The sequence below is a fragment of the Tachyglossus aculeatus genome, chromosome 22 (genome assembly GCF_015852505.1).
Source record: "Tachyglossus aculeatus isolate mTacAcu1 chromosome 22, mTacAcu1.pri, whole genome shotgun sequence".
Classification (NCBI taxonomy): domain Eukaryota; kingdom Metazoa; phylum Chordata; class Mammalia; order Monotremata; family Tachyglossidae; genus Tachyglossus; species Tachyglossus aculeatus.
Window position 1 is genome coordinate 33,153,146 of NC_052087.1, and position 142,522 is coordinate 33,295,667.

General features: G+C 49.5%; 3 protein-coding genes across 7 annotated transcripts in view; 1 reads left to right on the forward strand and 2 right to left on the reverse strand.

Annotated features, from left to right (window-relative positions):
* Nucleotides 1-16,864, reverse strand: part of BTBD18 (BTB domain containing 18) — a 19,846-nt gene extending 2,982 nt beyond the window's left edge. Inside the window, exons 1-3 of the mRNA XM_038764743.1 lie at nucleotides 16,828-16,864; nucleotides 11,827-12,013; nucleotides 3,914-4,082 (exon numbers count right to left, since the gene is read on the reverse strand). Coding sequence (XP_038620671.1) covers nucleotides 3,914-4,037 — 124 coding nt within the window. The 5' untranslated portion in view covers nucleotides 4,038-4,082; nucleotides 11,827-12,013; nucleotides 16,828-16,864. The remainder of the gene's footprint in view (nucleotides 1-3,913; nucleotides 4,083-11,826; nucleotides 12,014-16,827) is intronic.
* Nucleotides 16,865-45,871: 29,007 nt separating this feature from the next.
* CTNND1 (catenin delta 1) lies at nucleotides 45,872-112,497 on the forward strand. 5 transcript variants are annotated; one of them, XM_038765146.1, is made up of 20 exons: nucleotides 45,872-45,921; nucleotides 46,153-46,224; nucleotides 82,423-82,494; nucleotides 83,428-83,580; nucleotides 83,849-84,384; nucleotides 89,333-89,796; nucleotides 91,197-91,380; nucleotides 91,506-91,623; nucleotides 96,968-97,121; nucleotides 98,214-98,231; nucleotides 98,770-98,838; nucleotides 102,015-102,142; nucleotides 102,876-103,026; nucleotides 103,731-103,923; nucleotides 104,145-104,259; nucleotides 104,761-104,848; nucleotides 106,304-106,366; nucleotides 108,856-108,956; nucleotides 109,840-109,920; nucleotides 110,190-112,497. In XM_038765146.1, the coding sequence occupies exons 4-20, from the start codon at nucleotides 83,464-83,466 to the stop codon at nucleotides 110,199-110,201; spliced, it is 2,592 nt and encodes an 863-aa protein (XP_038621074.1). In that variant the 5' UTR covers nucleotides 45,872-45,921; nucleotides 46,153-46,224; nucleotides 82,423-82,494; nucleotides 83,428-83,463; the 3' UTR covers nucleotides 110,202-112,497. The 5 variants fall into 5 exon arrangements, with proteins under 5 accessions (XP_038621074.1, XP_038621070.1, XP_038621072.1 ...); XM_038765142.1 differs by lacking the exons at nucleotides 45,872-45,921; nucleotides 46,153-46,224 and adding an exon at nucleotides 79,168-79,380; XM_038765144.1 differs by lacking the exons at nucleotides 45,872-45,921; nucleotides 46,153-46,224; nucleotides 109,840-109,920 and adding an exon at nucleotides 79,168-79,380.
* Nucleotides 112,498-134,497: 22,000 nt separating this feature from the next.
* On the reverse strand, nucleotides 134,498-135,457 carry LOC119944068 (olfactory receptor 1020-like). The gene has a single exon (XM_038765293.1). It carries the CDS (start codon nucleotides 135,455-135,457, stop codon nucleotides 134,498-134,500), a length of 960 nt encoding a protein of 319 aa, XP_038621221.1.
* Nucleotides 135,458-142,522: the final 7,065 nt, after the last annotated feature.

Here is a 142,522-nt window from a genome sequence, read left to right on the forward strand (position 1 = left end):
CCTGCTGAGAGCTCACCTCCTTCAGGAGGCCTTCCCAGACTGAGCCCCTTCCTTCCTCTCCCCCTCGTCCCCCTCTCCATCCCCCCCATCTTACCTCCTTCCCTTCCCCACAGCACCTGTATATATGTATATATGTTTGTACAGATTTATTACTCTATTTATTTATTTTACTTGTACATATCTATTCTATTTATTTTATTTTGTTAGTATGTTTGGTTTTGTTCTCTGTCTCCCCCTTCTAGACTGTGAGCCCACTGTTGGGTAGGGACTGTCTCTATATGTTGCCAATTTGTACTTCCCAAGCGCTTAGTGCAGTGCTCTGCACATAGTAAGCGCTCAATAAATACGATTGATGATGATGTTTGCACATATTTATTACTCTATTTTATTTATGCATATTTATTCTATTTTATTTTGTTAATTTGTTTTGTTCTCTGTCTCCCCCTTCTAGACTGTGAGCCCACTGTTGGGTAGGGACCGTCTCTATATGCTGCCAACTTGTTCTTCCCAAGCGCTTAGTCCAGTGCTCTGCACACAGTAAACGCTCAATAAATACCATTGAATGAATGAATGAACTGCTCAGTCAATGGGGCGAGGAAAATAGGTGCTCACTTCCAGGCCCCTAAAGCACTGGTCAAATCATCCATCGTATTTATTGAGCGCTTACTATGTGCAGAGCACTGTACTAAGCGCTTGGGAAGTACAAATTGGCAACATATAGAGACAGTCCCTACCCAACAGTGGACTCACAATCAAAAGTAACCTGAGCCGGGCATCTCCCCTCCTGCAAAGCAGCGGGTTCTTGACTGGAAGCCCACTGTTGGGTAGGGACCGTCTCTATATGTTGCCAACTTGTACTTCCCAAGCGCTTAGTACAGTGCTCTGCGCACAGTAAGCGCTCAATACGATTGAATGAATGGAAGTAATTCCCGAGCCACCTCGACAGCCCTGGGAGGTGGCCGAGATCGTTCGCAGGGAGAAGTGAAGGCAACTCGCCCAGCAAATAAGGAAGGAACTCGGGAATCTCCTCCTCGGGCTCACGGCATCACTGCCAGGGGCACTGCCTTTACAGTGGAGCGGATTGAGGGCCCCACGTGGGAGGAGTAAAAGAAAGGGAAATAAGGTCCGGGTTTTTAAAACCCAAAAAAGAGAACTCCAAAACAAAGTTAAAAAAAGCCTCCACCCTCTACCTTAAGCCCGACTCCTAGCCGGTGCATTGGAAAACAAATAAAGGCAATTTTAGCAGCGTGGCTCAGCGGAAAGAGCCCAGGCTTTGGAGTCAGAGGTCATGGGTTCTAATCCCGGCTCCGCCAATTGTCAGCTGTGTGACTTTGGGCAATTCACTTCTCTGGGCCTCAGTTACCTCATCTGGAAAATGGGGATGAAGACTGTGAGCCCCCCTCGGGACAACCTGATCACCTTGTAACCTCCCCAGCTCTTAGAACAGTGCTTTGCACATAATAAGCGCTTAATAAATGTGATTATTATTATTATTAATTTTCTGGGAATTTCCAGGTACCCCCAATGCAACCCCCTGAAGCCTGAGGCCTCTGCAGAAGAGACCCTGCACAATCCTTCAGTGTTGAAATCCACAGGATCTCAGAAGGAAGCAGCATGGCTCAATGGAAAGAGCCCGGGCTTTGGAGTCAGAGGTCATGGGTTCTAATGCCGCCTCCGCCACTTATCAGCTGTGGGACTTTGGGCAAGTCACTTCACTTCTCTGGGCCTCAGTTCCCTCATCTGTAAAATGAGGATGAAGACTGTGAGCCCCCCGTGGGACAACCTGATCACCTTGTAACCTTCCCAGCTCTTAGAACAGTGCTTTGCACATAATAAGCGCTTAATAAATGCCATTATTATATTATTAATTTTCTGGGAATCTCCAGGTACCCCCAATACAACCCCCTGAAGCCTGAGGCCCCTGCACGAGAGACCCTGCACAATCCTTCAGTGTTCCTTCTAGACTGTGAGCAGCCCACTGTTGGGTAGGGACTGTCTCTATATGTTGCCAACTTGTACTTCCCAAGCGCTTAGTACAGTGCTCTGCACACAGAAAGTGCTCAATAAATATGATTGATTGATTGACTGATTGAAACCGAGATGATCTCGGAAGGAATCTCTGAACCCCACAAGGACAACTGTTGAAGAGGCTGCCCCGGACCCCAACTGACTCTCCTCCAGGCAAAGTCCGGTTGCCTGTCCACCGGCTTCACTCTTTCCAGAGCCCCGGAGATGGGTCGGAAATCTAGGGCTCGAACTGGTCCGGGGTGGGTTCCTCGCCCCCACCCCGCAGCCGGTCTCTAGAGGTTGCCGACTTGTCCTTCCCAAGCGCTTAGTACAGTGCTCTGCACATAGTAAGCGCTCAATAAATACGATTGATGATGATGTTTGAATGAATGAATGAATGAATGACTTCCCCTGCCCCGTATACTGTGGGGGGCCTGTGGGCTGCAGAGATATGTGCTAGGCGCTTGGGAAGTACGGGTTGGCGGCATGTGGAGACGGTCCCTGCCCAGCGGCGGGCTCACAGTCTAGAAGGGGGAGACAGACAACAAAACATATTAACAAAATAAAATAAATAGAATAAATAGGTATTGTACGTATTCCTAAATATGTATCCCTGTGTGTCTTCTCTGTAAAAGTGAATTTGTCAATTTACAAATCCATTCGATCCCAGGCTTTCTGCTGGTTTAATGTGTTTGTGTGATGATGTATCAGGATCTTCACTGTTTTTACTTGTTACATATTTACTATTCTATTTACTTTGTTAATGAAGTGATGACGTATCCGGATCTTCACTGCCTTCCCTTGGACATATTTGCTATTCTATTTATTTTGTTGATGTGCATTTAGCTTTAATTCTATCTGTTCTGACGACTTGACGCCTTTCCATATTGTTTTGTTCTCTGATGTGATGACGTATCAGGATCTTCACTGCCTTCCCTTGGACATATTTGCTATTCTATTTATTTTGTTGATGTGCATTTAGCTTTAATTCTATTTGTTCTGACGACTTGATGCCTTTCCATATTGTTTTGTTCTCTGATGTGACGACATATCAGGATCTTCACTGCCTTCCCTTGGACATATTTGCTATTCTATTTATTTTGTTAATGATGTGCATTTAGCTTTAATTCTATATGTTCTGACGACTTGACACCTTTCCATATTGTTTTGTTCTCTGATGTGATGACGTATCAGGATCTTCACTGCCTTCCCTTGGACATATTTGCTATTCTATTTATTTTGTTAATGATGTGCATTTAGCTTTAATTCTATCTGTTCTGACAACTTGACGCCTTTCCATATTGTTTTGTTCTCTGATGTGATGACGTATCAGGATCTTCACTGCCTTCCCTTGGACATATTTGCTATTCTATTTATTTTGTTGATGTGCATTTAGCTTTAATTCTATTTGTTCTGACGACTTGACGCCTTTCCATATTGTTTTGTTCTCTGATGTGATGACGTATCAGGATCTTCACTGCCTTCCCTTGGACATATTTGCTATTCTATTTATTTTGTTAATGATGTGCATTTAGCTTTAATTCTATCTGTTCCGACGACTTGACGCCTTTCCATATTATTTTGTTTCGTTCTCTGTCTCCCCCTTCTAGACTGTGAGCCCGTTGTTGGGTAGGGACCGTCTCTAGATGTTGCCGACTTGGACTTCCCCAGCGCTTAGTACAGTGCTGTGCACACCGTAAGCGCTCAATAAATACGATTGAATGAATGAATGAATGGATATGTGTCCCCTTGCCGTGGGCCCAGGAGGGCTGGGGATCCTGAGGGTTGCCCTGCTTCCGGGAGGCCACCGGGAAGTGGCAGACCTTCGGCGTCGGCCCGCGGCCCAACGACCACCACCCCTCCTCGTCCCCCCCTCCGTCCCCGAGCCTGGCCCATCTTTCTCTACCTTCTGCTTGCAGAAGGACGTCGCACAACGTGCCGCTCCGCTGTTGGCGATGGAGCTGCAGGAAGGCCAGACGGAGCAGCCGGGAATTCCGGTAGAGGATTTTGGGGCCTGCCGGGGAGCACATGTTTGTGGCTCCTCTGATCCTCCTTGGTTTCCGCAAACCAAACTCCTGCAAGTAAGACAGCGCACTTCAGAGGTTACGATTTCTAACATATTGGCAAAGGATACCCGATAGAGTAGACGGGATCACGTCTGCTGATTCTATTGTTTCCTCTCCCCGTATTCAGCTCGTTGTGGGCAGAAATGTGTCTGTTTGTTGTTGTATTGTACTCTACAAGCACTTGGTACAGTGCTTTGCACACAGTAAGCGCTCAGTAAATACAACTGAATGAATTAATCAATGGCATCTATTGAACATTTACAGTATGCAAAGCACTCGGGGTTTGGGAGAGTACAATAAGCATAGGTAGACGTGACCCCTATCCATAAGGCGCTTACAGTGTAATGATAATAATAGTAATTAAGGTACATAGTAATAATAATGGCATTTGTTAAGCGCTTACTATGTGCAAAGCACTGTTCTCAGCACTGGGGAGGATACAAGGTGATCACGTTGTCCCACGTGGGGTTCACGGTCTTAATCTCCATTTTACAGATGAGGTAACTGAGGCGCAGATAATAATAATAATAATAATAATGATGGCATTTGTTAAGCGCTTACTATGTGCAAAGCACTGTTCTAAGCGCTGGGGGGGATACAAGGTGATCAGGTTGTCCCATGTGGGGTTCACGGTCTTAATCCCCATTTTACAGATGAGGTAACTGAGGCTCAGAGAATAATAATAATAATAATGATGATGACGGCATTTGTTAAGCGCTTACTATGTGCAAAGCACTGTTCTAAGCGCTGGGGGGGATACAAGGTGATCAGGTTGTCCCATGTGGGGTTCACGGTCTTAATCCCCATTTTACAGATGAGGTAACTGAGGCTCAGAGAATAATAATAATAATGATGATGGCATTTGTTAAGCGCTATGTGCAAAGCTCTGTTCTAAGCACTGGGGGGGATACAAGGTGATCAGGTTGTTCCGCGTGGGGCTTACAGTCATCATCCCATTTTACAGATGAGGTAACTGAGGCTCCGAGAAGTTAAGTGACTTGCCCAAGGTCACACAGCAGTCATGTGGGGGAGATGGGATTAGAACCCGTGACCTCTGACTCCCAAGCCCATGCTCTTTCCACTGAGCCACACTGCTTCTCTACATGTGTCAAGCACTGTTCTAAGCGCTGGGGTAGATAGAAGTTAATCAGGTCCCTGTTACAGAAGAGGTAACTGAGGCACAGAGAAGTTAAGTGACTTGCCCGAGTGACCTGGTCCACCACGGTAATAATAATAATAATAATAATAATAATAATAATAATAATAATGGCATTTGTTAAGCGCTTACTATGTGCAGAGCACTGTTCTAAGCGCTGGGGGGATACAAGGTGATCAAGTTGTCCCACGTGGGGCTCACAGTCCTAATCCCCATTTTACAGATGAGTTAACTGAGGCTTAGAGAAGTTAAGTGCCTTGCCCAAAGTCACACAGCAGACATGTGGCAGAGTCGGGATTCGAACCCATGACCTCTGACTCCAAAGCCCGGGCTCTTTCCACTGAGCCATGCTGCTTGGATCCCGGGATTAGAACTCAGATCCTCTGATCCCCAGGCCAGTGCTCTTTTCACTAGGCCACGCTGCTTCTCTAGATGGGGAGAGGGACATTAAAATAAATTACAGACTGGGACAACCTGATCACCTTGTATCTCCCCAGTGCTTAGAACAGTGCTTTGCACATAGTAAGCGCTTAACAAATGCCATCGTTATTATTATTATTATTATTATTATTATTATTATTATTATTATTATTATTATTATTATATGCACATAAGTGCTGTACTGGTGGGGTGAAAATCTAAGTGCTTAAGGGTTATATAGATCAAAATGTATAGGTAACCCAGAAGGGAGGGCAGATCGGGAAACTGACACCAAAGGGAGTGTCTTGGGCAATAGAAGTGCTTAATAAATAGTGATAATAATGATGGCATTTGTTCATTCATTCATTGTCGTATTTATTGAGCGCTTCCTGTGTGCAGAGCACTGTACTAAGCGCTTGGGAAGTACAAGTTGGCACCATATAGAGACGGTCCCTACCCAACAGCGGGCTCACAGTCTAGAAGGGGGAGACAGACAACAAATCAAAACATATAAACCAAATAAAATAAATAGAATAAATATGTACAAATAAAATAAATAAATAAATAGAGCAATAAATCCATACAAACATATATACATATATACAGGTGCTGTGGGGAGGGGAAGGAGGTAAGGCCGGGGGGTGGGGAGGGGGAGGCTGTTAAGCGCTTACTATGTGCAAAGTACTGTTCCTGATCACCTTGTATCCTCCCCAGTGCTTAGAACAGTACTTTCTAACAGCGCTGGGGAGGTTACAAGGAGATCAGGTTGTCCCACGGCAGGCTCACAGTCTTCATCCCATTTTCCAGATGCGGTTGCTGAGGCCCGGAGAAGTGAAGTGACTTGCGCAAAGTCACCCAGCTGGCAAGCGGCGGAGGCGGGATTTGAACCCATGACCTCTGACTCCCAAGCCGGCACTGTTTTGCCACTGAGCCTTGCTGCTTTTCTGTGGTACTAACTGGTTGCCAAAGGAATTGGTGTAGGTCACACTTGGCTCCTCGGGTCCCAACCTTCTCGCTGTGCCTCCATCTCGCCTAACTTTGGCCTGGTATGCCCTCCCTCCTCCAATCCGCCCATTACTCCCCCTTTCTTTGAAGCCTCATTCATTCATTCATTCAGTCGTATTTATTGAGCGCTTACCGTGTGCAGGGCACTGGACTAAGCGCTTGGGCTGTTGAAGGCCCACCTCCTCCATGAGGCCTTCCCAGACCGAGCCCCACATCCCCTCATCTCCCGCTCCCTTCTGCATCGCTCTGACTTGCTCCCTTTGCTCTCCAAGCCCCACATTGCTCATGATGTACGTATCTGAAATTTTATATTCATTTATTGAGCGCTTACCGTGTGCAGGGCACTGGACTAAGCGCTTGGGCTATTGAAGGCCCACCTCCTCCATGAGGCCTTCCCAGACCGAGCCCCACATCTCCTCATCTCCCACATCTCCTCATCTCCCACTCCCTTCTGCGTCGCTCTGACTTGCTCCCTTTGCTCTCCGAACCCCACAGCGCTCATGATGTACATATCTGAAATTTTATATTCATTTATTGAGCGCTTACCGTGTGCAGAGCACTGGACTAAGCGCTTGGGCTATTGAAGGCCCACCTCCTCCACGAGGCCTTCCCAGAGTGAGCCCCACATCTCCTCATCTCCCACTCCCTTCTGCGTCGCTCTGACTTGCTCCCTTTGCTCTCCAAGCCCCACATTGCTCATGATGTACGTATCTGAAATTTTATATTCATTTATTGAGCGCTTACCATGTGCAGAGCACTGGACTAAGCGCTTGGGCTATTGAAGGCCCACCTCCTCCATGAGGTCCACATCTCCTCATCTCCCACTCCCTTCTGCGTCGCTCTGACATGCTCCCTTTGCTCCCCGAACCCCACAGCGCTCATGATGTACATATCTGAAATTTTATATTCATTTATTGAGCGCTTACCGTGTGCGGAGCACTGTACTAAGCACTTGGGACGTACAAGTTGGCAATGTATAGAGACGGTCCCTACCCAGGAGTGGGCTCGCAGTCGAGAAGATATATCTGTTTCGATATCTGTCTCCCCCGCTCGAGACTGTAAGCCCGTTGTGGGCAGGGGAGGTCACTGTTTATTGTTGTATTGTACTTTCCCAAGTGCTTAGTGCAGTGCTCTGCACACAGTAAGGGTTCAACAGATAAGATTGAATAAACGAATGAAGAACACTGTGCCAGGGGCAGAGCTATTTATTTATTTATTTTACTTGTACATATCTATTCTATTTATTTTTTTTTTGTTAATATGTTTGGTTTTGTTCTCTGTCTCCCCCTTTTAGACTGTGAGCCCACTGTTGGGTAGGGACTGTCTCTATATGTTGCCAACTTGTACTTCCCAAGCGCTTAGTACAGTGCTCTGCACACGGTAAGCGCTCAATAAATACGATTGATGATGATGATGATGAGGCCGCTGATGGGTAGGGACCGTCTCTATATGTTGCCGACTTGTACTTCCCAAGCGCTTAGTACAGTGCTCGGCACACAGTAAGCGCTCAATAAATACGACTGAATGAATGAATGACTACGCCTCGGGCTGTCCAGTTGCATTTTTTAAAAAAAAGATAGTATTGGTTATAAGTGTTTACTATGTGGAGTCGTTACAGGATCAGCAGGTTGGGCACCGCCTCTCCTGGTGCTCACAGTCTAAGGGGAAGGGAGAGCAAGGTATTTTACCCCCCATTTTACAGATGAGGTAACTGAGGCAGCGAGAATCAATCAATCAATCAATCGTATTTATTGAGCGCTTACTGTGTGCAGAGCACTGTACTAAGCGCTTGGGAAGTACAAATTGGCAACATATAGAGACAGTCATCATCATCATCATCATCAGTCGTATTTATTGAGCGCTGACTGTGTGCAGAGCACTGTACTAAGCGCTTGGGAAGTACAAATTGGCAACATATAGAGACAGTCCCTACCCAACAGTGGGCTCACAGTCTAAAAGGGGGAGACAAAACCAAACATACTAACAAAATAAAATAGAATGGATATGTACAAGTAAAATAAATAAATAAATAAATAGAGTAATAAATATGTACAAATATATATATATATATACAGATGCTGTGGGGAAGGGAAGGAGGTAAGATGGGGAGGATGGAGAGGGGGACGAGGGGGGAGCGAGAAGTGATGTGACTTGCAAAAGGCCACACCGCAGAGCCAGGATTAGAATCCAGGCGCTCTGACGCCCAGGCCTACGCTTTCTCCATTAGGCGGGCTGCTTCCTGATAGGAATAACATGGCACAAACCAACAGGGCTCTAATTAGTCCTTCGTGAGGGTTCTCGATCCTGACGTCCTGTCCGTCATTCCTGCCTCAAACAAGGAGCCATCGAAGACCTTCACTCCTGACCTAACTGCACCCTCACCGGCCCAAATCAGTACGTGTAATCCCAAAACAGTGGTACATTGGGATATCGTGATTGCATTTGACACACAATAATAATACTAATTGTGGTAATAATGATGATGGCATTTATTAAGCGCTTACTATGTGCAAAGTACTGTTCTGAGCGCTGGGGAGGTTACAAGGTCATCAGGTTGTCCCACGGGGGGCTCACAGTCTTCATCCCCATTTTCCAGATGAGGGAACTGAGGCGCAGAGAAGTGAAGTGACTTGCCCAAAGTCACACAGATGACAGGTGGCCGAGCCGGGATTTGAACCCCTGACCTCTGGCTCCAAAGCCCGGGCTCTTTCCACTGAGCCACGCTGCTTCCCACAGCCATGCTGCTTCCCACTCTGCTGGTACTTGTTACGCGCCAGGCACTGTACTAAGCGCTGGGATGGAAACAAGGAAATCAGGTTGGACGCAGTCCCTGTCCCCCATGGGGCTCACAGACTTAATCCCCATTTTACAGACTTACAGTGCTCTGCACACAGTAAGCGCTCAATAAATACGATTGAATGAATGAGGTAACCAAGGCACAGAAAAGTGAAGTGACTTACCCAAGGTCTCAGAGCAGACAAGTGGGGGAGTCGGGATTAGAACCCAGGTCCTTCGGACTCCCAGGCCACGCATGTTCTGTCAATCAATCAATCATATTTATTGAGCGCTTACTGTGTGCGGAGCACTGTACTAAGCGCTTGGGAAGTACAAGTTGGCAACACATAGAGACAGTCCCTACCCAACAGTGGGCTCACAGTCAACTACGTCCTTAGCTTGTGAGTGGTCTGAAGAGCAGGGGCTGTGTCTAGTTTCATTCATTCATTCATTCAATCGTATTTATTGAGCGCTTACTGTGTGCAGAGCACTGTACTAAGCGCTTGGGAAGGAAAAGTCAGCAACATATAGAGACGGTCCCTACCCAACAACGGGCTCACAGTCGAGGAGGGGGAGACAGACAACAAAACAAAACTTGTAGACAGGTGTCAAAGTCATCAGAACAAACAGAATTAAAACTCGGTTTCCAATCATTCATTCAATCGTATTTATTGAGCGCTTACTGTGTGCAGAGCACTGTACTAAGCGCTTGGGAAGGACAAGTCGGCAACATATAGCGACGGTCCCTACCCAACAATGGGCTCACAGTCTAGGAGGGGGAGACAGACAACAAAAACAAAACTTGTAGACAGGTGTCAGTCGGCAGAACAAATAGAATTAAAACTCGGTTTCCATTCATTCATTCAAACGTATTTATTAAGCGCTTACTGTGTGCAGAGCACTGTACTAAGCGCTTGGGAAGGACAAGTCGGCAACATATAGAGACGGTCCCTACCCTACAATGGGCTCACAGTCTAGAAGGGAGAGACAGACAACAAAACAAAACACGTAGACAGGTGTCAAAGTTGTCAGAGCAAATAGAATTAAAACTCGGTTTCCATTCATTCATTCAATCGTATTTATTGAGTGCTTACTGTGTGCAGAGCACTGGACTAAGCGCTTGGGAAGTACAAGTTGGCACCCGAGCAGTCTCTCCCAGCGCTCAGTACAGTGCTCTGCACATAGTAAACACTTAATACATGCCATCTCTACTACGACTCTAGGCAGGTAAGCCCTGCACCCTTTCTGTCAATTTAATATTGCTTAGAGAAGCAGCGTGGCTCAGTGGAAAGAGCCCGGGCTTTGGAGTCTGAGGTCATGGGTTCGAATCCTGGCGCCGCCACTTGTCAGCTGTGTGACTTTGGGCAAGTCACTTCACTTCTCTGGGCCTCAGTTCCCGCTTCTGTAAAATGGGGATTAAGACTGTGAGCCCCCCGTGGGACAACCTGATCACCCTGTAACCTCCCCAGCGCTTAGAACAGTGCTTTGCACATAGTAAGTGCTTAATAAATGCCATCATTATTATCATTATATCTATTTTTCCCCCTTGGGCCAGTGTTTCAAGCACAAACCGTCAGAGGGCTCAGTCAGAGTATGAAAGAGCAGGAATAAGTTTGTACAGGACCGGACAGGAATGCTTCGTGGACGGGAAGGGGACTTTCTTAAATTTTTTTAAATTTTTTTTTGCCCGTAGGACACCGGTTCCTAGTCCAGGGGTCTGCGAAGAAACGCCTGTGCAGCTTCAGCGTGGCTCAGTGGAAAGAGCCCGGGCTTTGAAGTCGAAGGTCATGGGTTCAAATCCCGGCTCTGCCAATTGTCAGCTGGGTGACTTTGGGCAAGTCACTTCACTTTCCCCCTCGTCCCCCTCTCCATCCCCCCCATCTTACCTCCTTCCCTTCCCCACAGCACCTGTATATATGTTTGTACATATTTATTACTCTATTTATTTTACTTGTACATATCTATTCTATTTTATTTTGTTAGTATGTTTGGTTTTGTTCTCTGTCTCCCCCTTTTAGACTGTGAGCCCACTGTTGGGTAGGGACTGTCTGTATATGTTGCCAACTTGTACTTCCCAAGCGCTTAGTACGGTGCTGTGCACCCAGTAAGCGCTCAATAAATACGATTGAGGGATTGATTGATTCTCTGGGCCTCAGTTCCCGCGTCTGTAAATGGGGATGAAGACTGTGAGCCCCCAGGGGACAACTTGATCACCTTGTAACCTTAAGTGCTTAATAAATGCCATTATTATTATTATTATTAAAGGGTACAAAGTCGTGGGTTTCCTCGCTCAACATTGTCACCCTAGTGGACTGCCCAATGCGGAAACACAGGGCGGTTTTAGAACGTGTCCTCCCAGTTGATCATCATCATCAATCGTATTTATTGAGCGCTTACTATGTGCAGAGGTTGATGGATCTGGTGTCTTTCAGTTCGCCCTTCTGACGCTTAAAGATGCGCCTAGAAATCTTTTCCACACTCACTCCGAGGTGGGATCCGCTTCCTGGTCGTAGCGTTGTTGTTGGATTTCCTGGTCGTAGCGATGGTGGTGGTGTTGAGGGCTTGGATCTCTCTGCTCAAGCTACTGAGAAAGATGATGATGATAATGATGGCATTTGTTAAGCGCTTACTATGTGCAAAGCACTGTTGTAAGCGCTGGGGGGGGATACAGTGTGATCAAGTTGTCCCACGTGGGGCTCACAGTCTTAATCCCCATTTTTACAGATGAAGGAACTGAGGCTCAGAGAAGTTAAGTGACTTGCCCAAGGTCACACAGCAGACCTGCGGTGGAGCCGGGATTCGAACCCATGACCTCTGACTCCAAAGCCCGGGCTCTTTCCACGGAGCCACGCCGCTTCTCTGAGAGAGTTAAGTGGGCCAAACCTGGGACTGCCTGGAAAGAAGAGTGAATCCTGAAAAGAGTTCAAGGCCAAAGCGAAAGCCGCGTGGCTTAGTGGCAACAGCCCGGGCTTGGGAGTCAGAGGGCGTGAGTTCTAATCCCGCCTCCGCCACTCATCTGCTGTGTGACCTTGGGCAAGCCACTTCACTTCGCTGGGCCTCAGTTAACTCATCTGTAAAATAATAATAATGCGTTTATTAAGCGCTTACTATATGCAAAGCACTGTTCTAAGCGCCGGGGAGGTACAAGGTGATCAGGTGGTCCCATAATCCCCATTTTACAGATGAGGTAACTGAGGCCCAGAGATGTGAAGTGACTTGCCCAAAGTCACACAGCTGACAATCGGCGGAGCCGGGACTGGAACCCATGACCTCTGACTCCAAAGCCCGGGCTCTTCCCACTGAGCCACGCAAAATGGGGATGAAGACTGTGAGCCCCACGTGGGACAACCTGATGACCTTGTATCTACCCCAGCGCTTAGAACAGGGCTTGGCACATAGTAAGCACTTAACAAATACCATGGTGATTATTATTATCGATTTGTACTTCCCAAGCACTTAGTACAATGATGTCATTTTTATTAAGGGCTTACTATGTGCAAAGCACTGTTCTAAGCGCTGGGAGGTTACAAGGTAATTAGGTTGTCCCATGAGGGGCTCAAAGTCTTAATCCCCATTTTACAGATGAGGTATTGAGGCACAGAGAAGTGAAGTGACTTGCCCAAAGTCACACAGCTGACAATTGGCGGAGCCCATGACCTCTGACTCCAAAGCCTGGGCTCTTTCCACTGCTTTCCACTGCTTAGTACAGTGCTCTACACACAGCAAGCAATCACTAAATACGATAGAATGAATGAATGAATAATACTAATACTAATAATGGCATTTATTAAGCGCTTACTATGTGCCAAGCACCATTCTAAGCACTGGGGATACTAATAACAGCATTTATTAAGTGCTTACTGTGTGCCAAGCACCGTTCTAAGTGCTAGGGAGGTTACAAGGTAATCAGGTTGGCTCACAGTCTTCATCCCCATTTTACAGATGAGGTAACTGAGGCCCAGAGAAGTGAAATGATTTGCCCAAAGTCACACAGCTGACAATCGGCGGAGCCGGGATTGGAACCCATGACCTCTGACTCCAAAGCCCGGGCTCTTCCCACTGAGCCACGCAAAATGGGGATGAAGACTGTGAGCCCCACGTGGGACAACCTGATGACCTTGTATCTACCCCAGCGCTTAGAACAGGGCTTGGCACATAGTAAGCACTTAACAAATACCGTGATGATTATTATTATCGATTTGTACTTCCCAAGCACTTAGTACAATGATGTCATTTTTATTAAGGGCTTACTATGTGCAAAGCACTGTTCTCAGCGCTGGGGAGGTTACAAGGTGATTAGGTTGTCCCACGAGGGGCTCAAAGTCTTAATCCCCATTTTACAGATGAAGTACTGAGGCACAGAGAAGTGAAGTGACTTGCCCAAAGTCACAGCTGACAATTGGTGGAGCCAGGGTTTGAACCCATGACCTCTGACTCCAAAGCCCAGGCTCTTTCCACTGAGCCACGCTGCTTAGTACAGTGCTCTACACACAGCAAGCAATCACTAAATATGATAGAATGAATGAATGAATAATACTAATACTAATAACAGCATTTATTAAGCGCTTACTATGTGCCAAGCACCGTTCTAAGCACTGGGGATACTAATAATGGCATTTATTAAGTGCTTACTATGTGTCAAGCACCGTTCTAAGTGCTGGGGAGGTTACAAGGTAATCAGGTTGTCCCACGGAAGGGGGGGCTCACAGTCTTCATCCCCATTTTACAGATGAGGGAACTGAGGCCCAGAGAAGTGAAGTGAGTTGCCCAAAGTCACACAGCTGACGATTGGCAGGGCCGGGATTAGAACCTGTGACCTCTGACTCCAAAGCCCGGGCTCTTTCCACTGAGCCACACTGCTTCATTCATTGAATGAAACCCCGGGCTCTTTCCACTGAGCCACACTGCGTCATTCAGGCTTTGGAGTCAGAGGTCATGGGTTCAAATTCCCGACTCTGCCAATTGTCAGCTGTGTGACTTTGAGCAGGTCACTTAACTTCTCTGGGCCTCAGTTCCCTCATCTGTAAAATGGGGATTAAAACTGTGAGCCCCCCTGTGGGACAACCTGATCACCTTGTAACCTCCCCAGCACTTTGAACAGTGCTTTGCACATAGTAAGCACTTAATAAATGCCATTATTATTATTATTATTATTATTGTACATATTTATTTTATTTATTTTATTTTGTTAATATGTTTTGTTTTGTCATCTGTCTCCCCCTTCTAGACTGTGAGCCCGCTGTTGGGTAGGGACCGTCTCAATCTGTTGCCAACTTGTACTTCCCAAGCGCTTAGTACAGTGCTCTGCACACAGGAAGTGCTCAAAAAATACTATTGAATGAATGAAAACGTTGGGTAGGGACCGTCTCTATATGTTGCCAGCTTGTACTTCCCAAGCGCTTGGTACAGTGCTCTGCACACAGTAAGCACTCAATAAATATGATTGAATGAATTAAAATGTTGGGTAGGGACCGTCTCTAGATGTTGCCAACTTGTACTTCCCAAGCGCTTAGTACAGTGCTCTGCACACAGGAAGCGCTCAATAAATATGATTGAATGAATGAAAATGTTGGGTAGGGACCGTCTCTATATGTTGCCAACTTGTACTTCCCAAGCACTTGGTACAGTGTTCCGCACACAGGAAGCGCTCAATAAATAGGATTGAATGAATGAAAATGTTGGGTAGGGACCGTCTCTATATGTTGCCAGCTTGTACTTCCCAAGCGCTTGGTAAAGTGCTCCGCACACAGTAAGCGCTCAATAAATATGATTGAATGAATGAATGGATGAATGAATGAATGATTCCCTAGAGAAGCAGCTTGGCTCAGTGGAAAGAGCCCGGGCTTTGGAGTCAGAGGTCACGGGTTCAAATCCCAGCTCCACCACTGGTCAGCCGTGTGACTTTGGGCCAGTCACTTCACTTCTCTGTGCCTCAGTTCCCTCATCTGTAAAATGGGGATGAAGACTGTGAGCCCCCTGTGGGACAACCTGATCAACTTGTAACCTCCCCAGTGCTTAGAACAGTGCTTTGCACATAGTAAGCGCTTAATAAATGCCATCATTATTATTATTATTTAATTATTATTAATTATTATTCTACCCCTTCTAGACTGTGAGCCCACTGTTGGGTAGGGACTGTCTCTATATGTTGCCAGCCTGTACTTCCCAAGCGCTTAGTAGAGTGCTCTGCCCACAGTAAGCACTCAATAAATACGATCGAATGAATGACCCTACTGAGACCTCACCTCCTCCAGGAGGCCTTCCCAGGCTGAGCCCCTTCCTTCCTCTCCCCCTCGTCCCCCTCTCCATCCCCCCCACCTTACCTCCTTCCCTTCCCCACAGCACCTGTATATATGTATATATGTTTGTACATATTTATCACTCTATTTATTTAACTTGTACATATCTATTCTATTTATTTTATTTTGTTAGTATGTTTGGTTTTGTTGTCTGCCTCCCCCTTCTAGACCGTGAGCCCACTGCTGGGTAGGGACCATCTCCAGATGTTGCCAACTTGTGCTTCCCAAGCGCTTAGTACAGTGCTCTGCACACAGTAGGTGCTCAATAAATATGATTTTAGACTGCAAGCCCACTTTTTAGACTGTGAGCCCACTGTTGGGTAGGGACTGTCTCTATATGTTGCCAACTTGTGCTTCCCAAGCGCTTAGTTCAGTGCTCTGCACACAGTAGGCGCTCAATAAATATGATTTTAAGACTGTGAGCCCACTTTTTAGACTGTGAGCCCACTGTTGGGTAGGGACTGTCTATGTTGCCAATTTGTACTTCCCAAGCGCTTAGTACAGTGCTCTGCACATAGTTAGCGCTCAATAAATACGATTGATGATGATGATTGATTGATTGATTGATTGAATGAACGAGTGACCCCAATTGGGGTCAGGCCCATAGGGAGCCCCGCTAGGCCCCGGCGGTCATTCCATCGATCCGGCCCCTAGGGGGCGCTCCTCCGGGCCGCCCGCGGCTCCGTCGGAATCAGGACTCGGTGGTAACCGCACGCCTTCCCCTCCCCTGCCGCTCTAGCCCTCCCCGCCCGCCGCCTCTCTAGCCCTCCCCCGCCCCTCTACTCCTCCTCGGTCCTCCAGCCCTGCCCACGACGCCCCCTTACTTAGCCTGTGGGGACCGAGGGGTGGGTTTGGAGAAAGAGAAAGGGAGGAGGAGAAAGGGAAAAGGGAAAGGGAGGTAGAAGGGGAAAAAAGGGGAGAGAAGAGAGGGAGGAAAGAGACGTTGTGAAGACTCGGGCCTAGCTTGGCCTACGGGCCCCGCCCAACCGCCTCCATGAGGCCTCCCCCGGGGGTTGGTTGGGGTGGGGGGACTGGGAGGAGGCGGGATTCCCAACCGTCCGGCCTCCATGTTTTGAGGAGACATATGGCGGTAACTTACGTGCACCGGCGGGGCCCCGCCCCTCGCCCCCGGGCACACCCCGACAGGAGCGGCCCCACGCCGCCGCCCGGCCTGCCCTCGCCCAAGCCGCCGCCCGCCGAGTCTGCCCGGCAACGGCGCTCCCATTGGCCGGGCGTCCCCGCGGAGGGCCAATCGCCAAAAAGGGGCCGCTTTGCGCGGGAGAACGAAGCCGCCTCGGCGGTTGAGAAGAAGGGGGCGGGCCGGAAATGGCGGCTGAATGGGGGGCCAGGCCCTGAGGTGGCCCCAAAACTGCGCCCCAAACGCCCCGGGGAAGACAGAGACCTTACAAAAACGAGGGCAACTCCTAAAATGGAGGGGCAGTGACGAAAAAGCTAGATCTCTTCCTCTCTTCAAGGCCCTATTGAGAGCTCACCTCCTCCAGGAGGCCTTCCCAGACTGAGCCCTGTATATATGTATATATGTTTGTACATATTTATTACTCTATTTATGTATTTTACTTATACATATCTATTCTATTTATTTTAGACTGTGAGCCCACTGTTGGGTAGGGACTGTCTCTATGTGTTGCCAATTTGTACTTCCCAAGCGCTTAGTACAGTGCTCTGCACATAGTAAGCGCTCAATAAATACGATTGATTGATTGATTGATTTTATTTTGTTAGTATGTTTGGTTTTGTTCTCTGTCTCCCCCTTTTAGACTGTGAGCCCACTGTTGGGTAGGGACTGTCTCTATATGTTGCCAACTTGTGCTTCCCAAGCGCTTAGTACAGTGCTTTGCACACAGTAAGCGCTCAATAAATACGTTTGATTGATTGATTGATTGAAAAAGGGGCTGCTTTGCGCGGGTGAACGAAGGCGCCGCCGCCTCGGCGGGTGAGAAGAAGGGGGTGGGCCGGAAATGGCGGCTGAATGGTGGGCCGGGCCCTGAGGTGGCCCCCATACTTAGCCCCAAACGCCCCGGGGAAGACAGGGACCCTACAAAAACGAGGGCAACTCCTAAAATCGAGGGGTAATGATGAAAAAGGGGCTGTTTTGCGCAGGAGAACGAAGGCACCACCGCCTCGGCGGTTGAGAAGAAGGGGGCGGGCTGGAAATGGCGGCTGAATGGTGGGCCAGGCCCTGAGGTGGCCCCAAACGCCCTGGGCTGAGGGCGCGGGGAAGACAGAGACCCTACAAAAATGAGGGCAACTCCTAAAATCGAGGGGCAATGACGAAAAAGGGGCTGCTTTGCGCGGGTGAACGAAGGCGCCGCCACCTCGGTAGTTGAGAAGACGAGGGTGGGGTGGGCCGGAAATGGCGGCCAAATGGTGGACAAGGCTCTGAGGTGGCCCCCAAACATAGCCCCAAATGCCCTGGGCTGAGGGCGCGGGGAAGACAGAGACCCTACAAAAACGAGGGCAACGCCTAAAATCGAGGGGCAATGATGAAAAGCACTGTGAGCCCACTGTTGGGTAGGGACTGTCTCTATATGTTGCCAGCTTGTACTTCCCAAGTGCTTAGTACAGTGCTCTGCACACAGTAAGCGCTCAATAAATACGATTGATTGATTGGTTGATTGATTGAGGGCAACTCCTAAAATCGAGGGGCAATGACGAAAAAGGGGCCGCTTTGCGCGGGAGAATGAAGGCGCCGCCGCCTCGGCAGTTGAGAAGACGAGGGCAGGGCGGGCCAGAAATGGCGGCCAAATGGTGGACAAGGCCCTGAGGTGGCCCCCAAACGCCCCGAGCCGAGGGCGCGGGGAAGACAGACACTACAAAAACGAGGGCAACTCCTAAAATTGAGGGGCAATCACAAAAAAGGGGGAGAACTAGGCCTTCCCAGACTGAGCCCCCTCCTACCTCTCCCCCTCCTCCCCATCCCCACAGCACCTGTATATATGTATATATGTTTGTACGGATTTACTACTCCATTTATTTATTTGTATATATTCTATTTATTTTATTTTGTTAATATGTTTTGTTTTGTCCTCTGTCACCCCCTTCTAGACTGTGAGCCCGCTGTTCGGTAGGGACGGTCTCTATATGTTGCCGACTTGTACTTCCCAAGCGCTTAGTACAGTGCTCAGCACACAGTAAGCGCTCAATAAATACGATTGAATGAATGAATGAATGAAGGCGCCGCCGCCTCAGCCGTTGAGAAGACGGGGGGCGGGGCGGGCCAGAAATGGCGGCCGAATGGTGGACAAGGCCCTGAGGTGGCCCCCAAATGCCCGGGCTGAGGGCACGGGGAAGACAGAGACCCTACAAAAACGAGGGCAGCTCCTAAAATCATTCATTCCTTCATTCAGTCGTATTTATTGATGAAAAAGGGGCTGCTTGCGCGGGAAAAGAGGAGCAGCGTGGCTCAGTGGAAAGAGCCCGGGCTTTGGAGTCAGAGGTCATGGGTTCAAATCCTGGCTCCGCCACTTGTCAGCTGTGTGACTTTGGGCAAGTCACTTCACTTCTCTGTGCCTCAGTTACCTCATCTGTAAAATAGGGATTAAGACTGTGAGCCCCTCGTGGGACAACCTGATTACCTTGTAAGCTCCCCGGCGCTTAGAACAGTGCTTTGCACATAGTAAGTGCTTAATGAATGCCATCATTATTATTTATTGAGCGCTTACTGTATGCAGAGCACCGTGGCTCAATGGAAAGAGCCTGGGCTTGGGAGTCAGAGGTCATGGATTCTAATTCATTCATTGATTCATTCAATCATATTTATTGAGCGCTTTCTGTGTGCAGAGCACCGGACTAAGTAAGCGCTTGGGAAGTACAAGTTGGCAACATATAGAGACGTTCCCTACCCAACAGCGGGCTCACAGTCTAAAAGAACAGGGGCAGAAAAGGGGGAAGGGATGGGTGAGGGCAGGGGGGGAGAGGGCAGTGAAATAGGGGCAGGGAAGGGGAGGGGGGAAATTGGGGCAGAGAAATAGAGGCAGAAAGGGGAGGAAGGAGAGGATGAGGGAAAGAAGAGGAGGGGAAGTTGGGGGGCAGAGAAATAGGGGCAGGGAAGGGGAAGGGGGAAATTTGGGGCAGAGAAATAGAGGCAGAAAAGGGAAGAAGGAGAGGATGAGGGCAGGAGGAGGAGGAAAAGCACTGTACTAAGCACTTGGGAATTGTGAGCCTGTTGTTGGGTAGGGACCGACTCTACATGTTGCCAACTTGTACTTCCCAAGCGCTTACTTAGTCCAGTGCTCTGCACACAGTAAGCGCTCAATAAATACGATTGAATGAATGAATATCTCTGCCCCCAACTTCCCCTCCTCTTCCTGCCCTCATCCTCTCCTTCCTCCCTTTTCTGCCCCTAGTTCTCTGCCCCCAACTTCCCCCCTGACCTCACCCATCCCTTCCCCCTTTTTTGCCCCATTTCTCTTCCCCCAACTTTCCCTCCTCCTCCTGCCCTCATCCTCTCCTTCTTCCCTTTTCTGCCTCTATTTCTCTGCCCCAATTTCCCCCTCCCCTTCCCTGCCCCTATTTCATTGCCCTCTCCCATCCCTTCCCCCCTTTCTGCCCCCAACTCTCCCCTTCTCTCTGCCCTCATCCTCTCCTTCCCCCCTTTTCTGTTCCTATTTCTCTGTCCCAATTCCCCCCTCCCCGCCCCATTTCACTGCCCTCTCCCCCTCTGCCCTCACCCGTCCCTTCCCCCTTTTCTGCCCCTATTTCTCTGCCCCCCAACTCCCCCTCCTCCTTCTGCCCTCATTTTCTCCTTCCTCCTCTTTCTGCCTCTATTTCTCTGCCCTCTCCCCTCACCCATCCCTTCCCCCCTTTCTGCCCCTATTTCTCTGCCCCCAGCTTTCCCCTTCCCTCTGCCCTCATCCTCCCCTTCCCCCTTTCTGTTCCTATTTCTCTGCCCCAATTCCCCCTCCCCGCCCCTATTTCACTGCCCTCTCCCCCCCGCCCTCACCCATCCCTTCCCCCTTTTCTGCCCTTATTTCTCTGCCCCCCAACTTCCCCTCCTCTTCTTGCCCTCATCCTCTCCTTCCTCCCTTTTCTGCCTCTATTTCTCTGCCCCAATTCCCCCTTCCCCTTCCCTTTCCCTGTCCCTATTTCTCTGCCCCCAACTTCCCCTCTGCCCTCACCCATCCCTTCCCCCTTTTCTGCCCCTATTTCTCTGCCCCCAACTTCCCCTCTGCCCTCACCCATCCCTTCCCCCTTTTCTGCCCCTATTTCTCTGCCCCCAACTTCCCCTCTGCCCTCACCCATCCCTTCCCCCTTTTCTGCCCCTATTTCTCTGCCCCCAACTTCCCCTCTGCCCTCACCCATCCCTTCCCCCTTTTCTGCCCCTATTTCTCTGCCCTCCAACTTCCTCTCCTCTTCCTGCCCTCATCCTCTTCTTCCTCCCTTTTTTGCCTCTATTTCTCTGCCCCAATTTCCCCCTCCCCGCCCCTATTTCACTGCCCTCTCCCCCTCTGCCCTCACCCATCCCTTCCCCCTTTTCTGCCCCTATTTCTCTGCCCCCAACTTCCCCTCTGCCCTCACCCATCCCTTCCCCCTTTTCTGCCCCTATTTCTCTGCCCCCAACTTCCCCTCTGCTCTCACCCATCCCTTCCCCCTTTTCTGCCCCCAGTCTTCTAGACTGTGAGCCTGCTGTTGGGTAGGGACCGTCTCTATATGTTGCCAACTTGTACTTCCCAAGCGCTTAGTACAGTGCTCTGCACACAGTAAGCGCTCAATAAATACGATTGAATGAATGAATGAATGAATGAATGCTCTGCACACAGTAAGCGCTCAATAAATACGATTGAATGAATGAATGAATGAACATATGGAGACGGTCCCTACCCAACAGCGGGCTCACAGTCTAGAAGCGGGAGACAGACAACAAAACAAAACATATCCCAACTCCGCCACTTGTCAGCTGGGTGACTTTGGGCAAGTCACTTCACTTCTCTGGGCCTCAGTTACCTCATCTGGAAAATGAGTTTTAAGACTGTGAGGCCCCCCGTGGGACAACCTGATCACCTTGTACCTCCCCAGCGCTTAGAACCGTGCTTTGCACAGAGTAAGCGCTTAATAAATGCCATCGCTATTATTATTATTAAAGAGCCCGGGCTTGGGAGTCAGAGGTCACGGGTTCTAATCCCAACTCTGCCACTTGTCAGCTGGGTGACTTTGGGCAAGTCACTTCACTTCTCTGAGCCTCAGTTACCTCATCTTTAAAATGGGGATTAAGACTGTGAACCCCACGTGGGACAACCAGATCACCTTGTATCCCCCCAGTGCTTAGAACAGTGCTTCGCACATAGTAAACGCTTAACAAATACCATCATCATCATCATCATCATCATTATTATTATTACTAAGCACTTGGGAAGTACAAGTCGGCAACATTTAGAGATGGTCCTTACCCAACAACGGGCTCACAGTCTAGAAGGGGGAGATAGACAACAAAGCAAAACATGAAGACAGGTGTCAAAATCACCGAAGGCCTTTACTTTAGGGGACAAATGGCTTGACTTTAGCCATGTGGGGACAAATGGCTTCTTCATCATTCAATCGTATTTATTGAGCGCTTCCTGTGTGCAGAGCACTGTACTAAGCGCTTGGGAAGTACAAGTTGGCAACATGTAGAGACGGTCCCTACCCAACAACAGGCTCACAGTCTAGAAGGGGGAGACAGACAACAAAACAAAACAATCAAATGGCTCCTTCATTCATTCAATCGTATTTATTGAGCACTTACTGTGTGCAGAGCACTGTACTAAGCGCTTGGGAAGTACAAGTTGGCAACATGTAGAGACAGTCCCTACCCAACAACAGGCTCACAGTCTAGTAGGGGGAGACAGACAACAAAACAAAACAATCAAATGGCACCTTCATTCATTCAATCGTATTTATTGAGCACTTACTGTGTGCAGAGCACTGTACTAAGCGCTTAGAAAGTACAATTCGGCCACAGAGACAGCCCCTACCCAACAATGGGCTCACAGTCTAGAATAAGGGAGACAGACAACAAAACAAGCAGACAGGTATCGATAGATCCCAGGTCTATCGATAGATCCCAGGTATCGATCCCTTTTAGACTGTGAGCCCACTGTTGGGTAGGGACCGTCTCTATATGTTGCCAACTTGTACTTCCCAAGCGCTTAGTACAGTGCTCTGCACACAGTAAGCGCTCAATAAATACGATTGATTGATTGATAGCATCTGCCCACCGGCCCACTCCAGCTCAGTTTTCGTTTTTTATTTTACGGAGTCTGTTAAGCGCTTACAATGTGCCAGGCACTGTTCTAAGCGCTGGAGCGGATACAAGATAAGCAGGTCAGATATAGTCCACGTCCCACGTGGGAATCACAGCTTTAATCCTCCATTTTACAGATGAGGTAACTGAGGCACAGAGAAGTGAAGTAACTTGCCCAATGTCACACAGCATTCAAGGGGTCTGTGCTCTATCCAGTCTCCCTGAGTCAGTTACTGGAAACATAACTCTGATTCAGCCTGGCTTCCATGACCAATGTCAAGCAAAGGGACAGGGCCACCAACCCCCGCGGGAAATTTGGGACACGCACACCGCCGCCCTACCCCTCAGGACCTGCTCCCTGATTATCTGAGAAGCAGCGTGGCTCAGTGGAAAGAGCACGGGCTTTGGAGTCAGAGGTCATGGGTTCGAATCCCGACTCCACCACTTGTCAGCTGTGTGACTTTGGGCAAGTCACTTCACCTCTCTGGGCCTCAGTTCCCTCATCTGCAAAATGGGGATTAAGACTGTGAGCCCCACGTGGGACAACCTGATCACCTTGTAGCCTCCCCAGCGCTTAGAACAGTGCTTTGCACATAGTAAGTGCTTAATAAATGCCATTATTATTAAATCAAGGATAGGCAGCTCATTCAGTGTCCTGTACGTGGTAAGCATTCAAACACGAGAAGCAGCGTGGCTCAGTGGAAAGAGCCCGGGCTTTGGAGTCAGAGGTCATGGGTTCAAATCCCAGCTCTGCCAACTGTCAGCTGTGTGACTTTGGGCAAGTCAATTAAATTCTCTGTGCCTCAGTTGCCTCATCTGTAAAATGGGGATTAAGACTGTGAGCCCCTTGTGGGACAACCCGATCGCCTTGTAACCTCCCCAGTGCTTAGAACAGTGCTTTGCACCTAGTAAGCACTTAATAAATGTCATCATCATTATTATTATTATTATTAAATCAAGGATCGGCAGCTCATTCAGTGTCCTGTACGTGGTAAGCATTCAAACACGAGAAGCAGCGTGGCTCAGTGGAAAGAGCCCGGGCTTTGGAGTCAGAGGTCATGGGTTCAAATCCCAGCTCTGCCAACTGTCAGCTGTGTGACTTTGGGCAAGTCACTTAAATTCTCTGTGCCTCAGTTACCTCATCTGTAAAATGGGGATTAAGACTGTGATCCCCTTGTGGGACAACCTGATCGCCTTGTAACCTCCCCAGCGCTTAGAACTGTGCTCTGCACATAGTAAGTGCTTAGTAAATGCCACATCATCATGATTATTATTATTATTATTATTATTATTATTATTATTGTTAAATCAAGGATTGGCAGCTCATTCAGTGTCCTGTACATGGTAAGCAGTCAAACACGAGAAGCAGCGTGGCTCAGTGGAAGGAGCCCGGGCTTTGGAGTCAGAGGTCATGGGTTCAAATCCCAGCTCTGCCAACTGTCAGCTGCGTGACTTAGGGCAAGCCACTTAAATTCTCTGTGCCTCAGTTGCCTCATCTGTAAAATGGGGATTAAGACTGTGAGCCCCCTGTGGGACAACCTTGTAACCTCCCCAGGGCTTAGAACAGTGCTCTGCACATAGTAAACGCTTAATAAATGCCATCATCATTATTATTACTAATATTTAAACGAAGAGAAGTAACATTATCTAGAATGTAGAGTCAGGAGACCTGGGTTCTAATCCCCCAGCTCTGCTACTCGCCTGCTGTGTAACCTTTAATTTCTTGACCTCAGTTTTCTCATCTGTAAAACGGAGATCAAATACCGGGGTTCTAATCCCAACTCGGCTACTTGCCTGCTGTGTAACCTTTAATTTCTTCACCTCAGTTTTCTCATCTGTAAAAAGGAGATCAAATACCTGTTCTTCCTACCTCTTAGACTCTGAGTCCTGTGTGGGACAAGGAACTGTATCAGATCTGATCATCTTGCATAGTGAGCACTTAACAAATACCATAATGCCACAAATACTGATGACAGATTGTTCTGGGGTCTCCCACCTTTTACCCTTTAGTCAGTCAGTCGTATTTATTGAGCGCTTACTGGGTGAAGAGCACTGCACCAAGTGCTTGGGAGAGTACAATATAACAATAAACGGACACATTCCCTGCCCACAACCAGCCAAAACTGAGTTCCCCTTCTAGACTGTCAGCTTGGCGTGGGCAGGAAACGTGTCTACCACCTCTGTTGAAGAATACTCTCCCAAGTGCTTAGTACAGTGCTCTGCACACAGTAAGCATTCAATAAATACCATTGATCGATTGACCGGGTTTCAGAACGGTCAAGTCAGCCATCAGTTTCCCTCCAGCCTTGCCGTCTAAAGGATGAATGATTTGGGAGATCAGGAGTGGGATAGTTATCATTTTCTCCTAAATTGTGCATTTCCAATTCAGCCTCAGTTTTAGGTAGCTCAGGTAGAATGCCTTTAGATTCTGGAAATTTCTATGTTTCGAATCATCATCATCATCATCAATCGTATTTATTGAGCGCTTACTATGTGCAGAGCACTTGGGAAGTACAAATTGGCAACATATAGAGACAGTGCCTACCCAACAGTGGGCTCACAGTCTAAAAGGGGGAGACAGAGAACAAAACCAAACATACTAACAAAATAAAATAAATTTTATTTATGAATCATGATGCAGAAGATGATATGTTTTGACCCAATTTTGGTACATCGCAAGGAGGTTGCCAGCTGTTCTCCCTTCCTATTTACATTTCTTCAGGTCACTGACATTCAGTTGATTTCCAGTGGTGTTCATTCCTGGAAGCGAACCACCGAAACTGGAGGAACTTGTGACCAAGTGGAAAGATTAGGAGAACCGCTGAGAATGAAAAAGGAAGATTTCAGGAGAACAAGAGAAAAAGGGACGGGTGAATCTGGGGTTGAACGGCAACAGTGATCATCATCATCATCAATCGTATTTATTGAGCGCTTACTATGTGCAGAGCACTGTACTAAGCGCTTGGGAAGTAGAAATTGGCAACATATAGAGACAGTCCCTACCCAACAGTGGGCTCAGTGATCATATAAGCCTCTCATCACTTAGGTCTCTGTTTCAAGGTTAGGGAAAGAGAAGAACAAGACACAACGATTTAAAAAAAAAATAGAGGAAAGAGGCTGAAAATCAGGGAATAAAGAAATAACACTCAGCATAAGGAAGACAGATTTAGATAGAAACAGCGGGAGAGGAAATAGGCAAAGAACTTTGTGCGTGTTTATGGGTCTGTCATCACAGTTTCTCTAGATGCTTAGTCCTGGCTCTGCCTGGGAGAACCATTTCCACTCCACCTCCTCAGTCTGCCTAATCCAGCTATTCAGAAAGAAGATGTAGAGCTTGTGATGGGAATTTGCAGTGGGTAATAATAGGACCAGGTCACTGCTGTTTTTCGTGATCTGCTGCTTCATTATTATTATTGTTTTTACGAATAATAACAGTGATATCTTAAGGTACCAAGTATTGTGCTGAGCACCGGGGTTCGCTCAATATAAGCAGATGGGACAGTCCCTATCCCACCTGGGGCTCACAACCTAAGGGGAAGGGAGGACAGGTATTGAACCCCTATTTTACAGAGGAGGAAACTGAGGCACAGAGGCACTAGAGAAGCAGCGTGGCTCAGTGGAAAGAGCACAGGCTTTGGAGTCAGAGGTCACAGGTTCAAATCCCAGCTCCGCCAATTGTACGCTGTGTGACTTTGGGCAAGTCACTTCATTTCTCTGGGCCTCAATTACCTCATCTGGAAAATGGGGTTTAAGACTTTGAGCCCCCCATGGGACAACCTGATCACCTTGTAACCTCCCCAGTGCTTAGAACAGTGCTTTGCAGGTAGTAAGCACTTAATACACGCCATTATTATTATTATTATTATTATTATTATTATTATTATTATTACTGTGTGCAGGGCACTGTACTAAGCAGCAGCATGGCTCAGTGGAAACAGCACGGGCTTTGGAGTCAGAAATCATGGATTCGAATCCTGGGTCCGCCAATTGTCAGCTGTGTGACTTTGGGCAAGTCACTTCACTTCTCTGGGCCTCTGTTACCTCATCTGTAAAATGGGGATTAAGACTGTGAGCCCCCCGGTGGGACAACCTGATCACCTTGTAGCCTCCCCAGCGCTTAGAACAATGCTTTGAATATAGTAAGTGCTTAAGAAATGCCATTATTATTATTATTATTAAAATACAACAATAAACAGTGACATTCTCTGCCCACAATGACCTCACAGTCTAGAATGGGATGGGGAGAACGGGTATTGAATCTTCCTTCTACAGTTGAGGAAACTGAGGCACAGAGTAGTGAAGTAACTTGCCCAGAGTCACACAGCAGGAAGCTGGCAGAGCTGGGATCAGAACCCAGGTCTCAATCGTGATTGTGATATTCGTTAAGTGCTTATTACGTGCCAAGAACTGAGGCACATACAAGACAGTCAGGTCGGACACAATCCCCAACCCACTTGGGACGCCTGGTCTAAGTAGGAGGGAGAACAGTTATTGAGTTCCCATTTTATAGAAGAGGAAACCGAGGTCCGGGCAAGTGGAGTGACTTGCCCGAGGTCATATAGAAGGCAGGCAGAAGAGCTGGGTCTCTGACTACGAGGCTTTGGTTTGTTCCATTCATTCAATCGTATTTATTGAGCGCTTACTGTGTGCAGAGCACTGTACTAAGCGCTCGGTTCCACTAGAGCCACACTGCTCTGCATTGTCCAGGATTGGGGCAATTGGAGTTTAGACACATCTAAGTAAAACCTAACACAGGCTAACAGTGAGTTTAGTACTTAGAGCAAAGATAACCACTGCAAAGTGGTCCTCACTATATTTCATATCTGCCATACTGCCTATATGTCTCGTTATCATGTGTACCTAATAATAATAATATTAATTAAGTGCTTACTGCGTGTCAAGCCCTGCCCTAAGCGCTGGAGTAGCTACAAGATAATCGAGTCCTATATGGGGCTCACAGTCTAAGTAGGAGGGAGAATAAGTACTGAATCCCTATTTTACAGATGAGGGAACTGAGGCACAGAGAAATTAAGTGACTCGTCCAAGGTCACATAGCAGACTGGAGCAGGTACTAGAACCCAGGTCCACTGGTGTTTTACAGTACCAATCAGTAAATTTGTTATGACATTTATTGTACAAACAACACTTTAAGTTGTACACCCCTCATCTGTAAAATGGGGATTAAGACTGTGAGCTCCCCCATGGGACAACTTGATCACCTTGTAACCTCCCCAGCGCTAAGAACAGTGCTTTGCACATAGTAAGCGCTTAATAAATGCCATCATCGTCATTATTATTATTACACATACTATGCGTGAACACGTTTTTTATTCGCTTGTGCAATACTAAATGTTTGCTTTTGCTGGAAATAATTGTAATCAATCAACGGTATTTATTGAGCCCTTACTGTATGCTATACACCTTACTGAGTGCTCGGGAGAATACAACAGAATAAGTCGAGCAGATCCCTATCCTCAAAGGGTTTTCAATGTAAGGGGGTAGACAGAAGTTAAAATCAATTACAGGTTGGGAAGGCAACGGAGTATAAAGTTGTGTACATAATGGCCTTGGGGGTCAGGGGAAGGGTGAGTTCCCAAGTGCCGACCCCTAGCTCATGTCCTGTCTCTGGCCTGGAATGCCCTCCCTCCTCTAATCCATCCGACCACCACTTCTAAGCCTTATTGAAGGCCCATCTCCTCCAAGAAGCCTTCCCTAAACCCCACTTTTCTTCATCTCCCACTCCTTTCTGCATTGCCCCGACTTGCTCCCTTTCCTCTTCCCCCCGCCCAGCCCCAAAGCCCTTCTGTTATTTTATATCTTTATTTTGATGTCTGTCTTCCCCACTCTGGGTTGTGAGCTTGTTGTGAGCAGGAATGTCACCGTTCGTTGTATTGCATTTCCAAGAGTGTTAGTATAGTGCTCTGCACACAATAAGCCCTCAATAAATATGATTAAATGAATGAATGACTCAAGCGCATGGGTGACCAGTGGAGAGGGAGGGCAAATACATTGGGGAGAGGAGAGATTAGTCAGGGAGGTCTTCCTGGAGGAGATATCATTTTAATAGGGCCTTGGGGAGTGTGCCAGTCTGTCAGATGTGAAGAGGAAAGGAGCTCCAGGAAGGAGGGAAGTTGTGAGCAAGGTTGAAGGTGAGATAGATGAGAGCGGAGCACAGTGGGTAGATTGATAGGCCAAAATAGAGCCAGTTAGTGACTTGGACGTGGGTCCTAAGCTTTTTAGACAACTCTTGCCCCAAGCCATTGTTTTCCAGCTTGGGGTTCCCAATCCAGACCTGGAGGGGATCCTATTATGTCCCAGGCACAGGTTCTTGACCTCAGGGGGTTCCATAATAATAATGTAGAAGGAGAGAAGGGAGGTGAGGTAGGAGGGGGCGAGGTGATGGAGAGCCCTGAAACGGAGAGTGAGGAGTTTTTGTTTGATGCATGGGTTGACAGGCAGCCACTGGAGATTTTTGAGGAGGGGAGTAACATGCCCAGAGCGTTTTTGCACAAAGATGATCTGGGCAGCAGCGTGAAGTATAGGCTGAAGTGGGGAGAGACAGGAGGATGGGAGATCAGAGAGGAGGCTGATGCAGTAATCCAGTCGGGATAAGAAGAGAGAGTGAACCAGCAAGGTAGCAGTATGGATGGAGAGGAATATTATTATTATTATTATTATTATTATTATTATTATTATTATTATTATTATTATTATTATTATTATTATTATGGAACCCTTTCTCTCCTTCTACAGCCCACCCCACACCCTCCGCTCCTCTGCCACTGACCTCACTATACCTTGTTCTCGCCTGTCCCGCTGTTGACCCTCGGCCCACGTCCTCCCCCTGGCCTGGAATGCCCACCCTCCGCACATCCGCCAAATTAGCTCTCTTCCTCCCTTCAAAGCCCTACTGGGAGCTCACCTCCTCCAAGTGACCTTCCCAAACTGAGCCCCCTTTTTCCTCTCCTCCTCCCTACCCCTCTGCCCTACCTCCTTCCCCTCCCCACAGCACCTGTATATATGTTCGTACAGATTTATTGCTTTATTTATTTTACTTGTACATATTTACTATTCTATTTTATTCTATTTATTTTATTAATGATATATATATAGCTATAATTCTGTTTATTCTGATGGTATTGACACCTGTCTACTTGTTTTGTTTTGTTGTTTGTCTCCCCCTTCTAGACTGTGAGCCCGCTGTTGGGTAGGGACCGTCTCTATATGTTGCCAACTTGTACTTTCCAAGCGCTTAGTACAGTGCTCTGCACACAGTAAGCGTTCAATAGATACGATTGAATGGAGAATGAATAATAATCATGGTGGCATTTGTTAAGTGCTTACTATGTGCAAGGCACTCTTCTAAGTGCTGAATAATATGCCAGGCGCCGTACTAAGCACTGGGGTAGATACAAGCAAATAGTGTTGAAACAGTCCCCGTCCCATGTGGGGCTCACAATTTTAATCCCCATTTTACAGATGAAGGAACTGAGGCACCTCAATCACCCCTCCCTGCCCAGCCCGGGTTGGGTTGGGTCATAGGACAAAAAGCACAGGATGCTTAGAACAGTGCTTTGCACATAGTAAGCGCTTACCCACAGCACCTGTGTATATGTATATATGTTTGTACATATTTATTACTCTATTTATTAATTTATTTTACTTCTACCTACCTATTCTATTTATTTTATTTTGTTAGTATGTTTGGTTTTGTTCTCTGTCTCCCCCTTCTAGACTGTGAGCCCACTGTTGGGTAGGGACTGTCTATATGTTGCCAGCTTGTACATCCCAAGCGCTTAGTACAGTGCTCTGCACACAGTAAGCACTCAATAAATACGATTGATTGATTGATTGATTAATAAATGCCATCATTATTAACTGCCCTAGGCTCCCGCTAGGTCCTTCTCCTCTGTTATCCCCCCTGCCTGGGGTTCAAAGCTTGAAGGAAAGGTATCATGTGCCCAGCACTGAACTAAGCCCTGAAGGGAGGGAGGACTTTTGCATTTTCTCTTAAATAGGTTGCTCTCAGGACTGACCTTGGATTCAGTCTCCTTTGAATCTGACCCAATGCAGGGAACAGAGAGCTGCTGTGTCCCGACTGAGCAAAAATTCCCGAGGGAGATGATAAATGATTTCCCAGGTATCTGGGTAGGTCTCACTCTGGGCCTCAAAAATGAGTCAACATTGGTTGAGCCTGCATGGGGCAAACTTAACGTCAGGCTGAAAAAATTTTGCCAAATCCACATCATCATCATTGTTGTCAACAATGATTTATTAGGAACTCTTCTCTATGCAGCCCACTGTTCCGGGAGAAGCAGTGCGGCTTGGTGGAAAAAGCCCTGGCCTGCAGAGGACATGAGTTCTAATGCCGGCTCTGCCACTTGTCTGCTGTGGGACCTTGGGCAAGTCACTTCATTTCATTTCTCTGGGCTTCAGTTTCTTCAACTGTAAAATGGGGATTCAATCCCTCTTCTCCTGCTTACTTAGACTGGGAGCCCCATGGGGGACAGGGACTGTGTCTGACCTAATGAACTTGTCCCTCCCCCAGAACTTAGAACAGTGTTTGACTCATCCTAAGTGCTTAACAAATACCATAAAAACAAAACGAAACAAAACAAAACGAAAACCAGTGAGGCTATCAGCCTGTTGATTCATCATGATATTTACTGGGCAGGTTCTTCATTCAATCGTTCTTTCACTCCTACAATCCTATTTCTCCAGCGCTTACTGTGTGCAAAGCACTGTACTAAGTGCTTGGGAGAGTAAAATATAACGATAAAAAGACACATCCAGCCCACAACCAGCTTATACTGTGTGCAAGGCAGTCTAAGTTCTTAATGATGAAGGTATTTTGTAAGTGCTTATCACTGTACTAAGAGCTGGGTAGATTCAAGATAAGCATATTGGGTCCAGACCCTGTTTATCATGGGGCTCACAGTCCAAGACGGAAGGCAAACAGGTACTTGATCTCCATGTTATAGAAGAAGAAATCAAAGCCCAGAGAAATTAAGGGATTTGTCCAAGATCCCACAGCAGGTGAGTGTTAGATTGAGGGGGGATCAGAGATTGATCAGGAAAGGTCTCTTGGAGGAGATGGGATTTTCGAAGTGTTTTGGTCTGCCAGATTTGAAGGGGGAAGGGGTTCCTTCATTTATTCATTCATTCGATGGTATTTATTGAGCGCTTACTGTGTGCAGAGCACTGTACTAAGTGCTTGGGAAGTACAAGTTGGCAAAATATAGAGACGGTCCCTACCCAACAACTTGCTCACAGTCTAGAAGGGGGAGACAGACAACAAAACAAAACATGTGGACAGGTGTCAAGTCACCAGAGAGAAGCATCCAGCAGGGCAGAGGGTGTAAGCAATAGGTTGATAGTGGGAGAAGTGAAAAGGATGCACAGGGAGACGGTTGGCTGGAACACAGTCAAGTGCTCAAGCTGAAGCGTAGTGGGAGACGAGAGAGCATAATTAGTAGGGAGAGAGCCAATAGAGTGCCTTAAATCATTCATTCATTCATTCAATCATATTTATTGAGCGCTTACTGTGTGCAGAGCACTGTACTAAGCACTTGGGAAGTACAAGTCGGCAACATAATCAAATCCATCAACCAATTAATGAGATCTATTGAGCGCTTTCTGTGTGTAGTAACCACTTGGAAAAGTGCAAGGTAATAGAATTGTTAGACGTGATCCCTGCCCACGAGGACTTTACAGTCTGAAGTGGGAGACGGACATTAAAATACATTTCTAGGAGAGGAAATTGTAGAGCATAAGGATATTTTCATAAGTGGTGTGGTGTTGGGATGAGTATCAGAGTTTTTAAAGGGGTCAAACCAAATGCATTAGCCAATGGAAAGGAGTGTTTGCTTAATGCAGAGAAGAATAGACAATGCTTGATGGTTTTTGAGGAGCGGGGTGACTTGTACAAAGTGATGTTTTAGAAAAATGATCCAGTAAGTGAGTATGGACAGAGAGGAGAGACAAGGGACAGGGAGGTCATCGAAGAGGCTGATTCAGTAGTCAAGATGTGACAAAATCCTAGACCAGCAGGGTTTGCAGTTTGAAGAAGAAAGGGTGGATTTTGAAAATGTCGGGGAGGAAGAATTGATGAGATTTGGCACCAGACTGAATGTGGGGGCTGAAAGAAAGAGAGGAGTCTCAGAAAATGCCAAGGTTATGGGATTCAGAGCCAGGGAGGGTGGGAGTATTGGAAATTGTGAAATTGGGAAAGGTAGGTGGAAGAGAGGATTCGGTAGGGGAGATGAGAATTCAGTTTTGGACATACCGAGCTTGAGTGGCCAGCAGGACACCCATGTAGAGATGTCCTGGAGGCAGGAGGAAATGCAGGATTGCCAAGGAGGGGAGGTTGGAACTAGTATGGTAGATTTGGGTGTCATCCACCTAGAAATAGTAGCTTACAGTGCTCTGCACACAGTAAGCGCTCAATAAATACGATTAAGTGAATAGTAGACAAAGCCTGGTGACTGAATGAGCTCCCAAAGAGAGTGAGTGTAGGAAGAGAAGAAAAGGGCGTCCAGAGCTGAGCCTTGAGGGACACCCACAGTTAGGAAGTGGCAGATGGGAGAAGAGCCAGCGGAAAGGTCACAGCACAAAGCACAAAGGTCGTCCATAACATTTCTAGAAACTACCTCTATCTCTCCACCCAAAGTGAAGCAGCATGGCCTAGTGGAAAGAGCACAGGCCTGAGAGTCAGGGGACCTGGATTCTAATCCCGGTTCTGCGACTTGCTTGCCACATGACCCTGGGCTAGTCACTTAACTGCACTGTGCCTCACTTTCCTCAACTGTAAAATGGGGATTCAATACCTGCTCTCCCCACTACTGAAAGACCGTGAGTCCCATGTGGGGCAGGAACTCTGTCTGACCTAATTATCACGTATCCACCCCAGTGCTTAGAAAAGTGCTTGATACATAGTAAACACAATATATTTTATTTTTTACTGTCATTATCATCATCATCATCATTATCATTATCCATACTGCAACTGCACAGGTCCAGGCACCTGTCATACACTGGCTTGTTTACTGCATCGTCTTCCAGTCTCTCCCCCTCTCAACCAATCAATCCATCAGTGGTATTTATTGAGTGCTTACTGCGTTCAGAGCACTGTATTAAGTGCTTGGGTAAGTACAATTCAACAGATTTGGTTGACCTATTCCCTGTCCTCAAGGAGCTTACAGTCTAGAGGGGGATTCTGACATTAAAATAAATATGGCTATGTTACCTAAGTGCTGTAGACCGTCTCTATATGTTGCCAACTTGTACTTCCCAAGCGCTTAGTACAGTGCTCTGCACACAGTGTGTGCTCAATAAATACGATTGAATGAATGAATGGAGGCTGGGTGAATTCATTCATTCTGCCTTATTTAGTGACCTCTTACTGTGGCGAGTATCAAGTCCTTGCTGCCTCAGTCATTTCCTTAAAAAATTGCTCTCTTTGCTGCCCGTTGGTCTTTGTTTGCATCTTGATCAGCAGATTTAAGGCACTACTTCTCACTCTTCTCACACCCCACTCCAATTCACATGCTTCCTGCCTCTCAAGCCAACCTGCTCACTGTACCTTTCTGTCACCTCTCCTGTCACCAAACGCTCGCTAACACACTGCCTCATTCCTGGAATTCCCTTCCCCCTCGGCATCCAGCAAACCCCTGCTGTCTCCAGCCTCAAAACCCTTTAGAAATCACCTCCTCCAGGAAGTCTTCCCTGATTAATCTCCCTATCTACCACTTCAGCCCTTCTGCCCTACCTAATCATTTGGATACACCCACCCTCCCCACCCCGTAGCACTTATCTTCATACTGACTCGATTACTTCCTCCTATCTGTAATTAGTGTCTGTCTCCCCTGCTATGACATATTAAGCTCCTTGAGGGCAAGGTTCGAGGCTTCCAGTTCTATTGTACTCTTTTATTCATTCATTCAATCGTATTTACTGTGTGCAGAGCACTGTACTAAGCGCTTGGAAAGGACAATTCAGAAATAGAGACAATCCTCTTATGTACTCTCTTAAGCACAGTAAGCACTCCACAAACACCGGTAGTTGATTAGGAGGAGAATCAGGAGAGGATCGTGTCTGAAAAACCTGACAAGGAGAAGAGAGTAGTGTCAAAGACAGCCGAGAGGTCAAGGAGGATTAGGAGAGAGAAGAATGTTAGATTTGGCCAGAAGTAGGTCATCGGTGGCCTTAGAGAGAGAGGTCTCAATGGGTTGATGAGCAAAAACCGGATTGTGGAGAGTTAGGGAGGCAGCGGGTATCTACAACTAGTTTGAGCTGTTTGTGAAGGAATGGGAGGAGGGAGGTGGAGGTGACAGCTGGATGATGCAGAGAAAGTGTTCTTTAGGATCGGAGAGGAGAGGTGACTCTGGGCAAGTCACTTAACTGCTCTGTGCCTCAGTTCCCTCATCGTAAAATGGGGATTAAGACTGTGAGCCCCACGTGGGACAACCTGATCACCTTGTATCCTCCCTAGTGCTTAGATCAGTGCTTTGCACATAGTAACCGCTTAACAAATGCCATTATTATTATTATTATGTGGCCAAGTTTGGGGAAGTGAGCGGTTGAAGATAATAATAATAATAAGAAGAAGAAGAATGGTATTTGTTAAGCGCTTACGATGTGCCTTGTACTGTACTAAGTGCTGGGGTGGATACAAGCAAATCAGTTTGGGCAAAATCCCTGTCCCACGTGGGACTCACAGTCCCAATCCCCATTTTACAGATGAAGTGAAGTGATTTCCCAAGGGCACACAGGTGGAACCAGGATTAGAACCCATGTCCTTCTGATTTCCAGGCCCGAGCTCTATCCACTGGGCCAAGATGGCAGTCTTGGAGGGAGGAAGAGGGGGTGCAGGTGTTTGTAAAAGATGAGAAGGGATGAGGTTGGTAGGGGTCAATTTGGAAAACAGCCTTGAAAGGCAGTCGAGAAGGAGAAGAGAGTGGATGGAGGGGAGAAAGGAGCTGGGGAAGTGAGGGAGAATGGTTCTGGGGAAGGGCACACTTCATGGTTTCCCTTGGTCACTGGAATGATGGAGGCCTGTTGTGCCCTCATCTCCCCTCCCAGCCCCACAGAACTTAGGTATATTACAGTAATTTATTTATATTAATGTCTCTAGACTGTAAGCTCAATGCAGGCAGGGAATGTATCTGTTTATTGCCATATTGTACTTTCCCAAGTCCTTAGTAGAGTGCTCTGTGCACAGTAAGTGCTCAATAAATAGAACTGAATGAATGAAAGCTGCCAAACAACCCCAGTGAAACCGGCTTCACTAGTTACTAGTTTTTTTTGTTGTTGTTGTTCCAGTTCAGCACAGAAAGATATGCTGAAATCAAGAGCCTCGAAGTGGATTGGGAGCTGAGACTACTGATGTATGGCTCAGAAACATACAGTGCTATTTGCACAGGGCGGTTCCTGCTAACCTGGGAATATACAATCAGATTTGCCTCCCAGGGCTTTGGTTCTTTTTAGAAAACACACCTGCTCCCGGACGAATCGGGCCATTCTAGCTCCAAAATCGAATGATGCCGGTATCTAGGAAAGGATGCGGAAGCTTGCAACCGTGGTTTTTGGTGGCTGTGCATCATTCTTTCCACATTTACCAGGCTGCGATGATTGGGGTTTTCACACCTTTCAAGTGTTTCCTACTTACAAAAGCTTCATATTTTTAGTAGTTGAATATTTTCACAAGTGAATTTCCATTTCTGCTTATTTTTGCTTTTCTTTAAACTCAACTGCACTTATGTGCATATCCATAATTTTTTAAATGTCTGTCTTCCCCTCTAGACAATTAAAATAAACAGAGTTGGCAGACATGTTCCCTGCCCGCAACATGTTTACTGTCTAGACAGAATTTATAGTCCACTACACTCTCCCAGGCGCTTAGTACGGTACTCTGCAAATCGTAAGGGCTCAATCAGCTCGTTGTGGGCAGGAGATGTGTCGGTTTATTCTTATATTGTACTCTCCCAAGTGCTTTTTAGAGAAGCAGCGTGGCTCAGTGGAAAGAGCACAGGCTTGGGAGTCAGAGGTCACGGGTTCTAATTCCGCTTTGCCACTTGTCAGCTGTGTGACTTTGGGCAAGTCACTTAACTTCTCTGTGCCTCAGTGACCTCATCTGTAAAATGGGGATTAAGACTGTAAGCCCCACGTGGGACAACCTGATCACCTTGTAACCTCCCCAGCTCTTAGAACAGTGCTTTGCACATAGTAAGCGCTTAATAAATGCCATTATTATTATTATTATTATTCTCTGTGCCTCAGTCACCTCATCTGGAAAACAGGAATTTAGACTGTGAGCCCCATGTGGGACAACCTGATTACCTTGTATCCCCTCCAGCGCTTAGAACAGTGCTTGGCACATAGTAAGTGCTTAACAAATGCCATCATCATCATTATTATTAGTGCAGTGGTCTGCACATGGTAAGCACTCAACAAATATGATTGAATGAATGAATGAATGCCATTGATTGATTGATTAATCCCTCTCCAATTTATCCCCGCTGTTTGGCGGTGATTGTGGGGAAAGAGAGGAGAGGGAAGGGACAGAATTTGAATGAAGCTGAATTTGAATGAGGCATTCCAGGTGTAGTTTTATTAAAGAGATGTAGAGAGAGGCTTTGAGGCTTTCTTTGAAGCCAGTTCAATGGGCATCACTCCTTCTGGCTGTAAGTTCCAGCCTAACTCATTGTTAAGGTTTCTTCCTCTCTCTGATGATCTTTTTTTTTATTATTTTGTGGAGCACATTCCTCTTCCATCTCATTCTGTGATTTTCTGACCACTTTTGTCCTGTGTAGGGCAGTGACTGCATTTGCTGACACTGGATTCCCCACTCTGAGCACACAGCATAAAGTAATCACATTATTAGCTCCATTTTGTGAAAGGCTGCCCAAATCTGCTCCAAACTAGAGTGCTTCTCGGTATCCAAATCAAATGAATGGCCATGCTGCTTTCTCTCCTCATATCTATGTGGAATTTTTCTTTCTTCTTATTGTTGATTTACATTCTCTCCACTTAAGTGCTACAGTGCATTTCCAGATTTTATTAATATCCCCTTCACTTTTGGGTTATCACTACAGATTTTAAATAAAAACAAACCTTAAACAGCAATCCCTTTGTTTATGATTTTTCAGGAGCCAGTTGTCAATCCAGGTGATTATGCTACTAGCAGAATTTACTTGCGCTAACATGAATTTAGGGAAGCAGCATGGTCTGGTGGAAAGAGCACAGATCTGGGAGGACCTGTGTTCTAATCCTGGCTCCGCCACTTGGCTGCTGTGTGACCTCAGGCAAGTCACTTCACTTCTCTGTGCCTCAGTTTCCTCATCAGTAAAATGGAAATCCAATCCTTTCCTCCCTCCTACTTAGACTGTGTGTGCGATAAGGGACAAGGGAAGCAGCATGGCCTAGCAGATGAAGCACGAGCTTGGGAGGCAGAAGGCCATGGGTTCTAATCCCGGCTCTGTCATTTGTCTGCTGTGTGACTTTGGGCAAGTTGCTTAACTTCTCTATGCCTCAGTTCCCTCATCTTAAAAATGCGAATTAAAACTGTGAGCCCTGTGTAGGACAGGGACTGTGTCCAACCCGATTACTTTGTATCTACCCCAGCGCTTAGAACAGTGCCACAATTAAAAATCGTGTCCCACCTATTATCTTGCACCTACCCCGGTGCTTGGCATGGAGTAAGTGATTGCAAATACCACTATTATTATTATTTTGCCTTATGCAATTTCCTGTCGGGCACTCCTTTAGCCAAGCCGTTTCTAGGTTTCAACCGATAATAAGACTCGCCTGCTAGGATAAATTCTTTGTCAATTCCCTGTGCCATTAATTGGTCACAACTCTGCGGCCTTTTAAATGGCTACAGATCTTCCTTTACAGAGGATCAATTATTTAAAACATTCTCGTAGACTTTTCAAAAAGTCATCATTAGTGCTTAAATAGATTATTCTTTCTTTTATTGTTTCAGGCATAAGGTATTTCACCCTGGGGAGACATTAAGTGGCACCCAGAGTATTTTGTTCTGCTTCATTCATGCTATTGAAATACTGTTTTTAGGGAAGTTGTGGCCAGAGAAAGGCCTGCCTGATTTGTGTTTCACAAAGAGATATGTTGGAAGAGAAATAGGTTAGGACGCTGAGAGGTTGTTTTGGTGCTGGATGGAATAGTGACCGTACAGTGCTTCGCACACTGTAAGCACTCAATAAATGCGATTGAATGAGTGTAGACATCAATGGCAGAAAGGAATCTGCTGGGCAAGAGAATGCTCTTGAATGGAATAAAAGTTGAGATGGGGAATAGGCAAAAGATTTGTGATGCAGGCAGAAAGGCCTAAACCTTTGAAAATCATCTACCTTTGATAATCATCTCTAGAAGTTTGAACTTGTTTCAAAAACCACGGAGGAGATGGCTAGACCAGAGAGAGAGATGATGGGACAGGAATATGATCTCATCCTATCCCGTCTGGATTACTGCATCAGCCTCCTCTCTGATCTCCCATCCTCCTGTCTCTCCCCACTTCAATCTATACTTCACGCCGCTGCCCGGATAATCTCTGTGCAGAAACGCTCTGGGCATGTTACTCCCCTCCTCAAAAATCTCCAGTGGCTACCAATCAATCTACGCATCAAGCAAAAACTCCTCACTCTCGGCTTCAAGGCTATTACCTCGCCCCCTCCTACCTCATCTCCCTTCTCTCCTTCTCCAGCCCAGCCCGCACCCTCCACTCCTCTGCTGCTAACCTCCTCACTGTGCTTCGTTCTCGCCTGTCCCGCCATTGACCCCTGGCCCACGTCCTCCCCCTGGCCTGGAATGCCCTCCCTCTGCACATCCGCCAAGCTAGCTCTCTTCCTCCCTTCAAAGCGCTACTGAGAGCTCACCTCCTCCAGGAGGCCTTCTCAGACTGAGCCCCCTCCTTCCTCTCTCCCTCCTCCCCCTCCCCATCCCCCCGCCTTACTTCCTTCCCCTCCCCACAACACCTGTATATATGTATATATGTTTGTACATATTTATTACTCTATTTATTTTACTTGTACATATTTATTCTATTTATTTTATTTTGTTAATATAATAATAATAATGGCATTTATTGAGCGCTTACTATGTGCAAAGCACTGTTCTAAGCACTGAATATGTTTTGTTTTGTTGTCTGTCTCCCCCTTCTAGACTGTGAGCCCGCTGTTGGGTAGGGACCGTCTCTATATGTTGCCAACTTGTACTTCCCAAGTGCTTAGTGCAGTGCTCTGCACACAGTAAGTGCTCAATAAGTATGATTGAATGAATGAATGAATGAATTTTGCCTATTGAATTATTACAGTCAAGTCTATTAACTTCCTTGTGCATTAACCCTTCCTTCTAGCTAGTTTAGATAGCCCTCCTTACAAGATGGCAGTTTTGAAATCTGCCATCTGCTTGACTAGAGATTATCTGATGAGAAGCTTTCTCTCATCCCAAAAGCCAGTCTCTGAATTTAAAACATCATCATCATCATCATCAATCGTATTTATTGAGCGCTTACCATGTGCAGAGCACTGTACTAAGCGCTTGGGAAGTACAAATTGCCAACATATAGAGACAGTCCCTACCCAACAGTGGGCTCACAGTCTAAAAGGGGGAGACAGAGAACAAAATCAAACATACTAACAAAATAAAATAAATAGAATAGATATGTACAAATAAAATAAATAAATAAATAGAGTAATAAATATGTACAAACATATATACATATATACAGGTGCTGTGGGGAAGGGAAGGAGGTAAGATGGGGGGATGGAGAGGGGGACGAGGGGGAGAGGAAGGAAGGGGCTCAGTCTGGGAAGGCCTCCTGGAGGAGGTGAGCTCTCAGCAGGGCCTAAAACACACTTTCCTTCAGCATTGACAGGTCTCCAGTGCATTTTTTTTTCCTTTTTTTTAGCCAGGCTAGAGAGTGTGTCTTCTCCAGGGTGAAACCCGCCTGGGAGCGCCTGATTTTAATCTGGACCAGACTGGACAATCCAGTGCCCTCAGTTTGACTGCTCTGGCAGAGGGGGCTAAGCAGAAGCCACTGCAGGGGCAGGGCTCCACTGCCCAAGCACTGAGGCTGGCACCTCTTCCTCCTCCTCCTCTTCCTCCTCTTTCCCCTCCGGGTTCTGAGTCCTATCCAGCTCAACACTCTGCTCTTGTTTTCCCAGTGGATCGGGGCTGGGCCAATCTCTCCTTCTTCTTTTCCTCTTCAGCCTCCTGAGACCTGCAATCTCCAGGGAGCTGACCCCAGGCTCCATTCAAAAGGGGTGAAAAAGAGCCTCTCTGGAAGAGGGATTGAAATCACAATCCCTTGATTTCAAAACTGCCATCTTGTAAGGAGGGCTATCTAAACTAGCTAGAAGGAAGGGTTGATGCACAAGGAAGTTAATAGACGTGACTGTAATAATTCAATAGGCAAAATTATATTCCTCTCCCATCATCTCTCCCTCTGGTCTAGCCATCTCCTCCATAGTTTCTGAAGCAAGTTCAAACTTCTAGAAATGATTGTATCAAAGGTAGATGATTTTCAATGTCTCCCTTGCCCTGCTTCCTCCAGCCCTCTGCAGATCAGGAGACATTGGCTGTTCCACTTTTTTTTTTAATGATGGCATTTAAGCACTTACTATGAGCCAGGCACTCTTCTAAACGCTGGGGTAGATATAAAGTAATCAGGTTGGACACAGTCCATGTTCCATGTGGCGCTCACGGTCTTAATCCCCATTTTATAGAGGAAGGAACTGAGGCACAGAGAAGTGAAGCTGCTTGCCCAAGGTCACACAGCAGACAAGTGATGGAGCTGGGATTAGAACCCAGGTCCTTCTGAGTCCCAGGACCGTGCTCCATCCTCTAGGCCACGCTTCTTCACTCAAATCTTCAAGCAATATCAGACCTTGACCCCCTTATCTCCTCTGTGCAGCATGGGCCTGAGGGAATAATAATAATAATAATGATAATAATAATAATGGCATTTATTAAGTGCTTACTATGTGCAAAGTACTGTTCTAAGCGCTGGGGAGGTTACAAGGTGATCAGGTTGTCCCACGTGGGGCTCACAGTCTTCATCTCCATTGTACAGATGAGGTAACAGAGGCACAGAGAAGTTAAGTGACTTGTCCAAAGTCACACAGCTGACAGTTGGTGGAGCCAGGATTTGAACCCATGACCTCTGACTCCAAAGCCCGTGCTCTTTCCACTGAGCCATGCTGCTTCTCAATGGTAGCATTTATTAAGCACTTACTATGTGCAAAGCACTGTTCTAAGCACTGGGGAGGTTACAAGGTGATCAGGTTGTCCCACGGGGGGCTCACAGTCTTAAACCCCATTTTACAGATGAGGTAACTGAGACACAGAGAAGTTACGTGACTTGCCCAAAGTCACCCAGCTGACAAGTGGTGGAGCGGGGATTTGAACCCATGACCTCTGACTCCAAAACCCGGGCTCTTTCCACTGAGCCACCTTTTATTGTTAATGGCTTAGTAGTAACAGAATGTAAAGGGTCAGCCAATCCTATTTATTGAGTGGTTACTGTGTGCAGAGCACTGTACTAAGTGTTTGGGAGAGTACAATATAACAATAAACAGACACATTCCCTTTATTTATTCAGCACCCACTGGGGGCAATGCTCTGTAATGATGATGCTTAGTACAGTGCTCTGCACACAGTAAGCGCTCAATAAATACGATTGAATGAATGAATGATGGTATTTGTTAAACGCTTACTATGCGCCAAGCACTGCTCTGAACACTTGGGGGGAACAACGGAATGAGGGGATGTGTTCCCTGCCCACAGGGACCTGACATTTGAACAGGGGAGGGAGAAAGAAAATATTTACAAATAATCAGCATAAGTTGTACTTGTGCCAACTTGTACTTCCCAAGCACTTAGTACAGTGCACACAGTAATCGCTCAATAAATACGATTGAATGAATGAATAAGTAGTCCAAAGGGTGTGTATATGCAAGTGCTGAAGATGAGGAAAAAATCCTGCGGAGGTGGTAGAGGTAGTTGATGAGATGATATGACTTGGGTTATTGACTCGGGGTGAAGCAGTGTGGATGACTGCAGATGGAGGTGGAGCGTTCTGGGTTCTAATCCCGGCTCTGCCGCTAGTCAGTTGTGTGATTTTGGGCAAGTCACTTCACTTCTGTGTGCCTCAATGACCTCATCTGTAAAATGGGGGATGAAGACTGTGAGCCCCACGTGGGATGACCTGATCACGTTGGATCTACCCCGGCGCTTAGAACAGTGCTTGGCACATAGTAAGCGCTTAACAAATACCATTGTTATTACTATTCTGGGAGAGATGTGTCCATGGCGTCTCTAAGGGTTGGAGATGATTTGACGGCATAAGACAAGAAGCAGTGTGGCCTAGTGGAAAGAACACAGGCTAGGGAAGCAGCATGGCTCAGTGGAAAGAGTCAGAGGTTTTGGCTTTGGAGTCAGAGGTCATGGGTTCAAATTCCGCTCCGCCAGTTGTCAGCTGTGTGACTTTGGGCAAGTCACTTAACTTCTCTGTGCCTCAGTTACCTCATCTGTAAAATGGGGATTAAAACTGTGAGTCCCCCCTGGGACAGCCTGATCACCTTGTAACCTCCCCAGCGCTTAGAACAGTGTTTTGCACATAGTAAGCACTTAATAAATGCCATCATTATTATTATCATTATTAGGGAGTCAGAGGACCTTGGTTTTAATCCCGGCTCTGCTCGCTTTCCGCGTGACGTTGGGGGAGTCACTCGATTTCCCGGGGCCTCAGTTTCCTTATCAGTAAAATGAGGATTCAGTACCTGGTCTCCCTCCTGCTTAGACTATGTGGGTTAGGGACTGAGTCAGACCTGATTATAATAATAATAATAATGACACTTATTAAGCTCTTCCTATGTGCAAGGCGCTGGGGAGGTTACAAGGTGATCAGGTTGTCCCACGGGGGGCTCACAGTCTTCATCCCCATTTTACAGATGAGTTAACTGAGGCACAGAGAAGCGAAGTGACTTACCCACAGTCACACAGCTGACAATGGGCAGAGCTGGGATTTGAACCCATGACCTCTGACTCCAAAGTCCCTGCTTTTTCCACTGAGCCACGCAGTGCTTGGCACATAGTAGGTGCTTCAATACCACTGTTATTATTATCATTGTCTGTGGCTCTAGGGGATATGGACAGAGGATTTCCCCCAATTCTGCGGAAAAACAAGGAAACTAAAATTCACCATCATTAATCACGTACTGCATGTCTAAGGGTTCTAGACTTGGTCCAAATATACCAATCCGTGTGCACCAGGAATTGAAAGCCCAGCGTAGCTGTCAGATCCCAGATCTGTTAAAATCTCCCAGATAATCTTTCAGTAGGGTTCATTTGAAAGAAGTAAGCATGACGATTGCTTAGAGTTCACAAAGCCGTCGGGCTCTATCTTCCTCTCCTCCTCCCTGTAGAGCTGCTATCAATTCCCAGGACACAACTGCAGAATCTCCATCCCTGGTCCGCCGGTGTGTATTTTTAAAATTCTTTCTCCCTTGAAATTGATCGTTTCCAGGATTCCCCTTACGCTCCCTCTCCCTTCTTCCCCCCTCCGCGAATTATCTGCGATTCGGGGACAAAAGGGGAAGAGGGCAATTTCGTTGTTATCACCTCCGAATTTAATGGACTGCAGCCCCTTAACCGTGGAATTTCATACACTAAATTGATCGTCCAGGCCTGATCCCTGCTTCAACTCCCTAATTAACCACGCGGTCGTTAAACCCAAACAATGAAATTGAGGAGATGGGAGTTCCTAGTCCCTTCCTTCCACAAAATAATGACACTCAGCCTTTCTTCCAAGGTTTTTGTTCTTCCGGCTTCCTTCCCCTCCCCTCCCTCCTCCTTCCCCCCACCTCTTGAGGTGATGCTTTGGAGGGGGGGAGGGAGAAAGAAAACCGCACACCGGGACACCCACCTATAAAGAAAATAAGGTATTTGAACTCATTTGCACGCGTAGGAATGAAGGAGTGGACAGCCACGCATCCCCCAAAAATGGAAATGGGGAGGGGGGTGTTTGGAAGGAGGGTACACACACACACACAAAAACACCTTCCCCCCTACAAAAGGGAATTCAGGGAGGGGCAGGATTTAGAGGGCGGGCACACAAACGCACACACACCCCAAAACAAAAGGGAATATTTAGGGAGAGAGGGAATGGGGAATTTGCTAAGCGCTTAGTACAGTGTTCTGCACAAAGTAAACGCTCAATAAATACGATTGAATGAATTTGGAGGGCAAGCACATCCTCCCCCCCTTCCAAAAAAAAAATAAAGGAATTCAGGAAGGAGGGGTTTGGGAAGAAAGGGGCATACACACACTCCCTCTCCCCCCCAAAAAAAGGGGATTTGGAAGGCAAAGGGACACAAACACACACACACACCCCAAAAAAGAAGGGGAATTGAGGAAGGGGGGCCTTGGAAAGCAGGGGCACACAATCTCCCCATCCCTAAAAAAGGGGAATTCAGGGATGGGAGAGAAGCAGTGGCTTCTGCCCCCAATGCAACAAATCCTGCTCCTCCATCAGGCCGCTTTGTCTTTAGCTTTGCGATCTTTCTTTGGAGATTATATATCCTTGGCCTTAATTATATTAAAAAAAAAACTTGTCTGGGTGGTTCTATCTCTTTTTTTCCCCCTTTTCCCCCTCCTCCCATTTGCTATAAAAAAGTTTCCTATTGGATAGGGCCCGCTCCCTGTTTTATGGCCGGTCTCCATTGGCAGGGCCCGGGGCTGACATCATTTTAGGAAAGCGGAGGGGGTAGGGGCTCCTGGTTCCCTTTGGCACCACCCAACCTCCTTTGCCTTTGGTTGGGTGCAACTTCCATTTTAGGTGTTGGATCAAGAGGGGGAGGGGGGCAGGGGAAAAAAAAAAAAGAGGCAGAGAAAGAAGAGAAGCAAGAAGAGGAAAGAGCCTGGAAGGAGAAAGAGGTGGAGAAAATTTAACTGCATTGCTGGATTGATTTTCCTTTTGCTCTTGGCAGAGATCTGGGGGGATTTTCCTGAAGTCCTCATTTGAGGCGTGGGTCTCTCTCGTAAATGTGTGTGTAAAGGGGCCGCTAGATGTATGTATTTTTTGGCTTTTGCTAACCAAAGAGATTTTAAAGAGAGAGAGATTCAACCTTTTTTTTCCCCCCTTATTTTGGCCACTTCTACAAAAAGCGAAACGGCAAGGAGAAGAAGCAAACTTGTAGGTGTCTGCAACGTAGGGAGCCGCCGAGAGCCCTGGAGGGGGTAAGAGCAACCTGGGAGTGGGGTGGGTGGGTGGGTTGCCCCCTCTCTGACTTTAGGGGGGCTCCTGGGCGAACCCCAACTCGCCTTGGCCTCCAAGGGCCCAACCCCAAGTTGGTTTGGGGGTCTGTTGCCTCTGGGTTGGGGCCCAGGTTTTTGCAGATGGTTCCTTGGTGTGATTTGAGAACTTCTGCCTGATTTGGTTTGGACAAGTGGCATATATTGGGTTGGGGGGTGGGACACGCCGACTTGAGGGTCCGACCATTTAAGAGCCGTGGTGTTTTGGAGAAAACAAGTGGATCCATGTTGCTTTCTCCTCTTCCCCTCCTCCATCCCCCACCCACACACCTCCCCAACCCCTGAACCACCTCACCTGGTTGGGAAGGAGTTTTAGCCTCTTCCTTTTTTTTTTTTTCTTTCTCTGAAAGTCAGCAAACTTTGCAAGGTTTGGTTTCCCACACCCAAAGGGGCGGGGAGTGTCTCAAACACACATTTTTCAGGTATTTTCTGAGTAAAGAGGGTGGGGGCAGTGATTATAGGTCTCTGTTCTTTTTGAAGAGGAAGTGGGCTGAGAAAGGTTGGCAAAACTTTCTGATGGAAATAGTGCTTAAGTCATTTAAGGAACTCTATAAAGGAAGGGAGTTTTTTTTCCAGAAAGCCGCAGGATTTTAAAATAATATTTTCATCTGTTAGTGGCTCAGCCCCGTCTGTGCAATCGTTCTTTTATCCAAATGCGATCTAAATTTTTTTTTCAGATGGATTTTTTTTTTTTTTGCAGGAATGCATGTACTAGATGCGTTAATGTAGCCAACATCTTCCTCGGTGACCAAAGCCTGAGATTACTTTAGACCTAGAGAGATCCTTCCTTCCCTTACATACCCACAAATCACTGCCCTCTTGAAAACTAAAAGTACACGTAAAATTATAGGTGAAATTAGATACTGTTGTAATCGCAAAAATAAAATTACAGGTATCTTTCATTTTAAACTGCATCTTTAGTGATGTGTTTTTATCCTATTAAACTGTGATTATCTTGGGCCGGTTTTCTCATTTGAAAGATCGTTTACACAGTTGAGGTTTTTTTCCAAAGGTAGACGTCTGGTTTTTTTTTTTTTAACGAATTCTAACCAGATAACCCTAAAGACCCCCCCCCCCCCCATCTTCTCTTACCTTATTTTCCCCTGAAAATATAACTGGAGAGTGAAAGAGAGGGAAGGGAAAGAATTAGGCAATAAGAAAGAGGCAGTCTTCAATCCTCTGACTAGTGTGTTAATCTGTGGTGAATATACTGAAAAGTTGAGCTGCTACTGTATCGACTAGCCGCCCTCCTTTTTTTTTTTTTTTTAACCTTCCTTGCCTCCAGGGTAGGGGAATTTGGGGGATAATGTTACCGTGAATGACTTCTTCTTCCCATTAAGCGTTGAAGGGATTGTACTCTCCCAAGTGCCTAGTACAGTGCTTAGCACACAGTAAGCACCCAATAAAAAACATTGATTGTATTCTTTCTCTACAGATCAATCGATCAGAGGTAGTTGGAGGTAGCTCTCAAACGACTTGGTGATGATTTCAGCTTGGCTTTAAGCCCCTGTGCCAGTGGGGGAAGGAGCACTGATAGATTGAGCAGTCCAGAGTGGGGTTAAAATCCTCTGCCCCGTAGACTCTAATGACTGGCTGCAGAGAGGGTTAGATAAGGCGTGGAGGCTTGAATCACCTCTATCATCCCTTTAAAATGTAGGAGTTTGGAAAGGAGTGATAAAATTCTATAGCCTTCTCAGCTACTCATTTTTCATCTTGGTGCAGGTGTGAAGGAAATGGTTTGAGATAGGGGTAAATTGTATGTATTTGATCCCTGTGTTTCCTATCTGTTTTGCTGGTAGCCCTATTGTATTGGAAAAAAGAGAGAGTTATTTGTATGAAGGGTGATATGGCCAGTGGGGAGATTGGGAGGCTTAAATCTTCCTTGGTTTGTTTCAGGCCTATCAGGGCAATTTGGGTTTCAAATCTAGTTTTTTGGGGGGTTTTTTGGTGGTGGTGAGGGGGGAAACTGGGACTTTTTTCTATTTTCTGTCTCTTTTTATCTCCCCTCCCCCCCTCCAAAAAAAATTCTGGATTTCTCTTCTGGTCTGAGGAATCTTGTCTATTAAAAAAGTCCAACTACTAAGGCCTAAAAAGTGGCAGTTTGATTTTATTTTCTCTTCTCCCTTTCCCTTCAGGGGAGAAGCCATATACTAGTGGAACAGGAAGGGCAGAATAGCTGAGAGAAAAATCCAACATGGCTTGGTGTTGGCTCAGTCACTACAATAACTTGGAATGATTAGCCCTGGGCAGCTTATTACTTCCCGTTCTCTCTTGTTCCCTCCTCTCTCTTCATGACAGGTCCTTCACTATTATAGGTAGAAGCAGCATGGCTCAGTGGAAAGAGCACGGGTTTTGGAGTCAGAGGTCATGGTTTCAAATCCCAGCTCTGCCGATTGTCAGCTGTGTGACTTTGGGCAAGTCACTTAACTTCTCTGTGCCTCAGTGACCTCATCTGGAAAATGGGGATTCACTGGGAGCCCCCCCAGGACAACCTGATCACCTTGCAACCTCCCGAGTGCTTAGAGCAGTGCTTTGTACATAGTAAGCGCTTAATAAATGCCATTATTATTATTATTTTTAGAAGGTTCTGCCCCTAGGTGAGAATTGAGGTCCGTATGCTAACAACATTGGCCCCTAGACAAGGCCAAGTGTCCTTGGTATTTAGGGTCCTCCCAGTTGGACCATTTCTTGTTGGAATGAGGGAGGGAGACCCCATACCAAGGGATCTTCACCAGGAGGACTCTTCTGGTTGCCCTCATCCTGATCAGGTGTGGGAAACTAGTGGGACTGAGTGGGATGGGAGGCTCCAATGACCTCACTGGAAAATGAACTTCCCTTCAGCTCCTCATCCCGAGCCTGATTTCTTAAACTTCCTGGAAGTGTTCCAGACTCTACCTACTCATGTCATTTTTTTTTTTCTCCCATTCTCTGTCTAATTTGGTTCTTGGCCACATGTCAGGCTGGTGTAGAGAGATGGACAGGCTACATTTTAGGGCCACAATTCAGGGAGGCTTTTCTGCAGTGGGGCTAGACCTCAGGCAGGGCCCCCTCCTTTTTGGCTCAGTCGACTCTGGATAATCGGGAAATGGAGGGTAGAGACGATCCAGGTTTGCAAAGTCTAATTTTTAACTGGTGGTTTCAAACCCTCTACCAGAGATGCTGACCAAAGCAGAAATAGTTTTTGGATTTTCAGCTTTTTTTTTTTCCCCTTATCCACTTTGGCGGAAGTGCTGATGAAAAGTGAAATGGCTAAAAGACTGCAAGGAGACCTGAGACACACTCCCCCTCCTGAATAATTGAGATGGGCTTTACAAGGCACAGCCCCTGCCCTTCTCGCTGGCATGCATATCCAGTCTGCCTTGTGAAAATCTTTACACAGGCTGTTTTCCAGTGGGAGGGACTAGCCTGAAGAGACTTGGCTTGAACAGTTTGACACGACAACCCGGGTGCATTGTGTGTATTTGTGGTGGCGGTGGGGGGGAAGGTAATATGTGTTTTTGCTTAAATTGGTCTGTGTTTCTTAAAGGAAATGGTTTCCAGTTCTGGAAAAAAAAGCTCTAAAAAATTGGAATGCAGCTAAGATTTCAAATAAGAGTGGTTGAGACTCAACATAATCCTTTCTCACTACTACTTTATTGCAAGTTGTGTCCACAGTCATTTAATCGTTTAATGCTTTGGGATGTTGGGTCATCCAAGTAGTTTACTGGACTGTATTTTATTTGGACAAAGAATGCAATTTAGTCTTTATATAGACTAATAGCAAGATGAAGCTTGCTTCGGCGTGAACCTGACCTAAAGAACAAACCGTCTGCGCTAAAAGGTGGAAAATTTTTAAATCTTCCCTGGTTTCCCTCTTTCCCCATAAGAGAAGCCCCACATACAGCACGGAACTCTACAAGAAATTGCTCAATGTTTTTGGTGATGTAGCCTGACAAGGAGACTTTAGAGGATATGAACTGCTTTGTCTTTTGTCATGTGTGATATATGAAATTAGTGAGATGCTGGCACTAGCATTCATTCATTCAATCGTATTTATTGAGCGCTTACTGTGTGCAGAGCACTGTACTAAGCGCTTGGGAAGTACCAGTTAGCAACATTTAGAGACGGTCCCTACCCAACAACGGCTTAGAAAGGGGAGACAGACAGGAAAACAAAACATTGGACAGGTGTCAAGTCATCAGAAGCAGCGTGGCTTAGTGGAAAGAGCACAGGCTTGGGAGTCAGAGGTCCTGGGTTCTAATCCCGCCTGTGCCACTTGTCAGCCCTGTGACCTTGGGCAAGTCACTTAACTTCTCTGTGCCCTAGTACCTCATCTGTAAAATGGGGATGAAGACTGTGAGCCCCACTTGGGACAACCTGATTATCTTGTATCTACCCCAGTGCTTAGAACAGTGTTTGGTACATAGTAAGCACTTAACAAGTACCAACATTATTATTACTATTATTGTGGCTCTGAATTCAGCCTTTATTGGCATAATGCATGTGTTTAAATATTCAGCACCGAGAATGGTGCTCCCATCGACTGTTGGGTTAGCTGTTTCTACCCTCAGCAGGTGAACAAGAATACAGCCAGTTCTGCCCAAATGCAAGTTTTTGCTCTGTGATTTGGCTAGAACACAGGTGGGGAATGGGACTCTTTGATCATTCAAGCCTGTTTGGGCTGGGCATGCTTCTTTACTGGAGGAACCTGGGTGAGTGGCACAGTGTGAGTTTTCTTCTACACCAGGTTTTGCAGAAAGGCAACCCTGGAGTTCCAGGAAACTGGGTATAGGTCTGTCTGGAGTGGCCAGTGGTGCTGTAGATCAGAGCAGGGTGAGGGTGGAACAATCTTCTACAGTGACCTCACCCTAGGCGGGCAACTGAGCCGTCACTTCCACAGAACCGTAGTTGTCCATTCTTGAATATGATGGTTGCATAGCTGATAGAACTTTGATAGGACTCTGCCTGAGGGAGCTTAGAATTTAAGAAAAGAAGCCAAACATTAAAGAGGATCAGGAGGGGTCACCTCCCAGTTGTACTTTCCCAAGCCCGTGATACAGTGCTGCACACATATCGATTAATAATAATAATAATAATGATGGTATTTGTTAAGCGCTTACTATGTACGAAGCACTGTTCTAAGCGTGCGGGGCAGGGCAATACAAGGTGATCAGATTGTCCCATGTGGGGCTCACAGTCTTCATCCCCATTTTACAGATGAGGGAACTGAGGCACAGAGAAGTGAAGCAACTTGCCCAAAGTCACACAGCTGACGAGTGGCCAAGCCGGGATTAGAACCCATGACCTCTGACTCCCAAGCCCGTGCTTTTTCCACTGAGCCATGGTGGATATAAGCCAATGTCATCACCTTGGGGTAAGAGGACTTTTGAGAGAGGGGTCCAGAAGTTTCTTCTGATGCTGATGTCTTCTCTCATCTTACAGAAAACTCTTCTTTGGTTCCAATAGGGATCTTCAATCCTTTGATTCTACCAATTGGGATGTTGGAGTCAGGAGTCTCTAGGTGGTTCAGGAGTGGCCTTGGATTACCTCCCTTCAGGAGAAATATCAACTAGACTTGGTTCAAGGTCCCTGTGTAATCCTGTACCGAATATTCTGGTCAGTAGAGAAGCAGGATGAGCTAGTGGAAGGAGCGAGGACCTGGGTTCTAATCCTGGCTACGCCACTTATCTGCTGTGTGACCTCGGGCAAGTCATTTCATTTCTCTGGGCCTCAGTTTCCGCATTTGTAAAATGCAGATTAAATCCTACTTAGACTGTGAGCCTCATGTGGACAGGAACTGTGTCCGACCTGATTATACTGTGTCTGTGTTAGGGCTTAGAACAGTCCTTGGCACCGAGTAAGCCCTTAACGAGTACCGTAACTATTAAACAATACCACTGTTGCCGGGGCAGCGATCGTAGCATAGAATTGGACTGGTTTTCCTGACTCTCAGTATTACTTGTGTAGCACCTCTTTTTTCTTAAGTCAGATGGAACTAAAATAGGTTTGGGTTAAGAAAAGAGGTAGCAACTCCCTTGAGTTTCAGAGGGTTTAATATGTATAGAAGGAGGTGATAAAACAGATAACAGGTGACAAAGCTTAAATAAACTTCGTGAATAATCTCCCTAGAGACAGAGTCCTTCTCATCCTATGAGCCAGAAAAACACCCAAAACAGCAGCTTTTCCCCAGGGGGAAATGAGTTTCTTTCTCCATTCCTTTGGCTCCCTCTCTCCTAGCTGCCCATGGCCTAGGGGAATTAGAAGGACCTGGGTTCTAATCCCTTCTCCTTCACCTGTCTGCTGTGTGACCTTGGGCCAGTCACTTCACTTTTCTGGCCCTCAGTTCCTTCATCTGTAAAATGGGGATTAAGACTTTGAGCCCCATGACGGAACGTGTCCAACCTGATTAGCTTGTATTCATTCATTCAATCGTATTTATTGAGCGCTTACTGTGTGCAGGGCACTGTACTAAGCACTTGTATCTACACCAGCACTTAGAACAGCTCTTGACACACACAAGGCGCTTAACAAGTTCCATTATTATTATGACTTTTCTCTTTCCAGTCTCATTCAACAAAGGCCCCAGATTTTGTTTGGGTTTGCAGCCACTGTCTGGGAGAGGAAGCAGTCGTCTTGAAATGAAAGGCTCCCCGCTCTTGCCGTGCTGCAGCAGGCTCCTTCCCTTTTCCCAGGCAGTTGAGTTTAGTCTGTTTGGTGTTCCCTGAAGACTTATCCTTTCCAGTGGCACCAGCCGATTTCTGTTCCTTTCTTTCTGCGGGGAGGGGCCCCGGGCCGGGCGGGATGCGGGTGGGTTCCTCGTTGCAGAAGGTCATCCACAAAAGTGAACCTCAGCCCACATCTTTAAAAATGACTGGAAGTGAAAACCCACACAGGGTCCCCGTTGGTGACATTACTTCCCTTTTTCATGAGTATTTTTCAAACCACAAGCATTGAGGGTGTAGGCGCTCTGAGGAAGCTGGGCAAGGAAGTGTGGTAATAATAATGATGGCATTTATTAAGCGCTTACTATGTGCCAGGCACTGTTTTAAGCTCCGAGTTTTCTGTCTCTTTGGACAGGAACTGGGTTAGTTGAACCAAAACAACGGTCTTAAGGTGAGGCCTGGATTGAGGCGGGGGATTGAGCTAGTAACCTCTGGAATTCTTTTCTAGGCCTGTTGCTGTCATTCTTGGTAAACTGCAGTCAAGAGGGCAAAGAGGTCAGCACCTGACACTCCCTTCAGCCTCACTGGGGCTCTGCTAGGGAAATAGCTGGGATCAATCCAAAGAAATTTAACTCCCCACAACAGGACAGATTGGTGTAGTGCCCTTTGGTGGTGGTTGGGGCATTTTTCAGCGATGCTAATGTCTAACCAACTCCTTCGGTCCCTAAAGACTGGAGCCGATCAAGTACTAGAGGTCCCATTACTGAAGTATCGGTTTGACATAGGTCATCATCATCATCAATCGTATTTATTGAGCACTTACTATGTGCAGAGCACTGTACTAAGCACTTGGGAAGTACAAATTGGCAACATATAGAGACAGTCCCTACCCAATAGTGGGCCCAGGTCCTTAAGGGGCAAACAGCTCAAGCTTAGAAGGTGACCAGTGCCATCTAGTATTCTATTCAGGGCCCGGTTTTTGTGGTACCGAGTTTGTGCCGTAAGAATGGCAATTCTCTCCCGACAGTGGAGGCCATAAGATGCAATTACAAAAACTAGGCCAACATTCCAGGGCACCCGTCAAAGCGCCTTCAGTTCCCATTTCAGGGCTGGTGAAATAATCTTCCCCAAACTGTGGTCATCGGTGAATATCCAGCCTACTTTTAAAATAGGGAAGATCTGTTGTGAAGGAGAAATTGAGGCCAGTCCGATTCCTTTTCACTGTTTCTTTGTGGGAATGGGGAAGTTTGATATCCCTTTCCTTCCATTTTCTCCGATACCTCCCCAGCTAGCAGGGGTTTGGTTCTTGGGAGCTAGAACAGAGCCTGCCATTCTGACTGTCTGACCTGCTGGAGGTCACCATGGGTGCCGGGACACTGCAGATGGACTGCATGTGGCTCTTGTGGGAGCGCTCGCACTCTGAGGTACATTTCAGCTAGTGTAACCTTGGGCAGCAGTTAGCCCACCTGTTCCCTGGTCCACAGAGGACAGTCAGGAAATCGGAGCCACATTTTGTGTGTAAGTGGATAGATGCCACTTGTCTTGGAGGATTAGAGTGACAGCGTCGCTGCCTTGGGAAAACTGGATATTTTTGGGTGTAAATATTTTTTCCCTCTAGAGCTGTCTCTTGACTCAAATTCCATCCTTCTTAATCTGTTTTCATTCCTGAGAGTTGTCCGGAAACAGTGCCGGGTACAGAAGCGGACCCAGTACGCTGAGGTGATTTGTTTTTGGGTGTGAGATGATTTACATGATTCACACATTCTCTTATTGAGTCCCTTCTACCTCTCTTTTTACCTTGCTTTTTTATGTTGTAGTTCTAGACTAACCCTGTGAGGGTCACTGGATTTGTACAACAAATGTAAATCAGCAGAGCCTAAATCGTACCCAACAGGATAGAAGATGATTGGACCCGAAATACTTCTGTGACCCTCTTAGTTGAAGCTCCTCTTACCTTCCTTTTGTGTGGATGACTTCTTTCCCAGTTGGTGGTTAAGACTGGGAGAGACAATCCAGCTGTCTCGAGCTGATCCCTTGAGGAGGACCTGTTAAATCTAAAAAATTCAAAAATTTTGGTAGCCCTCCCCCACACAAGTTAGTAGAAGTTGTGCTGTCAGATTTTGCTTTTTTAATGGTATTTGTTAAGCATTTAATGTGTCCCAGGCACTGTAGTAAGTGCTGGGGTTGATAAAAGGCAATCAGGTTGGGCACAGTCCATGTCCCACTTGGGGTTCAGAGTCTTTACCCCCATTTTACAGAGGAGGCAGGGAAGTGATTTGCCGAAGGTCACACAGCAGATAAATGGAGGAACCGGAATTAGAACCCAGGTCCTCTGCCTTCTAGGCCTGTGCTCTTTCCATTTAGGCCACACTGCTTCTGTTCTGTTATTTTCCTTTTTCACAAATGGTCTACTCGATTAGACTTCAGTGAAAGTGTCCCTTTCTGCAGAGAAACTTGACCTGGTTACCCTCTCTCCTCCCCCTTAATTACACCTGTCTAATTGTTATCCTGTTACTTAATATCATTCTTGGGAGGTGAGCTCAAGCAGAAAACAACTTTTCTTCTTCTTCATCCTTTACTTGCTTGCTTCTGTTTCTGCGGAGGGACCACCTAGCCTGCTGTGGTAACATTTTGGATGATCACATAGGAGTCCAGACTTCTACAAAAGCTCCCCAGTTGGTTGAATGCAACTGATTCTGGCTGTGTGTTTTAAGGGATCACAACCATCCCCTCTCTTCTTAACAGAATGAGTCTTTCCATTATTGGGTGACACCCTTCCCTTTCCCTTGATCGCCTCCAGTGACAACCTCATTTCGAAGCATCCTCACAGATCTTCCTTTCTTCTATAATTCCTCTGGCTCCTCTTTCTCCTGCCCTCCCCACCCCACCCTCTCTTTCTCCTTTTTCCTGGAGGCAAACTCGAGTAAGGTGCCGTTCTTGGTTTGAAAAATAACGATAACGAATCGCTGTGGTCTCCAGTCTACCATCAGTGTGGGGTGGGAATAGGGAGGCCCCCCAAATGCTCTGAGCAGAAGGCTGTCCGGGGGAAAGGTGATTTCCCCACATTAGCCCTTAGTGAATAATAATAATAATAATAACGATGGTATTTGTTAAGCTCTTACTATGTGCAAAGCACTGTTCTAAGCGCTGTGGAGGTTACAAGGTGATCAGGTTGTCCCAGGGGGGCTCACAGTTTTAATCCACATTTTTATAGATGAGGTAAATGAGGCACAGAGAAGTTAAGTGACTTGCCCAAAGTCACACAGCTGACAGTTGGCAGAGCTGGAATTTGAACCCATGACCTCTGACTCCAAAGCCCGGGCTCTTTCCACTGAGCCACACTTCTTTCCCAGTGGTCCTGCGGTGAAATTTGTGCTTTCAAAAAGATAGACACCATAGCCCCCTCCCCAGCTCTGGGTGAATAATGATTTTTTAAAAGCCAGGTTAACTTTGTGAAGGAGGGTGGGGTGGTGGCTCAGAGAGAGAGAGAGAGGAAGGGAGGGAGGAGTGTGGACAGGGGAATCACATATTAGAAAATGGTTTTGGTTAACGAAAGTGAAATTGCGCTGATTGGGGTTACAGGACTAGAATACTAAATGTAACATTTGAGGAATCAAACAGTAGCCACCCTAGCATTAAATGGAGTAGAGCCAGATGGTTCCAAGCAGGGTGCTGGGCACAGTCAAGGGGAGTGGGGAGACACGTCTTTAAAGCCAGGCTGTCTCCAGTGAGATTGAGGCTTATAGGTAGGTAGAACCATCTGGTGCAGGGTGTGGCTAGCAGAGAGGGAAGCCATAACACTGGGTCCTTCGCTTCTCCTCAAGGTTTTCGCCCCACGATGGAGGAATCCTGGGGTGGATGGTCTGGGAGCCATGTGGGGGAGAGGGGACTGTGGTGGCGAGCAGGCTGAGGAGGACCCAGGGGCCTGGCTGCTAAGAGCTGTGCTCCAGGCCTCCTTCCGCTCTCCTCCCCCTCCCCCTTGGCCGAAGTCCGTAACAATTCAGGGGAGGATGTGAGCAGTGGGGGCCGGCAGGACAGTTTGTTTGGAATTTTACGGGAAGAGGGAAGGCACAATGTCACTTCCTGTCTGAAGGGGAAGTGCGGGCTTCCTTCCCTTCCTCCTGGTAAACGGCTTTCCAGCCTGCTCTTTAGTCAAGGAGCGTGGTTGGGGGTGGGGCTGGCCAGCCTGGTGGTGGTAATAATAATAATAATAATGATGATGATGGCATTTATTAAGCGCTTACTATGTGCAAAGCACTGTTCTAAGCGCTGGGGAGTTTACAAGGTGATCAGGTTGTCCCACGGGGGGCTCACAGTCTTAATCCCCATTTTACAGTTGAGGGAACTGAGGCCCAGAGAAGTCACACAGCTGACAAGTGGCGGAGCCGGGATTTAATAATAATGATGGTATTTGTTAAGCGCTATGTGCAAAGCACTGTTCTAAGCGCTGGTACCTCGCCTGTCTCCTCCCACCTGCGGACCGTGCTCTGCAGGCTCAAGAAGTACCGACGGTTTCCGGCTAGTTACGCAGCAGGGCTTGAACTTGGGGTGCCTGCTGCTGAAGGGGGCTGCTCTTTTGTTTCATGTCCTTATTCCCTGCCCGCTTCCCCCCGGAGGGGTGCGGCCCATATCATTCTGCTCCATCCCAACTTCCTATCTCGTATCCTGCTTTGGCCCCGTCCCTCCCCTTTGCGAGGGAGAGCCGAACCCTGGGAACAAAGAAAAACGGGGGAAGGAAAGATTGGAAAGGGAGCCCTTAGCATTTCTGAAAAAGGAAGGGAAGGAGAGTGGGTCAAGGAAAGGTTTCAGGTTTTAAAACGAGCCAAAGGGGAGCCAGCCTTCCGAAGCCCGGCCAGTTGGCCAGCTTTCTGCTATTCTGGCCCAGGCTTCTCCTTCCTACTGGCCAGGCAATTGTATTAAGTGGTTGATGTGAGTTTGAACTGTGGTCTCGAGGGGGATGGAAACAGCTGGTGCATTCATCAAGCCAGCTCATGCTCGCCCCTCTTTCCGGAGGGTTGTTAGTAGGGACCCCGGGAAACTCGGGATCGAATTCTTCAGCCTTCTTAATGCCATGTAGGGATGTCGGGAGATTGGAATGCGGCCAAGTCTCCTCCCCCTTGCTCCTGGTCTGCTGTTGAGTTGGTGGGGTGGGGTTAGAACCTCCCTCCCCCCCCAACCCCCAGATGTCCAAGAGGATTCCTGCTTTGAAGGGATTCAGCTTTTGGCTTTCATCTTGGCCTTGTCCAGTGGCTCTCTCCCCTTACCCGGTCATTATTGCTCTTGTTGGGCTTTCTAAATCTGTCTGCAAACAGGCAGAGATACAATTAGAACTGGGGACATCTGGTGAGGTCATGCTGAATTGTGCTGGGTTGGCAGCCCCAGCCTCCTCCCTTCCTCCCATCTCGGCTGGGCCTGGAGGTGTGAGTCATTGATGAGCCCCTCTATCAGAGGCAGGTGAGGAACCTGTTGAGCACCCTGCTGGGCCGCAGCATGATCTGGGTGTGCCCAATATCCCAGGGTGTGCCCCCTCCAAGCTCAGTTTAGTGGTGTGTGTGTGTCTGTGAGAGAGAGAGAGAGAAAGAGAGAGAGAGATCACCCCTCCCATCAGACTACCTGTGGTCCTTCCCTCTTCCCCAAAAGATATTGAATTAACCTTGTGAATGACCTAAACTTAGAGGCAGGCCCCATATCGGCAGCAGTTGAGAAATAGCCTGAGCCATCCGGTTCTTTGACCGACGGGGCGAGGCGTTTCAGGCTGTAAGAGATGAGAGCCTTTGGTTTCTTTCTCTAAATTTCCTGGACTCCGGCGGTTAGGGCCTGGCGGGGCCAAAGCGCTCAGGTCCTGTGGTCTCCGACCATTCCCCGACCCAAGGGATGTACACTTGGGCCCTGCTAGTGCAATTTTGGTTTGTGAAGGCTAGAATTGGCAGTTAAGTCTTCATCTCAGATGCTTCTGGGGCTCTCTGTGGTCTCCCCTCCCCTCTACCAGCAGCGCCAGGCCTCAAGATGTGTACCGGTCACTCCCTCTTCCCAGAAGCCCGAGGTCACATCGGTTCCTTTCACCGATGAGGTCCTGGCTTTCGGCAGACTTAGGGAGGAGGGGGGCTGTGAAACAGAAAGGTCGAAGGGAGCAATTCTAACCGCTTGGAAAGGGGCTAGTGAGGCAGGTCTGGGCCCCGGACCTCCCTCCCTACCATCCCTACTGGCTAGTGGGGCTCGGGACCGACTCCAGTGGGTTTGGGCTTGCCGGGCGGTTGAGAAAAGGCGTGGCTCCCTTGGCTCTGACTGGCATCTTGGACTCTAACCTGGGCCGGATCGGGAAGGGAGAGGCTCCTTCGCGTCTCGACTTTCCAGATGGGACAGCCTCAAGGTGCCTGAGTGATCTGGAGGAAATGTGTAGGTGAGGGGTCAGAGGTCATCTCCTTGACTTCTCCGTGGCTTGGGGGCCATTGAAGCTTGTGCAACAGCCAGGCCTTGCTTTACTGTATGACGTGCTCTTTCTCCCCTAATTTTTTCCTGTGCAATTGAAGGACTTTGGTCCAGAGAGGTACTGTTTTTAGTCTAATGGACTTTGCCCTTAAAATCTGATAAGCTGGCGCCTAACTCTAGGCCAGCGGCCTCTGTGTACTCGAGCTGCTGGAGACTCTCCCAGGGGTCCTCTTTATGGGGTGGGGAGGACTAGGGCACCCTAAAAACTGAAAATGGGAGAGGCGGAGAGTAGGGCGGGGGGGCTCGAAGCCTTTTTCAGGTGGGCCGTTCCATTAACCGGATCTCGGTTGGCAGGAGGGCAGAGTGGTGGAGGTCTCAGAAGGGTGGGGGGCTCCCCGAGGAATAGGAATCTCCACTCCGGCGATGAAACGCTCTGCTGGCGGAATGGAAAAATCCCCTTTTCCAGTGCTCTGCCCCACCCAGATCCAAAGTCCCCACACCATGCAGTCCGGCTGCTTTCTAAGAGGCCCGGGCTTCGCTTTCTGTGGCATTGGCTTAAGGCAGGGAGGAGGCTTGTTTTCCCGAGCGTGATAAGGAACCGAACTGGGCAAAGTGGGAGCCCTGACGGGTGATTGGTGGACCGGCCGCCCTGGAATGTGCTTGGCCCGCTGCCCAGAATCCAGCACTTTGTGTTTGTTTGTTTCTGGGAGACTGTGGTCTGCTGCTACTGTGACAGGAAGTGAGAAAGCTGGGAGTGGGGGAATGGGAGAGGGGCGATGTCTGGAGTGGTTCTCCTGAGCAATCCCTTTGTCCCTGGAGAGTAGCTGCTACAGAGGCCTGCTGAGAAGAGAGCAGCCTTTGTGTGTGTAATGGGCCCCAGACACGTGAATCCTGCTGCTCCCAGGGGCTGGAGGGTGTGAATTCTGGGGCTCTGGCCACAGCCTTTTGGATCCCAGCACTTGTGCCGTGGGGCCCCAGGGAGCTTTGTATCTGGCCCCCCGGGGAAGTTAGGGGGATCGGAATCCTGATGGGCACCCCCCGGGGGCGGCGAAACTGCTGGGAAATTGGGCGTGAAGCCGGAGCTCTGCCAGACATTTGGGGTATGATGAAGGTGGTATTTAAGCGCTTGCTATGGGCCGAGCACTGGTGGGGGGGGATACACAAGGTAATCAGGTTGTCCCACGTGGAACTCAGTCTTAATCCTCATTTTACAGATGAGGGAACTGAGGCACAGAGAAGTGAAGTGACTTGCCCAAAATCACACAGCTGACAAGTGATGGAGCCAGGCTTAGAACCCATGACCTCTGATTCCCAAGCCCGGGCTCTTTCCATTGAACCACGCTAGCTGGCCACTTGGATGCATCCCCACCCCGTGTCACGGGGAGGGAGAAAAAGCCTGGCCTAGTGGATAGAATCCAGGCCTGGGAGGCGGGAGGACCTGGGTTCTAATCCCGGCTCCGCCACTTGTCTGCTGCTGGGTGACCTTGGGCAAATCACTTCACTTCCTCTCTGCTTCAGTGACCTCATCTGTAAAATCGGGATTAAGACCGTGAGTGCCATGTGGGACATGGACTGTGTCCAACCTACTTAGCTTATGTCTACCTCAGCGCTCGGTACAGTGTCCGGCACATAGTAAGCTTAACGAATGCCACAGAAAGGGGGAGGGGAGTGGCTTTGGCCAGGCCTTAGAGGGGCTCGAACATGGATTGTCGGGATCGGGACAGAATGAAACAGGGAAGATGGTCCAACCGCGGATTGACCCCTCCCCGATGTGGCTTCTCTCCAGGCATCCGTCCTGCAGTGGGACAGAAGTGGCCCGTTGGCGGGTGCGCGGACTTTGTCCTACCCTTTGAGACTCAGTGGTGCTTGTGATTGTCTTCTGCCGGAGCAAAGAGAGGTCTCTGCACTGCCAGGCCAGAGATGTTAGAGAGTTTTTGCCTAATGGAAGCGGCACCTGTAGAGTGGGTTTTGGCTTACTTCGTCCCTCTCCCCCACCACCCTTGTCTGTCCACCGGACCTTTCGCTCCGCACCCGCCTCGTCCCCAGCTGTGTCAGGTTCGTGAGATTGGGGCTGGGGTTTGCCGTCCAGCTCCGATGTCTTGCCAAGCTGGCCGGCCTTCCGAGCTCACACACAAACCCTCCTTTGACTGCCCCGAGGACAGCTGCCCTGAAGGCAGATTGCTAACATACCAAGGGGACAATCCCTTGCCTCTGTTTTGCAGCGGACCAGCCAGGCCCCGCCCCGCCGGCCTACTTCACTGGGTTTGGCCATGTGAGAGAGAGAGGCCGCCCCAAAATGTTGCTTCCAGATCCCAAGCTCCCCCTGTCCCTACCCTCAATGCCTTCTTAAAAGCACCCCTCCTCTAAGAGGCCTTCCTAGACTAAGCCCTCGTTTCCTCTTATCCCTCTCTCTTCTGCGTAGTGGCCCTTTTGCACTTAATAATAATAATGATGGCATTTATTAAGCGCTTACTATGTGTAAAGCAGTGTTCTAAGCGCTGGGGAGTTCCAAGGTGACCAAGGTCACAGTCTTAATCCCCATTTTGCAGATGAGGGAACTGAGGCCCAGAGAAGTGAAGTGACTTGCCCGAAGTCACACAGCTGACAAGTGGCGGAGCCGGGATTTGAACCGATGACCTCTGACTCCAAAGCCCGGGCTCTTTCCACTGAGCCATGCTGCTTCCCCACACTTCGTCACAAGTCACACACTTGTATTTACACTCTTTATTCACCCCTCCCTCAGCCCCATAGCACTTAGGCACATGTCCATTATTTATATTAATGTCTGTTATATTGTTCTTTCCCAAGCACTTAGTACAGTGCTGTACACACTGTAAGCACTCAATAAATCTGATTGATGGGTGACCTTGGGCAAGCCACTTACCTTCTCTGTGCCTCAGTTATCTCACCTGTAAAAATGGGCATTAATAATAATAATGATGATGGCATTTGTTAAGCACTTACCATATGCAAAGCACTTATCTAAGCGCGTGGGGGGTGGGGGATACAAGGTGATCAGGTTGTCCCACGTGGGGCTCATGGTCTTAATCTCCATTTTACAGATGAGGTAACTGAGGCTCAGAGAAGTTAAGTGGCTTGCCCAAGGTTACACAGCAGACATGTGGCGGAGCCGGGATTAGAACCCATGACCTCTGACTCCCAAGCCCGGGCTCTTTCCATTGAGCCACGCTGCATTAATCATTCGTACTGAGCGCTTACTGTGTGCAGAGCACTGTACTAAGCGCTTGGGAAGTATAAGTTGGCAACATATAGCGACAGTCCCTACCCAACAGTGGGCTCACAGTCTAAAAGAAGACTGTGAGCCCCTCGTGAGGCAACCCGATTACCTTGTATCTACTCCAGCGCTTAGAACAGTGCTTGGCACATAGTAAGTGCTTAACAAATACCATAATTATTAATATTATTAATATTAATCAGTATTGTTGATAAGTCTATTATTGATAAGTCTCCCCTCAACTGCAAGCTCACTGTGGGCAGGGAACTGTGTTGTACTGTACTGTCCCAAGCGCGTAGTACGCAGAGTAAGTGCTCGATAAATATGATTGATTAACCTGTTTCTGAGAAGAGTGTATCCCAGTGGGGAGGTTGGATGGGTTTTATCCCAGTGCCCCGGCTCTTTCCAAGTACTTCACCAGCATTCCATTCCTCCATCCCCTCCCAGCTCTTTCATTTGGTAAATGGGGAAACTGGAGTTGGGCACCTGTCCCATCTAAGCCAGGAATTGGTGGATAGGATCAAAAGGCTGTTACCACAGAGCCTGTCCTTCAGGAAATATGTCCTTAATGCATCCTGGTGGGGCCGGGATGGTCCAACCTCCTCCCACCGCCCCCGAACCTGGAGGAAGTGGTTCTCCTTGTCTAGATGTAGCAGAAACAGAGTCCTCCCCTCCTCCTCCCCTCCTCCCTTATCTCAGAGAAACTGCTGCCTCTCCTGTGGCCTAGCCAAAAGGGGAGGTGTAGCCCAAACCTGACTGAGGGCAGGTTAGAGCTCGCACTCTGAGGTGGTTCCTGATTTTCTTTCTCTTCTGCGGCTGGGGGAAGGAAGGGACCGGCAGATTGAATTCCCCTGACGGTTCGGAGAGTAGGGAAATGGAGTTGGGGTGCCCCTCCCTGGGCCCTAGCCGGGGGTGGTGTAGTGGAGAGGAAGGGGAGGAAGTTGGGTCGGTGTGATTGTGCCCGCATCTGGTCCACTTCAGGAAAGGAAGGCAAGCCCAGACTGTTGGGTGACCCTTGGCAGCAACCCTGAGTCTGTGGGCAGGGGTCTCCTGTGGCTGTAGTTGGTTGTGGGGAAGCAGTTGTGGTTTTCAGGCTGCCTGGGGTTAATTCCAGTTTTTTGCTACTTTCCTGGTTCCCATTGTGTACCTGCTCTCCCCCGCCCTTTCCTCTCTCCCCCTCTCATTCTGTCTCTTTCTCTTCCTTTCTTTCTCTTTCTCCTCCCGTTTCTCTTCCTCTCTCTGTTTCTTTCTGTCTCTCGCCCTCCTTGCCTCTCGCCCTCCTTGCCTCTCGCCCTCCTTGCCTCTCGCCCTCCTTGCCTCTCGCCCTCCTTGCCTCTCGCCCTCCCTGCCTCTCGCCCTCCCTGCCTCTCCCCATCTCTGTTTCTCTTCCTTTCTCTTCCTGTCTCTCTTTCCCTCCTTCCTCCCTATCAACCAATTAGTCAATCAATGGCATTTATCAAGTGCCTAACTGCATACATCTCCCCAGCTTTTTCCTTTCTCTGGAAAGGGAAGGGATATAGCATCTGGCCCTTCTGGCCCTCCCTCTTATCACTGCTTCCTTATCTGCCTGTGCTGCTGTGCTTTACAGCCTTATAAGGCTAGGTGAGCAGGCCTTTGGCAAGGGAGCAGCGGGGACACAGGTAACTGCCTCTCCAGCTATTTTATCTGTCCCAAGTGGAGGGCCTTGGAGAGGCTTGTGGAGGAGTGAGGATGGGGGAGGAGACCAGGCAGCTGGGCCAGAGAGCTCAGCGGGACTTGTTCGACCAGTTGTACGTGTGTGTGTGTGACTGGCTCTGGGGAGAAGCAGGTTTTGTTTCTTTTTCCTTCCTTTTCAGACCTGGGCCTGTTCTCTGGCTGAGTGAGATCCACACCCTACGCTGACCAACCACCCCTCTTCTGGCCATTTTGTTTTAAATCTCTGAAGAGACAGCTCCTCCTTCCCCCACCTCTCTCCCTTCCCTGCTGCACTCCGGACAAAAAGCTCCTCTTGGACCCTCCCTGTAGGTTTTGAGAGTTGAGGGATACCTATTTTCATGTTAACTACTAAGGAGTATAACAAAGCCAGGAGAGCCTGGTAGAGGAACTCCTGGGACCAGGATTCTGAAGTCTTAGAAAGCTGTTCTCCATTGTAAGCTCTCAGGACAGGGATCCCCATCTACCAACCCTATGGTATCGTCCTCTCCCAAGCACTTAGTACAGTGCTTTGCTCTCAGTAAGCGCTTGGGAAAGGCCTTGGATGGATTACAGTGGCCCATTGACATTGTGGCTTCCATCTTCTTGCTTTTGGGTAGGGACTGTCTCTATATGTTGCCAACTTGTACTTCCCAAGTGCTTAGTACAGTGCTCTGCACACAGTAAGCGCTCAATAAATACGACTGAATCTTCTCCCTCCAATCCTTGAAATAGGCGTACTGCTCTGCACCCCAAATTCCCTCCTCCTGCTCTGAGATACTGTTCATTCATTCATTCAATTGTATTTATTGAGCGCTTACTGTGTGCAAAGCACTGTACTAAGCGCTTGGGAAGTACATGTTGGCAACATATAGAGACGGTCCCTACCCAACAGCGGGCTCACCGATGAGTCGGTATTCTTTCCCCATCCGTTCACCATGAGATTGCCTCCCCACGTTTCAGATCAGCTCCTGCCGTTCTGCTTGGGCCGAAACAGATCCATCCATTCATTCATTCAGTCGTATTTACTGAGCGCTTACTGTGTGCAGAGCACTGTACTAAGCGCCTGGGAAGTACAAGTCGGCAACATCTAGAGACGGTCCCTACCCAACAGCGGGCTCACAGCCTAGAAGGGGGAGACAGGCAACAAAACAAGTGGACAGGTGTCAAGGCATCATAAGGATGATGCGCATTGTAAGGATCTGCCCAAATTTCGGTCAAGGCCAGGTCTGGATTCCCCTGCTTCTGGATGGCACCTGTATATATGTTTGTACATATTTATTACTCTATTTATTTATTTTACTTGTACATATCTAATCTATTTATTTTATTTTGTTAGTATGTTTGGTTTTGTTCTCTGTCTCCCTCTTTTAGACTGTGAGCCCACTGTTGGGTAGGGACTGTCTCTATATGTTGCCAACTTGTACTTCCCAAGCGCTTAGTACAGTGCTCTGCACACAGTAAGCGCTCAATAAATACAATTGATTGATTGATTGACTGCCTGCCGGTCTGCTTCCTGCCTGCCTATCATGGAGGGTGGGGGGAGAGGGAGGGAAGCTTGGGGCAGGAATCCTGACACATGGAGAAGGGGGTGTGGAGTGAACAGCCCCTTCTGTCACTCAACTGCCTCTCCCCTCTCTTGTGGTTCTTGATCAGCCTTCCTCTTTGGCCCAGGCCGGCAGGTGGGCGTTGCAGGGTGGGGGAAGTGAGGAGAGGGTGGCAAAAAGAAAACATGGACAGGAAAAGTCTGATTTAGAAGGGAGAGGTCCTGGAATGCGCTTAACTGCTCGCAACTTTTCCTGGGTGAAGAGCGCTGGGGTTCCGGCAAACAAAGTAGGGTTGAGACTTCAAAGAAGCAGCATGGCTCAGTGCTTGGGAGTCAGAGATCATGGGTTCTAATCCCGGCTCTGCCACCTATCAGCTGTGTGACTTCGGGCAAGTCACTTAACTCTGGGCCTCAGTTACCTCATCTGTGAGCCCCACGAGGGACAACCCAATTAGCTTGTATCTACCCCAGCTCTTAGAACAGTGCTTGGCACGTAGTAAGCGCTTAACAAATACCACAATACAGTATTATGATTATTACTTCACTGGATCTCCGTGACCTCATCTGTAAAATAGGGATTGAGACTGTGAGCCCCACTTGGGACAGGGGACTGCGTCCATCCTGATTTGCTTGTATCCACCCCAGTGCTTAGCACAGTGCCTGGCACCAGGTAAGCGCTTAACAAATGCTACAGTTATTATTATCACGTGGCTTAGTGGATAGAGCCTGGCTCAGGAGTCAGAGGTCATGGGTTTTACTCCTGCTCCGCCACTTTCGTTCATTCATTCATTCAATTGTATTTTTTGAGTGCTTACTGTGTGCAGAGCACTGTACTAAGCGCTTGGGAAGTACAAGTTGGCAACATATAGAGACGGTCCCTACCCAACCGCGGGGCTCACAGCCTAGAAGGGGGAGACAGACAACAAAACAAAACATTGACAAAATAAAATAAATAGAATAAATATGTACAAGTAAAATAAATAGAGTAATAAATCTGTACAAACATATATACAGGTGCTGTGGGGAGGGGAAGGAGGTAAGGTGGGGGGAGGGAGGGAAGAAGGAGGGGGCTCAGTCTGGGAAGGCTTTCTGGAGGAGGTGAGCTCTCAGTAGGGCTTTGAAGGGAGGAAGAGAGCTAGCTTGGCGGATGTGCAGAGGGAGGTCATTCCGGGCCGGGGGAGGACGGGGGGCCGGGCGTCGATGGCGGGACAGGCGAGAACGAGGCCCAGTGAGGAGGTTAGTGGCAGAGGAGCGGAGGGTGCGGGCTGGGCTGGAGAAGGAAAGAAGGGAGGTGAGGGAGGTGACACTTGGCAGCTGTGTGACTTTGGGCAAGTCACTTCACTTCTCTGTACCTCAGTTCCCTCGTCTGTAAAATGGGGATTAAGACTGTGAGCCCCACGTGGGACAACCCGATCACCTTGTATCCCCCCAGCGCTTAGAACAGTGCTTGGCACATAGCAAGCGCTTAGCAAATACCATTATTATTATTATTCAGATTTCCCTGGAACATCTGCATCTGGATGGGAGCCATAGGGAGGAACTCTTCTTCCTTTTGGGTTCCAGGATGCACTGGAGTCTCTCTAGGGAGGAGATCCCCAAATGGTCATCCCTTGGGGATGCTAAAGCTTTTCCCAAAGATTGGTATTACATTTTTGGTGTTTAGGCGCAGTTGGGATAATTACCCTGCCTTCTGTCTTGTTTCCAGAGAATACAGTCTTCTCTCTCCCACACTCCACCCCCAGTTCCAGGGTTCCATCCCAGAGGGGCTACAGTTCTTAGTAATTATCCCTTTTCCCCCAGTAGGAAACTTACATTAAGTTTAAGCCTTTGGAAATGGAGGGCCACATTGGCATTGTAGTTTTTCCAGATAGAGTTAAGGGAGGGCAGGGAATAAGCAGCGTGGCTCAGTGGAAAGAGCACGAGCTTTAGAGTCAGTGGTCATGGGTTCAAATCCCGGCTCCGCCAATTGTCAGCTGTGTGACTTTGAGCAAGTCACTTCACTTCTCTGCCTCAATGACCTCTTCTGTAAAATGGGGATTAAGGCTGTGAGCCCTCCTTGGGACAACCTGATCACCTTGTAACCTCCCCAGAGCTAAGAACAGTGCTTTGTACATAGTAAGTGCTTAATAAATGCCATAAAAAAAAAGAAAGCTGATCTGAGCCAGTCCTGGGCTACTAATGTTATCTGACCCAGGGGCCTGGAAGACTCTAATTGGTCTGCAGTCAATTATTGAGTGCTTACTGTATTCAGAGCACTGTACATTTGGGAGAACACACTTGAAGTGGGAGTCACAATCGATCTAGGGTAGGAGACGGACACTGAAAGGGCAGAGGGGCCAGTAAGGAGGGGAGAGAAAAACCTAATCCGGGAAGGCCTTTCAGAGGAAATGGGATTTCAGAGGGTTTTGGAAACGGGGAGAGTTGTGATCTGCCGGCTGGGGGAGAGGTCCTTGGCGGGAGAGATGATGAGGTCTGTTGAGTAGGCCCACTGGAGAGGAATGAAGTGGGGAAGATGGGGCTTGGTGGGAGAGGAGAGTGGATAAGTAGGGAGAGAATGGATTGAGGGCCTTTGAAGCCAGTGGTCAGGGAATTTCTCCTTGCCCTGAGAGAGAGAGTGAGAGACAGAATATGTGTATGTATGTGCTGAGTGTCTCAGGGAGGACCAGAATTGATCCCAGGGAGCCTGAGTCTGTTCCTGAGTTGAACCGAAAGTTTGACTTCACACTGATTTGGTCTGGTGTTTCCTTGGCTCCACCCTCAGCTGGCCCCAAACTGTGGAGTTGGGATAGCTTTCCCTAGCAACCATTAAAAAAAAAAAAACGGTATCTGTTAAGCGCTTACTGTGTGGCCGGCATTGTACTAAGCGCTGGGATACTGTGGCATAGTGGAAAGGTGAAAAGGCTTGCAAGGCTGGAGGCCTGGGTTCTAATCCCCTCTCTGGTATGTGAGTTAAAAAAAAATTGTAAATACACAGGAGGGGTTAGAATAAATCACCTTGGAGTACTGAGATAAAATTTTCTTTTAGACTGTGAGCCTGCTGTTGGGTAGGGACCGTCTCTGTATGTTGCCAACTTGTACTTCCCAAGCGCTTAGTCCAGTGCTCTGCACACAGTAAGCGCTCAATAAATATGATTGAATGAATGAATGAATACCAGCTAATCAGGTTGTACATTGTCCATATCCTACCTGGGGCTCACAGTCAATCCCCATTTTACAGATGAGGCACAGAGAAGTGAAGTGATTTACCCCAGGTCACTCAGCAGACAAGTGGCAGAGGCAGGATTAGAACCCAGGTCCTTTTGATTCCCAAGCCCTTGCTCTGTCCATGCTACTTCTCATTTGAGGAGGGTGGAGAAGTGGGGGCCTCTTGGGAAGAGCCTGGACTCTGCTCCTGACTCTGCTCCCCTTTCCCAGAGGCCGGGTTGTGGAGCAAAGGATTGTCCAGCCAGTTATGTGTCCGCTCTTCTGAGGGCTGGAACAGTCCAAGCCCTGAGGTCTGTGTCTTGATCAGGGAGTTGGAGAAGGAAGATCATGGGAACTCTTCCTTGGAATCTGGGAACACCAGGAGCAGCCCTAAACAAAGCCAAAGGGATTGTGGAGTCAAGTCATCTGTGTTTGCCCTCAAAAGTTAAAGCTGGTGCCCTTTGATCTCCCATATCAGGGAACAGCGAAGCAGAGCTACATAACTCCCTCCCCACCCCCTCCCCTAATTCCTCCCTGATTTTTAATTGGGTTGAGAACAAGTATTATCTTGTCTTTCAGCCGGGGAAAGTTACTAAACATAAATTTCGGAGGCAGTTACTGGCAGAGAATCCGAGTGTTTTCTGAAAGCCTAGACCAAGCAGGGGCCGGTTGTGGATCGCAGACTCTGAGCTTTAAAACACGTGTGTGCGTGCCTTTATCACATACAACAATGCTAACTTTTGAGGCGCTGAATCCATGGTATTTACTGAGCTCTCTCTTTTTTTAAAAAAAAAAAATAGCATCTGTTAACGCTTATTATGTGCCAGGCACTGTACTAAGCAGTGGCATAGATTTAAGCTAATCAGATTGGATTCGGTCAGTGTCCCATATTAATACCCATTTTGCAGGTGAAAGACGGAAAACTACGTGACTGCCCAAGGTCACTCGGCTGACAAATGGAGGAGCAGGATTAGAACCCAGGTCCTCTGACTCGCAGGCTCGTGCTCTTTCCACAAGGCCAGACTGCTTCCCGGGTGCAGAGCACTGCATGTACTGCGTGGTTGGAAGAGGACTGGATGATCCTTGCCCTCGAGGAGCTTCCAGTCCTGCAGGAAGGAGAGAAATCCTGCAGCGGTTGCCTCTGCTTGATGCCAAAACGCCCCTTACCCTCCTAGACTGCTCGGATCCATTTAATCCAAGCTTGGGCATATGAGCTTGTGCGCTTCCGAATGCTTAGTCCAGGGATCTGCACACAGAAAGCACTCAACAAATATCGCTGGTGTGTAGAAATCCTCACGGTTTTCAAGCCTCCCGGCCCCATCCACCAACACGTTCCACTGGGTTAGTATTTTAGGTTTTTTTTTCCCCACTGGTATTTGTTAAGCGCTTATTAAGCTACGGGGGTAGGTACAAGCTAATAGGATTGACACAGTCCCTGTCCCACATGGGGCTCACAGCCCCATTTTACAGATGAGGAAACGGAGGCACAGCGATGTGAAGTGACTTGTCCACGGTCACACGGCAGACAAGTTTTGGAGTGGGATTAGAACCCAAGTCCTTCTGACTCCCAAGACTGTCCTCTGTCCACCAGGCCATGCTACTTCTGATGTGGGGGTGGTGGGGTTGGGGAGGGGGAGATGAGCAATGCTGGTGGTGAAACTTTTTGCCTATTTTACTGTTTGTCTATTTGTCTATTTTACTATTTGTCTATTATTGTTTTACTCGTCAAGTTGAATTTACTTATTTACTTGAATTTGTTTACTTGGGGCCTGAATTGTGTACACATTGGTGGGGAGGAAAAGGGTTGGAATTGCAGGAGTAAGGAACGCTTTTATTTTTCTCTCCTTCATTTTTTTAATGGTACTCGGTAAGCGCTTACTTTGCTGGGCATTGTACTAAGTGAGGGGATGGATGGATGCTAATTCATTCATTCAATCGTATTTGTTGAGCGCTTACTGTGTGCAGAGCACTGTACTAAGCGCTTGGGAAGTCCAAGTTGGCAACATCTAGAGACGGTCCCTACCCAACAGTGGGCTCACAGTCTAGAAGGGGGAGACAGAGAGCAAAACATATTAACAAAATAAAATAAATAGAATAAATATGTACAAATAAAATAGAGTAATAAATACATACAAATTAAGTTGGACACAGTCCATGCCCCACGTTGGGCTCACAGTCTCAGTCCCCATTTTACAGATGATAAGGTAAGTAAGGCACAGGGAATCAATCAATCGATCGTATTTATTGAGTGCTTACTGTGTGCAGAGCACTGTACTAAGCGCTTGGGAAGTACAAGTTGGCAACATATAGAGACAGTCCCTACCCAACAGTGGGCTCACAGTCTAGAAGGGGGAGACAGAGAACAAAACCAAACATACTTACAAAATAAAATAGAATAGATATGTACGAGTAAAATAAATAAATAAATGGAGTAATAAATATGTACAAACATATATACAGGTGCTGTGGGGATTGAAATGACTTGCCCATGGTCACACAGCAGACAAGGAGCGGAGCGGAATTAGAACCCAGGTCCTCTGACTCCAAGCCCTGTGCTCTTTCCACTAGGCCATTCTGATTTTGGGGGTGTTTAGGTTTTGGAAGGGGGATAGAGGGTGTCCATCTTTTCCAGAGAGGGTCGGGAGCCGGGGCAAGGCTCCAGTAACTTGCCCCCGGGGGTCTGCAGATGGGCCAGGCGGAAAATATGAATTTTAACCGCCTGAAGCACTCCGATACTCACCCCACTCCCAAGCCCACATCACATGCTGATCCTCTGCCAACTTCCCCTGAGACTTCTTTCAGACTTAGCTCCCGGAGGGCGGGCAGGGGTTCGCGTCTTATGTTGTTGTGTTGTTCCCTCCCAAGTGCTTAGCACATTGCTCGGCACACGAGGAGCGCTCAGTAAATACCATCGATTGGTTGCCACCCAGTGGAGAAGTGGAACTCCAAACTTTAGGAAAATTTCAGGCAAGTTCAGGCCTCCACCTCACAGATCAGGGGAGACAAGCTAAGATTTGGGAAGCAGCGTGGCTCAGTGGAAAGAGCCCGGGCTTTGGAGTCAGAGGTCATGGGTTCGAATCCTGGCTCTGCCAATTGTCAGCTGTGTGACTTTGGGCAAGTCACTTCACTTCTCTGTGCCTCAGTTACCTCATCTGTAAAATGGGGATTAAGACTGTGAGCCCCCTGTGGGACAACCTGATCACCTTGTAACCTCCCCAGCGCTTAGAACAGTGCTTTGCACATAGTAAGCGCTTAATAAATGCCATTATTATTATTATTATTATTTGGGGGTGATAGTTTAAATTGACAGTGCCCTCTGCTCTACTCCCCCCCGTCCCACAGCACTTGTGTATATATGTACGTATTTATTATTCTATTTATTTTATTAGTGATGTGTATATGTCTGTAATTCTGTTTATAGTGATGCTATTGATGCCTGTCTACTTGTTTTGCTCTGTTTTGTTGTCTGTTTCCTCCCTTCTAGACTGTGAGCCCGTTGTTGGGTAGGGATTGTCTTTATTTTTTGCCGAATTGTGCTCTCCAAGCGCTTAGTACAGTGCTCTGCAATAATACTAATAATGGCATTTATTAAGCACCTACTATGTGCAAAGCACCGTTCTATGCGCCGGGGAGGTTACAAGGTGATCAGGTTGTCCCACGGGGGCTCACAGTCTTAATTCCCATTTACAGATGAGGTCACTGAGGCCCAGAGAAGTGAAGTGACTTGCCCCAAATCACAGAGCTGACAATTGGCAGAGCAGTGATTTGAACCCATAAGCCCGGGCTCTTTTCCACTGAGCCACGCTACTAAGCGCTCAATAAATACAATTGAATGAATGAAAATGAGGGCTGATGGGTTGAGGCAGGGTCATGTACAGCGAGACTGGGGCTTGACTCGGTCTCCCCTCTTTCTTCTTCTCCTTTTCCTCGCTCCCCCCTCTAATTTGCGCTCAGTAGAGACTTCTCCTTTGTAACGGCTGGGACGGATTTCTAGGCAGCGGCTCTTTGGGACCCAATGGTGCCTTGTGCCAGCAGAAAACGCCCCGCGGGCCCCAGTCAAGCTCCGAAACGGAAGGAATATTTTTGTCCCGTGCGGATCTGAAGGAGGAGAGGTGGGGAAGTAGGAGGGGCTCGGGCTAAATCGGGTGAGGGAGGTGTTGGCGGAGCAAGGCAGCTCTTTCGAGGTGGGGTGGCTAGGCCGGCCAGCTTTGCCCGCTCTAGCTGCCTTTTGATTGTGGTATTTGTTCCTGAGAACACCGAGCTTCAAAGCCATGAGATCAGACACAGTCCCCCGTCCCACCTGGGGCTCACAGTCTAAGGGGGAGGGAGAGCGGGGATCGGACCCCCATTTTACGGAGGAGAAGCCCGAGGCCCGGAGAAGGCCGGCGACTTGTTTGAGGTCACAGAGCAGGCAGGTGGCGGAGCCGGGATTCGACCCAAAGGCCTACGATGCCCGGTCTTGAGTTCTTTACACTAGACCGAGCTGCTCTTGCCTTCTTCCCGCGTGGATTGGGAGAGAAGAGAGTTCAGGCCATCCGTGGTTGAAGGGGCAGGGGAGCCAGGCTGCCCTGTAGTTTATTTCTACCAACATCTCTCTCCCCCTCTAGACCGTAAGCTCATTGTGGGCAGGGAACGTGTCCGCTTATTGTTATATTGTACTCTCCCAAACACTCAGTACAGTGCTGTGCACGCAGTAAGCGCTCAATAAGTACGATTGACTGATTGACTGACTGCCCACTTTCTGCCGAGAGGTCCTAGTGGCCCCCACCCCCAGCGAGAAGCCAAGGTCTGAAGTAATTGATGAGGGATCCGATGTTGTAGCTCATGTCCGTTGATTGCTAGCTGAGATGGCATCCTAGTGTGTAGGGAGTGAGTAGTCAAGTTCTCCGTGGTCTCTGGTTGTACTTTCTAAGTGCTTAGTACAGTGCACCCTCCGCTTCTCTGCCGCTAACCTCCTCACTGTACCTCGTTCTCGCCTGTCTCGCCGTCGACCCCGGCCCACGTCCTCCCCCTGGCCTGGAATGCCCTCCCTCCACTCATCCGCCAAGCTAGCTCTCTTTCTCCCTTCAAAGCCCTACTGAGACCTCACCTCCTCCAGGAGGCCTTCCCAGACTGAGTCCCCCCTTTCATTCATTCACTCAATCGTATTTATTGAGTGCTTACTGTGTGCAGAGAACTGTACTAAGCTCTTGGGAAGTACAAGTTGGCAACATATAGAGACGGTCCCTACCCAACAGTGGGCTCACTTTTTCCTCTCTCCCTCCCCACCCCCTGCCCTACCTCCTTCCCCTCCCCACAGCACTTGTATACATTTGTACAGATTTATTACTCTATTTTACATGTACATATTTACAACTCTGTTAGTGATGTGCATATAGTTCTAATTCTATTTGTTCTGACAATTTTGACACCTGTCTCCATGTTTTGTTTTGTTGTCTGTCTCCCCCTTCTAGACTGTGAGCCCATTGTTGGGTAGGGTCCGTCTCTATATGTTGCCGACTTGTACTTCCCAAACGTTTAGTCCAATGCTCTGCGCACAGTAAGCGCTCAATAAATACGATTGAATGAACAAATGAACTCTCTGCACACAGTAAGCGCTCAATAAATACGACAATGAATGAGTGAATGCTCTGCACACAGTAAGCGCTCAATAAATACGATTGAATGAATGAATGACTGGGCCTCTCGTCCTTCCCCACGGAGAACAGGGAAAGCATCCCCGCCTAAGTGGGTTGACTGATTGCGTCCGTTACGTGGGTTCCACTTTAAAGGGTTTTTTTTGGGGGACCGAACCTCTTCTGAAATACTAATGCCACTGACCACATCCTCTAGACTGTGAGCCCGACGTTAGGTAAGGACCGTCTCTGTATGTTGCCAACTTGGACTTCCCAAGCGCTTCGTACAGTGCTCTGCACGCAGTCAGCGCTCAATAAATACAACTGAATGAATGAAATGAATCGAAGGAAGGATGCTGTGAGCTGAAACCGTTGACCACACCTCTGCTCTCTGGAAGCTCCCGCGAGTCTTAAACCCGAGAATCTAGGACCTCTCCACTCCTTGTTGGGTGAAGCTTCATTAGGACCTGCAGCTGGTCCCACCTCCCCACTACCCACCACAGGTCACGATGGAAGGGAGCGGGAGGCGGTGGTTCGGGCCAAGGAGGGAGGATAGGCTATCAAGTGGCCCGTGGCAGTCAATCAATCAATCAATCAATCGTATTTATTGAGCACTTACTGTGTGCAGAGCACTGTACTAGCACTTGGGAAGTACAAGTTGGCAACATATAGAGACGGTCCCGGGTTTCAACAGGCAAGGCGGCAGTTGAAAGACCGGGAAATACAGGTCGGGCCTTTGGAAAGCGAAGAAGGGGAAGATCGGACCAGGCTGAGCCTAGAGGAGGGGTGCGGTCTAGTGGAAAGAGCCCAGAGCTTGGGGGCCAGAGGACCTGGGTTTGAATCGCTACTCTGCCACTTGCCTTCTGGGCGACCTTGGGCAAGTCACTTCACTTTTTCATTTCCTTCTCGGTAAAACAGGGATTCCATATCTGTTCCCCCTTCTAATAATAATAATAATGATAATGGTATTTATTAAGAGCTTACTATGTTCAAAGCACTGTTCTAAGCGCCGGGGAGGTTACAAGGTGATCAGGTTTCATTTTTTCATTTCCTTCTCGGTAAAACAGGGATTCCATACCTGTTCCCCCTTCTAATAATATTAATAATAATAATGATGATGGCATTTATTAAGCACTTACTATGTTCAAAGCACTGTTCTAAGCGCTGGGGAGGTTACAAGGTGATCAGGTTTCACTTTTTCATTTCCTTCTCGGTAAAACAGGGATTCCGTACCTGTCCCCCCTTCTAATAATAATAATAATAATAATAATAATAATGGTATTTATTAAGCGCTTACTATGTTCTAAGCGCTGAGGAGGTTACAAGGTGATCAAGTTGTCCCACGGGGAGCTCGCAGTCTTCATCCCCATTTTCCAGATGAGGGAACTGAGGCCCAGAGAAGTGAAGTGACTTGCCCACAGTCGCACAGCCGACAAGTGGCGGAGCTGGGATTTGACTCCAAAGCCCGGGCTCTTTCCACTGAGCCATGCTGCTTCTAGACTGTGAGCCCATTGTTGGGTAGGGACCGTCTGTATATGTTGCCGACGTGTACTTCCAAAGTGCTTAGTACAGTGCTGTGCACACAGTAAGCGCTCAATAAATGCGGTGGAATGAATGAATGAATGAATGTTCATCCTCTTAGACCGAGCTCCATGTGGGACGGGGACTGTGTCTGTTATTGACTGCGTTGAACTTCATTGCTCAGTGCGATGCTTGGTACATAGTAAGCCCTTAACAAATACCACAGTAATTGTTATTACCGTTATTGTTCTTATGGTTACGGTGATGCCGAGCGAGTCCCCGTGGCTCAGAATTTCTCCGGAAGAGGCTCCGTTGGCAGGGAAGACATAAATCACGAACCATTCCAGCATAGTTTGATAGGCCATCCTAGACCCATCTCGCACTGCGGAGCAAGAGTAAATAGTGGAAATCTGTGGAGATCCAAGGATAGGAGGGTGTGATAATGGGTTGGTTCTAAATCTCTCTGCTCCCCATGATTGGGAGCGAAGAGGGAGGGCAGTGGAAACATGGGGATCCGGGATGCTGAGGCGTATCTGCAGGGCCACGTGGGATTAGGGGGACCGGTCTCTGGAGGAAACGGGAGTGGGGAAGGACTGAAGGTGCGTTTCCGCCCCGCCAACCTCCTCCTGGGACTGGCCGAGAGTCGGCAAGGCCGGGCGGATGGGTCCCAGCACAGGTAGGTCCCGGAAGGCTGGCACCGCACCGGGGAGCGTGGGAAAAGGAGCCCAGTCAAGAGGCGCAGAGGCCGGGCCAGTCCGTGCACGTCCTCTCTCCCGGCCGCGACGGCGATGGTTTCTTAACGCCTCCTTGGGCGTGCCGGGACCCGGCCTGCCCGGTTCCGCCTCGGGGGTGGGGAGGCTGGGGGAGGGCGCTCTGCAGACACTCCGTGCCCTTCAGCGGCGAGGACGGGTGGGCAGCTCCGTACACCGGTGGCCGTGGGAGTCGGGGGCCGTCGTGTCCGCCCCTCGGGTGCCTGGCGTGCCGGAGGGAGTCAGAAAAGGAACAAAGTCCAAAGCGCCGTGTGCCCGCTCGACAATTCCCAATTGCATTTCCAACTTCCTTCCCACTCCCACCGCCCCCCTCCTCCTCCTCCGCCTCCTCTACTCTTGTTTTTTATTTATCGGGTGTATTGTTTTTCCTCCCATTCTTCCCCCTCCCTCCACTATCTCTGCAGCTCTCCCCCTCCTGCTTCCTCCCCGGTGGTGGCTGGGACGTTTCTCCCATGATTTTTTGCATCTAGACCCGGCTGCTCTGTGTTAAGCCAATCAAATCCGACCTCCCCTCCTAACAGGTGTGTATGGAAAGTTTTCTTTTTTAACCTTTCAAGGGTGCTTCTCTCCCCGTGGGCTGGGTTCCGGGGTGTCCGTGGTAGAAATAGTCCCCCGCCAACTCAATCAATCAATCAATCGTATTTATTGAGCGCTTACTGTGTGCAGAGCACTGTACTAAGCGCTTGGGAAGTACAAGGGTCCGTGGAGCTCAATCTGAGGGCACCAATCAATCAATCAATCGTATTGAGCGCTTAATGTGTGCAGAGCACTGTACTAAGCGCTTGGGAAGTATAGGTTGGCAACATATAGAGATGGTCCCTACCCAACAGTGGGCTCACAGTCTAGAAGGGGGAGACAGAGAACAAAACATATTAACAAAATAGAGTAGATATGTACAAGCAAAATAAATAGAGTAATAAATACGTACATACATATATACAGGTATATACATATATACAGTTCATTAGGCGGCTGTTTCCCACCACAGATGCTCTTTTTGAGATGCCCAGGTTTGGGGAAAGTGGCGGCACAGCTGAAATCTAGGGAAATCCCATTTGGTGTAGGAGATTACCCCGAGGTGTCAAGGGATGGCAACTTGTATCGATGCGCTTAATAATAATAATAATGATAGCATTTATTAAGCGCTTACTATGTGCAAGGCACTGTTCTAAGCGCTGGGGAGGTTACCAGGTGATCAGGTTGTCCCACATGGGGCTCACAGTCTTAATCCCCATTTTCCAGATGAGGGAACTGAGGCACAGAGAAGTTAAGTGACTTGCCCAAAGTCACACAGCTGGCAATTGGCGGAGCCAGGATTTGAACCCATGAGCTCTGACTCCAAAGCCTGGGCTCTTTCCACTGAGCCATGCTGCTTCTCTGAGTGCTTAAAACACTCTGTCCCACAAAAAGTCGGGGAGTGGCGGGACGGTGGGGGTTCTTCAGAGGGATTTTCCTTCCTCTCTCGCCCAGATTTGCTCAGGGTCATGTGTTTTTTCCTCCCCACCCCCACGCACTCCAGTTTTGGTGCAGGAATAGTGTTGCTGCGACAGTCCTATAAACACCAACACCCTCAGCCCTAGTTTAGATGGTGGAGAACTGAGACCAGGCTGCTCACTCAGCTCGTCTCGCCCACCCGCCGTCATTCTGGAAGCTGTGACCCCGTCAGGTGTTTGGAGTCGATTGGGTCCAGAACCTCTGGCCTTCCCCGAGCCACTTCCCCTCGGGGTAGGACCAGCCGTGACCCGGAAGCCAGATGGCCACCGGCCCACTGGAGCTGACCTGCCGGGAACGGGCCTGCCCCGGGGCGGGCGGGAGCCAGGAGAGGTTAACTTGTGTGGCAGGGAAGTAGTAAAGCCCCACCCCGCGTGCCCGGGAGAGGAGGGTATCCCTCACTTGGGCCTGTTCCCTCCGACTCCCTTCCCACGGAGGGCGGGGAAGACGGATTCCGCTTGACAGATGCCGCTGGTGGTGGTGGTGGTGGTGGCGGGGCTCTGAGCTTGGTGACCATTTTAGCTCGCTGCGGGGCACGAGAACCAGGAGAGAGGCCCGCTGCGTGTCTCTCCGTCTCTCTCTCTATCTCTGTCTCCACTGGGGGTGAAGTCTCTCGCCTGTCTTCTCTGACTTTGACCTTTTTTCTCTCTTCCCCCTCCCTGAACCCTGCCCGGCCAAGCGAGGCGGGGATTTTATTCCCTCCGCCCCCCCCCCCCGCCTCCGTGCCTCCGTCCCTCCTCCGAGGCCCCTCCCCACCCCCTGCCCTGCCCTGCCCCTCACCGTCATGGACGACTCCGAGGTGGAGTCGACCGCCAGTATCCTGGCCTCTGTGAAGGAGCAGGAGGCCCAGTTTGAGAAGCTGACCCGGGCGCTGGAGGAGGAACGGCGTCACGTCTCGGCGCAGCTGGAGCGCGTCCGGGTCTCGCCGCAGGACGCCCACCCCATCCTGGCCAATGGCACCCTCACCCGTCGGCACCAGGTAACCTCTCCCTCTCTGGTGTGGGCAGGTAGGACAAAGAGGAGGTTGGCCGGAGCCCACCCGGTCCGCACAGGGCCGCTGCTCTCCTGGCGGGGTAGCCCGTTGCCGCCCGGGATACGTGGGTCAGTGCCTCCTGGCTGATGGATGGGGTGGGGAGAGGGGGCCTCGCTAACTAGCCCGGGGGACAGCTCAGGCCCGTCCTCTGCCTCCGAGACCACCTCAATGTCCCCGGGGCCACCGGGCAGGCCTCGCTCGTCCACTCGCGGTGGTTCTGCAGCCTGGGGCGAAGCCACTCGGTCCCCGGGGTCAGAGGCCGGGCTGGAAGCCACCACGGGAGATAGCGAGGCCCCGGGTGTTTTTCTGTGGCAGGGGACAGCGGGGTGGGTGGGGCATGCGCTGCCCAAGAAGGGCATCCTAACAGAGTGCTTTTTATGTATAACAACATCCCGTTGGGCCCTGGTTATGGCAGGGGCCGGAGAGCACTCATCTCTTCGGGCTTGGCCTTCCTTGATGGTGTAGCTGTGGCGGCTGAACCGCCCTCCCCCTCCAGGAGCCCCATTGGGTTCTTGCAGCGGAGAGAGATAAAAGCGCTCCCCCCCCCCTCGCCTCGGCCTGGGCTCGGGGAGGAAAGGGGTAACTTGAAGCGTCGGCTCGGTCGCAGTCAGGGGACGCCCCGTGTCTTGTCCACAAGCTTCAGATGGGCCCGGTCTGATCTCGCGTGGGAGGAAGAGTCACTGGTAGCTCACTTGGGTTGGGCTAGAGGAAACCAGGAAGGAAGAAACGGAGATGCTTCTGTTTAACCCGGATAACCGCAGGAGCCAAGGATCTCTCAGCCTGGCTGACTGTGGTGTGAACTGGGGCTGCGGATGCTGGAAAAGAGAAGTGCCCTGTCTCCCTGCAGTCTGGCCCGGTGGTGATGTAATCTCGTGTCCGGGGGGGTTAGGGTTGTTCCTTTTGTGTGGAGGGGGTGTTGCCTGATAGGCATTATGGCATCTTGAGGCCAGGTGGGTGGAGACAAGGAGAACCATCTCCTGCCCCAACAGCTGTTTTGATTATTTGGACAGATAGTGAGGGGGCGGTCCCCTGGTGCGGGAGAGAGAGAAAGAGAGAAAGGAGAGAGAGAGAGTATATGTAGCCCCCTTGGGGAACTGCACCAATTGTGTGATGTATCAGACAGACTTGGATGCATGCATTCTCTGGGCTTGCCCAGGGCTCTAATTGGGCAGAAGGCAAATGTCAGAGGATGATGGCTACTGGGGCTGACAGAGACCTGGGCCGGGCGTGGGGGCGGATGCGTTGTGGGAATTTCCAAGGTCACACGTCGCTTCTCGCTTTTCTCTTTGGTTTCCACCCGACTCGACATTTTACATCCTTTCTACTTGCTGAAAGCAGCCGTGTTTGACTTCTCCCTGAAGTGAAGTAGAAGTGGCAGACAATCAGTCCAATAAATGGCATTTCACCGAGCGCCTACTACATGCCGTGCCCTTGGGAGACTAACGGAGCTAGGAGACTTGGTCCCTGCCCTCGAGGAGCTGTCTGACTGGTCGGGGGAGGCTGACCCAGAGATGTGATGGATAAGAGGGGATTAAGACTGTGAGCCCCACTTGGGACAACCTGATCACCTTGTAACCGCCCCAGCGCTTAGAACAGTGCTTTGCACGTAGTAAGCACTTAATAAATGCCATCATTATTATTATAAGAGGCAGAAGAGAATGACGGGAAGAGTGGATGGATGTGCTGCGAGTAGTTGAGGGTGCCTCGCTATTTAAGTGGGGCAAGAGTTCTGAGGGAGTAATTAGGAGGATATGGCCTAGGGAGAAGAACAACGCACAGAGGAGCGTGGTCTAATGGACAGAGCACGGGCCTGGGAATCAGAGGACCCGGGTTCTAATCCCTGCCCTGCCACTTAACCTGCTGTGTGACCATGGACAAGTCACTTCACCTCTCTGGGCCTCAGTTCCCTCATCTGCAAAATGGGGATCCAGTGTCCGTTCCCCCTCCTACTTAGCCCGTGAGCTCCTTGTAGGATGTGATTATATCGTGTCTGCCCCAGCGCTTAGAGAAGCAGCATGGCTCAGTGGAAAGAGCCCGGGCTTTGGAGTCAGAGGTCAGGGGTTCAAATCCCAGCTCCGCCAGTTGTCAGCTGGGTGACTTCGGGCGAGTCACTTCACTTCTCTCTGCCTCAGTTCCCTCATCTGTAAAATGGGGATTAAGACTGTGAGCCCCACGTGGGACAACCTGATCACCTTGTATCCCCCCCCCAGCGCTTAGAACAGTGGTATGGTAATTTGTTAATGGTAACAAATACCATTATTACTATCAGTAGCATAGTGCTTAAGCGCATAGTAAGCACTTAACAAGTACCACAGGTAGGCCTGTCGTTCTGCGTCCCATCGGAAGTTGGACTCCAGCTGTCTTCTTTGGGACCCCATTCAGAGACGTTGAAACCCCCTGGGGCCGGAGGAATGGGCAAGCGCATTTCTTGTGGTGGGGAGTCATGAGACCAATCCTGACTTCTCCCTTCCTAAGCCGGCAGCCTCGAGATCATAAGATGCCCCGAAACGCCTCTTGCAGGAGGAATTCCTAATTCTTCCAACAATGAGCCGCTTGGAAGAGCATACGCTCTTGGTGGGGGTTTCCAGGGCCGAGCAGCTTTCGTTGACAGTGGTTCTCTAGAGCAGTCGATTATGCTTTTGGAAATTCCCAGCCCTGCTTCTTCGGCTCCTTGGAAACATCGTGACTCTTCAAGGAGACTTGAGCTGACGGGGAACTCGTCGGAGCCCCCGCGAGGCGCCCCCGGCCTAAAAAATAAAGTCAAAAGACCGGGGCCTGGTTCCTGGCGGTCAAGGTGGGGTGAGGGCAAGGGTGTTACTTGGCCTGGTGGTCTCCTGCCCCTAGCTCCCCCAGGGGAAGACCCTCTCTCGGGCCCAGCCCTTCTGTGGTGCGGGGAGGGGAAAGGGGGTTATTCGGGGAGGGCGTTGGGTTTGGGGAGAGCACGGCCACGCTTCGCGGCCAACCCTCCCCTTCCGGGCTCTGTTTCAGAACGGACGGTTTGTGGGCGATGCTGACCTGGAGAGGCAGAAATTTTCAGATCTGAAACTCAACGGACCACAGGTAACCTCCGAGGCCGGGAAGTTCGGCCCCGTGCGGGCCGGGGGTTGGGTCTAGGCCGGACCTCCGAGGGCGGGTGATCGCGGCGGCGGTTGACGGGTGGGCCTCACGGCCGAACACGCTGCCCCGGCACCCTGCCTTCCTTGGTCAGAGGTCGAGCTGATGACTTTGCAGAGTGGCCCCGTCCGGTTTGAACCGACCAGATGGCCCACTTGAGGCTCGGGCGGGGTCCGAGCGGCCCTGCGTAGCCAATCCAGGCTTTAGCTCTCCGGGGGGAATTCCGGTCCATTTTACTTCTGAAATAGAAACTCTGTCTTTGATTTGTTGGCAGAGGCTCTTTCTGCTCAGCAGCACTTGCAGTGTCTCTTCTTTAGGGACGTCAGTCTCCGGAGGCCCGTGGGGTTTGGCGGTGGGGGAGCGGGCAAGAAACTGCCTCTGCTTCTCACCTCCTGAGGAATGGCCTCCTATCTGGAATAATAGTCATTGTGATATTTATTAAGTGCCTCCTTTATACCAAGCACTGGGGTGGATTCAAGACATTCATTCAATCGTATTTATTGAGCGCTTACTGTGTGCAGAGCACTGTACTAAGCGCTTGGGAAGTACAAGTTGGCAACAAATAGAGACGGTCCCTACCCAACAACGGGTTCACAGTCTAGAAGGCATTAGGTCGGACCCAGGCCCCCATCCCCCGTGAGGCTCGTGGCCTAAGTAGGAGGGAGAGTGGGGATTGAATCTCCATTTTCCAGAGAAGGAAACTGAGGCCCTGAGAAATGAAGTGACTTATCCAAGTTCACACAGCAGGCAGGTGGCAGGGCGGAATTCGAACGCCAGGCCCGGACTCTTTCCCCTAGGCCATGCTGCTTCACTGAGCCAGCTGTCCAGTTCTGAGGCCTGGCAGGGACTCTTCAGTCTCCTTTCCTCTCTCCCCCAAAGGATCACAGTCACCTACTGTATAGTACCATTCCCAGGATGCAGGAGCCAGGGCAGATTGTGGAGACCTACACCGAGGAGGACCCTGAAGGAGCCATGTCTGTCGTCTCCGTGGAGACCTCCGATGACGGTACCACCCGGCGAACCGAGACCACGGTGAGTCACGGGGGCGCCGGGAGAGAGCCTGCGTCGGTAGGGGGATCGGGCCCACGGTTGTGCAGGTGGTGGGTGGGAACGGTAATGGCATTTATCCAGCGTTTTCTGCGGGCGGAGCACCGTACTAAGCGCCTGGGTGAGAGTTGACCGGTGGAAAGTGGAAAGTCAGCCGTGGGAGGGATGGGTGGCACACGGGGGCCTCGCCGCTCGAGAGGGCGGAGACGAGGCCGCCCTCACCGCTCCGTTTCCTCCTCCGCCCGTCGCCAAGGTCAAGAAAGTGGTGAAGACGGTCACGACGCGGACGGTCCAGCAGGTCCCGGTGGGGCCGGATGGGCTCCCGGCGGACGGCTCCTCCGTCTCCAACAACTACATCCAGACCCTGGGCCGAGACTTCCGCAAGAACGGCAACGGCGGGCCCGGCCCCTACGTGGGCCAGGCGGGCACCGCCACCCTCCCCCGGAACTTCCACTACCCCCCGGACGGGTACGGCCGCCACTACGAAGACGGCTACCCGGGCGGGGGCGACAACTACGGCAGCCTGTCCCGGGTGACGCGCATCGAGGAGCGCTATCGGCCCAGCATGGATGGCTACCGGGCCCCCAGCCGGCAGGACGTCTACGGGCCGCAGCCCCAGGTGCGGGTGGGCGGGAGCAGCATGGATCTGCACCGCTTCCACCCGGAGCCCTACGGGCTGGAGGATGACCAGCGCAGCGTGGGCTACGACGACCTGGACTACGGCCTGATGCCCGAGTACGGCACGGCGCGCCGCACCGGGACCCCCTCCGACCCCCGCCGGCGGCTCAGGTGAGGGGAGGGGACGCGGTCCGAGCCCCGGGGAGGGAAGGGAAGACTCCTCCTTCGGCTCCTGGCGGCCGGCCCGATGGGTACTGGGGAGGCCCGTGGGCGGCCCGACTGCCGTGGGAGAGGACCGGCCGTTCGTTCAGTCGTATTGAGCGCTTATTGTGCACGGAGCACCGTACTAAGCACCTGGGAAAGTACAGTGTGATGATAAATGCAGCGTGGCTCAGTGGAAAGAGCACGGGTTTGGGAGGCAGAGGTCATGGGTTCGAATCCCCACTCCGCCACGTGTCAGCTGTGTGACTTTGGGTAACTCTGTGCCTCAGTTACCTCATCTGTAAAACGGGGACTAAGACTGTGAGCCCCACGTGGGACAACCTGATCACCTTATATCCTCCCCAGCACTTAGAACAGTGCTTTGCACATAGTAAGCGCTTAACAAATGCCATCATCATTATTATTAATACATTCCTTGCCCATAACATGCTAAAGAGGTGGGGTGGGGACCACTTTGACATGATCGTCTTTTTGTGCCAGGGAGCCATGTGAGGCCTGGGGTGGGATATTTAGCATTCAGAGCTCAAGGAGTTGAGCTCACCGCAGAGTGGCCCCACAGTGTGTTAACTCGATCTTTGTCGCTACTGGACGCTTCTCTCTCTCGACGGATGTCCCGCGCCCCCCGGCCTGAGGGTACAGCTTCTCCATCTCTGGGAGGCTTAGGTTCCTCACCGAGCGAGCAGGCATTCGTGGTGCCGGGAGGAAGAACAGTTGACTCTCTCCCATTCGCGAAGAGGAGCGTCCACTCCTTATGCTGACAACGGGCTCTCAAATGGGATTAGAGGGCCTAGAAACGGGCCGGCCCACAGACTTCTCCTTTGGTCAGTCGGGAACGACTGGGAGGCTGGTGATAGGGTTGAAAGGCCTAAAGGAGGGAAGAGAGGTAATGATAGCATTTATTAAGCACTTACTATGTGCAAAGCACATTCTAAGCGCTGGGGAGGTTACGAGGTGATCAGGTTGTCCCACGGGGGGCTCACAGTCTTAATCCCCGTTTTCCAGATGAGGGAACTGAGGCCCAGAGAAGTGAAGTGACTTGCCCAAAGTCACATAGCTGACATTTGGCGGAGCTGGGATTTGAACCCATGACCATCGACTCCAAAGCCCTTGCTCTTTTCACTGAGCCACGCTGCTGAGCAAATGGGAGCTTGGGAGTGGCAGCCCCCGAGGGGAGGGGAAATTACGGGAGCAACAAGGGGCGCCGTCTCTGTCTTTCCGTCTCCCCCGGGCCCCACAAACTCCAGGGCCTCAACCTCTTAGGAGAAACGGGTTGATGTCATTTCCCTTGACACCATCTTGGGTGTCCCCAGCAATCGGGGGCAAGACTAGGAGCAAAGTCCCTGCTTGAGTCACCCCGCCCCAGGCCTGCCAACTCTTTTCTCTGGGACGGGCTTTCCTCTCTCATCCCTGACTCACCCTTTATTGTCGAAGGGACATGGGGCTAAGGTGGTGCTGCCCTGATCGGCGGCCCCGGGCAGTCTCGAACAGCTCCCGATCTCCGGGGTGTTGGCCCTGGGAATGGGGCTGCTTCCTCAGTGGAGAGGAATGTCTGGCCCCAGGTGGGTGGGTGGGTGGGGGGCGGGAGGAACGGGACAACGGACAGGGTCCTCGTTGCAGGGGCGGGACAGCTGGTTCCCCCGGGACAGACAGGTTTCTGTTCAGATGGTTCAGATCCCTGGGCTAGTGCCAGAATGGCTTGGGTCCGGCTTGAGAATCTGCTCGTTGAACAAGAACATTCTGCTGGTTCCCGTTTGGGCTTGGGGAGTAAGGCCCGAGGAACACAGTGAGGCCCAGCCCGAAGGAGGAGGCCCTCACATAGTGATGGCTCCAATTACCTGCTTCCTAGGACTCTGCACGGTGATTCGAGAGGGTGGTGAACTCTTGGGAGCGACTCGGAATAGCCTGTGGGTTTACAGCTCTGAGGGGCTACCGCGGGAATCCAGAGATCGGAGAACAGACGCCAGTGTCTGGCCACGTGGGTCCCTCCAGAAATAGCATTTAGGGTCTTTCTGTCCCGGGACTAGTATGATAATAATAATGATGATAGCATTTATTAAGTGCTTACTATGTGCAAAGCACCGTTCTAAGTTCTGAGGAGGTTACAAGGTGATCAGGTTGTCCCACGGGGGGCTCACAGTCTTAATCCCCATTTTCCAGATGAGGGAACTGAGGCCCAGAGAAGTGAAGTGACTTGCCCAGAGTCACACAGCTGACAATTGGCGGAGCCGGGATTGGAACCCACGACCTCTGACTCCAAAGCCCGGGCTCTTCCCACCGAGCCACGCTACAAACAGTCTCTTGTGGGGAGGCTGGTACCCCAGTGCCCCTTGCGGGACCCTCTCCTAGCCCTTCGAGGGCTCTGAGGGAGGGGCTGGTGAGGGAATCCAGGAACCCCGTGAACCCCGGAGAGAAGGGCAGTCTAAACATGGACATTGGGAGCATCAAGAGAGAAGGGCAGGTTGAAAGTGAAGAATTCCCGCCTCCCCCCCGGCCCCCAGGATTAGAACCCAGGTCCTTCTGACTCCCAGTAGGTGCCAATCGGGGCCTAGCCGGGCACAGTCTTGAAGTGTGCCCAGGTCCTGGTCACGCCGGTGGAGTGTCTCTTTTCCTAGTTGGGCAGGCCCGGATTGAAGTTAGGTCATCCTAGGGGTGGGGAACCTGTTCGGGTGTAACGGACTCTCCCCACTCTGGCGACTGTGAGCCCGCTGTTGGGTAGGGACCGTCTCTATATGTTGCCAATTTGTACTTCCCAAGCGCTTAGTACAGTGCTCTGCAAACAGTAAGCGCTCAGTAAATACAATTGAATGACTGAATGACTGGGTAGGGACCGTCTCTCTATGTTGCCGATTTGTACTTCCCAAGTGCTCGACACACAGTAAGCGCTCAATAAATACGATTGAATGAATGAATGCCTGGCTGCTGGCACCGAGACCAGAGGGAGTCATCTCAGGTATCTGACCAAGAGAGAAGCCCAACTAAGGGTGCCCGTCGTCTTTTTTTGGGGGGGCTTCTCATTCTCTCTGCTTCCATTCCCAATGGGCAGGCACCATCCCCTCACCCCCAAGCTGACAGTAGTTAAGGAAGAGGAAATGGGCCTGTGGAGACACGTGTGAATGTGTGGGTGGAGGAGGGCGGGAGAGTTGACGGCGACGTGCTCATTAGGGTCATCCATCAATCAGTGGTATTTATTGAGCACTTACTGGGTGCAGAGCCCTGAACTAAGCACACTGGGGAGTACACTAAAATAAGTTGGTACACATGACCCCTGCCCACAAGGATCTTACAATCTAGTGACGTCTCACGGTAGCCTTGGTCTAGAGGTCAGGAGTTGGTGCGATGTGTCATCTCCCCCGCCCTCCCTCGGACCGTATCTTTTCCCCTGGAAAGCTCAAACCCGCAGCCTGCCGAGGTCTCCTCGCCCCACGACTGCTTCCTGTGCCAGCGCCTCGTATCCTGTCTAATCTGAGGCCGCGCGGTTCCCCTCCCAGCTGCTTTGCTGACCTGGGTGATTTCTCCGGCCCTCGTAATCCTCCGGGTGAAAAGAGGAGGAGCGGCCACGCTCTCCATACGAGGCGACTCCGAAGGCCGGAAAGGGCTCTCGGACTAAGGAGCCGTTGCTGGGTCTCCAGATTGGTTTTTAATTTCTGTGAGTCCTAGAGGTAGTAAACGGGAGGCAGGCCCAACGCTAAAGCGGTCTACACACACGGCAGTGGCCCCACAAAGGTCAGACCCGTAGAAGTCACTGGAGGGGAAAAAAAAGTAACCTCGCAGCCAGCCGGGCTCATTGGGGGAGCCGGTCCTTCGATCGGTGGTGTTTATTGGGTATTTACTGTGTGCAGAGCACTATACTGAGTGCTTGGGAATGTACAGTACAACAGTTGGTTGACACGATCCCTGCCCACAACGGGGAAGACGGGAATTAACTAGATTAGGGATAGATGATCTAACTGACAGTCACTTTCCCCACCTTCCGAGGTAAATCCATCTCCAAGAGGCTTTCCCTAAGCCCTCATTTCCCCTTCTCCAACTCCCTTCTGTGTCGTCTTTACACTTGGATTCGCACCCTTTATTCACCCCTCCCTCAGCTCCACGGCACTTAAGTACATAGCTGTAATTTTTTACATCAGTGTCCGCCCCCCCAGCTAGACCGTCGGCTTATTGTGGGCAGAGAATGTGCCTGCCAACTCTGTTATAGTGTACTTTCCTAAGCGCTTAGTACAGTGCACTGTATACGGTCAGTGCTCAATAATGCTATTGATTGATTGGATAGGGGAAGCAGCATGGCTCAGTGGAAAGAGCCCGGGCTTTGGAGTCAGAGGTCATGGGTTCAAATGCCGCCTCAGCCACTTACCAGCTGTGTGACTTTGGGCAAGTCACTTAATTCCTCTGGGCCTCAGTTCCCTCATCTGGAAAATGGGGATTAAGACTGTGAGCCCCCCGTGGGACAACCTGATCACCTTGTAACCTCCCTAGTGCTTAAAACAGAGCTTTGCACATAGTAAGCCCTTAATAAAATTTCTTCTAGACTGTGAACCCACTCTTGGGTAGGGACCATCTCTATATGTTGCCAACTTGTACTTCCCAAGCGCTTAGTACAGTGCTCTGCACGCAGTGAGTGCTCAATAAATACGATTGATTGATTGATAGGGGGACTGGTATAATATAAGGTTATGGATCCAAGTGTTGTGGGGCTGGAGTTGAGTCTCAAAGTGCCAAAGGGGTACACAGCCAGCAGAGTAGACGCAGGAGAGGGGCGATGAGGTGAGTTTCTCACCCCTGCCAACATCTCTCCAATCCAGGCAGTCTAGAGTGGAGGCTTGGTGGGGGCCCAGGGAGGTGAGTTCTAGGATCCCACGGGTCTAACCCTCTCTCCGTTTCTTCCTCCCCTCCCCTCCAGGAGCTACGAAGACATAATCGGCGAGGAGGTGCCCTCCGACCAGTACTACTGGGCCCCCCTGGCCCAGCACGAGCGGGGCAGCCTGGCGAGCCTAGACAGCCTGCGCAAAGGGGGTCCACCGCCCCCCAACTGGCGGCAGCCCGAGCTGCCCGAGGTGATCGCCATGCTGGGCTTCCGCCTGGACGCGGTCAAGTCGAATGCCGCGGCCTACCTGCAGCACCTGTGCTACCGCAATGATAAGGTGAAGACGGACGTGCGGAAGCTGAAGGGCATCCCCGTGTTGGTGGGGCTGCTGGACCATCCCCAGAAGGAGGTCCACCACGGGGCCTGCGGGGCCTTGAAGAACATCTCCTTCGGCCGGGACCAGGACAACAAGGTGGCCATCAAGAACTGCGATGGCGTTCCTGCCCTTGTGCGGCTGCTGCGCAAAGCTCGGGACCTGGACCTCACCGAAGTCATCACCGGTGAGCCCGGGGCAGAGGGGCGGGGGGCAGGAAGATGGCCCTCCTGGGGCTGGGGGAGGAGCCGCTCTGAAGACGTCCTGCCAGGGGCCAGGGTGGGGGACGGTGTCTTCGACCGTCCGGCTGCCGTGTTGGGATGGGCGGCTCATCCGTCGATCAGTCTGGGGTATTTCTGTGTGCGGAGAGCACTGGACGAAGCCCTTGGGAGAAGACAGGAGGTGTCGCCTAGCGGCCTGGGTTAGTCGGTCATATTTATCGAGCGCTTACTGGGTGTGGACCGCTGCAATAAACTCTTGGGAGAGTGCACTATAACAATATGACAGGCACATTCCCTGCCCGCAACGAGTTTACAATCTGGAGGAGTCGAGGACCTGGGTTCTAATCCCAGCTCTGCCACTTGCCCGCTGTGTGACTTAGTAGGGGAAGTCACTTCACATCTCTGGGCTTCAGTTTCCTCAACTGCAAAATGGGGATTTAGTACGCTTCCTATTTAAGACTGTGAGCCCCATGTGGGACAGGGACGGTGTCTGGCCTGGTTAATTTGTATTTAGAACTGTGCTTGACTCTAAGCACTAAACAGATACCTTAAAAAAAAAAGACAATACAACAGAATCAGTAGACGCATTCTCCCCCACCCCTCCACTCCAGTCCTCCCCGCCTTTTTTTTTTCTTATGGTACTTGTTAGGTGCTTACCATGTGTCAGGCGCTGTCCATGTGGGACAGGGATGGTGTCTGGCCTGGTTAATTTGTATTTAGAACTGTGCTTGACTCTTAATAAACGCTAAACAGATACCTTTAAAAAAAAGGCAATACAACAAAATCAGTAGACGCATTCTCCCCCACCCCTCCACTCCAGTCCTCCCTGCCTTTTTTTTTTTTTCTTATGGTACTTGTTAGGTGCTTATCATGTGTCAGGCGCTGTTTTAAGCGCTAGGATAGATACAAGATAATCAAGGATGGACACGGTCCCTGTTCAACGTGGGGTTTACAATCTAAGTAGGAGAGAGTAGGATTTAATCCCCATTTATCAGATGGAGTAACAGGCTCAGAGACTAATAGTAATAATAATAATGGCATTTGTTAAGGGCTTACTATGTGCCAGGCACTGTTCTAAGCGCTGGGGTAGAAGTGACTTGTCCAGGATCACACAGCAGCAGACAAAGGGCGGAGCTGGGATAAGCCCCGAGGCCCTCCAACTCCCAGCCCCGTGATCTTTTCACTAGGCCACATGGTTTCCCTGCCATCCCCGCCCATAAGGAGCTTGCGGTCGAGAGGGCTCGCCCGTCGGTTGGGTTTTTTGAGTCCCGACCCGATGCTGGGAAACAGACCTCCTGATCTCTGCCCTCGAGGAGCCGTTGGAGGGGGCGGGTCGCGGGGGGCTCACGGGACCCGTCTCTTCCAGGCACGCTGTGGAATCTCTCTTCCCACGACTCGATCAAGATGGAGATCGTGGACCACGCGCTGCACGCCCTGACGGACGAGGTGATCATCCCCCATTCCGGCTGGGAGCGGGAACCCAACGAGGACTGCAAACCGCGCCACATCGAATGGGAGTCGGTGCTCACCAACACCGCCGGCTGCCTCAGGTACCGGGGGGCCGGGGGGATGCGCGGGCCGGGGCTCCATCCTACCAGTGTGCGGGAACCAAAATCCAGCCACGAGGAGGGACTGCCGGGTCGGGCCGCCTCAGCTCCCCTCCGGCCTCTTCCAGGAACGTCAGCTCGGAGCGGAGCGAGGCTCGCCGCAAGCTCCGGGAGTGCGACGGGCTCGTGGATGCCCTCATCTTCATCGTCCAGGCGGAGATAGGGCAGAAAGATTCCGACAGCAAGGTGAGATGGGAGCTCCGGAAAGGGCCGTTTTCTTTGTTCGTGTTTTCTCGTTTATTAATGGAACTCGTCAAGCATGTGCTAGGTGCTGGGGTAGGTAAAAGACGATCAGGTCAGGCACAGTCTCTGTTCCGCGGGGAATCGGCAGTCTAAATTGGAGGGAGGACAGATATTGGAATCCCCCTTCGACGGGGACCTGAGGCCCAGGGAAGTGAAGTGGCTTGAGAAACAGCGAAGAACACCAGCCTGCGAGTCAGGGGACCTGGGTTCTATTTCCGACTGTCAGTTACCTGCTGTGTGACGTTGGGCAAGTCATTGGCTCAGTGGAAAGAGCATGGGCTTTGGAGTCAGAGGTCATGGGTCTGAATCCCGGCTCCGCCACATGTCTGCTGTGTGACCGTGCGCAATGTAGTGGAAAGAGCATGGGCTTTGGGGTCAGAGGTCATGGGTTTGAATCCTGGCTCCGCCACATGTCTGCTGTGTGACCTTGGGCAAGTCAGTGGAAAGAGCATGGGCTTTGGAGTCAGAGATCATGGGTTCGAATCCCGGCTCCGCCACATGTCTGCTGTGTGACCGTGGGCAATGTAGTGGAAAGAGCACGGCCTTTGGGGTCAGAGGTCATGGGTTTGAATCCCGGCTCCACCACATGTCTGCTGTGTGACCGTGGGCAATGCAGTGGAAAGAGCACAGGCTTTGGGGTCAGGGGTCATGGGTTTGAATCCCGGCTCCACCACATGTCTGCTGTGTGACCTTGGGCAAGTCAGTGGAACGAGCACGGGCTTTGGAGTCAGAGGTCATGGGTTCGAACCTCGGCTCCGCCACGTCTGCTGTGTGACCATGGGCAATGCAGTGGAAAGAGCACAGGCTTTGGGGTCAGAGGTCGTGAGTTCGAATTCTGGCTCCACCACATGTCTGCTGTGTGACCTTGGTCAAATCAGTGGAAAGAGCCTGGGCTTTGGAGTCAGAGGTCATGGGTTCAAATCCCGGCTCCACCAGGTCTGCTGGGTGACTTTGGGCAAGTCCCTTCACTTCTCTGAGCCTCAGTTCCCTCATCTGTAAAATGGGGATTAAGACTGTGAGCCCCATGTGGGACAACTTGATCACCTTGTATCCCCCCAGCTCTTAGAGTAGTGCTCTGCACATAGTAAGCACTTAACAAATGCCATCATTATTATTATTATTATTTAACTTCTCTGTGTCAGTTTCCTCATCTGCAGAATGGGGATTTGATACCCGTTCTCCTTCCTACTTAGACTGTGAACCCCGTATGGGACCTGATTAGTGTAAATGTGTCCCAGTACTTAGTACCATGATTGGCACATAGTAATTGATTAACAAATCACCAAGGTCACTCGGCAGACAGTTGGAGGAGCCGGGATTAGAGCCCACGTCCTCTGACTCCCGGGCCCGTGCTCTTTCCCGTGGGCCACATTGCTAGGAGAAGGCAGTGTGGTTCAGTGGAAAGATCACAGGCTTGGGAGTCAGAGGTCAAGGGTTCTAATCCCACCTCCGCCTCTCGTCAGCTGTGTGACCTTGGGCAAGTCATTTAACTTCTCTGTGCCTCAGTTACCTCATCTGGAAAATGGGAATTAAGACTGTGAGCCCCACATGGGACAGCCTGATAACCCTGTATCTACCCCAGCGCTTAGAATAGAGCTCGGCACGTAGTAAGCGCTTAACAAATACCATTATTATTATTATTATCCTACGTTTAACTCGTATCCTAGAAACCTTACTCTGCCTCTGCTCCTTTTATTCCATCTTCTGGTCTTCATGTCCCCTCTGTAGTCCCAGGAATTTAGAAGGGATGGGGTGGGGGCAAAATCCTGCCTGGGAACAGGAAAAAGCTCCTTTCCTCTTCCCCTGCCCCTTTAAAGATGTTATAATGATAATTATTGTATTTGTTGATCATTTACTATGTGTCAAGCTCTATACTAAGCACTGGGATAGATATGATACTGAGGTCCCACGTGGGGTTCATAGTCTAAGCAGATGGGAGAATAGGTATTTTGCCGATTCATTAATTCATTAATTCAATCGTATTTATTGAATGCTTACTGTGTGCAGAGCACTGGACTAAGCACTTGGGAAGTACAAGTTGACAACATATAGAGGCGGTCCCTACCCAATAGTGGGCTCACAGTCTAAAAGGGGGAGACAGACAACAAAACAAAACATATTAACACAATAAAATAAATAGAATAAATATGCACAAGTAAAATAGAGTAATAAATATGTACAAACATATATACATATATACAGGTGCGGTGGGGAAGGGAAGGAGGTAAGCAGGCTCACAGTCTAAAAGGGGGAGACAGACAACAAAACAAAATAAATAGAATAAATATGTACAAGTAAAATAAATAGAGTAATAAATATGTACAAATATATACAATAAATGTTTATTGTATATATATATATATATATATATATATATATATATATATATATATATATATATATACATATACAGGTGCTGTGGGGAGGTGAAGGAGGTAAGGTGGGGGGGAGGGGGAGCTGACAATTGGCAGAGCCAGGATTTGAACCCATGACCTCCGACTCCAAAGGCCGGGCTCTTTCCACTGAGCCACGCTGCTTCCCAAAGCACCTGCTATATGCCAAACACTCTTCTAAGTGCCAAATAATAATAATGTTGTTATTTGTTAAGTGCTTACCATGTGCCAAGCACTGTTCTAAGCACTGGGGTAGATACAAGGTAATCAGGTTGTCCCACGTGGGGCTCCCAGTCTTCATCCCCATTTTACAGATGAGGAAACTGAGGCACGGAGAAGTGAAGCGACTTGCCCAAGGTCACCCAGCAGACAAGCGGCGGAGCCGGGATGAGACCCGTGCTCTTTTCACTTGACCACATTGCTTCTCATATAAACCCGGGTCCTAGTCCCAAAGGGAGGTGAAGATAGTTGTTCTGGTGTCTTAGGGCACGACAGTGCGGGCCACTTTTGGGAGTGGGGTTGGGAAGTGCCATCCCAAGAAGTGACATGTTCCCTGCCCGCCAGGAGCTCTTCTGGCATAAAAACACTCACAACTAAAATCATCGAAATAATTGGCGGCTCAATGGAGTAGACATGCACACAAATGCCGTGGACGCGGAGAAGCAGCGTGGCTCAGTGGAAAGAGCCCGGGCTTTGGAGTGAGAGGTCATGGATTCAAATCCCGGCTCCGCCAACCGTCAGCTGTGTGACTGTGGGCAAGTCATCTCACTTCTCAGTGCCTCCGTTCCCTCATCTGGAAAATGGGGATTAAAACTGTGAGCCCCCCATGGGACAACCTGATCATTCATTCATTCATTCATTCAATCGTATTTGTTGAGCGCTTACTGTGTGCAGAGCACTATACTAAGCGCTTGGGAAGTACAAGCTGGCAACATGTAGAGATGGTCCCTACCCAACAACGGGCTCACAGTCTAGAAGGGGGAGACAGACAACAAAAGAAAACATGTGGACAGGTGTCAAGTCGTCAGAACAAATAGAATTAAAGCTAAATGCACATCATTAACAAAATAAATAAAATAGTAAATATGCACAAGTAAAATAAATAGAGAGTAAATCTGTACAAACATATATACAGGTGCTGTGGGGAGAGGATGGGGTGGCCAGGATACAGGGGCAACTGAGGGGCCTGGGGGAGGGTGGGATGGGGAGACCCCAGATGGGTGTGTGATCACCTTGTAACCTTCCCAGCGCTTAGAACAGTGTTTTATTATAGAGAAGCAGCGTGGCTCAGTGGAAAGAGCCCGGGCTTGGGAGTCCGAGTTCATGGGTTCTAATCCCGGCTCCCCCACATGTCTGCTGTGTGACCTTGGGCAAGTCACTTAACTTCTCTGAGCCTCAGTGACCTCATCTGTAAAATGGGGATTAAGACTGTGAGCCCCATATGGGACAACGTCATCACGTTGTATCCCCCCCAGCGCTTAGAACAGGGCTTTGCACATAGTAAGCGCTTAACAAATGCCATTATTATTATTATTATTATTATTTAATATACACGTGCTAGAAATGGCTGATTGCTTTGTACAGCCTGGGATGCTGGGGATGTTATTCCAGGAAGAAGTTTGAGGAGCCGGGATTTTAGCCGGGCTTTGAAGCTTTGGGGAGCGGGGAGGGTGCCCAGTGGAGCGGTGGGGAGGGAATGTGAGTGAAGGGTCGGAGTCTACGTCAGGATACATCTGTAAATTGGGGGTGTGATTCCTGTTGTCCCTTTCCTTAAAATGGGAGCCCCTTGAGGACCGTGTCTGCCCTGATGATCTTGAATTTGCTGCAACGCATAGTACGGGTCCTGGCACGTAGTGAGCGCTGGGGAAAGCCACCATTATTATTGTTTTTAGACTGTAAGCTCGTTGTGGGCAGGGAATGTCTGTTTATTGGTGTGCTGTTCTCTCCCAAATGCTCAGCACAGTGCTCTGCACACATTATAGAGAAGCAGCGTGGCTCAGTGGAAAGAGCCCAGGCTTGGGAGCCAGAAGTCATGGGTTCTAATCCCGGCTCCGCCACTTGTCAGCTGTGTGACTTTGGGCCAGTTGCTTAACTTCTCTGGGCCTCAGTTCTTTCATCTGTAAAATGGGGACTGAGACTGTGAGCCCCAGGTGGGACAGGGACCATGCCCAACCCAATTTGCTTATATGCACCCCAGCAGTTAGTACAGTACCTGGCGCATAGTAAGTGCTTAACGAATGCCACAATTGCTAATAAGCAATTAGAGAAGCAGCGTGGCTCAGTGGAGTCAGCTCGGGCTTTGGAGTCAGAGATCATGGGTTCAAATCCCGGCTCCGCCAACTGTCAGCTGTGTGATTTTGGGCGAGTCACTTCACTTCTCTAGGCCTCAGTTACCCATCTGTAAAATGGGGGATTAAGACTGTGAGCCCCCCCGGGACAACTTAATCACCTTGTAACCTTCCCAGCGCTTAGAACAGGTGCTTTGCACTTAGTAAGCGCTTAATAAATGCCATCATTATAATAAGTGCTCAGTTAATATGATTGAATGAACAAATTAGAACAGTGCTTTGCACATAGTAAGCGCTTAATAAATGCCATCATTATAAGCGCTCAGATAATAAGATTCAGTGAACAAATTAGAACAGTTCTTTGCACATAGTAAGCGCTTAATAAATGCCATCATTATAATAAGCGCTCAGTTAATATGATTGAATAAATGAATTTTTACAGTTAGGTGGGGAGGACCAGGACGTAGCACTAGAGGTGGAATTCATCCAGGTGGGATCGCCCTACTCTGGAGATCGGGGGACTGAGTCGTGCTGTGCCGGCCCCGGGCGTTGCTGCCAGTGGAGTGGGCACCGTGCCCACCATCCTAACGTTCTCTCGTCCCCTAGTTGGTGGAGAACTGTGTCTGCCTCCTGCGGAACCTGTCCTACCAAGTCCATCGGGAGATCCCCCAGGCCGAGCGCTACCAGGAGGCCCCCACCGCCGGCGCCAACCACGCCGGGCCCCACGCCGCCAGCTGCTTCGGGACAAAGAAGGGCAAAGGTACGGCTTGACTGCCCGCCCCCTCCCGCGGGAGGGCAGGCGGGAAGGGACCGGGCTCCAGACTCAAACCGCCGAGCCCGGCTGACTGACCGAACCACCGACCGACCGGGAATCAGTGAGCAGCTAACCTTGGGCCGTGCGGCCTGCTGCGTGCGCCTCCGCCTGGCTCCGCTCCGTCGCTCCTGTGTGTTGCGTCGTTGTGGTGATGACTTGGGGAGGTGATGAAACAATCCCGCTAATTTGAGGCCTTTTCCCCCACCCTTCTCCCATCTCCTGCGTGTTATGTCTGTCTCTCTGCTTTCTGCCTGATCTTGCGATCCTGTCGGCATTGCACTCTCCCTCTCTGTCTTTCTCCCTCCCCTCTCTCCCTCCCTTTCTGTGTCCCTCCCGCCCTTTCTGTGTCTCTCCCTCCCTTTCTGTGTGTCTCTCCCTCCCTTTCTGTGTCTCTCTCCCTCCCTTTCTGTGTCTCTCTCCCTCCCTTTCTGTGTGTCTCTCTCTCCCCCTCCCTTTCTGTGTCTCTCTCTCCCTCCCTCCCTTTCTGTCTCTCTTTCCCTCCCTTTCTGTGTCTCTTTCCCTCCCTTTCTGTGTCTCTCTCCCTCCCTTTCTGTGTCTCTCTCCCTCCCTTTCTTTGTCTCTCCCCTTCCCTTTCTGCCTCCCTCTCTGTCTTCCTCCCTCCCTGTCTTCCTCCCTCCCTCTCTGTCTTCCTCCCTCCCTCCCTCTCTGTCTTCCTCCCTCCCTCTCTGTCTTCCTCCCTCCCTCTGTCTTCCTCCCTCCCTCTCTGTCTTCCTCTCTCCCTCTCTGTCTTCCTCTCTCCCTCTCTTCCTCTCTCCCTCTCTGTCTTCCTCCCTCCCTCTCTGTCTTCCTCCCTCCCTCTCTGTCTTCCTCCCTCCCTCTCTGTCTTCCTCCCTCCGTCTCTGTGTCTCCCTCCCTCCGTCTCTGTGTCTCCCTCCCTCCCTCTCTGTGTCTCCCTCCACCTCTCTGTCTCCTTCTCTTTCTCCCCCCTCCCCCCGGTCCTTCTCTCCCGGGTGTTTCTCGCGCCTCCCCTCATCCTCCTCCCGCCCTCCCTCTCCGCCTTGGGTGCTGTGCTGGAAGACGAGTGGTTCTCCAGAGGTGAGTGGACTCTCTAAGGGGCTCCTTCACCTCCAGCTGGCATGTTTGGGGGTCCTAACTCCTCTCTCACATCCTTCTTAATTGTGCCCTCCAGTTGCATGCGGGGGGAGTCCCAGCCCAGAGAGTGGCCCGTGAACGAAGGTCTTGGCCTCTTGTACTAATTCATTCATTCATTTAATTGTATTTATTGAGCGCTTACTGTGAGCACTGTACTAAGCACTCCTGGCATGTTCTATCCTCGCAACGCCTCCTGTTAAGACGTAGCTCTGCAGCTGCCGTCAGCAGACCTCGCCTCCCTCCTTAAAAGCGTCCGCTTCTGTCCTCGCCCCCCGCTCCGAGACGCTGCTGGCACGCGCTTTCCTTGGGTTGCTCTGCCTCCTTATCCACACGGACTCACTCGCAAAGTGTGCTGCTGGATTTGGGAAGACCATTTCGGACTTCCCCTACGTTGCCGGTCGGGTGCCGTGGCGGGGAGACGAGGGGGCTCTCTGAGCCTTTAGGTTTTCATCTGCTCCATTTCTTTCTCTCCCTCCCCAAGGGAAAAAACCCGTGGAAGATCCAGCCTCAGACATAGTGGATTTTCCCAAAAGAACCAGTCCCGCACGAGGTAGGTTAATTCATTCAGTCGTATTTATTGAGCGCTTACTGTGTGCAGAGCACTGGACTAAGTGCTTGGGAAGTGCAAGTTGGCAACATCTAGAGACGGTCCCTACCCAACAGTGGGCTCACAGTCTAGAAGGGGGAGACAGACAACAAAACAAAACATGTTAACAAAATAAAATAAATAGAATAAATATGTACAAGTAAAATAGAGTAATAAATATGTACAAACATATATACATATATACAGATGCTGTGGGGAGGGGAAGGAGGTAAGGCGGGGGGATGGAGGGGAGGGGGAGAGGAAGGAGGGGGCTCAGTCTAGGAAGGCCTCCTGGAGGAAGTGAGCTCTCAGTAGGGCTTTGAAGGGAGGAAGAGAGCTAGCTTGGCGGATGTGCGGAGGGAGGGCATTCCGGGCCAGGGGGAGGACGTGGGCCGGGGGTCGACGGCGGGACAGGCGAGAACGAGGCACAGTGAGGAGGTGAGCGGTGGCAGAGGAGCGGAGGGTGCGGGCTGGGCTGGAGAAGGACAGAAGGGAGGTGAGGTAAGAGGGGGTGAGGTGATGGACAGCCTTGAAGCCGAGAGTGCGGAGTTTTTGCCTGTTGTGTAGGTTGATTGGTAGCCACTGGATATTTTTTGAGGAGGGGAGTAACATGCCCGGAGCTTTTCTGCACAAAGACGATCCGGGCAGCAGTGTGAAGTATAGATTGAAGTGGGGAGAAACAGGAGGATGGGAGATCAGAGAGGAGGCTGATGCAGCAATCCAGTCGGGATAGGATGAGGTTCCTACTCCTTCCCTTCTACCTCCTCTTCCCCCTCCACCCTCCGGGAAACCAAAATCGCCATCTGCTTAAGAGGGAGCAACCCATCCCAGAAGGGCTTCCTGGTAGACTAGCCAGAAGGCAGGTTGGGAGTTTCACTCTCCTTCTGCAGCTCTTACACTTCTCCTTTTGGATCAATATCACGCTTGAAGCGACTCCTTTGGCTGGGTATCTGCGGGCCCTTAAGGCTTTGGTCAGTCAAGGATGGGGCTGGGCACAGACAGCGTCCCCCTACTCCCTCCCTTTTCCTAACCCTTTCAGAATTGTCCCCCCTGCCAGAGGCCATTGTTGGATCTTGGGGGAGGCCCCAGTTTTCTCTGCAGCTCTGGACGCTAGCCCCACCATCTCATTTATAATTCGAAGCACTCGCTGTGGGCAGGGAACGTGTCTATCGACTCTGTTGTATTCTACTCTCTCAATTGTTTAGGGGACAATGCTTCGCACACAGTAAGCTCTCCATAAATACCATTGATTGATTGAGGCCTGGACCCTTCCCAGCCTCTTGACCAAGGCGTAATATTAGGTGCCGTGACCTGCCAACCCTACTTGGAAGCTTATGTGGGACTGAGAGCTCCCTCCAAGGGGGTGTTCGTTCCAAACGATCCCGCGGCGGCACTGCTAGAGCTTTGGCTGACCTGCCAGTTGTCTCCCCTCAACCCAGAGGGGCCCTACAGTAAGTTGTTCGAGCTTGGCTCGAGAACGGGATTTTGTTTGTTTTTTTAGTTCCTTTGTTTAAGTGCCAAGTCCATCTCTAGTCCTTCAGACCCTCCCGCAAAAACACACCCACTGGACGGCCGCCATTTGCTTGTGTTCCAGACACTTCCCGAGCAGCCCTGGGCCGGTGCGGACGACCACCGCTTACATGGTCACGCTGCCGGGACTGACACCCTGTCTCTGCCACCCACGCTGCTGTTGGTACAATGGCGTGGTGTTTGCCAAGGGCTGGGAACACTCTTTGGCCACGCTGCCAGAGAAGCAGCGTGCCTCAGTGGAAAAGAGCACGGGCTTTGGAGGTCATGGGTTCAAATCCCGGCTCTGCCAATTCTCAGCTGTGTGACTTTGGGCAAGTCACTTCACTTCTCTGGGCCTCGGTTCCCTCATCTGTAAAATGGGGATTAAGACTGTGAGCCCCCCCATGGGACAACCTGATCACATAGTAACCTCTCCAGTTTGCATATAGTAAGCACTTAAGAAATGCCATCATCATCATTATTATTATTATTATCTTAGCCCGTCTCCACTCAGCGAAAAGCTAGAAGGGCCCGGGCCTAAGCCTTGGACGACCCCAGGGTAGAGCCTAGGCCTACGCAGCCTTTTTTTTTAATGGTATTTGTAAAACACTCGCTTTGTTCCAGGCACTGTACTAAGCACTGGGATAGATACAGCGCTGGGAGAAGCAGCGTGGCTCAATGGAAAGAGCCCCGGCTTCGGAGTCAGAGGTCAGGAGTTCAAATCCCAGCTCTGCCAATTGTCAGCTGTGTGACTTTGGGCAAGTCACTCGACTTCTCTTCGCCTCATTTACCTCATCTGTAAAATGGGGATTAAGACTGTGAGCCCCCTGTGGGACAACCTGATCACCTTGTATCCTCCCCAGCGCTAGAACAGTGCTTTGCACATAGTAAGTGCTTAACAAATACCAAAATTTTTATTATTATTATTATTATTGTTATTATTGAAAGAGCCCTGGCTTTAAAGTCAGAGGTCATGAGTTCAAATCCCAGCTCTGCCAATTGTCAGCTGTGTGACTTTGGGCAAGTCACTCAACTTCTCTGCGCCTCAGTTACCTCATCTGTAAAATGGGGATTAAGACTGTGAGCCCCCCGTGGGACAACCTGATCACCATAACCTCCCCGGCACTTAGAACAGTGCTTTGCACATAGTAAGCGCTTAATAAATGCTATCATTATTAAACAGGCTCATCAGGTTGGACACAGTCCACCTACTACGGGGGACTCACGGTCCCCATTTTACAGGTGTGGTAGCTGAGGCACAGAGAAGTGACTTGCTCAAGGTCACACAACAGATTAGTGGAAGAGTTGGGATTAGAACCCAGGTCCTCTGGTTCCCAGGCTCAAACTTTATCCACTAGGCCACACTGCTCCCACCGTACTTCTTGTCTGTTATGAATCTTAGTTTTTACAAGCTGTAAATGGGCCAGAGGACAGGAGGCAGGGACTAGGAAGCTTCTGAATGGAGACATGGTGGAGACAGAAGCCGGGAAAGGAGACATTTCCTGCCTTGGAGGAGGGAAAGAAGTTGCAGGTGTCTGGCTTCGCAGCTCCCATCTCCTCGTTCGAGTCCTGGTGAACCAGACCCGCCGAGAGAAGTTTGTCAGTAGACCCTGTCTTCCTCCCCGGGGTAGGGTATGAACTGCTCTTCCAGCCAGAGGTGGTCCGGATATACATCTCACTCCTCAAGGAGAGCAAGACCCCCGCCATCTTGGAGGCCTCAGCCGGAGCCATCCAAAACCTGTGTGCTGGCCGCTGGACGGTGAGTCGGAGCCAGACGGCGGGTTAGAAAGGTCAAAAGCAAAGTGGGGGCCCCCCTAGAGAGCCTGCCCCAAACCTCTGCCCTTGCCCGAGAGAGTCGGGGGAGTAGGGTGGGGAGGAGGAGGGAGGGAAGTGGGGAGGTCTTTGTGTCAAAATCAAGCAGAGCAGGCATGACCTCATTTATGGTGGTGTCAAGGGCAAGCAGGCCTCCCTTACTCTTCGTCCTTTTTGATGGTGGACTGAAGTCGCTCACCGCGGCTCAGCGAGTCTCACAAGGCCACGTAGTTGGGCCATTTTTAGTCAAAACGCCCAATCTCTGAGTCAGTCGCTCAGTTCCCCGAGCCTCCACAGCAGCCCAGCCTCTGAAGGATTTCCTAAACTGGCTCCTCTGATGAAGAGGACATCGGTGAAAATAAGCACCGTCCGTTTGCCTTTCGGTCGTGTGCTGGGGTGAGGGCTCCGGTGAGGCTGGGAGGTTAAAGGTATCTGCGATTCGGGCGTTACTGATTGGTGATGAGGCCCGCTGGCTCAGACCCAGGCTTGGGGCGGCACAAACGGTGATGGCGAATGGAGGGGCTAGGCAGAGGGGTGATTGACAGCAAAACAGGAGCGGCAGATGGTTTAATGGGGCCAGGCCTGATTCTGCCAGTCGTAGTTTATTCAGAGGGGTTGGCGGGGGCCCTGACCAAAGAGTCCCATTGCCCATCTGCTCCCGTCTCCTCCACCCGTTCCAGTACGGCCGGTACATTCGGTCCGCCCTGCGCCAAGAGAAGGCCCTGTCCGCTATCGCCGACCTCCTGACCAACGAACAAGAGCGGGTGGTGAAAGCAGCCTCCGGAGCCCTGCGCAATCTGGCCGTGGACGTGCAGAACAAAGAGCTGATCGGTGAGGGAGCCGCGGTCGGCGGCGAGGGGAGAGGACCAGGCGGCTGTGGTTAAGGAGAGCGGACAGAGCTGGCATTTCCCCGTCCTTGGGAAGCTCACCAGGGCATCGCTTCATACCCAGTAGAGGGGTTCTTGTTCCCTTAATGCCACTCTCTACTGGTGGATAGAGAGTGAATAGAGAATAATGAGTAGAGAAGCGGTGTGGCTCAATGGAAAGAGCCCGGGCTTTGGAGTCAGAGGTCACGGGTTCAAATCCCCACTCCGCCAATTGTCAGCTGTGTGACTTTGGGCAAGTCACTTCACTTCTCTGGGCCTCAGTTCCCTCATCTGTAAAATGGGGATTAAGACTGTGAGCCCCCCCATGGGACAACTTGATCACCTTGTAACCTCCCTAGCGCTTAGAACAGTGCTGTGCACATAGTAAGCGCTTAATAAATGCCATTATTATTATTATTATTATTGGTGGGCATCTCAGAGCAGGCCATTCCCCTGCCAACTCTCAACAGGATTTGCGGGAAGGGGACGGTGCCGAAAGTAACAGGGAGAGGGGCTCCAAACATGGTCACCTCCAGGCCTCTTCCGTTGCCCGTGGGACAAGAGGAACCACTTTAATCCGCCTGATTTTGCATGGTCAGGGCCCCCGAGGGAAATCCTGCGGTTCTCACGCTCCCTGTCCTTCCCTGCACCCCTCCCCGCGGCCCCCAGGGAAGCACGCCATCCCCAACTTGGTGAAGAACCTGCCGGGCGGGCAGCAGAACTCTTCCCGGAACTTCTCCGAGGACACCGTGGTCTCCATCCTGAACACCATCAACGAGGTCATTGCCGAGAACTTGGAGGCGGCCAAGAAGCTGCGGGAAACGCAGGGCATCGAGAAGCTGGTGTTGATCAACAAAGCGGGGTGTGTGTGGGAACCCCTTCTCGCCCCACCTGGGGCTGGAGAAGGTTGGGGACGGGCTTGGGGGGCGGTGGGGACCGGCTGGGGTCCCCTCGGTCCCGGTGGGCCACAGCCGATCCGTTCCCGCCTCTGGTTTCCGAACGGAAGCTCCCTCCCCGGAAGCAGGAGCGCCGGTGCCGAATCTCATCCCTCCGGTTCACGTCCAAACTCTCTGTGCCCCCCAGGAACTGCTCAGAGAAGGAAGTCCGGGCAGCGGCACTCGTCCTGCAGACGATCTGGGGTTACAAGGAGCTGCGGAAGCCTCTGGAAAAGGAGGGGTGGAAGAAATCAGACTTCCAGGTGAGTGACCGGACTCTTCTGGGCCCGTGGAAGTGGAGTTTATTCCAGAATCTTTTACTCCTTAGTCCTTGCCCACCCTGCTCCACTTGCCTTACTCCCCCGCCACCCTTGGGTGCCAAGGCTTTAGCAGTAGCAGTCCTGGAATCAGTCCCCGGAGCCACCCTCCGCCCGGACCCTTTGCGAACTCTTTGTTTTCCTTTGTGGCTGACTGAGGTCATCGTTGCCCCCAGGTTGCCTCAGCCTCTGATTCGGTGGCTACCTGTCTGCCCTTCGGTTTCCTCTCACGCCTTGTAACTCAGATGAGGGCCGAGTTGGGAATGAGGCCGGTCAGGAAAAACCTTCTGTGGGGAGTGAGGTGGATGACGATCAGAGTTCGGGAGGGGGGCGGGGAGACCAAACCTCTGGGAAGGGAAAGGATGGTGGTTAGAGTTGGCAGGAATGTGAATCCTCATGGGGGTGAGATGGACGGGGCATTTTGCCCACCGCCGCCTCTGTTCTTAGGTCAATCTAAACAATGCCACTCGGAGCCAGAGCAGCCACTCATATGACGACAGCACTCTGCCCCTCATTGACCGGAACCAAAAAGCAGGTAAAGCCACTGGGTTCCTCCTCCAGTCCCCCTTCTCCTCCCTCCCGTCTCCATGCTTAGGGCATCGCAGCGGGCTGACTGCGTCCCAGAAAGCTTGGAAGCTCTGCTCGTTGTTTAGGGGAGTGTTACTTCGTTCCCCAATGCTTGAGCAGGGGTCATCGTTCTGGGCTTTGCGATTCATATTGGGCTCTGGGGACAGATCGGAATAGGGAAGGGGATGACGTGTGTGGTGTGAGAGAGAGAGAAACTGTGACAGCCCAATTTAGATTAAAACATGTCCACCAAACCCTCGTGTCCCTCATTCATGTGGTCAGTCTTAATCAATCATATTTATTCATCATCATCATCATCAATCGTATTTATTGAGCGCTTACTATGTGCAGAGCACTGTACTAAGCGCTTGGGAAGTACAAATTGGCAACATATAGAGACAGTCCCTACCCAACAGTGGGCTCACAGCACATGCTGTGTGCAGAGCACTGTTCTAAGCACTTGGGGGAAATACAGTGTTAGACACGTTTCCTGCCCACAACGAGCTTACAGTCTAGAGGGCAATACCAGCTTAGAATAGTGCTTGGCACATAGTAAGCGCTTAAATGCCATTATTATCATTATTATTATTATTATTATAAATAAATTATGGATACATAAGTGCTGTGGGCCTGGGAGGGGGGATGAATAAAGGGAGCAAAGCAGGGTGGCACAGAAGGGTGTCAGAGAAACTTAAAAGAAGGTTTAGTCAGGGAAGGCCTCTTGGAGTAGATGTGCCTTCTAAAAGGCTTTGAAATCGGAGAGATTAATTGTCTGTCAGATGTGAAGAGGGAGGGTGTCCCAGGCCAGAGGGAGGATGTGGGTGAGAGGTTGGAGATGAGATAGGTGAGATAGAGGTATAACTAGTAGCTTGGTGGTGAATAGGTCTTCCCTGCCACCGCCCCCCCGCAACATCTTCATGAAGCTACCCCCCTGTTTTTCTTTTTTAAACAGTATTTGAACAATTCCTCTGCTTCAAGCACTGAGATAGGTACAAGTTAATCAGATTGGATTCGGTCCCTGTCCCACATGGGGCTCCCAGTCTAAGAAGGAGAGAGAACAGATATTGAATTCCCATTTTGCAGTTGAGGAAACCGAGGCACCAAGAAGTGAAGTGACTTTCCCAAGGTCACAGAGCAGGCAGGTGGCAGAGCTGGGATTAGAACCCAGGTCCTCTGGCTCTTTAGACCCGTGCTTTATCCACTAGGCCACAGTGCTTCCCTATGCAGTGTGGCCTAGTGGATGCTTCACACTAAGTGCACTCGGTTACATGTAGTGCATCAGTGGCTCTGAGCTCCTTTGGGGTCTCTGTGTCATTAGGAAGTCTCTGGGAATCAAGACGAGATAGCCATGCGTGAAGGAAGGGCTGTGGTGAGGTGGAGGGCTGGATTTTCTCCCGTTTGAGATCCCGATTTCTCCATCTAGATAAGAAGCCCGACCGGGAGGAGATCCAGATGAGCAGCATGGGTCCAAATTCAAAGTCATCAGGTGGGTTTCCTACATATTTATTCTATTTATTGTATTTTGTTAATGTTTTGTTTTGTTCTCTGTCTCCTCCTTCTAGACTGTGAGCCCACTGTTGGGTAGGGACCGTCTCTATATGTTGCCAGCTTGTATTTCCCAAGTGCTTAGTACAGTGCTCTGCACACAGTAAGCGCTCAATAAATACGATTGAATGAATGAATGAATGAATCAGGTTTGCTGATGAGAGATCAGTCTTTTTTTTATGGCGTTTATTAAGTGCTTACTATGTGCAAAGCACTTCTAAGCGCTGGGAAGGTTACAAGGTGAATCAGGTTATCCCACGGGGGGCTCACAGTCTTAATCCCCATTTTACAGATGAGGTAACTGAGTCACAGAGAAGTGAAGTGACCTGCCCAAAGTCACACAGCTGACAATTGGCGGAGCCAGGATTTGAACCCATGACCTCTGACTCCAAAGCCCGTGCTCTTTCCACTGAGCCCCGCTGCTTCTCTTGTCAGCAGTTAGTCGATCTTAATTAATTAATTTATTCATTTATTTATTTATTCTTATTCAGCATATACCGTGTGCAGACCCTTGTAGTGAGTCCTTGGAAAAGTACAGTAGAGCTAGGAGAAATTATCCCTGCTGTCCATCAAGCAATCTAGCAGGGGGAGATGACATTTAAAAAAAAAACACACAGCAACAGAGTATAAAGATATGTACGTCAGAGCTCCAGATGGGGCTACCTATCCAGGGGTTCCAGGGATGTGGAAGTGGTGAAATAACTGTAGAAAGGGAAAGAGGATGGGCCTTCTGGAGGAGATCTGGTTTTGAAACAATGGGTGAGCGGAGCCGTTGTCCAGAGGTGAAGTAGGGGGACTTGTGGGGCCGGGGCAGGGTTACACACAAGGTGCCAGAGCCAGGAGAGATGAGAACGGGGCAGAGGGACCATCTTTACTTGAGAGTTGTGTGACACATGTGAGCTGAGGTGGAGTGAGAAAGGAGCGAGGCTGAATAAAGGGGCCTGAATGTCAGGAGCGTCCACTCGTCGCCGAGGGGAATGGGCAGCCCTTAGAGGTTTTGGAGGAATAGAGAGATTTGCACGCAGTGATGTTTGAGAAAAGCAATCCTGACAACAAAAGTGGAAATTTGGATCAGGGATGCAAGAGAGAGGCCGGAGGCGGGGAGGTCTCCAAGGAGGCTGATGCAGGTTGATGGCAGCTGTCTAGTTCCACCTACCCCTCCTGATGGCCTCTGGCATTCCTCTGAGGGAACGAACTCAAGGAGAAGCAGTGTGGCCTTAATGGAACGTATCTATTAGATTGTTAGAGTGTACTCTCCTGCACGCTTAGTACAGTGCTCTGTACAGTGCGTACAGGACGTGTGCTTTGCACATAGTAAGCGCTTAATAAGTGCCATTATTATTATTATTACTGTAAATATGATTGATCTGGGTTCTAATCCCGGTTCCGCCACTCGCCTTGTGACCTTAAGCAAGTCACTTCACTTCTCTGTGCCTCAGTGGCCTCATCTGAAAATGGGGATTCAGAGAGTGAAGCCTCATCTGGGACATGAACTCCGTCCAAGCTGAAGATCTTGTATCCACCGCGGCACTTAATACAGTGCCTGGCACATACTAGGCGCTTAACAAATACCATAAACAACAGTGAACCTCTAAATGGGCTTGCAAAGTCAGGAAGATCCTCGCCCTGCAACTGATCCCTGTTAATCTCCAGCTGGTCAGCTCTCGGCGACTGCTCTCTCCAGGATTTTCCTGGTCCCGACAGGATGGAGAACCTTCCTGATGAATCAGCTTGGGAGAGGATAGTACAAGAGAGTACTGTTCCCACAAGGAGCTGACAGTCTAGAAGGGAGGAGTCAGTACTCTTTGAAAGAACTCTCCAGTAAAAGCCGCCCCGGGTCACCTTGCTCCAGTGACCTTCGCTTCCTTCTTGGGGATAGAAATCAGCCTCCCCCAGATTGAAATCCAGAAGAATTTGAAAGAGGGCGATATTAGTGATAGGCTGGTGAAGTAAATCATTCACACAAACCAATTTGTGAGAGACTGCTCGCCTGGCGTGACCGGGGAGAGGCGGAGGGAGCCGGGAGGAAAGCTCGAGCAGGGATTAATTGGGGATTGTGCATGCATTCATTCATTCATATTTATTGAGCACTTACTGAGTGCAGAGCACTGTACTAAGCGCTTGGGAAGTCCAAGTTGGCAACATCTAGAGACGGCCCCTACCCAACAACGGGCTCACAGTCTAGAAGGGGGAGACAGACAACAAAGCAAAACACGTGGACAGGTGTCGAGTCGTCAGAACAAACAGAAATAAAGCTAGGTGCACATCATTAACAGTACAGTGAGGAGGTTAGCGGTGGCAGAGGAGCGGAGGGTGCGGGCTGGGCTGGAAAAGGAGAGAAGGGAGGTGAGAAGCATCATCCCCTCTGAAAGGCGGTTGGCCTTGGGAGAGCGATGGGGTCTCGGTGTGACGGGGACGTGTCTCTTTCAGATAACTATGCCACGCTGAACGAACGGGGGGACCACAACCGGACACTGGACCGATCTGGGGACCTGGGGGACATGGAGCCGATGAAGGGAAACCCCTTAATGGTAAATTCTGCTCGGACCCCTTGGCTCCACGCTGGGCCGTATCCCAGCCCCGTCTAGTGCTGCAGTCCACCAAGCTGGGGACGGAGACGGACCTGGTCCGTGGGGTTCTTGGGGGGTTTTTTTGGTCATTTTGGGGTTTTTTTTGTTCGGCTTTGTGTTTTGAAACCCAAATCTAAAGCTGATGCTGTAGATGGATCTCCCAGGCTGGGTCAGTGTTGAACTTTGAACAGTGATGCTTTCTCTGACATTGTTGGCTTCCAGAGCCCCACAGAAAGAACCCTGCTTCCTCCCCAAATGGGAAGCACGCATGTGCACACACACATTCATACCCCATCACCACCTCCGCCCCCACCCCTGGCTTCAGGACCATTAGTTCCTCCTGCCTCATTCAGACGTGAGAAGCAGCTTCCTGTTGGGGAGCAGGCCAGCCTTTCTCCTGACTCTGAACTCTCGCCGACATCACTGGGCTGCAGTTTTGGGATCTTTCTCATTTTTTTAATTTTTTTTTTTTTTATGCTGCCTTCCCTCTTGATCGGGAAGAGCCCGGTGGAAGCCATGTCAGTCACTTGGGGGGGCCCTGGGCGGCAGGGAGTCGCCCGCCCACCCCGTTTGTCGACTCCGGCTGCACTGGGGTCCCCTCGCCTCTCAAAAAGGACTAGCTGTGGACCTTCATTTGGAATTTGGTCCCGGTGTCTATTGTCAGAAGTTGATGGGATGGAGGCGGTAGGGCGCTCTGGACTACCGCCATCCCTCCCCCCGCTCTAACCGGTCGAGGCACTAACTCTCACCCCTCGGTTCTTGTCTGTCAGTCAGCGCCTCTTACTCGCCGCCCCCTCTCCGTCCTCTCCACCGCTTTATACTAACAAGTTGCATGTGTCCACAGCAGGAGGAAGGGCAGGAATCTCTGCAGGAGGTGAATGAGTTGGTTTTGGATGAGGGTGACGAGTTGTGTTACCCCCACATGGTATGTCCTCGTCGGCCGACCCTCCGTGCGGCAGGGTGGGGCCAATCAAGCTGATCCGGATCACGCCGGAGGCACGGGAGACCGCCTGGTGGTCCGCCCGGGGCCTTAGGCATGCTGATTCTCTGATCTTCCCCCTCCCCTGGTCGCTGGTGATTAGAAGCTCCCTCACACGCTGCTTATTTTCCTCCAGATTCGCTCGCCTGGCTTCTCGGCTCCCATTTGTACCAGCCCTTATAACCTTCTCCCTTCTCTCTCCTTTCTCCCCACAGCAGAAGATATAACACCACAGCTTCGGCTCCACCTGGGTTTATAATATATAATATATATATATGTGCATATATATATTATATATACTCTTTGTGGTGAGATGGACTGATCATCCCCGTTCCCTCCCACCCACCCCCCGTTTTTTTTTTTTCTTTCGCTGGACTATTGTGCCAACTGCCGGGCTGCCCCCTGCCCTACCAGTTTTGGGTGGGGACCCCTCCTCATTCCCCACCTTTTCCTGTGAAACCCCCCCTCCACCCCAACTCCTGGAGAAACCTGACTCAGCCGCTTAAATAGGACGCCTCGCCATCTCCGACCTCGTTACGCTCTTTCCAGCTTGCCTTCCCTGTCGGCACTGCCCGAACTCCTGGCCCGAGCGGAAACCGGGGACCCTTTGCCAAAGCCTGCAGAAGAACTGCCCCTTAGGGGCCACGGATCTGGATTCTAGCAAAACCCAGACAACCCCGAGGAAGTGCTGTGGACGGGGGGAAGAGGGGAGAAGAACGTTGGGCTTTGGGGAGGGGGAAGAGTCACGGTGGGGACTCTTCTCAGTTTGGTTTTTGTTTGGATTTGTTTGTTCGTCTCTCACCAATCCTCCTTGTCCTGATTTTTGAGTTTGAAAAGAAGAATGCTGGGAACCATGGACCGTTTAATTTGAGGATGCCCCCATCCCCCCGCCACGTTTGAAGCAACTCCTTAGAACTGTAAGCCAGGGGGAACCTCCCCACTCTCCCACCGAGGAACTGGGGACTGACCGCCCAAGGGAGTTTTCGGACTCGGTTGCTTCACAGCGTCCCTGGTCCTCACGGCTGTGTGGCCACTGCAGCGGACTGGCCCGGGGCCCGGCCATTTGGCTACCCTCTGGCCCGGGCAGCAACCGTGGCTCTGGGGAAAAGTTGGGGGGTTTGGGGAGGGGTCTTGAAGGGGCTGTTGAGTGCCAGGTGTCAGGGAGGAGAAGAGGGTGCGGGAGAGGAGATGGAATGGCTCCCATCAGTTAAAGCGTTCACAGAGGAGAGTGGGAGGAATGTATATAGCGGGGCTTGGGTGGGAGTCGCGGTGGGAAGCTTTCAGCTTTTCTTTTTCCTCTTCCCCTTTCAGCTTCTTCTTGTCCTTGGGCCCCACCCCCCAACCACCAACACACACACACACACATACACACGCCTTCTCTTTCACTTTCTCTCTCCTTATTTTTCCTCCTCCCCCCGGGGTGGCCGGCTAAGAGTAGGACCCGTATGTACATAGCTCCCACCCGTCCTCTCCCCGTGCAGGGGGGCTGCCCCCTGGCTCTGTCTCTCCCATGTGCCTTTGGCCCGGGGCTCTCCGCTTCCCCTCCACCCCTCTCCATGTGCCTTTCTTTGCCGCCGCAGCCTCGATTTTCTGATGATTTTTGCAAATTAGTTTGAATTCCTCCCCTCCCACCTCCCCTCCGGAGAGGAAGGGAAGAGAAGTAAAGATCTGGGGTCTTGGGGTGGGTAGGGGAGCCGGGGGAGCCCTAGTGCTGGGTGGAGGGAGAGGCGTTCCCATTTCGGCCTTAACACAGTCCGTGCGCCACAGTGTGGAATTGGGATTTCCAGCAATAATCCTTTCTGATGGATTCCCTGAAGGGGAGGGTGTTAGTTTTAGGTCTCCATCATCCCCTGGAAGCGGAGGGGGAGGTGGAGGGCTGCCTACCCCCAGCCACTGAGGGCCAAGGGCAGGTCAGGGGAGCGCATTTGGCCACCTCCCCGCTCTCTCCCGAGTCGGAAACCCCGGCTGACACAACTGGAAGACCTCCCCTGAATGGCTGGGGTTTGGGGGCTAGAGGAGAGATGTGCAGTCCCTTGCCCTTAGACATCGGGGGCTCCCCCTCTCCGCCCTCACCCCTCGCTGGCAGAGGGGAGCCCTTGGCACGCTCGGTGGTGATCCCGAGAGCCCGCTCGCTGCACTGGGGGAGACGCCTGCAGCCTGGGACGACCCCTTGCCCATCTTTCTCCCTCTCTGCCTCTTATTTTTCTGGTGCTCTTTTTCTCGGTGGGCGGGGTGGGTAGCAGGGCAGATCTGGGCTTTGGGGACCTTTTTTTATTTTTCTTTGTCTGTAAAACACTAACCGATCAATTCCAGAGGAACCAAAAATCCCACCTTCCCACCGAACACTACTCTGGGAGGATCTCCCATTCAATTCTCTGACTCTGTCTTTTTCCATCTCCTGCCCTCTTCTCTCCTCTTTTTCTCTTTCTCTCGCTCTCTTTCTCTCTCTCTTCTCATTAACGCTTTTAAGACAAATGAGTTTTTTATATAAATAAAGTTTTTAAAGTGTGTATTTAGGGGAAATCCGTGTTTGTTTTCTTCTTAAGACCAGTGTTCCCCGACAAGGACGGCCTCCGAGGTCATTTCCGCATCTGGGGCAAGGGGAAGGATGCTCCCCGGGGCTCCCTGGAGCTGGATTCTGTCTTGAGTCGGCAGAGCCCCTTGTTGGGTAAGGATTGCCTCTATCTGTTACCGAATTGTACTTTCCAAGCGCTTAGTACAGTGTTCCGCACACAGGAAGCGCTCAGTAAATACAATTGAATGAATGAATGGAGCAGGCTGTGGCATTAGCTTCAGCTCACCTTGCTGCAGACTTAATCCTGCTACTGGGTCTCAGCCGGGCTCTGGGTGGAGCCTCAAAGCTGGGCATGGCTTTTCCCCTTCGTTGCGGCTTGAGACTCGAGTGGGACAGCGAGAGAAATCCACACTCCTTAGGGAACTATCAGTCAATCGATCTGTATTTATTGAGCACCTCCTCTGTGCAAAGCAATGCAATAATAATAATATTAGGTGTTACCGTGTGTCAAGCACTGTGCTAAGTGCAGGGGTAGATACAAGCTAATCAGGTTGGACAGAGTCCCTGTCCCACATGGGGCTCCAAAGTGCTCTGCACATAGTAAGCGCTTAACAAATGCCATTATTATTATTATTATTTTTATTATTATTATTATTATTAATCGCCATTTTACAGATGAGGAAACTGAGAGCAGTGAAGTTCATTCAGTCTTTTATTTTGAGCACTTACTGTGTGCAGAGCACTGTACTAAGCGCTTGGAAAGTACAATTTGGCAACAGATAGAGACAATCCCTACCCAACAATGGGCTCACGGTCTAGAAGGGGGAGACAGACAACAAAACAAGTAGACAGGCAGTGACTTGCCTAAGATCACACAGCAGACAAGTGGCGGAGCTACATGTTTTTTTCTGTTGTCTGTCTCCCCATTCTAGACCGTGAGCCCATAGTTGGGTAGGGACCGCCTCTAATGTTGCCGACCTGTACTTCCCAAGCGCTTAGTACAGTGCTCCGCACCCAGTGAGCACTCAATAAATACGATTGATTGAATGACCCCAGGTCCTTCCGGCTCCCAGGCCCGTGCTCTATCCACTAGACCATGCTTTCCCCAAATACAAAGCACTTGGGAAGCAGCATGGCTCAGTGGAAAAGAGCCCGGGCTTTGGAGTCAAGGGTCATGGGTTCAAATCCCTGTGTGACTTTGGGCAAGTCACTTCACTTCTCTGGGTCTCAGTTCCCTCATCTGTAAAATGGGGATGAAGACTGTGAGCCCCACGTGGGACAACCTGATCACCTTGTATCCCCCCCAGTGCTTAGAACAGTGCTTTGCACATAGTAAGCACTTAAATGCCATCATTATTATTATTGAGAGAGTACAATATAACAATTAGGAGACGTGTACCCTGCCCACAACGAGATTACAGTCTGGAAAGGGAATTCCAGCTGTTTCACTGTCTTTTGCCCTCCTTGCTGGTGAGAGAGAAATGGGAGTGAGAGTCTGCGCCTCTCCTTTGGTAGGGGAAGGCCTGGAAACTTTGGGGAGGGAGCACTTGGGGAGGGGGAGCAGAGGAAGTGGGGTGGAATGAGGGGCGGGGAATTTAGCTCTGGACATGCTCCTCCTCAGTTGAAGAAGTAAAGAGGGCGTGGGACTTGTCTGGGGGCTGGGGACAGCAGAGGCGGGTCGTGATGTGAGACAGTTGTTTCAACTATCACGCTGGAGAAGCAGCGTGGCTCAGTGGAAAGAGCATGGGCTCTGGAGTCAGAGATCATGGGTTCAAATGCCGGCTCTGCCAACTGTCAGCTGTGTGGCTTTGGGCAAGTCACTTCACTTCTCTGTGCCTCCGTTACCTCATCTGTGAAATGGGGATTAAAACTGTGAGCCCCCTGTGGGACAACTTGATCACCTTGTAACCTCCCCCAGCGCTTAGAACAGTGCTTTGCACATAGTAAGCGCTTAACAAATGCCATCATCATCAACTATCATTTCTGATAAAGAAGGAGCGTGGCTCAGTGGAAAGAGCCCGGGCTTTGGAGTCAGAGGTCAGGGGTTCAAATCCCAGCTCTGCCACTTGTCGGCTGTGTGACTTTGGGCAAGTCACTTCTCTAGGCTTCAGTCCCCTCACTTGTAAAATGGTGATGAAGACTGTGAGCCCCCCGTGGGACAACCTCATCACCTTGTAACCTCCCCAGTGCTTAGAACAGTGCTTTGCACATAGTAAGCGCTTAATAAATGCTATCATTATTATTCTGAAAAGGTTTCAGTCAGTGTGGTATTTAAGTGCTTACTTAGTCCCAGACACTGTACTAAGTGCTGGGATGGATACAGGCAAATCAGATTGGGCACAGTCCCTGTCCCACCTGGGGTCCACAGTCTCAATCCCCATTTTACAGATAACTGAGGCAGAGAGAAGTGAAGTGATTTGCCCAAGGTCACAGCAGACAAGGGGCAAAGCTGGAATTAGAAGCCATGACCTTCTGATTCCCAGGCCTGTGCCCTACCCACTGTGACACGCTGCTTCTCGTTAATGGTTTGAGGAAGCTTCACTATTTTACCATTCTATTTATTTTGTTAATGACGTGCATATAGCTTTAATTCTATTTGTTCTGACGATTTTGACAGCTGTCTCCCTGTTTTGTTTTGTGATCTGTCTCCCCCTTCTAGACTGTGAGCCCGTTGTTGGGTAGGGACCGTCTCTAGATGCTGCCGACTTGTACTTCCCAAGTGCTTAGTACAGTGCTCCGTACCCAGTAAGCGCTCAATAAATAGGATTGATTGAATGACCCCACTTCCTTCCGGCTCCCAGGCCCATGCTCTATCCACTAGACCATGCTTTCCCCAAATACGAATCACTCGAGAAGCAGCGTGGCTCAGTGGAAAAGAGCCGGGACTTTGGAGTCAGAGGTCATGGGTTCAAATACCAGCTCCACCACTTGTCAGCTGTGTGACTTGCCCAAAGTCACTTAACTTCTCTATGCCTCAGTTCCCTCATCTGTAAAATGGGGATGAAGACCGTGAGCCCCACGTGGGACAACCTGATCACCTTATATCCCCCCCCAGCGCTTAGAACAGTGCTTTGCACATAGTAAGCGCTTAATAAATGCCATGATTATTATTATTATTATTATGAGCTTCTCCAGGGCAGGGATCATATTGACCAACTATATACTATAGTTCAGTTGGTGCTCAGTAAATACTACCAATTGACATCACCTTCCTCACTAAAGCGTCTCTAAATTACTTGTGAATTAGTGTTGCGACTAAAGGGTGATGGAGAAAAGGAGGCACAGAGGAAAAGCAGGACTTACCCAGATTCAAGTGAGTCACCAGCTCTGCTGACTCTCCAGTCACAGAGTACTGATTCCCAGTTAATTCCCTAGGACTCGTGAATTGACAGAGCTACACTGGGTTTATTGAACTCCTTCTGTGTGTGCTCTAAGTGCTTGAGTAGGTCCAGTAAAACCGGATTCTTACCCTCAGTGAGCTGTGGGGGTGATAGATGTCTATTTCAGAAATTAGTGGGGTTGATAAGCGTGGGATCAGTGAGCAATTGCGTGTTTTCCTGTCTGGGGAAATTAATCCATCAGTGGTTGTTATCGACAAGTAGTGAGCAAAATCAATCAATCAATCTTATTGAGCGCTTACTGTGTGCAGAGCACTGTATTAAGCGCTTGGGAAGTACAAGCTGGCAACATAGGAGTTAACCGGGTGTAAATCGGCCGAGCAAAATGAGTTAACCGGGTGTAAATCGGCCGCAGGGATAACCCAAGGTGGTGATGCAGATAGGAATAATGACCCGGAGACCTGAGTTCAGATGGAGCAGAAGAGGCAGGAAAGGTGACTGCTCGCCCGTTCACCTCACGAGAGGTACACGAGGGACCGATTCCAGCCACTTCTTCCCTTTTCTTTGGTTCCCCATCCGAGCTACACAAACTTTGACACCCTGTTGTGAGATGTTGTGAGAAGCAGCGTGGCTCAGTGGAAAGAGCACGGGCTTTGGAGTCAGAGGTCGTGGGTTCAAATCCTGGCTCTGCCAATTGTCAGCTGTGCCTCAGTTACCTCATCTGTAAAATGGGGATTAAGACTGTGAGCCCCCTGTGGGACAACCTGATCACCTTGTAACCTCCCCAGCGCTTAGAACAGTGCTTTGCACATAGTAAGTGCTTAATCAATGCTGTCATTATTATTATTATTATGTTAGCAGGAGACATCGCCCACACAGGATGGGGTCGTTTTAGACAACGGCGTAGCCACTTTGATCAGTGTCAGCCCTCCGCCAGGCCGGTTCCTGCCGTTGAGGCCTGCATACAGTGGAGTCAGTTATGCCAAGCCTTAAGGGAAAATGCAGTCCATGCCGCTTCTGCTGGAGTATTCAGCTAGGGTGGAAAACAATGGCAGTTCAATAATAATAATAATAATAATAATGGCATTTCTTAAGTGCTTACTATGTGCCAAGCACTGTTCTAGGCACTGGAGAGGATACAAGGTCATCACATTGTCCCCCATGGGGCTCACAGTCTTCATCCTCATTTTACAGAGGAGAGAACTGAGGCACAGAGAATAATAATAATGATGGCATTTCTTAAGCGCTTTCTATGTGCAAAGCACCGGTCTAAGCTCTGGGGAGGTTACAAGGTGATCAGGTTGTCCCACGGGGGGCTCACAGTCTTCATCCCCATTTTCCAGATGAGGTCACTGAGGCCCAGAAGTTAAGTGACTTGCCCAAAGTCACACAGCTGACAATTGGTGGAGACAGGATTTGAACCCATGACCTTGACTCCAAAGCCCGGGCTCTTGCCACTGAGCCACGCTGCTTCTCAATGGCAGGGCACTGAACTAAACCCTTGGGCGAGTACGATGCAGTTGGTAAGCACGATTCAAAGAAAATGTGGCTTCTGTAAGGGGAAATTATGCCTTGATCTACTGAAGTTCTCTGAAGGGATCGATTAGACTTTGGAAATTCCTCCCCGGAAACGTCTTTGAAATGAATAATGTTGGAGGGAGTGTTTGGTCATGGACAGAAAACTGGCTAAAGATAACAGTCAATCATATTTATTGAGCACTAACTGGTGAGCACTGTACCTAAGCTTTTGGAAGAGTACATTACAACAATAAACTGGCACATTCCTTACCCACAACCATAGGGGTAAAACAGCCTCATTTCAGGGGGTGGGGAGTGTAAATCTGCTTAGTCCAGTGCTCTGCCCACAGTAAGTGCTCAGTAAATAATACCATTGATTGGGGTCCCCACATGTTAAAAGATATGGAAGAAGGAGCAGGTGGTGAAATCTCAAAGTTGGTGAATGAAAACGGGGAGGGGGAAATTCCGTGGAGCCTGGGATAAAGTCCTCCTTGTAAAGCCAAGTGGCCGGAAAAACAGGAGATGGAGTGCGGTGTGGGCAAAGTAAGGCAAGGGAATGCTCCTAGAGAAAGATATTGTCCATCTGCCCTATAAGGAAAATTCATTCAATCGTATTTATTGAGCGCTTACTGTGTGCAGAGCACTGTACGAAGCGCTTGGGAAGTACAAGTTGATGTCTCATGATGTGAAGATCTGAGTGCCTTATTTCATTAGGCCTACTTGTGGCAGCAGTCAGTGGCCAGCTGAATTATGGGTGTCTCTGCCTCAACGGCAGGCCTCAAAGGCACAATTTTGTCACTATATAAAACTGAGTTCTGTTTTAGGATCGTCAGGGAGCTGCAGAAGGGCAGCTGAGGTGAGGAATTAAAATAGATTAGGGAGAGAGGAAGAACAAAGGAGAGATGATGGGGTTAGCAATAGATGGGTTGGCTTTTTTTTCTCCTTTCCTCTTTGCATTTGAGAAGCAGCGTGGCTCAGTGGAAAGGGCCCGGGCTTTGGAGTCAGAGGTCATGGGTTCAAATCCCGGCTCCGCCAACCGTCAGCTGTGTGACTTCGGGCAAGTCATTTCATTTCTCTGTGCCTCAGTTACCTCATCTGTAAAACGGGGATTAAGACTGAGCCCCCTATGGGACCACCTGATCACCTTGTAACCTCCCCAGTGCTTAGAACAGTGCTTTGCACATAGTAAGCGCTTAATAAATGCCATCATTATAATAATAATTATTATTATTTAGAAGCCACTCTCTTGGGCTTGGGTTCCAGTGTGTGAAATCAGTAGATCAATCAATCAATGGTATTGATTGAGTGCTTACCATGTGCAGAGGACTGTACTAAGTGCTTGGGAGAGTACAATCTAAATCCAACAGACTTGGTAGGCCCCGTTTCCTGCCCACAAGGAGCTTCTAGTCTAGAGTCTTCCTAGTCTTCCACCGTGGGCCAGGTTCTTTCAATTTTACCTCGGGCACAGGAAGGAATCACCACCCTAAGACCTTCTCCCAAGATCCCCCAGTGCCAGAAGACGAAATGCCTGTATCCCAAGTAATTTATGCCTGAAGAGAGAGAGAGAGAGAAAATAAAAGGGAGGTGTCACTCGACTTCCTGGCAGGTATTTGGGGTCCAGCTGAGCCCGGGGCAGCCCTTCCCCTCTCAGAGCTTTGATGGAGGGCTTACTCTGGGTGAAGTGCTGGGGAAGACACACACTCGTCGGCTCAGATGGCTCTATCCTGTTCTCCTCAAGGCTCGCAAGCAGAGAGAGTGGGTGCCATTCCGTCTTTGAAAGGGGTTAAAACAGACTCAGAGAAGTTGTGACTTGCCCGAGTTGCCCCAGAAGAACAAGGACAGGAGTGGGATGAAAAAAGCCACATCTTCCAACTCCTGCTCTTTCTCCTGGGTCATGGTGCTCTGGGTTCGGCTAAGTTAGGGAATGTCTTGAATGGGCCCTGACCGGGTCCTAGGAATGTGGGTGTTGGGGGGCGGGGGAGGTTCCAGTGGAAAAATGCACACGTGCCTCGATGGGACTAGATTCCAGCAATGCCAAGGGACCTCTGCCCCTAGCAACGCAGTGCATATGTTGCCAATTTGTACTTCCCAAGCGCTTAGTACAGTGCTCTGCACATAGTAAGCACTCAATAAATACGATTGATGATGATGATGATATGGCCTCCCTGGGAGACTGGCTTGGGTGGAAAGTGCCTCAATTTCTTTCGGGGCCTGGTTTTGACTGGCCAGGTGAATGGTGCCCAGGCCTGGCTTGTGTGGAGCCCCAGGTGTCCCTAGGCTCCGTCATCCCCTTCAGAGGTGACCTGGCGAGGCTGGAATGCCCCCCAAGAAATTTGGGGACACTGGCTCGTCCTGGAAACTCCTGCTGTTTGTTGAATTGGGGTAGGTGCAGTGCTCTTCACACAATAAGCGCTCAATAAATACGATTGATTGATTGACCCCAGGGTCGCCTTGAGTCTGCTGGAGGGCAGCCTAAACCCTCCCGGGGTCCCCCAAACCGATCCGGCCTCCCGGGGGGGATGCAGGGAAGCCTGGGGTTGAGCTCCGTTCATCTGCTCTCTCAGTGAGACTCCGGCTTGGACTTGGAGGTTTGGATTCAGGGGAGCAGCTGGTCATTGAGTAGGCTAAATGGTAGCCAGTTGGGGGCAAAGGACAGGTCATCCATGGATTCCAAGTGGTCTGTATGGATTCCATGGATTCCATACTGGTCATCCATGGATTCCAAGTGGTCTGTATGGATTCCATGGATTCCATACTGGTCATCCATGGATTCCAACTGGTCTGTCTGTCTGTCTGAAGGGGTGAGAGACAGGCCCCCACGGCCCCAGAATAATAATAATAATAATGAAGGCATTTCTAGACTGTGAGCCTGTTGTTGGGTAGGGAACATCTCTATATGTTGCCAACTTGTACTTCCCAAGCGCTTAGTACAGTTCTCTGCACACAGTAAGCGCTCAATAAATATGATTGAATGAATGAATTTGTTAAGCTCTTACTATGTGCAAACTACTGTTCTAAGCACTGGGGGGGATACGAGGTGATCATGTTGTCCCACGTGGGGCTCACGGTCTTAATCCCCATTTTACAGATGAGGTAATTGTGGCTCAGAGAAGTTAAGTGATTTGCCCAAGGTCACACAGCAGACGTGGCAGAGCCGGGATTAGAACCCATGACCTCTGACTCCCAAGCCCATGCTCTTTCCACTGAGCCAAGCTGCTTCTCCAACCCACAGTGGCACCGAGGAAGCTGAGATCTCCCCGTTGCCTCAACACCTACAAAGCAGCACTGAATTCATCCATTCATTCAATCGTATTTATTGAGCACTTACTGTGTGCAGAGCACTGGACTAAGTGCTTGGGAAGTCCAGGTCGGCAACATATAGAGACGGTCCCTACCCAACAACGGGCTCCCAGTCTAGAAGGGGGAGACAGACAACAAAACAAAACATGTGGACAGATGTCAAGTTGTCAGAACAAATAGAATTAAAGCTAGATGCACATCATTAACAAAATAAATAGAATAGTAAATATGGACAAGTAAAATAAATTGAGTAATCAATCTGTACAAACATATATACAGGTGCAGGAGGCCTTCCCAGACTGAGCCCCCTCCTTCCTCTCCCCCTCTTCCCCATCCCCCTGCCTTACCTCCTTCCCCTCCCCACAGCACCTGTATATATGTATATATGTTTGTACATATTTATTACTCTATTTTACTTGTACATATTTATTCTATTTATTTTATTTTGTTAATATGTTTTGTTTTGTTGTCTGTCTCCCTGTTCTAGACTGTGAGCCCCGCTGTTGGGTAGGCACCGTCTCTATATGTTGCCGACTTGGACTTCCCAAGCGCTTAGTACAGTGCTCTGCACACAGTAAGCTTTTAGTAAATACGATTGAATGAATGAATATTTATTCTATTTATTTTATTTTGTCAATATGTTTTGTTGTCTGTCTCCCCCTTCTAGACTGTGAGCCCGCTATTGGGTAGGGACCGTCTCTATATGTTGCCGACTTGTACTTCCCAAGCGCTTAGTACAGTGCTCTGCACACAGTAAGCGCTCAATAAATACGATTGAATGAATGAATTAATCTAGCCCCAGATAGCTCAGGGGAGCATCGAAGTGGATTTGGGACTTGGTTTTTGGGGTTGGTGGAATAGCAGGCTGGGTGAAGGGGATTTCAGAATTTGCTGGACTCGGGCCGGGGGCGGGGGTGGCCGGCTGTGGTTCTGTTGGTGGCCCAGAGGCTGGACAGGGCCAGATTTATAATAATAATAATGATGGCATTTATTAAGCGCTTACTATGTGCTGAGCACTGTTCTAAGCGCTGGGGAGGTTACAAGGTGATCAGGTTGTCCCACGGGGGGCTCACATTAATCCCCATTTTACAGGTGAGGGAACTGAGGCCCAGAGAAGTGAAGTGACTTGCCCAAAGTCACACAGCTGACAATTGGCAGAGCAGGGATTTGAACCCATGAGCTCTGACTCCAAAGCCCGGGTTCTTTCCACTTTTGAGGGTGGGAACGGGGGAGATCATAGTCCAGATTTTTCCAGCTCCAACCTGCTTTTTACTTTCATCCTTACTGAAAATTATGCCTGAGACGTTGATCCAGCAGTGCTTTGCACGTAGTAAGCGCTTAACAAATACCATTGTTAATATTATTCATTCATTCATATTTATTTAGCGCTTACTGCGTGCATAGCACTGTACTAAGTGCTTGGAAAATACAATTTGGCAAAAGAGACAGTCCCTACACAACAATGGGCTCACAGTCTAAAAGGGGGGAGATGGACAACAAAATGAAGCAAAACTAGTAAACAGGCATCAATAGCATCAATATAAATAAATATAATTACAGCTATATACATATAATTAAGAAAATACATAGAATAATAAATATGCACATAAATACACAAGTGCTGTGGGGTGGAGAGGGGGTAGAGCAGAGGGAGGGATTTAGGGCAATGGGGAAGGGAGGAGGAGCATTCATTCATTCAACTGTATTGAGCGCTTACTGTGTGCAGAGCACTGTACTAAGCACTTGGAAAGTACAATTCGGCAACAGATAGGGACAATCCCTACCCAACAACGGGCTCACAGTCTGGAAGGGGGAGACAGACAACAAAACAAAACAAGTAGACTGGCATCAATACCATCAAAGTAGGTAAATAGAATTATAGATATGCACCCATTAATAAAATAGAGTAATAAATATGTAGAAATATATACAAGTGCTGTGGGAAGGGGAAGGGGGTAGAGCAGAGGGAGGGAGTTGGGGCGATGGGGAGGGGGAGGAGGAGCAGAAGAAAAGGGGGACTCAATCTGGGAAGGCCTCCTGGAGGAGGTGAAGTCTCTGTAGGGCTTGAGCAGAGGAAAAGGGGGCCTTCAGAAAATGGACGTTTGCCTGTTACTGTATTTGGCAAACAATATGCTCTCAATGATAAAGCAATAAAATCCCTCCGACTCTTGTTCTTTTTTTTTTTGCAGTTTCCCCTGAGCCCAGGCTCCAAAAAAAGCTGGTGGGTTTAGGCCTTTGGGACTCACATTCGAGTCTGCCTCAAAGCTCTCCAAGGCTGTCTATCACCTCTCCCCCTCCTACCTCCCCTCCCTTCTGTCTTTCTCCAGCCCAGCCCGCACCCTCCGCTAACCCCCTCACTGGGCCTTGTTCTCACCTGTCCCACCGTCAATCCCCGGCCCACGTTCTTCCCTTGGCCTGGAATGCCCTCCCTCCACACATCCACCAAGCTAGCTCTCTTCCTCCCTTCAAAGCCCTACTGAGAGCTCACCTCCTCCAGGAGGCCTTCCCAGACTGAGTCCCCTTTTTCTTCTCCTCCTCCCCATCCCTCCCCACCCTACCTAATAATAACATTATTATTATTATTAAGGGATAGGACACAGGTCCTCTGACTCCTAGTCCTTGTATCTTTTCATTAGGTCACGCTGCTTCTCTAGTGTACTCACCCAAGGCCTTAATTCAGTGCTCTGCACACAGTAAGCGCTCAATAAATACGATTGATTGATTAGCTCCACAGCAAAAAAGCAACCTTCCTGCGCTCTGCCATGGGGGAGATTCCAAACCCATTTCCCAAAATGAACGCCAGGGGGCACTGGATGTGCAGGCATTCATTCATTCAATTCACTCAATCGTAGTTCATTCATTCATTCGTATTTATTGAGCGCTTACTGTGTGCAGAGCACTACACTAAGCGCTTGGGAAGTACAAGTTGGCAACATCTAGAGACGGTCCCTGCCCAACAGCGCTCACAGGCTAGAAGGGGGAGACAGACAACAAAATAAAACATATTAACAAAATGAAATAAATAGAATAAATATGTACAAGTGAAATAGAGTAAGAAATATGTACAAACATATACATATATACATGTGCTGTGGGGAGGGGAAGGAGGTAAGGTGGGGGGATGGGGAGGAGGGGGAGAGGAAGGAGGGGGCTCAGTGTGGGAAGGCCTCCTGGAGGAGGTGAGCGCTCAGTAGGGCTTTGAAGGGAGGAAGAGAGCTAGCTTGGCGGATGTGCGGAGGGAGGGCATTCGGGCCAGAGGGAGGACGTGGGCCGGGGGACAGGCGAGAATGAGGCCCAGTGAGGAGATTAGCGGCAGAGGATTGGAGGGTGTGGGCTGGGCTGGAGAAGGAGAGAAGGGAGGTGAGGTAGGAGGGGGCGAGGTGATGGACAGCCTTGAAGCCAAGAGTGAGGAGTTTCTGCCTGATGCATAGGTTGATTGGTAGCCACTGGAGATTTTTGAGGAGGGGAGTAACATGCCCAGAGCGTTTCTGCACAAAGATGATCCGGGAAGCGGTGTGAAGTATAGATTGAAGTGGGGAGAGACAGGAGGATGGGAGATCAGAGAGGAGGCTGATGCAGTAATCCAGACAGGATAGGATGAGAGATTGAACCAGCAGGGTAGCGGTTTGGATGGAGAGGAAAGGGCGGATCTTGGCGATGTTGCGGAGGCAAGACCGACAGGTTTTGGTGATGGATTGGATGTGAGGGGTGAACGAGAGAGCAGAGTCGAGGATGACACCAAGTGCTGACTGTGTGCCCAAACCCAGGCTCTTTCCGCTGAGCCCTGCTGCTTCTCTAAGTTAAGTGACTTGTCCTAGGTCGCACAGCTAACACACTCCAGAGCAGGGATTAGAACACAAGTCCTCTGACTCCCATGCCGTTGCTCTTTGAATACTATAATTATTAATAACTATTATTATTACATTATAACAGTTGGTAGTCATGTTCCAGCCAGGAATCAAATGCACTAAGGTCATGGCGGGTCCTGAATTCTCGGCTCTGTCCAAGTGACACTTACTGGTTTTCAACCTGTGGGTCGCAGTTTGGGTCATGGACGAAATAATAGTCTTCTTCGAGGGCCCCCTGACTCAGGGTGCTGATCATCAAAGTCCACATCATCCGTGATGCAGAGCTCTGGGTCACGTTGGGTCTGATCCAGTTGCTGCTAAGCGCTTAGTACAGTGCTCTGCACACAGTAAGCGCTCAGTAAATATGATTGAATGAATGACAGCTTCTCGTTATCCCTCGCTGGACATTTGCGGCGTGTGCACCTGGAAACCAAAGGGCCCAAACTTGTCGTTCATGATGATGTAACTCAATTTGAATCATTCATTCATTCATTCAATCACATTTATTGAGCGCTTACTGTGTGCAGAGCACTGTACTAAGTGTTGGCAACATATAGAGACAGTCCCTACCCACCAGTGGGCTCACAACGATCGTGTTTATCAGGCGGTTACTGATGATGGTGATGGTACCTGTTAAGCGTTTACTATGTGCTAAGCGTTGTAATAATAATAATAATGATGGCATTTGTTAAGCGCTTACTATATGCAAAGCACTGTTCCATGCGCTGGGGAGGTTACAAGGTGATCAGGTTGTCCCACGGGGGGCTCACAGTCTTAATTCCCATTTTCCAGATGAGGGAACTGAGGCCCAGAGAAGTGAAGTGACTTGCCCAAAGTCACACAGCTGACAAGTGGCGGAGCTGGGATTCGAATCCATAACCTCTGACTCCCAAGCCCATGCTCTTTCCACTGAGCCATGGTGCTTCTCTAAAATTGGGATCTGTTCCCAAGCCGGGAGTCAAATCCGGGCCGCCTGGGTGAAAACCAGGAATCCTAACCGCTAGACCATGTTGTACTAAGCGTTGGAGCAGAAGCAGCATGGCCTAGTGGAGAGAGCCCGGGCCTAGGAGCCAGGAGGTCATGGGTTCTAATCCCGGCTCTGCCACGTGTCTGCTGTGTGACCTTGGGCAAGTCACTTCACTTTTCTGGGTCTCAGTTACTTCATCTGTAAAATGGGGATCGAGACTGCGAGCCCCATGTGAGACAGGGACTGTGTCCAACCCAATTTGCTTGTATCCACTCCAGCACTTAGTACAGTGTTTGGCACATAATAAGCACTTAACAAATACCATTATTATTATTATTATTATTATTATTATTATGCAAGACTCTCCCACATGGGGTTCACAGTTTCAGTAAGAGGGAGAACAGGAATTGAATACTCATTTTATAGATGAGGAAACTGAAGCCCAGAGAATCAAATAATCTACCTTACTTATTATTATCAATAGTAATAATAATGATAGTAATAATAATAATAATGTTGGTATTTGTTAAGCGCTTACTATGTGCCAAGCACTTTTCTAAGCACAGGGGTTGATACAAGGTCATCAGGTTGTCCCACGTGGGGCTCACAGTCTTCATCCCCATTTTACAGATGAGGTAACTGAGACCCAGAGAAGTTAATCAATCAATCAATCAATCAATCGTATTTATTGAGTGCTTACTGTGTGCAGAGCACTGTACAAATGTCTTGCCCAAGGTCACATAGCTGACAAGTGGCGGAGCCGGGATTAGAACCCATGTCCTCTGACTCTCAAGCCCCTTCTCTTTCCACTAAGCCACGCTTACTGCGTGCAGAGCATTCATTCATTCATTCAATCGTATTTATTGAGCGCTTACTGTGTGCAGAGCACTGTACTAAGCGCTTGGGAAGTCCAAGTTGGCAACATATAGAGATGGTCCCTACCCAACAGCGGGCTCACGGTCTAGAAGGGGGAGGCAGACAACAAAACAAAACATATTAACAAAATAAAATAAATAGAATAGTAAATATGTACCAGTAGCCTATTCTATTGCATTGTACTGTGAAGGAGCGTGGCCTAATGGCAAGGCACGGGCTTGGGAGTCACAGGTTCTGGGTTCTAATTACGACTCTGCCACTTGTCTGCTGTGTGACCTTGGGCAAGTCACTTCACTTCTCTGGGCCTCAGTTACCTCATCTGGAAAATGGGGATTCAGACTGTGAGCCCCATGTGGGACAACCTGATTACCTTGTATCTACCCCAGTGCTTTGAACAGTGCTCGGCACACAGTAAGTGCTCAATAAATACTCAAAAAGAAAAGAAGAAGAAGCAGCAGCGTGGCTCAGTGGAAAGAGCACAAGCTTGGGAGTCGGAGGTCATGGGTTCTAATCCTGGCTCAGCCACTTGTCAGCTGTGTGACTTTGGGCAAGTCACTTAACCTGTCTGGGCCTCAGTTACCTCATCTGTAAAATGGGGATTCAGACTGTGAGCCCCACGTGGGACAACCTGATTACCTTGTACCAGTGCTTAGAACAGTGCTTGGCACACAGTAAGCGCTCAATAAATACTCAAAAAGAAAAGAAGAAGAAGCAGCAGCGTGGCACAGTGGAAAGAGCACAAGTTTGGCCGTCAGAGGTCATGGTTTCTAATCCTGGCTCCGCCACTTGTCAGCTGTGTGACTTTGGGCAAGTCACTTAACTTCTCTGAGCCTCAGTTACCTTATCTGTGAAATGTGGATTAAAACTGTGAGCCCCATGTGGGACAACCTGATTACCTTGCATCTCCCCCAGCGCTTAGAACAGTGCTTTGCACATAGTAAGCGCTTAACAAATGCCATCATCATTATTATTTAACTTCCCTGTGCCTCAGTTTCATCAACAGGGAAATGGGAATTCACTACCTCTCATCCCTTCTACTTAGACTGTGAGCCCCATGTGGGATAGGGACTGTATTCTACCTTTCATTCTATCGTATTTCATTCAGTTGCATTTATTGAACACTTACTGTCTGCAGAGCACTGTACTAAATGCTTGGGAGAGTACAATATAGCAATAAACAGACACATTTCCTTCCCACAACGAGTTTACAGTCCTGAGAACCCGATTAACATATGTCTACCCCAATGCTTAGAACAGTAATCGACACACAGTAAACGTTAAACGAATACCATTATTATGTTATTAGTCTCCCAAGCATTTAGTACAATATTCTTCACAGTGTAAGCTCCCAATAAATACTATCGAATGATTTACTGTAAGCTTCTTGAGGAGAGGGATCCTGTCCGCTAACTCTATCGTACTCCCCCAGACCCTGAGTACCGAATGAGCGCTCAAAAAAGATCACGGGTGGGTCGATGAAACAACAAAACCAAAAAGACGCACGAAAGACAACGACAGATATCAAAAACGAAAGCAGAGAAATGGGATACAGTGGGTAGAGAAGCAGTGTTTCAGCGAAAACCCTTCTCCGCCCCCAGATTTTTTTTTCCTCCTCTTTGCTTGGGCCTTGTCAGTCTTTACCTGTCAAGTATATTTGTTATTTTTGATCCAATTGATGGTATTTATCGAGTGCTCACTGTGTGCAGAGCACTGTAATAATCGCTTGGGAGAGTACAACACGACAATGTAACAGACACATTCCCTGCCCACAGCGAGCTGATTTCTGAGTCAACTGATATTATATTTGTCCCTATTGCACTTCATCCCATTTCCTCCAACTGCCTTAGTCACTCCGAGTTTTTTCTAGCCTCCCATATGTTAGTAGTCTCAGTATTTACAGTCGGCCGAAGACAGTCTGTTGCTCTCATTCCCGTTTCAGCCTCACCGTTTCCCCTCCCCTCCTCTCCTGATCATCCCCACTCACCCTCCCCTGCTGTGTGACCTTGAGCAAGCCACTTAACTTCTCTGGGCCTCAGTTACTTCACCTGTAAAATGGAGATTGAGATCGTGAGCCCCATGTGGGGACAGGGACTGTGTCCAACCCGATTCGCATGCTTCCAACCCAGCGCGCAGTACAGAGCCTGGGACGTAGTAAACACTTAACAAATACCACAGCTATGCTTAGTACAGTGCCTGGCACACAGTAAGAGCTTAACAAACGTCATTATTATTAATATTATTTGGAACCTAGAACCCGTTCCCTGACAGCCTCCTCTCTAAAACTCTCCCGGCTTTGTCCCCCTCCTCTGTAATAACTTATGAGCGTTTTAAAAGAACCCGATAGGGCAAAGAATATGTCTATTGACTGTTATATTGTACTCTCCCAAGCTCTTAGTACAGCTCGCTGTGGGCAGGGACTATTTGTTGTTATATTGTACTCCTCCAAGTGCTTAGTACAGTACTTTGCACACAGTAAGCGCTCAATAAATTTGATGGAACGAATGAATATCTTGATTCTTGAGGCTGAAACAGTTTGGCCCGTGGTCCCAATGCTCTGCTCGGCCACTGGTAGAAGGGTGGATGTACCTACCACGAAGTGTCTTCCCTTGGATTCGGTTTTGGGTTCCAGGAGGGTTCTGTTTTGCCGTTTGCCATTCAGTCTTCACGCTCTTTAGCTGGAGAACAAATACAAATCAGCAGCCAGGCCTGGCAGGCTTCTATGGGCCAGTCACGGGGAATCAGGGAGGGGCTTCTGGACTTTCCTGTCCCTTTAGAAGAGGAAACTGAAAGCGAAAATCTCGTGCGGGTTTGAGCTGATGTGGGTCTCGACCCTCATTGATTTTGTGGAGTGTGTGGAGTACATGGGGAGGGATTAGAGAGGGAACTGGCTATTTTGGCTGGGAGGATGGTCTAGACCGGCTGACCATTTCTCGGGGAGACAGGAGGCAACCCTGAAAGCCAAGACGCTCGCTTCCTGAGCACAAATAATTGATTTATTTTAATGTCTGTCTCCCCCTCTAATGCCAAGCTTCTCAATCTCGTCATCTCATTGCCAGCCTCTCACCCAGATCCTGCCTCTGGCCTGGAACACCCTCCCTCTTCATATCTGACAGAGAAATACTCCCCCATCTTCAAAGTCTTATTGAAGGCACATCTCTTCCGAGAAGCCTTTCCTGACTAAGCCCTCCTTTCCTCTTCTTCCTCTCCCTCATGCGCCACTTTGATTTACTCCCTTTATTCAATCAATCACATTTATTGAGCGCTTACTGTGTGCAGAGCACTGTACTAAGCGCTTGGGAAGTACAAGTTGGCAACATAGAGAGACAGTCCCTACCCAACAGTGGGCTCACAGTCTAGATTCATCCTCCCTCCCAGCCCCACAGCACTTATGTACCTATCTGTAATTTTATGTATTTATATTAATGTCTGTCTCCCCTGCTAGACTGTAAGCTCATTGTGGGCAGGTCTACCAACTCGGTTATATTACCCTTTCCTAAGCTCTGAGCAAAGTGCTCTGCACACAGTGAGAGTGATTAACTGATGAACAAGACCAAGGGGCTCCTTTTCACCTTCAATCAATCAATCCATGGTAGTTATTGAGTTTAGCACCCCGTACTAAACTTGAGTTTAGTGCAATACAATAGGTTTATAGGATCCCTGCCCACAAGAAGCTTACAGACTAGAGACAGGGAAAGACATTAAAATAAATTCCAAGTAGGGGAAATGGTAAAGTTTTAGGATACGGTCATAAGTGCCGTGGGGCTGGAGGTGGGACTGAATATCAAATATTTACAGGGCATAGCTCTGAGTGCAAAGGCTTCTCAGAAAGGTGGGTTAATACTGTCCTCTATAATTCATAACTCAGTAGCTGATGGATTTCTGCCAGGGAGTTTGATTCCAAGAAGAGGCTTTTTCCTTGTGTTTCTGCCTTAGCTTGGGAGTCTTTAAGGGTAGCGTTCCAGCTTAGGGACCATTCATTTCTTTGTCCCAGGGTTAGGATCAGACCATTTGAAGTGTTGACTTTGAAAGGAGGATCCATCAGCTATCTAGCCAGGAGGTCAGTGAGTCAGGTTCATAATGATAATTAATGATAATTGTGGTATTTGTTAAGCGCTTACTATGTGAAATTCCAAGTAGGGGGAATGGTAAAGTTTTAGGGTATGGTCATAAGTGCTGTGGGGCTGGGGGTGGACTGAATATCAAGTATTTACAGGGCATAGCTCCAAGAGTGCAAAGGCTTTTCGGAAAGGTGGTTTAATACTGTCCTCTATAATTCATAACTCAGTAGCTGATGGATTTCTGCCAGGGAGTTTGATTCCAAGAAGAGACTTTTTCCATGTGTTTCTACCTTAGCTTGGGAGTCTTTAAGGGTAGCGTTCCAGCTCAGGGACCATTCATTTCTTTGTCCCAGGGTTAGGATCAGACCGTTTGAAGTGTTGACTTTGAAAGGGAAGCAGGGTTGCTCAGTGGAAAGAGCCTGGGCTTTGGAGTTAGAGGTCATGGGTTCAAATCCCGGCTCGGCCACTTGTCAGCTGTGTGACTTTGGGAAAGTCACTTAACTTCTCTGTGCCTCAATTACCTCATCTGGAAAATGGGGATTAAGACTGTGAGCCTCCCATGGGACAACCTGATCACCTTGTAACCTCCCCAGTGCTTAGAAGAGTGCTTGGCACATAGTAAGCGCTTAATAAATGGGGCTTAAGACTGTGAGCACCCACATGGGACAACCTGATCACCTTGTAACCTCCCCAGTGCTTAGAACAGTGCTTGGCACATAGTAAGTGCTTAATAAATGCCATCATTAATTAATTAATTAATTAAAGGAGGATCCATCAGCTATCTAGCCAGGAGGTCAGCGAGTCAGGTTAATAATGATAATTAATGATAATTATGGTATTTGTTAAGTGCTTACCATGTGCCGACCACTGTTCTAAGCACTGAGATAGATACAGGGTAATCAGGTTGTCCTAACTGGGGCTCACAGCCTTAGCTCCCATTTTACAGATGAGGGAACTGAAGAATTTAAACGGCTCATCTAAGGTCACACAGCAGATAAGTGGCAGGGTCGGGATTAGAATCCGCGTCCTCTTACTCCCAAGCCCGTGCTCTTGTCACTAAGCCATGTTGCTTCTGCCTAGCTGAGTCCATTGCATATACTGACTGGGTCTGCACAGGCTAAAGTTCAAGTGCTGTTTCCCCCAAATCCTGATTTTTAAAAAAATATTTTTATGGCATTTATGTGCCTACTACGTTCCAGCCACTGTACTAAGGCTGGGGTGAAAACAAGATAATCAGGTTGGACACAGTTCATGTCCTACAGAGGGTTCACAGTCTTAATCCCTATTTTACAGAGGAGGTAACTGAGGCCCAGAGAAGTTAAGTGACTTGCCCAAGGTCTCACGGCGGGAAAGTGATGGAGCCGGGATCAGAACCGAGGTCTTTCTGATTCCCAGGTCTGATTCCCAGGTCCGTGCTCTATCCACTAGGCCATACCGCTTCACTTTGCTTCTGCTTTGTGACCCAGACACAGGCACCAGGAGGACAGTGAGATAAGCTTTATCTCTCTCTCTTTATGGTCTGTATTTCTTCATCATCCTTGTCTCTTTCCTGGTCTGGCCCAGAAAAGTCCACATCCAGCAGAAACGGGCCCCTTTATGGGAGAGTTTTATGCTCTGAGATCATCTAGCTGTGGAGAGGCTAGAGTTCAGGGTAGAAGCACAGTTGGAAGATAGTTGGACAAAAATAAAATAATAGTGTTTATTGAGTGTTTATTGTGTGCCAAGCACTAGGATAGGTACAATTAGATCAGACACCAGATAATCTTGAAGATAATGACAATCCATTTCCTCACTTTAATTAGCCTGCCCTCCCATGGAAATAACCCTGGTAGGAAAATCAACGGTGAACGGGAGCTGTAAGCAAAAACAGTCCCACCACACAGCCCTGTCATGGGCAGTTGGTGTGCCTGTGGTGTGGCCAAGATCGTCCGCCCTGTATCGGCCTTTCTGGCCTCACTCACCGTTATTTACTCACTGGTATTTACCGAGCGCTTATTATGTGCAGAGCACTCTATTTAAGCACTTGGGAGAGTACAACAGAGTTCTTAGAAATGTTTACTGCCCACAGTGAGCTTACAGTCTAGAAAGGGAGATAGCCATTCACCTAATCGATCACTCCGTGGGATTTATTGAGTGCTCACTGTGTGCAGAGTACCTTATTAAGTGCTTGGGAGAGTACAGTACAATAGAGTTGATAGACACATTCCCTGCCCACGATGAACTTACAGTCTAGTAATAATGATGGCATTTAAGTGCTTACTATGTGCCAAGCACTCTTCTAGACTGTGAGCCCACTGTTGGGTAGGGACTGTCTCTATATGTTGCCAACTTGTACTTCCCAAGCTCTTAGTGCAGTGCTCTGCACACAGTAAGCGCTCAATAAATACGATTGATTGATTCTAAGCGCTGGGGAGGTTACAAGGTGATCAGGTTGTCCCACGAGGGGCTCACAGTCTTAATCTCCATTTTCCAGGTGAGGTAACCGAGGCCCGGAGAAGTGAAGTGACTTGCCCAAAGTCACACAGCTGACAAGCAGCGGAGCCGGGATTAGAACCCATGACCTCTGACTCCCAAGCCCGGGCTCTTTCCACTGAGCCACGCTGCTTCTCTAGTCTAGAGGAAGAGATGGACATAAACAAAATCAATCGATCGGTGGGATTTATTCATTCACTCAGTCATATTTATTGAGTGCTTCCTGTGTGCAAAGCACTGTACTAAGCGCTTGGGAGAGTACACTATAGCAATAAACAGACACATTCCCTGCCCACAATGAATTCACAGTCTAGAGAGGGAGACACACATTAATATGAGTAAAAAAATGAATACATAAATTACAAATATGTACATAAATGCTGAGCGCTGACTGTGTGTAGAGCATCTTACTAAGCGCTTGGGAGAGTACACTACAACAGAGTTGGTAGACATGTTGTCTGCCCACAATGAGCTTCCAGTCTAGAGGGGGAGACAGACATTAACTTAATCAGCTAATCAACCAACTGGATTTATTGAGCACTTCCTGTGTGCAGAGAACCATACTAAGCGCTAGGGAGAGTACAGTAAAACAGAGTTGGTAGACATGTTTCCTGCCCACAATGAGCATAAATAAATAAAATAAATTTGTCACTGCCGTATGTGTCAGCTTCCCTGTCTGTGGCATCATCTTCTGATTACAAATGTATAATAATAATGGTATTTATTAAGCGCTTACTATGTGCAAAGCACTGTTCTAAGCGCTGGAGAGGTTACAAGGTGATCAGATTGTCCTGGGGGGGCTCACAGTCTAAATCCTCATTTTCCGGATGAGGGAACTGAGTCCCGGAGAAGTGAAGTGACTTGCCCAAAGTCATGGATTGCTCCCCTCCCTAGTCCTAAGCATCTCAAGCTCTAATAATAGCAATAATAATTGTGGTACTTGTTAAGTGCTTACTATGTTCCAGGCACTGTGCTAAGCATTGGGGTGGATACAAGCAGTCTCTGTCCCACGTGGGGCTCAGAGTTTCAATCCTCATTGTACAGATGAGGTAACTGAGGCACGGAGAAGTGAAGTAACTCACCCAAGGTCACACAGCAGACCTTTTCTGAGCCCATGCTCTATCTACTATGTGTGGGACGAGGACTGTGTCTCACTCGATTTGCTTGTATCCACCCCAGTGCTTGGTACAGTGCCTAATGCATAGGAAGCGCTTGACCAATCAATCAATCAATCAATCGTACTTATTGAGCGCTTACTGTGTGCAGAGCACTGTACTAAGCGCTTGGGAAGTACAAGTTGGCAACATATAGAGACAGTCCCTACCCAACAGTGGGCTCACAGTCTAGAAGACCAATCTTGTCTTGTTTTATGCCGACTCCACGGACACATCTCTTCCAGAACTCCCCGCTCTCCAACTGCAATCATTCCGGTAGTGGATCCATAGAGTTTTCTTGGTAAAAATATGGAAGTGGCTTACCATTGCCACCTTTCATGCATTAAACTCTAGTCTCGGCCTTTGATTCTCTCCTGTGCCGCTGCTGCCCAGCACGGGTGAGTTTTGACTCGTAGCAGATTGCCTTCCACTCACCCTTCCCTCATTTCGGTGCAGAGAGGGCCGGTCAGGATGGCTTCAGTCGGGGAGGGTGACGGCCCGGAGCCTTCTGCGGAGGGCATCCTTCACCTCCTTATTGCGGAGGCTGTAGATGAAGGGGTTGAGCATGGGCGTGACGATGATGTAGAAGACGGAAACCACCCGTGCATGGGATAGGTCACCGACACCACGGGGCCGGACGTAGGTGAAGACCACGGTGCTGTAGAAGATGGCGATGGCCAAGATGTGGGAGGCGCAAGTGGAGAGGGCCTTCTCCCGCCTGGCAGCCGAGTGCATCCGTCCGATGGCGAACAGGACCAGGCCGTAGGAAGTCAGGATGACCGTGGCGGGCACGAGGGTGACCAGGCCGGAGAAGAGGTAGAGAACCCTCTGGGCGGTGGCCGTGTCGGCACAGGCCAGCCGGAGCAGGGGCGGGATGTCGCAGAAGAAGTGACTGACCCGGTTGGGGCCGCAGAAGGGGAGGACAAAGACGTTGCTGGTCTGGATGGCCGAGTTGACCCCGCCGAGAGCGTAAGAGGCGGCCACCAGTCGGAGGCAGGTCCCTCTGGTCATGGTGCTGCCGTAGCGGAGGGGCCGGCAGACGGCCGTGCAGCGGTCGTAAGCCATGGCCGCCAACAGGAAGCTCTCGGCCGTCACGTGCGTCACGAAGAAGGCCAGCTGAGCCACACAGCCGCCCAGGGAGATGGACTTGTCCCGGGCTAGGAAGTCGGCCAGCAGCTTGGGGGTCACTACGGAAGAGTAGCAGATGTCCAGGAAGGAGAGGACGCTCAAGAAGAAGTACATGGGGCTGTGGAGGCGGCGGTCGGCCAGGACCAGCGCCATCAGGCCAGCGTTACCCGTCACCGTCAGGACGTAGATCAGCAGGAAGGTGGCAAAGAGCAGCCCCTGAAGGTCTTCCAGGTCAGAGAAGCCCTCCAAGATGAACCGAGTCACCGGGGTGTTGTTGCCCACGGCCGGGGCCAACTGTCCAAGGGTCATCTGTAGAGGGGAGAGTGGAGAGACCGCTGAGAGCCCCGGGGGGTGGACGAACGCTTGTCCGGAGTGGGGGGCAAGAAAAACAAGAGGGGGAGGGGGACAGCTAGGAACAGAGAGGGTGAAGGGGGACAGGAAGAAACAGAGATGGTCAGGGGGGCCAGGAAAGAACAGAAAAGGTGAAGGGGTCGGGCATGAAGAAACAGAGAGGGTGAGTGGGGGCAGGGAAAAACAGAGAGGGTGGGGGGGGTGCAGGAAGAAACAGAAAGGGTGAGGGGGAGCAGGAAGAAGCAGAAATGGTGAGGCCTGGCTAGCCCTGGAGGCTGAGGGAAATCCCTTTAGGCCTGGCGGGACAGAATGGCTAGGGAGAAGCGGGACAGGAAATTTACTGTGGGGAAGATTAAGTTTCAACCTTGCCTTCTCTCCTCCCTCCAGCCCCACACTCTTAAATCAAGGCCGAAGCAAGTCCTGAGCTGAAGATGGAGGAACCTCCCCCCGCCCACAGCACCGCGTGTATGGTGGATTCGGACACACTCCCTTGGCTGCAGCTGGAGGGAAAAGAACTGACTTGGATCTTGGCATGACTAAGGGAGGAAGAGGAGGAAGAGGAGGAAGGCAATGGTGCTCTTGACCAACGCCGACCCATCGTCCAGAGGAGAAGGTTCGACTTACCCATCTTACCTCCTTCCCTTCCCCACAGCACCTGTATATATGTTTGTACATATTTATTACTCTATTTATTTTACTTGTACATATCTATTCTATTTATTTTATTTTGTTAGTATGTTTGGTTTTGTTCTCTGTCTCCCCCTTTTAGACTGTGAGCCCACTGCTGGGTAGGGACTGTCTCTATATGTTGCCAACTTGTACTTCCCAAGCGCTTAGTACAGTGCTCTGCACACAGTAAGCACTCAATAAGTACAATTGATTGATTGATTGATTGATTGATTGACTTGCCTCCATTCTGCTCCCCTTAACCCCTGCAGGGCTCTCTGGGATGCCTGGGAGAAACAGGAATCTTTTGCCTTGAGTCCCATTCCTCCGGAGTCTTGGTTTCCTCCTCTCCCATGGGAGGCTCCCAAGTGGATGGCGGAGAGGTGTGGAGGAAGCAAGACCGGACCAACTGATCCTGTTTCAACCGGTCCGTTCAGGCCACATCTTGGCTTCTGGATATGGTTCCAGAGGTTAGTGTCGGTCTCCTCTTCCTTGTTGTTCCGAGCACGGATATAGTGGGGTTAGGGGAGGGTGAGGCTACCTTTCCTCTCTCTGTCCTGCTTTTGGTTGGGCGGGCTGATGGGTTTTTGGTTCACTGACTCTTGTTTCTCTTTTGTTTGCCTTTTAGTCTGCTTCCATCAGTAACGGCTCCTTTGGGTTTCATTTTGATTGACCCACGGCCAAGACCAGGGGCAAGTAACATCCCCAGCCCACGCAGCCCAAGGGAAGCCAAGATCCAGTCACTGACTGGAAGGTGAATAACGATCACCAGAGAAGCAGCGTGGCTCAGTGGAAAGAGCCCGGGCTTTGGAGTCAGAGGTCATGGGTTCAAATCCCGGCTCCTCCACTAGTCAGCTGTGTGACTTTGGGCAAGTGGCTTCACTTCTCCGTGCCTCAGTTTCCTCATCTGTAAAATGGGGATGAAGACTGTGAGCCCCCCGTGGGACAACCTCATCACTTTGTAACCTCCCCAGCACTTAGAACAGTGCTTTGCTCATAGTAAGCGCTTAATAAATGCCACTATTATTATTATTATTATTATTATGACCCGGATGCTCCGAGATCCTGGGTCTCTGGGGGCCCGATCCGGCCCTGCCGCCGGTGGTAAGAGAAGAGGGACTGTGGCGTGGCTTAATGGAAAGAGCACAGGCTAGGGAGTCAGAGGACGTGGGTTCTAATCCCGGCTCTGCCACGTGTCTGCTGTGTGACTTTGGGGAAGCCACCTAACTTCTCTGTGCCTCAGTTACCTCATCTGTAAAATGGGGATGAAGACTGTGAGCCCTAAGTGGGACAACCTTATTACCTTGTATGTACCCCAGTGCTTAGAACAGTGCATGGCACATAGCAACAAATGCCATAATGATCATTATGAGAAGCAGCGTGGCTCAGTGGAAAGAGCATGAGCTTTGGAGTCAGAGGTCAGGGTTCAAATCCAGGCTCCGCCAATTGTCAGCTGTGTGACTTTGGGCAAGTCACTTAACTTCTTTGTGCCTCAGTTACCTCATCTGTAAAATGCGGATTAAAACTGTGATCCCCCCGTGGGACAACCTGAGCACCTTGTATCCTCCCCAGCATTTAGAACAGTGCTTTGCACAGAGTAAGCGCTTAATAAATGCCATAAAAAATGCCTCTGGTTTTGGAAAAATGACCTTCTTTGTCCTCATCCCAAGCTAATCCCTGCCTTGCCATTATCATTTTTAATGATGTAACCTCCATTTTACAGATGAGGAAATTGAGATAATAAAATGGTACTTATTAAACACATATTATGTGCCAAGCATTGTATTAGCCCTGGGGTAGATATGATAATCAGATCAGGCAGAGACCTTGTCCCACCTAGGGCTCCCAGGCTAATCGGGGAAGGAGACCAGATATTGAACCCCCATTTTACAGATGAGGAAACCGAGGCTCAGAGAAGTTAAGTGGCTTGCCCAAGCTCACAGAGCTGGGATTAGAACCCCGTTCCTCTGACTCTGGAATTGTGTTCTTTCCACTAGGTCATGCTGCCTCTCTTTGGTTGGATGACTCGAGGCAAGTCCTGCCTCTCTCTGTGCCCCAATCAAACAATAGTACTTATTAAGCATTTACTATGTGCAGAGCACTGTACTAAGTGCTTGGTAGAGTTCAGTATAACAGAGTTGCTAGGTACGTCTCCCTCCCACCCTCCCACAACGAGCTTACAGTCTAGTGGGTCCAGTTTATCTGTTTCATTGTCCTTGGTATCTCTGGTTCTGCCCCTTTACTACACTCCACTAAATCCCTCAGTCAGTCAGTACTGTACTAAGTGCTTGGGAAAGTACAATATAATAATAATTTTGGTATTTGTTAAGCGCTTACTATGTGCAAAGCACTGTTCTAAGCGCTGGGGAGGATACAAGGTGATCAGGTTGTCCCATGTGGGGCTCACAATCAATTCCCATTTTACAGATGAGGTAACTGAGGCACAGAGAAGTTAAGTGATTTGCCCAAAATCACACAGCTGACAAGTGGTGGAGTGGGGTTACAATATAACTGATACATTCCCCGCCCACAGGAGCTTACAGTCTAGACAGGCTCAGTTCCACCCTGCAGTATAGTCCTCAGATTCACCCACTAAGAAAGAGAGACAAGAATTTGTGCAAGAGATTGTGTGACCTTGCTATAGGGTGTGTGTGTGTTTGTTTGTGTGTGTGTGTCCCCAAAGATAATCAGAGTCCTTACTCTCCATTGCTCTTTCTATTCTAGACTGTGAGCCCACTGTTGGGTAGGGACCATCTCTATATGTTGCCAACTTGTACTTCCCAAGTGCTTAGTACAGTGCTCTGCACACAGTAAGCGCTCAATAAATATGATCGAATGAATTCCACATGCTAGCAAACTTGATGTCCCCTTTGACTACTCTGTCTGATTCCCTCCCCGCCTCCAATCTGTCACCGGATCCTGAAGATTTTTCCTCAGTAGTATTCCTCAGCTCTTACTCTCATTCCATTCCTTTTTCACAGTCAATCAATCCATCAATCCATGGTATTTATTGAGGGCTGACTGTGTGCAGAGCCCGGTATTGAGATCTCGGGAGAATACAGTGAATACAGTACAACAGAGCTGGTAGACACATTCAATCAATCAATCAATCAATCGTATTAATTGAGCACTTACTGTGTGCAGAGCACTGTACTAAGTGCTTGGGAAGTACAAGCTGGCAACATATAGAGACAGTCCCCACCCAACAGTGGGCTCACAGTCGAAAAGGGGGAGACAGAGAACAAAACTAAACATACTAACAAAATAAAATAAATACGATAGATATGTACAGGTAAAATAAATAAATAGAGTAATAAATATGTACAAACATATATACATATATACAGGTGCTGTGGGGAAGGGAAGGAGGTAAGATGGGGGGGATGGAGGGGGGACAAGGGGGAGAGGAAGGAAGGGGCTCATTCTGGGAAGGCCTCCTGGAGGAGGTGAGCTAGTTTAGAGCCACTTCCTAATCACTGACTAACTGGATTTCTTAGCCTCTTGGCTGGCCTTCCTGTCCCCAGTGCCATCACCCTTCCTTCTCCTGTCTAGCCTGCAGGCAGCAATAGGAATAACCTTTCTGAACCAGAAAGAAGCCGCGTGGCTCAGTGGAAAGAGCCCGGGCTTGGGAGTCAGAGGTCATGGGTTCTAATCCCGGCTCCGTCACTTGTCCTCTGTGTGACTTTGGGCAAGTCACTTCACTTCTCTGGGCCTCAGTTACCTCATCTGTGAAATGGGGATTAAGACTGTGAGCCCCATGTGGGACAACCTGATTACCTTAGAACAGTGCTTGGCACATAGTAAGCACTTAACAAATACCATCATTATCAGTGCTTAGAACAGTGCTTGGCACATAGTAAGCACTTAACAAATACCATAATAATAATAATAATAATAATAATAATAATAATAATAATAATAATAACACTCACAGTGACACTTCCTATCCATCACACCCCAGCTCCTCACCTTTGGTTTTCTGTGAGCCCACTGTTGGGTAGGGACTGTCCCTTTATGTTGCCAATTTGTACTTCCCAAGCGCTTAGTACAGTGCTCTGCACATAGTAAGCGCTCAATAAATACGATTGATGATGATGATGATGATGATGGTCCCCTTCTCCAATCTTTGTACTCAATTACTTCTTCCTATCATCAATCAGTGGTATTTTTTACGTTCTTTCCATGTCCAGTACCCGTACTAAGCACCTGGGAGAGTTCATTAATATCCCTGTCCTCAAATAGTTTATCATCTAATGGTGTATACTCTATAATTCACTTGGCTGCCCTCTCCTCTGATTTTTTATGGCAGGGATTATATCTACTAACTACTTTACTCTCCTAAGCATCTAATCCGGTGCTCTGCATACCTACTGTATGCTCCACACCTGGTTCTGATTGAATGCTAATTTTTCCTAAGTTTTCCTTGCTCTTGGGCTCTCCAGCCAACTGTCCCGATTCCCTGCTTACTTCCTTTCTCCATCCTCACAGATCTCTAGTAGTCCCTGGTGGTCAATCCATGAATCAATCATAATTTTTGAGCATTTACTGTGTGCAGAGCACTGTACTAAGTGCTTGGGAGAGTACAATACAACAGAGTTGGCAGACACTAGGAGCTTGAAGTCTAGAATAACGAGACAGGCATTAATATAAAGAAGTGAATAAATACGGATGTGTATTTAAGTGCTGTGGGGCTGAGGGTGGGATGAATATGAAGGGTACAAATTCAAGTGCAAGGGTGGCACAGAAGGGAGAGGGAGAGGGAGTAGAGGAAGCAGCATGGTTTAGTGGAAAGACCACCGGCTTGGGAGTCAAAGGTCATGGGTTCTAATCCCTCCTCCGCCACTTGTCAGCTGTGTGATTTTGGGCAAGTCATTTAACTTCTCTGTGCCTTAGTTCCCTCATCTGTAAAATGGGGATTAAGACTGTGAACCCCACATGGGACAACCTGGTAACCTTGTATCTATCCCAGCACTTAGAACAGTGCTCTGCACACAGTAAGCGCTCAATAAATACGATTGATGATGCTTGGCACATAGCACTAACACATACCATTATTATTATTATTACAGGAAATGAGGGCATAGTAGGGGAAGGCCTCTTGGAGGAGATGGGATTTTAATAAGGCTTTGAAGGTGGGGACTGTGATTTTCTGTCAGCTATGAAGGGGGAGATCCAGGTCAGAGGGAGGAGTTTTGACCTGTCCCTGTCATTGTCCCTCTAGAACAGCTGCTCTAGACTTTGCCTCTCTTCAGTCCCTCACAACCACCCTCTCCGTTTCCTTTTGGGTCGGAAGGTCCCCTCAGCCATGATCCCAGAGCCTAGTGGCAGTCTGGGAAAAGAGATGAAACCTTCCTAGCCTGGACGTGGAGGAGTCACAGTGCCAGTCTCTGCCTCACTGACTCTCCTTGGCACCCGGGCTCTGGTGAGACCCCTGCTCCTAAACTCTACTGCAAAGTCTGTGGGTTTCCCACCCTATTTTTAAAGCCCTCTGAGGAAGGTGAGCTGAAACCCACAAGAGCCTGCTCCAGGCTGGGGGTAGCCAACCAGCACAGTCACAGGACTACTTTAGGCGTCATTTAGGGCCATGCCCTGGGAGGTGCCCAGGAAACACTCCTTGGTGATAATGATAATAATGGTATTTGTTAAGTGCTTACTATATGCAAAGCACTGTTCTAAGCACTTGATCAGGTTGTTCCACTTGGGGCTCACAGTCTTAATCCCCATTTTCCAGAGAAGTTAAGTGACTTGCCCAAAGCCACACAGCTGACAATCGGCAGTGATGGTGGACAACCCCCAAATTGGGGAGAGAAGATGCAAATATTTCACAGCCCTCTGTACAGGGCTCAGCACTAAGTGCTCAATAAAAACTGTTGATTGATTCAGTCACGTGGTTAATTTAGTTTTTCCCATTACATTTTTTTTTCTGGTAAAGAGGGGTCCTTTTCTGACCCCTCAGTGTCATACCTGGAGAGTTTCCATACTCTAACAGTCTCGACTATGGGAAGGAGAGTCAAGCAGAGGCATCCCATTCCATTCCTAGCTTGGGCAGCGGCTAGTGAGTGGAAAGTAATCTGCTACAAATCAAAACTCACCTGTGCTGGGCAGCAGCAGCATGGGAGAGAGTCAAGAGCGGAGACTCAAGTTTACTGCTTGGAAGGAGGCAATGGTAAATCACTTCTGGACTTTTATCAAGAAAACTGTATGGATATACTACCAGAATGATTGCAGATGAAGGTGAGACGTTTTGGGAGAGATGTGTCCATGGCGTCGCTATGGGTCAGAGATGATCTGAGAGCTTAAGATTTCCTTTTCTGTCTCCTTTTCCTCAGTCGGTCTCAGCTGCCCCCAACCCCTGTG

Bases quoted from the DNA above. Each gene is read 5' to 3' on its own strand.
- LOC119944068 (XM_038765293.1), bottom strand. From the start codon at position 135,457: ATGACCCTTGGACAGTTGGCCCCGGCCGTGGGCAACAACACCCCGGTG.
- CTNND1 (XM_038765142.1), top strand. From the start codon at position 79,186: ATGGACGACTCCGAGGTGGAGTCGACCGCCAGTATCCTGGCCTCTGTG. The intron at 102,143-102,875 runs GTGAGTCGGAGC...CACCCGTTCCAG, and splicing joins TGTGTGCTGGCCGCTGGACG to TACGGCCGGTACATTCGGTC. The intron at 104,849-106,303 runs GTAAAGCCACTG...TTCTCCATCTAG, and splicing joins TGACCGGAACCAAAAAGCAG to ATAAGAAGCCCGACCGGGAG.